We start from the raw sequence: 116826 nt of genomic DNA on the forward strand, positions 1-116826 counted from the left end.
GATTAGAATGTGCTGATATCAATATATATATATTTTTAAAGAAATAGTTCACCCAAAAACGAAATGTTTATGTTTATCTGCTTACCACCAGGGCATCCAAAATGTTGGTGTCTTTGTTTCTTCTGTAGAACACAAATGAAGATTTTTAACTCAACCGTGCAGTGTGATAGTCATATAATGAATGTCAATGGGGATATTTTAGAGTATGAGAGCAATGAGAGTAAAAACACTTAGACATACGAATCCTTATTAAACCATGCGGCTCGTGGCGACACATTGATGTCTTAAGACACAAAATGATCGATTTTTGTGAGAAACCCAACAGTATTTGTTATTTTTTTACCTCTTATCAGACGAATGTCATCTAGTTTTCCCAGCGCCATAACTTCCGGTGAATAAGGTTAAAATACCGGCGTGATCAAAGATATACATACATAGATGCCTCATTCGACCTATCTGCGCAGGCACTAATGAGGAATCTATGTATATATCTATGATCGCGCCGGTATTTTGCATGTATTTTGACCTTATTCGCCGGAAGTGATGGCGCGGGGAGGCTGATGCAGAGCCATAGAAAAAAATGAAATACATTTTTAAATATGGATATTTTTCTAACACAAACGCATCGATTCGCTTCAGAAGGCCTTTATTAACACCCTGGAGCCATGTGGACCAGTTATTTGACGGACAGATGCATTTTTTATGGACTTCAAAAACAGAGCAACTATTAAAGCTACACTATGTAACTTTTCCGTCCACTAGAGGTCGCCTGTTCAAAACAAAGGCGTAGTTTGATGACGCCACGTTTGAGCGCAGAATCTTGGGACATGTGGTCTTCACCTCACAGCCGGTGGGAAACAGTCAGGATAGGACTCGGGCAGAAATCATGTTCATGGATGCGATTATTAACATTACTGTAGGGAAGCAGAGCAGGACCGAGTGTTGTGGAGCTGAGCAAGGCCGCAGGAGCGATTGAAGAGCGGGACTGTTATTATGGCATAGTCGCCGGCGGGACTTTTATTATGACACGGTTGCCGGCGCCACTTCCTCTTTTCCAGTCATGAGTGAGGTAACGCAACTCTGTTTATCATATTAGATATATCTAAGTGTGTTGAAAAGGAAGTTATGACGTTCGCTCGGCGGCTGCTATGACACTTGTTCACACTGCAGTGAGAGTAAAGTGTTTCACTGAATAAAACCGGAAACCGAGGGTGACGCAGATATGACGCAATCGACAGGCGACTCCCTCACACGCATAGCTCACACGTCCCGGTTCCTCGGTTAAAATAGCAATTTCTCACGATTTACAAATAGTTGGAAACATTTGGGATATTCTAAGTACTCAATTGAACAAAATATATAACACTGGCCTAGTGGTTTCTGGATATTTTACTGCAAAAATCCTACATAGTTCACCTTTAATGCTATTATAAAGCTTGGACTAGCCAGAACATTTTTAATATTACTCAGATTTTATTCGTCTGAAAGAAGAATGTCATATACACCTAGGATGACTTGAGGGTGAGTAAATCATGGGCTAATTTTCATTTTTGGGTGAACTATCCCTTTAAGCCATTTTATTAAAGCTGCTGTCCGTAACTTATTTTGTGTTCAAGATTTACAAAAATTGTAAAATGAGAATGTACAACATGAATCCATTTTCCAAACCGTGTTTTTGTCTTACCCTGAATCATTATGGTACACTTATAATAAGTATTTATATTGGGACTATTTCAGGTAAACACCGCGGCGGAGGCGCACAGTCCCTGCGTGACTCGCCATAGACATAAACGGAGAGAAGTAGCTCCGGCTGCAATGTTCGTCCGCAAGACGCATCTAGTTCTGTTTATTAACCGCTAGAGCGCTGAAAGTTATGGACTGCAACGTAAACATTAATGTAACATATAGCCTACTTTAACTGCTACATGATGACTGAATCTAATAGAATTGGCTAGAATGTTGTACTTATTTATTATGCAAATAATAGCTAATAATAATACGTTTTTACATTGATAATGGCTACAAAACAAATCGAAGTAAAAACATACCATCTTACAACTGCAATATTCTTTATAAGTATTTGTATTCTTCTCTCGCAATGTGTATTTATAGAATTTTATTCAGTCATTTCATTGTTATTAACCCCCCATATGTGTGAATTAAAGTGTCCAAATACTTTGAGGCCAATCACAACATCCATGCTATTTTTACCTCATTTAAAGAGATAGTTCACCCAAAAATAAAATTCTGTCATGATTTACTCACCCTCAAGTTGTTCCAAACGGGTTTGTGCTGAACACAAAAGAAGATATTTTGAAGAATATCGGTATCCAAACAATTGATGTTAGAAAATATTAACAGCGCCAAAAAATTATATTGAAGTCAATGGCACCCATCAACTGTATGTTTACCCATATTCTTCAAAATATCTCCAGCAGAAGAAAGAAATTCATTGAGGTTTGGAACAACTTGAGGGTTTGTAAATGATGACTAAATTTTCATTTTGGAGGGTACTATCACTTTAATAGTAACCGCGCTCTTGTTTATGTTCACACGCGAAGCCCTAATTTACATACTAAACCCCGCCTTCCGCCCACTCACGGCAGCGTCATGACGGAACATTATCCTCTTAATTTACATACTAAACCCCGCCCGCCGTGGCGAGCATGTTCGCACATCCACCCGGGATCATCCGCGCAAAAGGAAGAAAATCACAGGCTGTCAGAAAAGTTTTCCTGCTGGGAGAGGGTCGGGCTCGATCGGGCAGAGGACAGTCGGAGGATCGCGCTCTCAGGATTATTAATTATCACAATAAACTGATATTCATCATCATGGACGCGCTCAAATCAGCCGGACGCGCGATCATTCGCAGCCCCAGCCTGGCGAAACAGTCCTGGACCTCTGGGAAACATAAAAGTGAGTTTTACAGCTGTCAATCTGCATGTATTCGCCTGGAAACGTCCGTTTTAGATCTTGTTTATATCTGCAGATCTATTTTGAAGTTCAGAGTCAAAGTTGTTTGCAACTTGTATGCTAAAAGCGGGGATTTACTCGCATTTGTATGATATTTCATAACAAATAACTAAGTTAAACGTTTTAAGTTTTCAAAGTCCGCTATAGTCAAATCCATATAGTGCAATATCCAGGAAATAGCACGTATTTTAATTATGACAGTGGTGTGTATTGTAGAAATTGAGGAAGATTTGTCTCCTAAAAGGTTTCGGACCGTTTCTTATTCTGTTTTAAATACCGAATCCGAATTATTTTCCTGGCGTTACAATTCTGACGGTTTGTCCTGCACTGTTTTTCACTGAAGCTACAGCGCGAGATCAGCGTGAGCTTCGGTTCCCAGACGAATGATTCTTTTGAGCCGATTCTTTAAAGAGAATCAATGTAATCTATTTAAGCCGATTCCCGAACGAATGACTCTTATGAGTCGGTTCTTTTTGGGGGATTTGTAAACATATTGTACAGCGTCAGATCCCTGAACGATTGATTCGTATAAACCGGTTCTTTAAAGTGAATGAAAAACTAACATCCGTATCGGTATGAATCGGATATATAAGAACAGAATCTGGTGTTTCTGTGTTGCTGTAGAGAGCATGGCTGTATAATGAGCGGGCTGATTTTGCCAACCCAGTGTTGCTAGGCAATGCTTTTTAGGTGTACATGGATTTGCCTAATTCGTGGAAAAAAGTGAGAAAGACTGCAAAGGACGGTAGCCGCTGGTGTTTCTCTCTTTTTCTGCCATTTCTGTTGGTTTCTGTGTTTGACCATTTCTTTGCTATGCTGTCTCGGCTCCAATAAAACACACCCTCAAAGGAATTGTTCCAAACCTGTATGACTCACTTTTTTTCTTCTTCTTCTTCTTCTTCTTCTTCTTCTTCTTCTTCTTCTTCTTCTTCTTCTTCTTCTTCTTCTTCTTCTTCTTCTTCTTCTTCTTCTTCTTCTTCTTCTTCTTCTTCTTCTTCTTCTTCAGTGGAACATAAAAGCTGAATTGCATTTATAGTGTTGGCTGCTGTTAGTTTGATAGTTACGTGAATGGGGACTGGAGCTGTCAAGAAGCTCCAAAATTATAAAATTGCGGTATAAAAGCGGTCCATATTACTTGCATAAGTCTTCTTAAACCATATAATAATATTGTGTGTGAAGATTAACAACTTAAATTAAAAACCATTATGCACTGAACATCACTTAAAAAGGTTCTGTTTGGTCACGTGTGGCATCAAAAAGTAATTTGGTGATATTTTTTTTCTTTCTTTTTTTCTGAATAAAGACTCAAATTTGGCTCTGTTCCTCCTACACATTTTTATCGTATAGTTTGAAGGTGGCATCAGAAGTTATATATGCATCTTTTCATGCATGCATTTTTCATGAGCTGAACTCAAAGATCTAAGACTTTTTCTATGTACACAAAAGGCCTATTTCTCTCAAATATTGTTCACAAATCAGTGTTAGTGAGCACTTCTCCTTTGCTGAGATAATCAGTATCTGGTGTGTCCACCATTTGCCTCACGCAGTGCAACACATCTCCTTCACAGAGAGTGGATCAGGCTGTTGATTGTGGAATAAAGACTTACAAATTTGGTTCTGATCCTCCCACGCAGTTATCATATAGTTTGAAGATGTCATATGGTATCATAAGTTATGTATGCACCTTTATGATTTTTTTAAAACCTTCTTCACAGCCCTAGTGTCCCCGTTCACTTTCATTATATTGAAAAGAGCAGCAAATACATTTGAAAACATTTCAGGATTTTCTTCAAAAATGCAATTTTGTGTTCCACTGAAGAGATGGGTAATATCAGTATCAATATCAGGATGGGTAAATTAAGAGAGTTTTCCGTTAAAGAAAGACTTCACCCAAAAATGAGTGTCTATTTACACTAACTCCGCCCACTGACGTCTGGTTGGACCAGACAAAAGTACAAAAAACCGCCTGCGAACTGTCAGCGCGTTGCAGATACTTTGGACTGAATCGAAATCGAGTTTGAATACACTTTTTGCCGATCTCGCTCTTCTCCCTTTTCCCATCACATATCAGATCGGAAAGGCATTTATTTTCAAAAAATATGAAGGAAATATGTGAAAAGTGGAATTCACCCTTCGTCGCAAGTTTGATTGACAGGTGATCTGACCAATCACATCGCCAAATCTGCCGTTTTGTCCGACAAAGCAGTCAGGAGAGTTAGTAGATTAACGTTGGTGGACTTGAACTTGGAAAACGGTGTGTACTGACGTCTTTCCGCGGTTGAAACAACATTTCTTTTAGTGTTCATTCATGTTTATTTCATGCTTATCAATGAACTAGAAGAGATAACCAGTTCACGAGCAGCTTTAACTGAGGCGCTACAGCGATCACGACACATTAAAGAGCCACAAAACGCTATTTACTGTTTAAATTTATTTTAAAAAATGACCATTTCAAAGTTGAAATTGTTTCATATCAAAAGTAACTTGCTCTGTCCTGTCTGTCGGTGTGTTGTCAGTGTCCTCTTTGCTCCGTGATGTATTTTCTCTACGTGAGAACGTGTGTGTGGTGTGAGAGCGCCATGGCTTGTCGGACATAGCAACAGTAACTAAAGGGGGCGGGTCTTTGCGAACGGTCAATTAAAGTGCCTAACTGTTATTTAATATTATATTGTTTATCATGTTAGGGGTAGATGTAGGGAGAGCTTTATTGTCCCAATAAGGCAGCATTTATTTAATAAATGTAGTAATTTACACTCAATATGTTATTATTGCAGTGCTTTAGAATGAAGTAAACTACTGAGGTGCAATTTGCAAATAGTATCTGACTACTAGTATTTACACTTATTGCAAATAAAATACTGCAATTTTACATAGTGTAAATAGAATCACTAAGAAAGTACTGCTTTTTCACTTAGTTTTCTTTAAGGCAGTGGCTATTTGCACAAAGTGAAAATAGCTGTAGATGCTATTTTTGTATTTACTAAGTGAAAATAGTGAGATATTCCATTTACCATCATGTAAAGCAGGTCTTTAGACTGGGTAAACCCAGCCTGATCTGCTGGCAATTTGATTTCGCCCTGCAGCTCAGTCTGGAAACCTGTACATTCATTTCTACTGCTTCTGTTACACTTTTGTGGGAACCAATCACAGACGGGCTTATCCACCTGATGCGCTATTGGCGGGTTTAACACGATGACGGATAGAGAATCAATGGGTCGTTGCCCGTTGATCACGCCTCTTGTGGTCTGATTGGTTGAAGGACTATCCGATTGCATACAGTCATTTAATTTATGCTCGTTTATCACGCCTCTTGTGCAGTAGAAATGAAAGCCCTCCCTACACCCACCCCAACCCTACCAAATAAATGATTTTATTATTATTATTAAACATTTTGTTAGGCACTTTATTTCCACTTTTAGAACATGTTCTTGATTTTTATTGAAAGTAAATGCCTTTCCGATGTAAAATGTGATGGGAAAAGGCGGATTTGAACCCTGGTCGATCGCGTCAAATCCAAGGTCCATAAGCCTTACGCTTTACTGACTACGCCACTGAAGACGTTGAAATATCTGTTTTTTTTTTATCTTGTTTGGCCCAACCAGGCATTGTTAGGCGGAGCTAGTGCGAATAGCACTTGCCAACAAGGCACACTATTTGCACTTGGTGTAAATAGACACTCAGCTTCTTTAAAGTTCAGTGCACATGCACACCGCTGGTCTCAGCTGCTCGCGTTCTCCCGATCTTTGATCTCAGGTGCGGCGTGTAAGTCCCACAGACAGCAGTCGTTCCAGCAGAGTTCAGTCCATCTGCTGCACGGTGGAGTTTCACAAAAACAAGCTTAACTGCCTGGTGACCTTTTTGTTTGCTTTCTCATGGGGAACCCCTCCGCAAACACGCTTCGCTGTCAGACTGATGTCAGCACACTGTGAGGTTTGGATCTTAGGGATGCATGATATATTTCTGACCAATATTCATGGTTTAAATGATCAGCAGTTATCATGTTCCAGCACGTTTTCATGAATGAAGTACAATCATCCATCTGCAGCATCAAAGAAATGTTATGTAAATTATTTATTATATATTTATAAGTGTGAAATATATTTTATACATATTTTATTAAAAAAATATAGAATTAATGTTTGTAAAATATTTTTTTAAATGTATAAATAAATATTTTATTTTCCATTAATCTGTAATATAGGCTATACACTGCAGGGCTTGACATTAAAGGTGAACTATGTAGGATTTTTGCAGTAAAATATCCAGAAACCACTATGCCAGTGTTATATATTTTGTTCAGTTGAGTACTTAGAATATCCCAAATGTTTCCAACTATTTGTAAATCGTGAGAAATTGCTATTTTAACCGAGGAACCGGGACGTGTGAGCTATGCGTGTGAGGGAGTCGCCTGTCGATTGCGTCATATCTGCGTCACCCTCGGTTTCCGGTTTTATTCAGTGAAACACTTTACTCTCACTGCAGTGTGAACAAGTGTCATAGCAGCCGCCGAGCGAACGCCATAACTTCCTTTTCAACACACTCAGATATATCTAATATGATAAACAGAGTTGCGTTACCTCACTCATGACTGGAAAAGAGGAAGTGGCGCCGGCAACCGTGTCATAATAAAAGTCCCGCCGGCGACTATGCCATAATAACAGTCCCGCTCTTCAATCGCTCCTGCGGCCTTGCTCAGCTCCACAACACTCGGTCCTGCTCTGCTTCCCTACAGTAATGTTAATAATCGCATCCATGAACATGATTTCTGCCCGAGTCCTATCCTGACTGTTTTCCACCGGCTGTGAGGTGAATACCACATGTCCCAAGATTCTGCGCTCAAACGTGGCGTCATCAAACTACGCCTTTGTTTTGAACAGGCGACCTCTAGTGGACGGAAAAGTTACATAGTGTAGCTTTAACGCTTGTCCGGGACAAGTGGAGTTTTTGAAGGGACAATTGAAAGACAATTTTACTTGCCCGACCGGACAAGTAGCCTGATAAAACATCATTAACAAAAAATAACTAGGGAATCATCAAAATGCAAGGATAATTCTGCATTCATTAGTGTAAGTGGCGATTGATAGTGGATAATAATATATAATGTATAATGAACTGACGGTAACAAGGTTGCGCTGTTGACGCTCGCGCAGCCTCTCGAGGAGAAATCACAACAAATGAGCGCCGCTCACACAGAGAAACTCAGTCACATACTGCAGTAAACATTTGAAATGTGGAGTTTTTATATTTATAACATTTGATACAGTTATATGATCACACGAGCATGAGTGCCGTTTTCCTGAATGCCATCAAATGTGACACTGATTTCATATGACAGTTCCATAAACAATTAATTAACATTAAGTCACTTACATATATTGACTGTTTTTGTTCTATTTCAGCAGCGAAAATATTTCCAAACAAAGATCACAACAGAACCATAACACATCTCTCAGCAACAGTGTGTTCCTGAATGATTCTGCGTTTTGAATGAATCGGTTGAATCAAAGATTCAATGACCTGTTAGTAAACAACAGCCTCATTCTTGAATGAATCAGCCAATTGAACGAATCGACTCAATGATTCACTCATTAAGACCTGACGCCACCTACTGGCAGATTAGTTTCATGTTTAAACTTTCTTTCCAACATTTTTTTATTCATATGAAAAAAAATTTAAACAATCATAACATTATTTAACGCAGTTGTAATTTTTCAGTGTAAATTATTTTGATTTGATTGGTAACAGCCCTATAGTGTCTTATTCTAATTTAATTTATTTATCAACTTTAATAATATAAAAGGAAAGCTGAAGCATGGTTTTTATAATATAAGGGGAAAAATGCCCTTTATAAAAGGTAGAAATATCATAAATATGCAGATTTAAATATGTCAAAGCTGATCGAAAACTGGTGAGTATTGCTCCAGAATAAATTATAAAAAAAAAATTAACATTACAAAATTAAATAAAAAAAATTCCAGACAAGTAAGATTTTTACTCTGACAAGTGAATGACAGATTTACTTGTCCAAAGGACAAGCACGTGAACCGTCTTAATGTCAAGCCCTGTTCTGTATATATTAGGGCTGCACGATATTTCAAAAATATCTACATAATCACATCAATGTCGGTTATGTTTTAAGTTTTTATGTTCCAGCCGTTTTTCTATACAATTAATTCCACTTCTCGTGCTCTGAGGATATTTACTCATATCAGCGGTGAAAGTCTCCACTGTAATAGTAGACAGTAACCGTTACTTTGAGCCTGTCTTAACAGGAAGTGTGTGTAATTGCAGCAGACTCACAGAGCATGACGCCTGAAACCCACAGCCAGTTTTACACTAAACACATGATGCATTTCAAGATACCAGGGATGGACTGCAGATTTTAGTGCTGAATCATGAGATTACGTGGCTACCTTTGGCGCCTGAAGCTCTCTAATTACAATTTCTAGAGTATGTTTTGTTGAACTGATTGTTGTGACTCTGAGCTCTGATTGGATGAGTCATATTTAAACTAAAGCCAGTGTATAATACAGATAATACAGATAAACACAGCTGCAATGCTTGACAGCTGTGATCAGTCTACCGTTAAGCTAATGAACTATATTACTTAGCAGAAGTAATATTTTCTGCTAAAAATTTTCTATGTTTGTTCTGGTTAATAAATGTAGTATTTATCTAAGATGCATGATTAATCGTTAAAAGATTGAATTCATGATTCAAACACCCATGCGACTGAGAGACAGAGAGCAGGATCATGTTTAGGTATGAAACCGCTTCATAAAGTTTTTTTCAACCACGCACAGTATCGTTATTTCTGTGTTACAGACATTCACATGATCACAGAAGGACTGGGATAAAAGTTTATAGTTCAGATATAAACACTGATGTCTACGATAGCGATCAGAGCAACAACAAAAAAAAGAACCGTTCACTTGGCTTGACTGTATCAATTACACCGTTACACCAGTAGGTGGAGACAAGTGACTGTTGAAAATTAATTTGTCATTGAATCATTCATTCAAGAGATTTGTTTAAAAACACTGATTCATCCAGTATTGAAACAAGTGAAGTATTTATGAGTGAGTCATTGAATCATTCATTCAAGAGATTCGTTTCAAAACACTGATTCATCCAATAATGAAACAAGTGAAGTATTTATGAGTGAGTCATTGAATCATTCATTCAAGAGATTTGTTTAAAACACTAATTCATCCAGTATTGAAACAACTGAAGTATTTATGAGTGAGTCATTGAATCATTCATTCAAGAGATTTGTTTAAAAACACTGATTCATCCAGTAATGAAACAAGTGAAGTGTTTGTCATTGAATCATTCATTCAAACTGACAAAAAAAAAATCATTCAAATGACTTTTATTTTTAATAGACTGCAGCAGTTAACATTTTTTCAGAACCTATTACATTCTTCTAGAAGTGCATTTGTGAGGTCAGGCACTGATGTTGGACGAGAAGGCCTGGCTCGCAGTCTCCGCTCTTATTCATCCCAAAGGTTTTCTATTGGGTTGAGGTCAGGACTCTGTGCAGGCCAGTCAAGTTCCGCCACACCAAACTCGCTCATCCATGGTTTTATGGACCGACGCTTTGTGCTCCTTCCGCAGTCATGTTAGAACAGGAAGGGGCCATCCCCAAACTGTTCCCACAAAGTTGGGAGCATGAAATTGTCCAAAATGTCTTGGTATGCTGAAGCATTTAGAGTTCCTTTCACTGGAACTAAGGGGCCAAGCTCAACCTCAAAAAAACAAAAACAAAAAGAAAAAACACACACCATAATCCCCCCTCCACCAAACTTTACACTTTGCACAATGCAGTCAGGCAAGAACTGTTCTCCTGGCAACCGCCAAACCCAGACTTATCCATCGGATTTCCAGACAGAGAAGCGTGATTGGTCACTCCAGAGAACACGTCTCCACTGCTCTAGAGTCCAGTGGCGGCGTGCTTTACCCCACTGCATCCCAGGCTTTGCATTGCACTTGGTGATGTAAGGCTTGGATGAGCTGCTCGGCCATTGAAACCCATTCCATGTAGCTCTACACACTGTTCTTGAGCTAATCTGAAGGCCACAGAAGTTTGGAGGTCTGTAGTTATTGACTCTGCAGAAAGTTGGTGACTTCTGCACACCGTGACCCTCAGCATGTGCTGACCCCGCTCTGTGATTTGCTGTTGTTCCCAATTGCTTCCACTTTGTTATAATCCCACTAACAGTTGACTGTGGAATATTTAGTAGTGAAGAAATTTCATGAATGGACTTATTGCAAAAGTGGCAACCGATCACAGTACCACACTTGAGTTCACTGAGATCCTGAGAGCCACACATTCTCTAACAAATGTTTGTAGAAGCGTCTGTATGCCTAGTGCTTGATTTTATACACCTGTGGCCATGGAAGTGATTGGAACAACTGAATTCAATGAATTGGATGGGGGTCCCAATACTTTTGGCAATATAGTGTATGTTGTCATAACTTATTATTTTTTAGTGTAGTGAGTCAAAACAATTATTTACATTCCAATTGGGTTGAGCAGAGTTTCTGACTTAAATAAGCCATTATGTTTCAAAGGCCAGATTGAATTATTCCTGAAGGCTGTAATATTTCCTGTCTGTGCGTTTAGAGTGACATAGAAAATGTGGAGAGGGCTCTCAACAGGCTAGTGGCAGTTGGTTTCAGTAATCTTGTGCAGGCTTAGTGTTGGGTGAATGAAGAGCTATCATTTCCTGTACCGTCTTCCCACAGAGATGTGTCAATATAATTGTCTCAAGACAGCAAATGTGAGTTGCAGAATCTCCCTTTGTGGTCGGCGTCATATCAGCTGAACTACTGCTTCATGAAAGGGTCACATGAAATATGAAGAAGCTAACATCACATATCCACCCATAGATATCACTCATAGATATCACCCATAGATATCACCCATAGATATCACCCATAGATATCACCCATAGATATCACCCATAGATATCACCCATAGATATCACCCATAGATATCACCCATAGATATCACCCATAGATATCCACCCATAGATATCACCCATAGATATCCACCCATAGATATCCACCCATAGATATCACCCATAGATATCACCCATAGATATCACTCATAGATATCACCCATAGATATCACCCATAGATATCACCCATAGATATCACTCATAGATATCCACCCATAGATATCACCCATAGATATCACTCATAGATATCACTCATAGATATCACTCATAGATATCACCCATAGATATCACTCATAGATATCACCCATAGATATCACCCATAGATATCACTCATAGATATCACTCATAGATATCACCCATAGATATCACTCATAGATATCACTCATAGATATCACCCATAGATATCACTCATAGATATCACTCATAGATATCACTCATAGATATCACTCATAGATATCACTCATAGATATCACTCATAGATATCACCCATAGATATCACTCATAGATATCACTCATAGATATCACTCATAGATATCACTCATAGATATCACTCATAGATATCACTCATAGATATCACTCATAGATATCACTCATAGATATCACCCATAGATATCACCCATAGATATCACCCATAGATATCACTCATAGATATCACTCATAGATATCACTCATAGATATCACTCATAGATATCACCCATAGATATCACCCATAGATATCACCCATAGATATCACTCATAGATATCACCCATAGATATCACTCATAGATATCACTCATAGATATCACTCATAGATATCACTCATAGATATCACCCATAGATATCACCCATAGATATCCACCCTAGTTTGCAATGTGGAAATCAGTTCATTTCTGTGAATATGTGAGATTGCTGATTCATTGGCTGCTATAAGAATGGCAAAGGGCAGCAAACGGTAAAACTGTTCGCACTACAAACCAGTGTTTATGATAATAAGTTAAAATAATATAATAAATACCATTTTGCAATATCAATCACTCTTTGTAAAACAAATAGATTTTTTTAATGCTCAACCACGATTCTTTCTGCATTTTCTTTATTATGTTATTTTTTATGTATAAGTAAATTTGTAAATAATATAATATTTTTGCATAATAATATAATTTTTTATTTATAATTTTAAATAATGGATTCTATGCATTTTGGAAAGTATGGAATTTGATTTGAGTAATTTATGGAAAAACACTTACAGACTATTATATTCATAAATAATTTGTATCAGTTTATTATATCAGTAATATATATTAATAATATATATTAATTCATTTATTATTCAATCTGAGTGATTTCATGGCAAAAGTTTAGCGTTCGTTGTCAAACACAACTGAATGAATTCAAGGCGCACTTTTTCATTACGCAAACCTTTTTGTGAAATTGAAAATATGTAGGAACCCTGAAATATGTTTTTCTACATATTGATTTCAAGAATTAAAAAGCACAAATTTAAAAGATGAATTTTTTTGATGAATCAAACTACACCAGTCTTGCATTTGTTCGCATATATGCATGCAGCAAAGATTCAGAATAGTTTGTTTATGAAATGATTGGGCGTCTAACTGGAATCTCTTTGCTGATAAATACCGGAATATTTACAACATTTGGTTTGATGTTAACGTGGAACTCAGCAGCTATCACATACCTGAACTCAATTCCTGAGAGAAATCTGATTATGTTGACTCTGATGGAAAATATTGGGTCTGTAATTCCCATCTTTCCAGCGGCGAGGGTTTGGAGCTCCTGCTGGGATGTGCAACAGTGAAATGTGTCTGCAGATCTGAGAGCCGCTGCCAGTGTGTAATGGAGATTGTGTCCATCAAAGCTCTCTTTACAAGCCAGATTTACCTCCTCAGACATCATCAGTATCTCCACACACACACACACACACACACACACACACACACACACACACACACACACACACACACACACACACACACACACACACACACACACACACACACACACACACACACACACACACACACACACACACACACACACACACACACACACACACACACACACACACACACACACACACACTCTCATTCATATTCATGCTGGTGTGTGTGGCTGGAGATTGGAAGCAGATCAGGGTCAGTAAGAGATTAAGAAAGTGATTTTATAAGGAAGCTGTTTGACACTGAAATTGATGGACATTTAAACTTCTTATGTTTAAGCGATGTTATGAGAGGAGTGTATGTATGGCTGAATAAAGTTAATAATTAAGTTTGGTCATTAAAGGTTTTAAGGTCATTAAAACTGGAAAAAAAAAGATTTTGTAAGTTCAATTAATTTCTCTGAATCAGTTCAAATTGTCTGCTTCAGTGAATCAATTCAAAACTCTGATTCAGTGATTCATTTGCATCATAACTGTGTACAGTACCATTTGTTTTAAGAAATTAATTTTCATAATTTCAATGGTGCATTAAATTGATCAAAAGTGACACTAAAGACATTTATAATGTTACAAAAGATTTCTATTTCACATAAATGAGCGGCCTATTCATCAGAGAATCCTGAATAAATGCATCATGGTTTCCCATAAAAATATGAAGCAGCACTGTTTTCATCATTGATAATAATCATAAATGTTTCTTGAGCAGCAAATCATCATATTAGAATGATTTCTGAAGTATCATGTGACACTGAAGACTGGAGTAATGATGCTGAAAGCTCAAAGTAATAAATTACATTTTACAATATATTACAATAAAAAATGGCTATTTTGAATTGTAATAATATTTCACAATATTTCAGTTTTTACTGTATTTCTTCAAAAATATTACTGACCCCAAACTTTTCTACTTTCTACTATAAAATATAGAATTTTGGAGAATATTTAGTATTATTCAACATTAATATATTGGTGCATTTAAAAGAAAATGATTACATTTTCTTCCTTGTGTTGTGAAAAACATGCAAACTTTTTGAATATTGTTTGGTTGAAATGATTGATTCTCTAATGGAAAATAATGACCTTTTCACAGCAAATCCATAAATCTTGAGATGTAATGTTGTTAGCCGTTTATGGTCCATCCCTCTGCGCGAGCAATGATTCGTCAGCGTGTCTTTGAGCTGTGAGTGTATTCATGAAATGAAGACACAGCAGGACTTTCACAATCCTCAGAGAGCCTGTTGATTGTGTCCTTTTGCAACCTGTAGATGTGTGTGTGTGTGTGTGTAACCTCAGGCTAAATACAGCAGTGCCGAGCCCTTCAAATCTCTTTAAAGCTTGATGTTATTTAGGGTCTCACGACACACACACACACACACACACACACACACACACACACACACACACACACACACACACACACACACACACACACACACACACACACACACACACACACACACACACACACACCTCCTCTCCTCTGATCCTCTTGGCTTGATCCTCATCAAAATTACCTTTTTAAGTCGACATAAAAAACACCTCTCGAAACCCAATTTACTTCACAAAAATTGCATACATTTTCAAGTCATTGTTTTTGAAAAGTTTACATAACACACACAGTATACTCATTTGTGTGTGTGTGTATCAGCCTGTGTCAGGGTGAGATCTCTCTTCTCCTCCTTCTCTGCCGCTCTGTCATCTCTTGTTTTATCTCCTGACTGAACAATGCCTCCTATTCTGCTATTCCCATCTCTCTCCATCCCAGACGGCACGATCTGTGCTACTTGAGTTCACACAGAGCTATCCCAGCAGCCTCTGTGTGCGTCTCTCAGTAGAGCGATACACTCGACTCCCAGATTTGACTGATAACAACCTTTCAAAATATGTGCATGAGCTACCACACTGAATTCAATTTGGTGTAGGATTTACTTTAAAACAGTTTTCACTCAGAAATGGCAAGTAACACATTAAATGAATGTTGCGGTGAAATGGAAGTTGATTCGATTCGTCAGCAAACCTAATAATTTTTTTTTTTGACAGTACATGAGCTCTGATGTCATGTGATGAAATATGCTTCTGTAAAAACCACTAGTCAGTGTATTTTAAAACGAAGGAGATCTGATGTTTATTCTGATGAACAAATCCTCTACAATTTATCTGAACATCAGTGTCTTTTGCTGGATTGATGTTGCCGTTGTCAACAGAAATCTCTCATGACTGTTTTTGCTGATGGTCAAAGCGGTGGTCATGTGATCTGTGTGATGTTGACTGGTCTGGACTGAGTCAGCAGTGATCATCTGCACGATGTGAATCTGTGTCAGTGAGTGTAGGGGGTGAAACATGTCAAAAACCAGTGTTTTCTTTGAACCATTTAAGATTTTTTTTATTTTATCTCCATAATTCTTAATGCTGAATAGTTGTAAAACAGTACTTTTTACTAAGATGTAAAAATATGATTTAAATAATATTATGACCCCACATTAAGTGGCCTTAACTACTATGTACTTACATCAAAAAAATAAGTACAAAGTACTTATTGTGTTCATATATGTGTTGCTGATATGAGGTGGGATACGGGTAAAGTTAAGGACAGGTGTGGTGTAAGGGAAGTGTCAACAGTGTAATTATAAATGTAACTACAGAAATTCATTACAGATGTAATTACATGCGGCAAATTTTTTACAATGTAAAGACATGTATGTACACAATAAGTGCATTGTATCAAATGATTCATTAAAATGTTAGTACATAGTAGTTAAGGCCACTTAATATAAAATGGGTCCAATATTATTTTTTATAATAATATTATATTACTCGTATTTATGCATTTAATTTGTTTTATTAAAAATGTGCTCAATTGTCATGAAAATAATGTCACAATAATAAAAAAAATCTTAATGGTCCTATAAATATACTTAACTTGCACAAAGTAAAATTTTAAATGTTTTTTTGTGAAGTATGATATGATATAACCCAGACATGTTCTTGACATGTTTTGATGTAAAAATATGATTTAAATAATTGTATTTTTTTATAATAATATTAATATTATTTATATTACAAAAATGTGCTCAATTGTCAGGAAGATAATGTCACAATAATAATAAAACATTTTTAAAATGTTCCTATAAATAAACTTAATTTGCACTAAATTATTATTTTTTTTTCCTTTTAGATTTTTTTATTTATTGTGAATTATGATATGATATGATATGAACCAGACATGTTCTTGAGATGTTCTGATGTAAAATATTATTTAACTAATACTATCTTTTAAATAAAAAATGTGTTTAAATGTCATGAAAATAATGTCACAATAATAATAAAAACGCCAGCATTACAAAAAAGGTTGCCAGCCACCGCCAGGGTTTTTGATCATTTTCACAAAAATGTAATGGCCCGTAGAATATTTTGTTGAATGAATATCTGAGCATGCACCCTTTTATTCTAGCTTCATGCATACCTTTTTTATCAACACTTAAATATGGGTACGTTTCATAAAAAAAGCAACATTTTGAACAAAAAGCTGAGAAAATAAATTTTTTGTAAAATAATACTACATCCAGATCAGATTCAGATGGTGACGATGATCAAACACAGATCGAGTCCATCAACACCCCTAATGCTTGCACAGTCCTATAGCTCGTCCTGTGTCCACATTTCATTCAGTAACATTAGGCAGTTTTGATTTATATGCCGTTTAATGTTGACGGTCACGTTATTTTACATATGCATATGCTTACATACGATCGCTTGTTTTTTTGCATCTTCTTCACCTGAGTTTTGATCTGGAGATTCTGTACTCATTCAGAAGATGCGTAATAGCGCCCCCTAGTGTATAACAGTGAAAACACGGAAACCTGGAAAATTCCGTGTTTGGCAGGGAAGCGTTTTCCCACAAATAACGTTCCTATAAATATACTTAATTTTCACTAAATAAAATTGTATTATTTCTTTCTTTTGTGTAGTATAACCCAGATATGTTTGTGACAGGTTGTGTGAAAGCAGGAGACTGTAGTTGGTGTTGATTTGAAGAGTTAATCTGATTCTGGTGGATTTGGCTTGTAGCCGTTTGGTTGTATTGTGTCAGTTGTTTCCCTGAACAGAAGCTTTGTGTTTGACGTGGTATGGTGAGTGTGTGTTTGAGTTGAACACGCTTTGTGTTTGTCTACAGTGAGATTTGCTCAGATGGGCTCATTGACAATAACTCCATTCTCTACTAACCGCTGTTTCATCACACGTCACATTCACTCTGAAGATTTGGAGTTTCTTTGTCACAAAATGTCAATGCCATTTAGGGACTCTTTGAAACTGACATGCCTAATAAGTCTTCAGCCAATATGGGTTTTTACAATGAACAATGCTGATATCTAGGCCCTGTTTACACCTGGTATTAAGATGCGTTGTGGTCGATTGGATCACAAGTGGACGGCGCTAATAGCGGTGTAAACAGGGTCTAAAATGTTTTGAGCTTGTCCACTTTCAACCACTTCCAGAAGTAGTCGAAAACACTTTCGTAGTGTATGCTCATGTGGTTCGAACAGCCACAAAAGACGGCTTACTCTCTGCGACTGACTTAATGTGTAAACATTATGGGAAGCGCACTAGCCAGACGAGATTTAAACTTTGTCGGCTGGAGATTTAAGTTTGGTTTGAAGATGAAAAACATACCAAGCACAATGTTCTCTCACCATTCCTGATTTCTAACACACAGCATTTGGCGTGGTCTCGCGGCTATCAGACCAGAAAGGAAAACTGCTGCTCTCCGTATGTTTTTCCAGCGTCTTCAGTTCGTTCATATGTAAATTGTGTGAGCTTATTTCATAGGAGAACGAAAGATCTGATAAAAAACATACATTTGCCCGCCCATAGACCTAGGCTGGCTCCGCCCTCCTACGTTCTTCCGCTCAATTTTCATTTTCCTTCAGTACTCCGTCTGGGACTGCGGTATAAGTGTTAGGTTTTCTCCGAACAAATTTTTACCAGTCCAATCAGTGAACAGAGGGAGTGGCTGAGAACGTTGACGTTGATGTCGTGCGCTGGTTTGAGTTGTAGTTCAGTAATGGCGGCGGAGAAAAGATGCGAGCGAAGCCATTCATTCCATTGTGGCACCGCTGCCAAATATCCAGAAGTTAAAGCCGGAGCAAGAACAATCTTTGCTGAGTTTTGTTGGTGGCCATGATGTTGTGTCCCGGGAAAAGTTTGATTTTCCAGCTCGCTCCGTTAGTGGTGAAGGAGTTGGCTGAAGCCCCGGTAATTGTTTTGCTTGGGTCGGAAGGTATTATCATCATTTACAGGGGCTAGTCAGTGATTTTATTGCCGTCCGTCTCCCGCGTAGTAATCCCTGGCCGAATTACCTACTGTTTTAGACAAACACCAAGGTCGTGTGGTCATTTAATTGCTGTCCGAATCCACATCTCTGAACAAATGAAATGTACGAGAGTCTGGTAAGACCAGGCTACCATAGACCCTCCCCTCAAAAAAAAAGTCAGGACAGAAGTGATTGAAAGTGACAAATTAAAACACCAATGCTGCGTCCCAATTCGCATACTATCCGTACTAAATAGTATTCGAAAAAAGAATTAGTATGTCCCAAATCGTAGTATGTTGAAAAGAGTATTCCAAAGATTCCCGGATGGTTTACAATTTCCGGTCAGAATCCGAAGTCCACAACCCATTGCGAGATGGACGAGGATTCGATTAGAACTCCAAACGCGGATAAAAAGTGTTAAAAAAAACTACAAACATGACGGTTACGTGGAGAGGATTAGATAAAGTGGTTTGAGTGAGCAATTATCAGTATTTAACCTGACGAAAAGATATTTATTCAATATTATCCACATTATATTTCACCTGCAGCAGCATTGAGAACTTTTGTAATGATACGTTTGGCCATTAACTTTGCAAACACATGAGAGGAGTCTAAAGACCCACGAAAGGCAGATCAATGAGCGACTACATTTCTCTCCGATACGGTAGGAAATTAAATTTAAAGTGGGGGATTTTAACTGTGACGATGATTGACAGTTTAAACGGTGACGGGACGCACGTAACAGAGTCCGTTAAAGATGACGAAGTAGTATGTCCCAAAGCTTGCATACTCTTCTGCTGCACACTCAAAAGTATGTACTTTTTCTTCACAAAAAGAGTACATACTTTTAGGACGTAGTATAAGTAGGCGAATTGGGACGCAGCCCAAGTGTAAACGGGAATGTGTTTCCCTCGTCTACTTGTGATCCGATCGACCAAAACGCATCTTAATACCAGGCCCTAGAGAGCTAGAATGTTACAATAACCGGTCGTCTAAGAGCAGACACATCCATTACCCTTACGAAAATTAACTACAACTTTTTACTGGTTTTACTCCAAATAAAAAAACAAAAAAAACATGGTTAAACCATGGTAACCACAAATTAACCATGGTTTTGCTACTCTAACTATAGTTTAACCATGGTATTTGTGGTAAAACTGTGGTTATATAAATGGTGATCAATTAGCCCAAAAAAACATGGTTACTACTAGGGCTGTGCGATATTGAAGAAAAATGCGATATCCTTGTTAAATAATGGGATATTCGATATGCGATACGATATTTCTTTAAGTGTGTAAAATATATTTCTTTCCCCAGCTTTCACTTAAAGCATAACCGAGTGTTTATGAATACTCATCAAGACATAACTGTGTGTGTATTTGACAGTTTGAGTGTGTAACAAGACAAGAAAAAAAGAACGGCTTGTGCGCACGTTTTGGTGTGTGTGTCAGACAGCACGAGACTGCAAGGAGTTGTTTTTCGCAAGTTATTGCGTTTAATAACTCTTTTTAACGTCAAGCAAGTCACATAAGTAACAGTCGTGTGCTCAGTCTATTCTCTGCTATATGCATCAACCTAAAACGTACACTTTTCACAATGTTGAAGTAGCCTATTAAAATCATTCAGATATTGCGTACCCTTGCAATATGCATATTGCGATATGTACATTTGCGATATTTCAATATATTGCCCAGCCCTAGTTACTACACTTTTACTATAATAAAACCATGATTAATATTCGTAAGGGTACATAATGCACATTAGCACTTGTAAATCTGTGTTTGAGTAATTGAGTAATCATCTAATTTCCATACATTTTTTGCTTTTATTGTAGTTTTAAGAAATTGGTATTATTCTAGGTTAAAGTGAGGACCTTACAAGGCCAACACTTTACTATAACATCACATCATAAGTAACCAGACACAACGCAACGTAGCGACACACGATAAAAGGTCTTTTCCATATTTATCAATTTTTTTTAATCCAAACCAACCAGTTACAGTCCTAGAGAGTCCAACAGAACAGAGCAAATGGACCTTTTAACATGTTGTAATGTTGAAGCGTGTAATTTCTGCACCTCCAGTGTCACCAAGCGCATTGTAAAAATAATTGGAGTTGTCATGAAGGTTTTCCCGAACACTCCTTGAGGGCTCATAAACCTCTTTTTATAGTCTGGAGCGTGTCTCCATCTAAGTGCTATTTTCAGCTCTCGTTCAGGAGACGGAGGATCCGCGTTTGGAAAACCTGAGCTCAGAGTGCGAGAGCTGTAATCAGAGCAAACCCCAGACAGTCAGGATGTTGATTCAGCACGTCTGTGATTGACATTGAGGTCGTATCCTGAAGAAGCCGCTGCGTGGTGGCGCTTTATGGATGGGTCGGCGCAGACCGTCGGGAACGTGATTACAGGTCAGTGATTACAGTGTCATCTGAGACGCTCACAGGAAACTGACTCAAGAGGTTTATGTAAACGGGGGCCTTGAGTTAAATGACTCGTCTCTGCATTCGAGAGATGGCCTGACCCTGGGCTGCGCTGGAAATGAGATCCAGGAAATTGGTTGGAGTGTGGAAGCGGAGAACATGCTTTGTTTCAAAACCTAGTGAGCTGCTTATGTAGGCATCATAGATGACGTCTATTCCTTCTAAGTTGCCAAAATGAGGATATGTGTATCATAAAAAGCACTGTAAAAGTAGTCTGTATGACTCCCTAAGCTATTTTCTGAAGCCGTACGATTTACTTGAATTGAAAGATAATACTAAATAGCACTGCTAAGATCTACTTTGGCTTATGATGTGTTTGGGTTTTTGCTTTCCCTTGAACTGTGTATTTCAACCAAGCGTTGTCATTGGCGTCCCGACTGATCCTGAGACACTCTTGCTAACAGCAGCTCCCGACAACCTCCTCATTTGCATCAATTGCATCCGATCAAGTGAACAGGACACAAGGGGTTTTCCTCGACAGAAGTAGAATAGCTTCAGGGTTTCTTCCGGGGTCTCTAAGACTGACATATATGGGAAAACACTCTCTGACTTTCTGCTGGTTTCATCACCTACAGTTTCTGCTGAACGTAGACTCGCTCGTAATGTACTTGCACATGTTGACGAGTGGCTTCATTCTGTCAGCTACTGTATTAAACCAACCAAAAAGGGCTAGTGTTTATAAATATATTACAATTTTAGATGGCATTTTTTGAACCTTTCATTTTTGGTTTTAGCACATCATAATATATTTAATTTTTGATAGGAATAAAAAAATGAGGCTGTGAGGGATAGAAGTACAGTGCGTTCAATCGATCGTACTGTTGCGACGTTAAGTTGCGAAGATCTTGAGTTTTCGCTGAAGGGTGCATAACTTTATGACCACCTTCCTAATATTGTGTTGGTCACCCTTTTGCTGCCAAAACAGCCCTGACACATCTAGGCATGGACTCCTCTAGACCCCTGAAGGTGTGCTGTGGTATATGGCACCAAGTTTCTGTCCCAAACCGAAACAAGAACATTTTTCTTACCCCATTGGCAGATAATTTTTCTTGTTTTAAGGATAAACTCAATTAATTTAGATTTTTTTTTTCCTCCCCCAGGAATCAAGAAAAAATATGTTATTTCCCTTAGTAAAAGCATCTTGATTTAAGATCGTTTAGATATTTGGACTGGAAAAAAGTAAGAAATACTAAGTAAGAAAAGCATTTATTTGCAGTGTGGTTTTACCTGTGGTGATATAAATAGAGCACTTGTTCATTTAAACAAGAATAGAGTTCTAACTCACTAATAATATTTAAATTTCACCCATTACATTTTTGTTGATTAAAGTTTTACAGATTTTGTTAAATATCTATAAATGTACAAACTATTTTTGTCAAAACTGTTCGTCTCTCCAAGAAACAAAACACACACACACACACACACACACACACACACACACACACACACACACACACACACACACACACACACACACACACACACACACACACACACACACACATACAAATATATATACAAATATATATATATATGCTATATATATATTCTATATATAAATATAAATGCTATATATAAAAATATATGCTATATATAATAGAAAGGGAACCAGCCCCCGGGTGTGTCCACAACAGGCTATATATAATAGAAAGGGAACCGGCCCCTGTGTGTGTCCACACCCCGGACACGCTGGTGTAATGCATTACTAACTCATTAATGAATTACTGTTATTTACTTACTTTTCCTTCAAAAAGTAAAGTAAGAGATTAATTTAATTACAGTCACTTCCGATGTAACTCCATTAAATACTGTATAGACTAACAATTCTATGTAAAACAAATGTAATGTAACCTCCCTTTAAAAAGTTCAAGAATAATTTATGCAATTTTATATTATTTATTTGAAAGAATTAAAAGAGTTTCATGTCTATCTTTGTATTGTTCAACTGGTCGAAGTTGATTTGGGATTTAGAAAATAAGTAGTAAGTGGTTAGCATGGGCGTCACTAGGCCCTTTTTAGGGGGGCTTCAGCGCCCCCTCTAAACTTCTGCCCAGCCCCCCTAAAAAATTTGTGATGAACCTTTATAACAAATGAAACTTGCGGGAGGCTTCGCCTTCATCCCGTCTTTTAATCAGCGTGTTCTTCAATCCGCTGTGGTGTTGAAGAGTGCGCACGTCAGAAGCAGAGGTGTGTGTGTTGATCTGAGCCTCATTGGTCTGTCACCGCTCGTCAATGTCAAAATATTTGAGTAAACCAATCAAATCAGAGTAGGCGGGCTTTATGTACGCACAGAAGCTGCTGAGGCTGAGCACGAATTTTAGCAGCACGACTCGACATCAAGTGCGAGATATGTAGCTAAACTAAACATTTCATATTTGACAGCTGCTTCTTTAAAGGGTTAGTTCACCCAAAAATGAAAATTCTGTCATTAATTACTTACCCTCATGTCGTTCTACACCCGTAAGACCTCCGTTCATCTTCGGAACACAAATGAAGATATTTTAGTTGAAATCCGATGGCTCAGAAAGGCCTCCATTGGCACAATGCACTTTACACTCTCAAGACCCTTAAAAGGTACTAAAGACGTCGTTACAAAGTCCATCTCACTACAGTGGTTCTACAATAACTTTATAATGCAGCGAGAATAGTTTTTGTGCACAAAAAAACCCTAAATAACGACTTCTATCATGATGACCGATTTCAAAACAAGGCATCATGAAGCTTCGAAGCGTTATGAATCAGTGAGTCGATTCAGCGGTTTGAATCGCCAAAGTCAACTGATTTCAGCAGTTTGGCGGTTTGACACGCGATCCGAATCATGATTCGACTCACTGATAACGAGTCCACCGAGAGCATATGACTCCTTGTGCTTTTGATTCACTCATGCGTTTTTTTATATCATACGCTGATCGTCTGCGCAGCACCGATGCGTCTCGAACAAGCCTGGTGTGTTTGTGTTTCCCGCTGCCCAGGGTTGCCAGGTTTTCACAACAAAACCCACCCAATTGCTACTCAAAACAAGCCCAATCGCGTTTCAGGGGGGATTCCCTGGTAAAAATCACATTTGGGGGTAAAATATGTGTTTTTTTGGCATGGTTGCCTACTAAAATTCGCATTCCCGGGGCTAAATATAACATAATTGGGGTTGCTTCAACCCGCGGACATGAAAAACAGCCCGCGGCAACAGTGATGAAGTAGCCCAACTCTCAGCAACTCGCTAGCGTTGCTGAGAAAGATGAGACGTATACAGTGACTTAAGACATGGCTCTGTTGTGGCTCTCAGCAGGTGGAAAAAAGCAAACCGGTTCTTAGAAGGCTCCTCAGTCGAACCAACTATGAACTGGGACTAGCTCTAGCACTGCCTTGGTGGAAAAGGGGTATCAGAGATAGGGTTGGGAACCGAGAACCGGTTCTTATGCAGAACCGAAACTGATTTTTGAAAAATACCAGAACCGCGCGAAATTCCTAAGTTTCGGTTCCGAAAACGGTTCTGGTGCAATGTGTGTGCGCGAAGCGCTGGAAGCGTATCCTTTCATAGCGAGTGACAGCCAGTGTTGCCAAGTCCGTGGTTTTCCCGCTTTCCCGCTTTCCACTGTTGCCGCGGGCTGTGTTTCATGTCCGCGAGTTGAAGCGATTGTGCAATTGTGTGTTTTTTTTTGTAAAAACCTGGCAACCCTGGCTCACCTCATCATGAATATTAATTACGTTGCCTGCCGCTTCCAGGAGTGTAACGCAGTTCAGCCTGAAAGCCCTCGCGCTACACATTTACGGTTTTGCGTCAGATATTTTCTCGTTAACCACCAGCATGGCGAAGAGAAAGTCACAAGTATGGATTCATTTCCAAAGAATGAATGATAATGAAGCAAAATGTAACACATGTGAAAAGTTAATAACATGCAAAGGAGGCTGCACTAGCAATTTGACAAAACATTTGCTACAGCACAGAGTGCCTCAGGGCTTATACCAGATTTATAGTGAAAGGCTTATATATATATATTTGTCAACCGTTGAGTGACCATGGTTTAGGTAAGCGTTTAGGCACAATTACCTTTGTAATGCTGAATTGCAATGTATTATTTACAAGTTCACTGAATAACTGAATTACTATTAAATTAATATACAACTAATTAATAAATATAACTAATAAATATAATTTATAACTTGGTTTTATTCAGAGACAGAGAGATAAAATGTAATAAGACAATTTCAGAGGTGTTCATATGAAAAAAATGTGTTGCAAGAATGGCTTAATTAATACTGTAATATATGTACAGTACAGGACTTTTTTGACATTGCCAACCTGTAAATGAATTTTAGAGCAAGTAAAAACACAAAATGGATTGTTTGAGTTGCGTATTGTGCCTTTTTCCTTTACCATTATTTGTTTAATAATTTTAATGGAACCGGAATCGGAACCGGAATCGTTAGGCGGAACCGGAACCGGAACCGGAACCGGAAAATTTCTCACGATTCCCAACCCTAATCAGAGAGCACAGCAGTGTGCAGCTCAAGAACTAGCGGCAGAGAAACTTCCAGAGCAGCGTGAGGCCTTCGACTACACTGCCAATGACAGGAAGTGCAGGAAGAGAGGCCGCAAGGTACCTGAGAAGGACCCGCTCTGAGAGAGACATGCACAGTCTGGAAGAGTTGACGGAGGGAGGAAGTGAGCTTAGAGAAGCTGGAGAAAAGAAAAGCAAGAAGAGAAAACGCAAGGAGCGAAAGATCACAGAGCCGACTTCACTTCTTGTGAAGGTCAAACCTCTGCATACTACAGTCAGATCTTCCTTCTTAAAGCCAATAGAGGGAGAACTACCAAAGCTTCCAAGTGTCTCCGGACACCTCGCTCTACCAGTTGCTCACTTCAAACCCCTGCCTCCAGTGACCAAACCTGTGCATCGTCAGAAACCAGATCCAGCACCTGAGGATGTGTTATCCCTGCCATGTTCTCCGCTTCAAGTGGATCCTCCATGTCCTGATGAAGATGTTTCCTCCGGATGCTCTTCATCCCAAGTGCTTCCATTGGTGGTTCCTCCACGCCCCACTCCTGCACCCGATGAACTGTTTTCAATCCGATGCTCTTTATCCCAAGTGCGTCATCTCAAAGGAGTTTCTCCGAGCCCCATTCCTGCACCTGATGAAGTTGTTGCTCTGCGACGTCCTCCCAGCCGGAAGCCTCAGTCGTTCACTTCTTCCCTGGTTGAGCCACCTCCACAACTCATGCTGATTGACATAGAGGATGAGGAGAGCGAGTACGTGGAGTACACAGGGAAGACCATCCGGGCCAGTGACTTACTCAAGTCTGAACGCCCCCGAACGCCGGAGGCTGAACTCAAGCCGAGAAAGATGTTTGCTTGGTTGGAGGAGGACAGCGAGGTGCAGGAGGAAGCGTGGGCGAGTGAAGTGGTAGAGGTCCAGGCATTTGAGGAAGAGGAAGGTGAACCCAGCGAAATGGGAGACTCCAAGGCCATTTGGATGATGCTTCTGAGATCAATGGGCTCACGAGGAAGCTCTTCTGTGCAGCCTCTCCTGACAGTCCCGAGAACAGCCCCAGCACAATGTGAACGTCCAGACAAAGTGCAAACAAAAAGTGCCACTTGTTCTGTTTACCTGGGCAGAGGAGAAGGCCAAGAAAAAGCAGGAGAAGAAAATAATCAAGGAGAAGGAGCGAAGAGAAAAAGAGTTGCTGCTTGAACGCTACATGAACGATCCGAAACTGAAACACTTGTGGATCAACAAGCACAACCACAACTACAACTCCTCCTAATGCAGATCGTCGTCCCTCTTCACCTTTAGCCTGTGTAAATTAAAAAGTCTGCATACTAAACGTTGAAAGATTCATGACTCTTCCTGACTATTAAAACATAAAACATGTTTATGAACAACCCTCTACAATACGAATAAAACACATGCATATGCGAGTGAATCGTCACTCTGGTCGATTAAATAATATCTATCATTAGCTATTGGCTAATAAATTCTCAGATTTTACTCGCCAGTGTGTGTGTTAGATGGTAAGAATAAGTTTAGCATAAATATATTTTTACTCGCTGAACACTCTGAATGAGCGCTTGAGAGTTTCGCTCTTGTCAAGCGATCTATACGATTTCAAATCAGCTCATCTGACGTACCGTGAACTCTAGCGTGAAGAACGCGTTTCTCACACACACACACACACACGCTCGAGAGAGAGAGAGAGAGAGTCTAATGCTGCGTTCACACCAAACACGAATAGAGCGTCAAAATCGCGTCTACCGCATCTAGTTTGATGCGTGAACATTTTGAATCCATTCGCGCGGCCACAGTATAAATTGAGCGTTTGAAGCAAAATAGACGCGCGTTCAAGGCGCTCCAGGAGAAATATGTCATAAAACACCACTCTGCCTCTTTTCATTTTCATTAAAAATATATATTAAACATTAATAGTCACACAAATGTGGTCCAGGCAACTCCTACATTAGCTTCACTGCATGTATATTTAAATATCCTTAAAAAGGAAAGTTATGAAACTTTTCTTTGCCCTCAGTCAAAACGATTTGGCAGACAACAAATTATAGATTCATGACACCAAATATCACCCGTTAGATCCACACAATACGAACCACTACAGGACATCAGAGCCAGTGGAAAACGTCAGAAGGACTGGCCGAGAAAAGGCTGCTCTCACCGGGGTTAATGAGTGCCCGGTGATCGCCTGGATCTCACAACTCCAAAAACACAAGATAATTTTTTTTAAATAGGCGCTCTCTTTATAAATAAACCACATATTTGAGCTTTAAACAACTACATTCTCACCTGAAAAAGTCTTAAAACTAAATTTTGTGACACAATAGTAGTATTTTTAAATGATGCAGGGTTTCTCATCACGTCACTTTACCACGTGACAGCAGCGAGCAGGCTCCTGATTGGTTAACGCGGCGCGAATTGACACTAAAGTTCAGATTTTTCAACTCGGGCGTCAGATGCGAATTCGCTTCAAACGCGCGAATGCACAAAAAGCAGCACTCGTATGGAACGCATGTCAACGCGCCTTTCCATTGACTTAAAGTCCCTGTAAAGGCAATTCTGAGATTTGTTTCTAAACACATTATAAATGTTAGAAATGTATTGCTGAAACACATTACAAAGACTGTGAACTATGAAGTACTGAATTCAGATGTTAGACCGTTAAACAGTTTTTCACCGTTGCTGTGTTCAGGATTTTCTGGGCGGGGCTAAAACGGTGGCTCGATGACGCACTGGAGCCACCGAGCCTGGCTCCTCCCCTAACACGATCATAACTAGAGCACATTCGCATCAGTTCGATCGCGAGTTACTGTTAGTACTGTTAGTTACTATAGTCAACAACTTACATAACAGCTTACAAAACAAAAACGATGAAGAGGTGGATTAATTTTGTGAACAGCAACCTTGATGGAGAGAGCTGAGGATCATCACCGACACCTACCTCTGCAGTGACTTTACACCGGATCGTTTTACAAACTTTCACCGGAGACAACTGGTATTCACTGATAATCCGCTGCAGAACCGACTATCCCCGCCCAGGCCTTCATCCTCCCGTCCTGCCGACATCTGGTGCGTCGCGATCATAGACGCTCGTGATCAGTGAGTGTTGTCTTGTGTGCGACTGCCGCTTTCCCGCGAGTGGGCGTGGTTTCGGCGCCGACAGCGGACACACCCCCAGCGTTTGAGAGCAGAGAATGCTGCTCATTTTTTCAGGTTTTTGATAAGCTATTTTATGTACTTCCAGGATTTTTTTATGATTATAATTTGGCTGGGTTGTTAATAACACATTTATCTGTGGTGTGAGGAACTCAGAACACATTTTTAGTTTTGACTTTACAGGGACTTTAACATTGAAATCACTCGCTCCTGACGCTCTATTCGTGTTTGGTGTGAACGCAGCATTACATACCACGCAAAATCGACTCGCTACATGTTAACAATATTCTTTGTTGTATTTTCCTGTCGAAATAACGGAGTTCATTTGGAATTATTCAGCTTTTAAGAACAAGCAGAAGATATGACGTTTTTTTTCCGGTAGTGGGCGGAACTAATGCGCAAATGGCAATCTCATTGGCTGGCGCTCATCTATTCCTGTCCCTGTTTTGATTTCAGCAAATCAGTTTGAGTGAATGCTGTCAACGTGATTAATATTCATGAACCCAGCAGCTCATCAATCTTTAGTGTGTTGTATATTGTTATTAGTAGTAGAATTATTATTATTATTATTATTATTATTATTATCTTTTAATAATATAATATAATTACTAGTATCTATTTTTTTACAGAAACACCAACAATACCACCACCAGTCCAAGTTCAGTTAAATGACAAATATGCATTAATACATGCTTTCCAACAGTTTTAGTTCTAATTACTAAAGTTCTATCATTATATAGTGCTTGATTATCATAATATCAACATAGTCTAATGCTGACTGATGTTAAGCGTGTATAAGTAAAATATAATATAATATAATAAAGTATATCAGTCTGGCGACTAAACAAAAATATGTAAAGGCGATTCTATTGCCAAGGTGTGGTTAGAGGGTTGATGAAGTGATTCAATTGGAAGTCATTTGAATAACTGAGCAGCAGAAAGTGAATCGTTCAATGGAGTTCACAACAGTGAAGTTCACAGGTCACTATATTTTCTCTGATGTGGATCCTTCCAATCCAGCACCTCCATGCTCGTCTTTTCATGTTTCTTTTTGGCAACAATATTGTAGTATGTACATTTTTGCTGAAGTCTCATTCAGAGTCAAAGACTGCACACTTCATGTGATCATTTGTGAAAGTAAAAGTGTCTAAACAAAGTATTAATGAGGACTAATACAACTTCTTACATTAAAATCAAAGGAGATTGAAGTCTATCCCTCACAGCCTCGTGTTAAATTCAATATGGCGTTTACCCTGACTAAGGTCTATATGCCTGACAGATGCAGACAGAGCAGAAGAGGTGGGTTTTTTCTTTTTCTTTTTGCTTCCAGTTAAGTAATACCACTCTTCGTGCCAAGAGTGTAATAGATGCAATCATTTTGTATTGATTATTTGATAGCACTGCATTAACACCAGTGATAGCTGGGAACTAGATCTGAGTCTAATGGCCTCTTTGAGATGTCTGACAATGACTGGAAAATTGTGAACCATTAATTAGAAATGTTAGGACACTTCCAGAAGATGTGCCAGTGAAGCAGGCGTTTGTCCACTTCATTTGGAGGGTGTAGTATCTCAAAAGTGTGCATCCGAACACTGAGGAGGAATGAACTTTTTCCTTACTGAATGTCTGTGATGTCTGTTCCTAAATCTTCCTGCTATGTGTTTTAGTGTTGGATAAAATCGATTTCAAAATAATAACAAAAACCAATAGTATATCAATGATACTAAAAGAACTCTCTTCTGAAGCCATGTGTTGTGGTAATGAGTGTAACTCGATATAAAGTAACTCGACAGCGCTGTCAGGGTTGCAGTGTTTCCCATCAGCTGCTGGTTTGAGGATGGGAGTGACATTCTTGTGTAGATCTTATCTACTGACCCACATTTCCTCCAGTATTTACATCCTGCACAGATACTGTAACCTCATCTGACATGCCCGCTCTTCTGCTGTTTGAGAGTGCTTCTTTGAAACCGCAGCATGCCAGGCTACAAACCGCTTCATTTACATTATAGATAAAGTCAAGCTACCCTGTTGAAAAAGTAGTAGTTAAGTAGCCTACACTGCTAGTTACTAGCAGAAATAACTAACTACACATCTTTTTACATTTAATTTATGTATATGTATTTATTTGAATTTATTAATTTATTTGAATGTATTTATTTGAATGTATTTATTTATTTAAATGTATTTAAATTGATTGATTTATCTATTTATTTATTTTAATTTATTAAAATTTATTGATTTATTTAAATGGATTTATTTATCTAATTATTTAAATTGTTTTATTTATCTATTTATTTAAATTGATTGATTTATCTATTTATTTATTGGAATTGATTTATTTGAATTTATTTAAATGTATTTATTTATTTGAATGTATTAATTTATTTAAATTGATTGATTTATTTAAATTAATGTATTAATTTATTTTAATTGATGTATTTAACAGTATTAAATACTATTTTATTTATTTAAAAATATTACACAGTATAATTCACTCTGAAAAAGCGTTTATTTATTTGCTGGCAACCTGTCAAAATAAAAGTTTGATGGAATACTGTTTAAAAATAAAGAAATTAAGATTAATTTTGTAGTGAAATAATTTTTTTTTTTACTGTATAATAATATTATTACAATATATTCTTATTTTGTTTAATATATTTAATAATCACAATAAAATAATAATAATAATAATAATAATTAAAATTATTATTATTATTATTATTATTATTATTTAGTCATATTTGAGTGTTTTTCCACTTCGGAGTAAAGAGTAAAGTTTTTTTTTTTTTTTCTACCCAGATCTTCAACAAAATCCCCCCAATCTTTCTAGAATTATTAATTCTCTCCAAATAGAGTGATTCAAGCCATCTGGTGAAATTTCCCTTTTTTATCATAATGCAATAAATATTACAGAAAAACAAAATATTGCAATGTCTGTTTATTCTAATATTATGCTGCTTTACACGAAAATGAATCATTTATGAAAAACATGATATCCAAAATTTACTAGTGATGTTTAAATAATAAATGCTATTAAAATATGTAGTTGGTCTCGTATTCTCAAATCACAAGTCAAGCAAGGAACAAAACTCGACTAAAATACACTCTTTAGGAAACTTAAAACCTGAATATAAAGTGCGGCTTCAACGTGAAAATGACCCTATAGTGTTAGCGTGAAATGCTTCTCTCTTCTTCTTCTGTTGTGATTGTGGTTTATCCGACTTCTTGCTTGTTGGGTAAGAGGGAATATTTAAGACGATGGTTTATGAAATATTAGTCAGTTACTCCGATGCATCCAAACACAAACATGCGTTCAGGGAGCAGCGGATCTTCGGCCGATATTCCCTTTGAAGGTTGTTTATGAGCGGAGCTGTAAACATGGCAGACGTGATTTCTTTAATCTCACTTCTGTTTCCTCTCTACTCCACCCGTCAAATCTCTCTCTCCTCTTTATTCCTCTGCCTCTCCTCTTTCCTATCAACAGTTTGAGTTCTTTCCTTTTAATGTCGGCATATCCCTGCTGTCCTGCTCTGGATACCACAGCACTCTTTAGTTTTATTTAGACTCAATTTATTTTTTAATACTATGATAAAAAATACAATTATATATAAATATTACATAATATATAGTGTATATAATATATTATATAATTGATTTAATCTTAGAAAAAACAGTAATATTGTGAAATATTGTCAAATTGAATTGATATTGTCTATATGATATTGTATTATATAGTTTACTATAAATTCTATATTGACAATGTCAATATAGAATTTATAGTAAACTATATAATACAATATAATATATTGTCAAAATAGAAATCTGAGCATCAAATCATCATTAGAATGATTTCTGAAGGATCATGTGACACTGAAGACTGGAGTAATGATGCTGAAAATTCAGCTTTGGTCACATGAATACATTATATTTTAAACTATATTAAAATAGAAAACTTAAACTGTAACTATTTCATAATATAACTGTTTTTGTTTCTGTATTTTTGATCAAATAAATGCAGGCGTGATGAGCATAAGATGCTTAAAAATAAAAATGTTTCCAAACTTTTGACTTGGAAAAACAAGTTTTATTATTTTTTATTATATTTTATATATAGTTGAATGTTCTAAAATAGGCTTTATAATTTTTTTTCTCCATATATATACATGACCTGGATGTGTTCTTGACAGGTTTGATGAGATTTTGATCTTGCGTTGTCTGGATGCTGTTCTTGAAATATATGTATTGATCTGGCATCATTTCAGAGTGGTGCGACGTGTGTGTGTGTGTGTGTGTGTGTGTGTGTGTGTGTGTGTGTGTGTGTGTGTGTGTGTGTGTGTGACGTGTGTGTGTGTGTGTGTGTGTATCCGGTCAGTGGGAATCGTGTATGTTTGTCTCTCTGGTTCATGTTCATGATCCCAGCAGCTCTGTGTCCAGACACACACTCACTGTTTGTTGTCTCTGGCACTGGTGTGTGTGTGTGTGTGTGTGTGTGTGTGTGTGTGTTGTGCGCTCTGATTCCTCACGCTCCGCTTTTGATGTTCAGTGTAGCAGGACGACCCTCACCAATCTCATCACACCTGTGTCATCCAGCGGGCATCCCAGCATGCTACAGGGTGCAATTGTTCACACACAGGGCTCATAAGCGCTTTTACACCTGATACACTGTGTGTGTGAGATGCAAAATAAATCAGGTGTCCAATTAGACTTGAAGCCTGTCTGAAATGTATGCTTTTATAACTTCCTGGACATTGCCTCATAGGTCTTCACTTGCTTATGTCACTGAAGTCGACACACAGGCACACCGCGAGGGTTAAGGGCGGCATTTGAGACAGGGCCGAAGTACATATGTCTCGCTTAAAGCTACACTATGTAACTTTTCCGTCCACTAGAGGTCGCCTGTTCAAAACAAAGGCGTAGTTTGATGACGCCACGTTTGAGCGCAGAATCTTGGGACATGTGGTCTTCACCTCACAGCCGGTGGGAAACAGTCAGGATAGGACTCGGGCAGAAATCATGTTCATGGATTCTATTATTAACATTACTGTAGGGAAGCAGAGCAGGACCGAGTGTTGTGGAGCTGAGCAAGGCCGCTGGAGCGATTGAAGAGCGGGACTGTTATTATGGCATAGTCACCGGCGGGACTTTTATTATGACACGGTTGCCGGCGCCACTTCCTCTTTTCCAGTCATGAGTGAGGTAACGCAACTCTGTTTATCGTATTAGATCAGGGGTGGGCAATTCCAGTCCTCGAGGGCCACTGTCCTGCAGAATTTAGCTCCAACCCTGATAAAATTCACCTGCCTGTAGCCTTCTAGTAATCCTGAAGACATTGATTTGCTGGTTCAGGTGTGTTTGATTAGGGTTGGAGCTAAACTCTGCAGGACAGTGGCCCTCGAGGACTGGAATTGCCCACCCCTGTATTAGATATATCTAAGTGTGTTGAAAAGGAAGTTATGACGTTCGCTCGGCGGCTGCTATGACACTTGTTCACACTGCAGTGAGAGTAAAGTGTTTCACTGAATAAAACCGGAAACCGAGGGTGACGCAGATATGACGCAATCGACAGGCGACTCCCTCACACGCATAGCTCACACGTCCCGGTTCCTCGGTTAAAATAGCAATTTCTCACGATTTACAAATAGTTGGAAACATTTGGGATATTCTAAGTACTCAACTGAACAAAATATATAACACTGGCCTAGTGGTTTCTGGATATTTTCCTGCAAAAATCCTACATAGTTCACCTTTAAAGACAGTCACCAATGAAATCAAAATGGACAGTTCTTGTTTTTTTGCAGTATTTATTCTAAATGATTTATCTGCACTTCCTCATAACCTTTAATCAAAATAACTTCCCCTCCCTAACGTCTCTTTTCTTCTCTGATGATGTGTTTACTGGTGAGGGGGCGGGGCAACCTGTCACTCATGTGAGATCAACCAATAGCAAACCACAACCGTCCAATCAATTCCCTATGGACAAACCCAAGTCCTGCCGCACATCTTTTCTTGTTTGAGAAGCGGATATACATCACAGTAATAAACAAGACAATATCCGTTACAGAATTAATTAAAGCAGCTCTTCAGAAGATAATAGTGTCATAATTCAGCTCAGTTCAGTGTTAATTCAGTTCACACTTGGCTCCTTTGCGGTCCAAAAACAGGAAATTAATAGGAATTATGAAAACTCTGAGAATCTTTTGGTGGTACAAACTACAAATCAACCAGTATGCAGAAAATAGTGCACCGCAATGATGGGGTGACCCTGTAAAATGTCAAGAGTGTATATATATATATATATATATATATATATATATATTAAATAGCATGACTATAACATAACAGTTTTTTGCAAATGTATGAAATAAAATCAATAAGTCAAAGCAGAAAAAAAACAATGAGCAAGGAAGAGGTTCAAGTGTACAAAACACACACACACACACACACACACACACACACGCACACGCACACACACGCACACACACACACTTACACACGCAGACACAACACACTGTTATACACACATGAATGAACTGGTGTGGCTGTAACAATATGGTAAAGTTGGGCCAAAAGAATGAAATAAGAGGTTGAAATAGATCAGATCCAGATTGATTAAGCTGTGATAAAGCATACCTGTTCATTTGCGTTACATTTTTATCTGTGCTCATGTTTGACTGTAGTAAAATGAATGCAAAAACTGACACTTCAAATCAACATTTCAAACAAAAAAAATCTAAACCTTAACAAAACGTAGTCTTTGAGAAATGTCTAAGTATAAATACTAATCCACAACTTAATACAAATACGTATTTTATAAGCTACTTTAAATAGAGCTATAGAATTCTAGTGGTTATACCATTACATACGTTTTTCTTGATTTACTCCCACCAGATGACACTAATCTACCTTCAAACACTGGATTTGAAATGCTTTGTCTCTATTTTAACATGGAATACTGCTTTAATTGAAAAAATATTTAAAATATATATTAGAAAGAAATGGTGTATTATTTTCAATGGGGAAAATAGCTAATAAAATGTTTATAAATATTGCATAGTATCGTAAAATCCCCTCAAAATTCGAAATAATTATACAAATATTATATTATTGAACTAAAATATATTACATTGGTTTTCCTGGAAAAAAATAAAAGTAAAATTTCAAGGAGCTGTGAAGGAGCCAAGTGTGACATCTAAACGAAGAGGACCAGATGTTGTTCTTATCCGATAGTGTCAATCCAGTTGAATCGATAATATTACAGAATATAAATGGTCTTTTAAGACTTTTGGTTTAGACTTTTGTTTCATATACCAGTGTGATCCTTATTTTGTGTCGAGACCGTCTGATTGGCATGTGAAGCGACCAGTCACAGTTTTTATTTTTGATGACTGTAATAATAGACTTCCTTGGAAATGACTTCCTTTGCCTTCTTTCCAAAAGTGGCTCAACTCAGACATAAATAAAAACAGCAGAATATGCTCATGGAAATGTATGAAAATAAGTGGCCCTTCAATACAAAACTCTTGAGTATCTTTCAAAGATGCCATTCACCAATACTGACAAAACCAGGTCATGCCATAAGTGCTTAGCACCTTGTAAACATGCTTTTGTTTCCTGGTGAACTGATAAAAAAAAAAGTCAGCCAATCAGATTGTGACTTCCGATTTCCGCCAGTGTTTGCCATATTTGTGTACAAAATACATTATACTGTCAGTTAGGCATTAACCCATTCCGATCTCAATGAGGCATGAAATCTCATCAGCTCTTCTGTTATGTTAAATAATGAAGGTTAATTGAGGGTTAAAGGAAAGTCTGTCCCACAGTGAGAGCGTCAGTCTGTGTCTGTGATGAAGACGAATCGCACTCATGCTTGCACAAACACGCTGATTTCATTTACACCATTACAAACCCCAATTTACCCCATACACACCAGAGCTCTGATCATACCTGCTGTTCTGAGGTGAATACATTTCATATCATTGATCTGTCACAGTGGGGAAAAAATGATTTATGAAGGTCTGGCGGAGTAAATTGACTCTTGTAGGCAGAATGATGTGGTGACGCTGTCATTTGATCTCTGATGAGGGTTTCAGAGACCACCTGTCAGCCAAAAAAACCATGAATGATTCATGAAATCAGCATTAATCAATATCCATTTTCATTTCATGCATGCGTCACATATTTGGAGCCTTGACTACAGATTCACAATGCACGTTTTCACACAGAATGAATGTTCATTTGCTCGTTTATTTTTCGTTTCTTTGTTTGCTTGATTGTTTCTTTCTTTTGTTCTTCCTTTTGTGTTTGTTTCACTGATTCTTTGCTTTTGTTTCTTGGTTTTGTTAATTTGTTCTATATTTTTGTTTAGTTTTTCATTTCTTTCTTTTCTTGTTTGCTTGCTTGCGTTTGTGCTTTCTTTTCTTGCATGCTTTCTTGCTTTCTGTCATGCTGAGATGCATTGAGCAAGGTTAATATACAAGGCAGACACTGTGGAGAGGAGCGGATAACTGCCTATTAGATGTGCGTCCTTGACCCCTGACCTTGACCTCTGTCTGATGTGGGGTTAAACACACACTCATTCATTGTTATATGAGATCAGACAGGACATGAGGGCAGTATGGGGGTTTATGTGTGTGTGTTCAGTGAAATGTACACCCGTATTCTGAATATTGTGATTAAGAGTAAGGAGCTAAGGGCCAGTTTTACTAAACTATGTGTTTAGTAGTGTTTTCCTGAACACAGACGCAGCCGGATCATTTCCATAATGACCAACACAATCTACCAAAAGCAGTGCAAATCAGCATCTGGTTTAAGACATGCTTTTTTTGGCCGGTAAATAATGACGAAAATACCAGTAAATTGACTAGCGCGTAAACCTTAGTAAATCACCATGCATGATTCCTTTAAATACTCTCCGCCTATACATTTTGCGTCTGAACGGGAAACTTCTACAAAAGCATATGCAATAAAGTCAGCCGAAAAAATAACCCTTCCCATGCCTTTTCAGTGCAATTTTTTCACTGCGTCCAGTGGGTTAAACCATGGAACTGACACACAGAAGGTTGCTGGTTCGATCCCAGCGGTCACCACCAGTGTGTCCTTGAGGAAGGCACTTTACTCCATGTTGCTCCAGGGGGATTGTCCCTGTAATAAGGGCACTGTAAGTCGCTTTGGATAAAAGCTTCTGCCAAATGCATAAATGTAAATGTAAAGTTCTGCACAATTAAGGGCGTGGCCACTTTGAGTGACAGGTGGATTGTCATTTGTCTGCTGTCTGTTAGTCATCGCGTCACTTCAGCTCTGCCCACATCCCACCTTTTTGCCCATTTTGTTATCCGGGAGTGACGCGCGATGACGCGCTGCCAAGATGGCAACGGCCAGCTCGTCCCTACTTTACGCTTCAAAACGGCTCTTCAGAATCCTATGGGTGACGTCACGAACACTACGTCCATATTTTTTTCTAAGTCTATGAGCGTTATTGTAACTTAAGTACACTACAGTTTTATGCGCTTTTAATATTTATTAGTGTTTATTAGTTCTGAATGGTCCTGTCATCTGACTTAAGTTGTGTTTGATGTTTGCTACATCCAGGAAGTGTATTTTCTTAGAGCAGATCAAATATAAAGGGAGGTCATATATATCTGACTGCTTGTATTCATTGACAAAAAATGTAGCCATGTGCAGTAGCTAATATTGAAAATCGAGGATGCAACGCATCGTGATATTGGATCGAATCATTGACATGATAATCGTCATTAAATTGAATCGTGAGATGGAGTTGTTTTTTAAATCTGGGCCTAAATTTATGAAGATAAATTTCAATCCCATTTACATAACATTTGCCGTTATTTTGGTTATTCGCTTGGAAATGTGATTGTTTTACTGCTTCTGTCAGGGTTCTGTCAATTCGTCTTGTCATGGTGAGCGTGCAGATCTGAGTTTGTTTGGGCCGCGGGCTCTTCTGTCCACACGAGTTGTTTTGTGTGCGGAGCGTTGTGTTCGATCCTGGTGCTTTGGTCTAGTTTGGTTTCGGTTCTGTGTTGGGATTCGAACATTCATGTGCCATGTGTTCCGGATGGACATGCGCTCGTTCTCTGTCTTGTTGTGTGAGCGTGCGGTTTCGAATTTGCTCGGCCCGCATGCTCTTCTGTCCGCGTGTGGTGTTGTGTTGTGTTCTTTCTCACTGTCTTGTGTTGTGTATCACACGGCTTGTGTTTTCATTGGCTGTGTGCTTTCATGTTGTCATGTTTTGTGTGGTCACGCAGTCGATGAGTGCTCTCATTGACTGCGTGTTCGTTTCTTGTTTTGCTTGAACGCATGGCTTGTGATCTTGTTTTGTTCAGTGTGAGCACATGCCATGGCTTGTCATGTTTGTTTCTTTGTTAAACTCCTAAAGTATTTCTTCTGTTCTGCCAGGTTTTTAAGGCTGCGGCCGTTTGCACTCTGCAAATATCAATAGATTCCATTTACATGTAAAATAGCAGTATTTTCTTTACAATACGTGTAAATAGTAGTTAGATGCTACTATAAATAGTGGCAGATACTATACTATCCTCAGTGTTGTACTTTAAATGGTGTGCAATAATAACGAGAGTGTAAATTATTATATTTATTATAATTATTAAATAGATGCCGCCTTATTGGGGAAAAAACACTCCCTACACCCACCCCAACCCTAATCGATAAACACTTTATTTCCACTTTTCGAATATTTTCTTCATTTTTATTGAATTTAAATGCCTTTCCGAACTAATATGTGATGGTAAAAGGGAGTAGAGCGAGTTCGGCAAAAGGCGGATTCGAACTCGGGTCGATTTGCGTCAAAACTCTCTGCCACGCGTCTTACCGCTACACTATTACTACTGATGACGATCCATTGTCTTCTATAAATTTGTCTGGCCCAACCAGACATCAGTGGGCGGAGTTAGTGTAAATAGCGTCTGCCAATAAGACGGGCTATTTGCACTTAGTGCAACCGTTTTAAACCAATGCATGCAACAATAGCACATGCTCACTTTAGTCCAAGTGGACTTATTGAGATTTGGGTTACTATTATTATGGATATAAACTAGGGGTGTAACGATTCATCTACTACATCGATGTATCGATTTATTTTCCTATGATCTAACTACATCGATCTGTGCTCGGCAAGTTGGCCTTCCGGACGACATATATCGATCTAACATCGTTTTAAAAGGTAATCAATCGATTGTATCGATCATAGGAAATAACGCATTGGATTTAAGCACGTCAGACTTTATATGGATGTTTTTTTCTTAGCACTTTTAATGATAAAGGCGTTAAACGTTACTCGATTCAGTCTGCCTATCTGTGACATCATCGCAACAAACCAGCAGCAGCTCTCATTGAAATGAATGGGATTGTGTCGCTTTGTCGCTGCGTGTCGCTGGCGGTGTGAACGGGGCTTGAGAAAAAAAAACATAGCATGGCGCATGGCCGAGGAGAAGCCAACGAGCGAGAAATTATCAAGCCACCAAGAGAAAGCGCAACCTGTACTTTCAACCCTTGCTTGTTACCTGTGCATTCCTGACACCAGTGTGCCAGCAGAGTGAGTTTTTAGTACTGCTGGCGACATAGTGAACGCACAGAGAAGTGTTCTGAGGTCAGATCATGGTGATATTTTTGAAAAAGAAATCTGTAGAGTCATTGAAGAGTAGTTGGTACATTTTATCTTTTGTTAAATATTGTTTGTTTATTAAACTGAGAGTAGTAGCAGGTTCAGCCAGTTTATTCAACCTGAAGAAATGTTGGTTGCACTTTATTTTTGATATTAATATTGTATTTGTATTATTTTAATGTTGAAAAACAACAGCAAAAGTAGCAGGTAAACCTACTATTAATTAAACCTGAAGAGAAGTTAGTTGCACTTTATTTTTGATATTAATATTGTATTATTATTATGTTGGATAACAAAAGCAGAAGTAGCAGGTTAACCTACTGTTGAAATGTTGGTTGCACTTATTGTGCTTTTATTGAAAATGTATTGAATATTGAAAATGAGAGCAGAAAAGGTTAACTTCCTGTTAATTCAACCTAAACGGTTGGTTGCACTTTATTCAAATAAAATTTGAATGCATTTGCCATTAATTGTTGTTTACTTGTTTGTTTATATCCATAATTAATTGATATACCGGATTCCCTTACAAGAAACAACAGGAATCTAGGAAACTTCACCTGCACTGACCAATATCCAGATATTTATTTCAGTCACACAATTTGTGGCTTAAAAGTTACTGAATCGATTTCAAGTCACTGAATCGTTTCGGATCGTATCGTTCTAAATGAACCAAAATCGACCTTGAATCGTATCGACAACCTCAAATCGTGATATGAATCGTATCGTTGTTAAAACGAATCGTTACACCCCTAATATAAACTGTTTTTTTGTGTGGACATGAGTTCCTCTCCGGTGCAGGTGTTGATCAAAGAGCAGACGATAAAAGACCTGATTGAAGACGGCGTGTTTTAATGAAGGATTGTGTGATGTGTTTCATATGTAGATGTTTTCACATGTTATTCATTGAGTTGCTTTAGTATTTGGCTGGTTTATTTGTTCAGATAATGAGCGTGTGTATGTGTGTGTTCAGTGTGTTTCTGGTCTGTTTGTAGTGTCAAGAACATGTTTGAGAATTTATGCAAAACATAAATGTAAAATATAATTTTCCTTTTTTATTTATTGGTGAAATGTGACCTAGACATGTTTTCATGAGGTTCACACATTAGTTTAAGTGTTTGCGTGGGTAGCCTGTGTTGCCATGTTTTTGGCCGGTTTTGCATCATGCACACATGTTAATCCTGTGTGTGTGTCTCTGTGTAGAGCTGCCAGAGAACTGGACGGACACACGGGAGACGCTGCTGGAGGGGATGGTCTTTCAATTGAAGTATCTGGGCATGACATTGGTGGAGGAACCCAAAGGAGAAGAGCTCTCGGCCGCTGCTGTCAAGAGAATCGTTGCCACGGTAAGACACATGGACACCAACTGAACCCGTTACGCTGAAAAAAATTTGGTGTAGAAACAATGTTCACTCAGAAATTGCTAGTAAATTGCACAAACAATTACAAAGAAATAGCAAGCAACACATTGAATTAAATGTGAAATAGTTCTGTTCTTAAAGGGGACATATGCCCCTTTTCACAAGATGTAATATTAATCTTTGGTGTCCCCAGAATGTGTCTGTGTAGTTTCAGCTCAAAAAAACCCCAGATAATTTATTATAGCTTGTCAAATTTGCCCCGATTTGGGTGTGAGCAAAATCGCGCCGTTTTTGTGTGTCCCTTTAAATACAAATGAGCTGCTGCTCCCTGCCTCCCAAAAATGCCCAAAATTAATATAAATGCCCACAAAATTCTGAGATTTAGTTTTTTTAATTTTATATAACATATATATTTTTTACCCTTAATTTCCATGATCTAAAGAATTAAAAGGTTGTCATTTGAAAGTGTGTTAGGTCTACTTGCATTATTATGCTGTTATATTAGGGTTATATATTCAGTGGCATAAAATAGTCTTAAAATGACAATTTAGTTTATCACAATTATTTCTGGGACGATATATTGCGAAACAAAAAGTAGTTATCGTGACCAGCCTAGATACATTTATGTAACGTTAGTTTTTGTGGAGTTACGTTGATTCAACTCATCGACTAGCATGTACCGTCATGTTAATCTATAAATTGTTGTATAGGTGCTCGTGTGGGAACGTAAAAAAGTCTGTGACCAGACTATACAATGTGGGCGGCAGTGGCTCAGTGGTTCATGTAGGTTGTCTACAAACCGGAAGGTTGGTGGTTCGATCCCCGGTTCCACCTGACCAAGTGCCGAGGTGTCCATTAGCAAGACACCTAACCCCAGCTGCTCCCGACGAGCTGGATGGCGCCTTGAATGGCTGACACCGCCGTCGGTGTATGAATGAATGTTTGAATGGGTGAATGTGAGGCAAAATGTAAAGCGCTTTGGATGGCCGTAGGTCTGTTAAAAGCGCCATATAAATGCAGTCCATTTACCATTTACCATAATGTGCATTTATGAATTACGCAGGCGGTGAGCGTTTTCAGGATAAAACTAACGACATAGCCTCTGTGAATACAGTCAGACACTATAGCCGCGTTTCCACCGCAGGAACTTTCCCCAGGAACTAGGAACTCTGAGGTGGTACTCGGTGGGTTTCGACCGCAGGAACCGACGTCTAAATGAAGTTCCGGGTAAATATTTCCCCCTCCGAACGGCCCTGCTCGCGAGGTAGTACTTTTTCAATGTTCAGGAACTTTCGGGGGTGGGATTGGGTGCTGAACATGCTGATTGGTTGAGTTCATGCAGCATTTTATTTCAACCGGCATTTTTAATGTCTTTTGCAAGGTTTTTTCTGCGTTCAGTAAATATCAGTCTTGCTCTTTCTGTCCGATGGCGCGCGTTCATCTCAGCAATCTCACGGTCAATGTCCGTATAAGCTGATAACATACATTGTCTTATTTTAAATCTAGCTTTACAAGCTTTCAGAATACGCTTTAGTATCAGTGCTCGTCTTTTCCGCCATTTTGTTAATGACCTCTTTAGTAAACCAATACATAACTAGTAAAAGCAGCGCTGCTTGCATCTCCTCCAAACTTGTTACTGTTGCAGACAGTGTGGCTCAAAAATGATGACTGCATCACCGGACTAAGGGCCCTTTCACACCTACCGAAGTTTCTGTTTATGTTTAAATATTTTAATGTTATTTTTAAATTTCATCTAGGCTACATTGATTATGAAAAGTAAAAAGATGCGCAATATGTCAGAAGACAGAAGGTCACAAATGATTTTGAAAGAAATTTGTATGATTTGGCTTAGAAAGCCTTTCTTTAATGTGAATTTCGTTTTGTATAAATTGTATCTTAATTTTAATCAACATTTAATCAGATAATTGCCTGGATTTAATAAATAAGAAGCAAATAGTCTATAGCAGACAATAATCGTGGGAGCGATCACATGCTTTGCACATGAACAGGAGCGCGTCTCAAATAAATCAAAACTCAGCAGCTACTTGTCTCACAATCATGAGAAATATGTGTATATAAAGCTTGAAATGTCCACTTTTAAACTTGACGAAAAGAAAATAGTCAAGCAATGCGCACGGTTCAATAGTGGCAACGATATGCGTCCGTTCATTCACTCTTGTCAAAGACGCTGACGTCAGACGCATGTCCGTTTACAAACCAATCAATGTCAAGATGCAGCCCACATAGATGATGACGAGTGGACGTAAGTGTGTCATGTAAAGTTCTTTAGTGCGCTCGCATAACTGCAATGTGAAACCAAACCAAAACTAACCGAAAGTATCAAATGTATCAAAACATGAACTTCGGTTCGGACCTTGGTGCAGACTTTCAGGTGTGAAAATGCCCTAATTTGCCTAATCTTCATGGTACTTTAGACCGCAGTGGAAACGCAGACAGTAGCAGATCTGGGGGGAAAAAAGTTCCTGGTACAAATTGTTCCGGGTAATTTCGGTGGAAACGGGGATTATGGTAACTTTAGCCACATTATCCGTACAGCATTCTAGAAAGCTCATTCAGAAAGGAAATTTGCAAACATTCAAAATCCTTACTTATTCAGGATATGAAGTTAGAGCACGAAACGTTGGTATTGACCCATCCTCAGAAACAGCTTTTTCGCAAATCTAGCGTTGTACTGACCCCTGTTGGTGGAGCAGTCATTAGTAAAATGATGTGCGCAAATGTATAACATTTTACCGACATTCTTCGGCACATTTCCTTCAAAAACGAAATTCAACCATGGTCCTCAGAGGCTCGGATGCCGGGAGTCTATGAGACTCTTATGTTTGTTGGTACATTTACAACAGAACATTTGTAATGTGTTTTGGCGCAGACATTGTAATACTCTAGCGCTGATACAGTGAGTAAACAGAAATGGCGTGTGAGTGTGTCTATGCTAAAAAGGGCCAATCATCAACAGTCATGGGCGGGGTTTCCCTACTCTTATATGGGGGGAATATGAGAGATTGAACATGATTGATGGGGATTATAAAAAAAGTATTGGGTGGATTTTTACCATTATAGGCTGGTTGTTTACACACACTGTGAACACACATCTGTGTTGTGTCCTTACCCTAACCTCACACCTTATAAAAGTGAATTTTCCATAATAGGTCCCCTTTAACTCTTTCTCTTGCATCGTTTTTTTGTTGTTGTTGTTGTGCCCCCTACCGCAAAACAGTGAAAACATGGATTGCCATAAAATTCTGTTAATGGCAGGGAAAGAGTAAAAGAACCACTTTCTTAGTGTGAAGAAGATTGTAAAATCTATAAAGAACTTTTTGTGGAATGGAAAGCTTCCGAGGATGTTAAAGGTTCTACATGGAGCCATTGTTCCCAATAAACAACCTTTAAGTGAACTTCAGGGAAAATTGCTACAAAGGTGTAGCATATGATGCTTTTAAGCTCTAATCTGTCTCTAGTGGTTTGTAAGTGGTGCTAATGAGAGTGTGTGTGTGGGTGTGTGTGTGTGTCTCGGGGGTTTCTGGGTGTGGTTCTCTGTGCGTTGGAACAGGCTGGATCCTGTCATGATGTAAGGTTGTTTTGAGGTTATTAAACACTCCAGATTGTTGCGAATCAGCAATAAAAATCAGTTGCATACCGAACAAACTGTGTCAGCCTGTGTGTGTGTGTGTGTGTGTGTGTGTGTGTGTGTGTGTGTGTGTGTGTGTGTGTGTGTGTGTGTGTGTAAGAGCCATTTAAAGCCAGATGTGGAATATTCCTACTTGATATCTTTGACTTCTGACTATAAAGGTGTTTAATTTCTTGACTTGCTGAAGATGATATGTAAGAAAACAAACGACATTGCTATCTTTAGCTTAGCAGTTGTTTGATTGTCAATGAAGCCTCCTAACAGCCAAATTGTGGAGAATAAATGAAACTGTATTTAGCAGTGGATAATTATCAACTAATTAGGGAAAAAAGGGTATGACTTTCTGGGCTCAATTAAAAACATAATAAGAACAGCATTAAAAATAGAATATCATAAAAATGATCAAAGAAATTAATTACATATATCATATGACTAGGTCTGTAATTTTAACGCTAATTTAGTACATTTTATTGAACCAACCTTTTTTAACTTGAAACACCATCTTAAAAGCAATGTTATTTATATATATATATATATAGCTTTATTTTTTATTTCAGTTTTTAGCTAATTTTAGTATTTCAACTTATTTTATTTCAGTTTATTTCAGGCAAAAATTCTAATAACTAACAAGTTTTACATCTAATTTATATTATTGTATTTTAGCTTTATATTTATTTATATATATTTAGCGTTTTTCAATTTTAGTTAAATTTTTTTTATTTTTTTTAATAGATGTAGCTTCAGCGGTAACACTTAACAATACGGTTTCATTTGTTAAAATTAGTTAACTACATTAGTTAACATGAAATGAGAATGAACAAGACTTCTGCAGCATTTATTAATCTTAGTTCATAATAATTTCAACATTTGCCCAAACATTTTAAAATCAAATTTATTTGTTAACATCAGTAACTCAGTAACATGAGCAACTGTATTTTTATTAACTAACATTAACAAATATTAATAAATGTAAAAATATATTGTTCACTGTTAATTCATGTTAGTTAATACATTACAATAAGGTCTCATTTGTCAACATTAGTTAAAGTGTTACCGCTTTAGTCTGAGTTAACAAAAACAACACAGCTTGAAAGCGTGTAGCTCATTGTACAAGATGCTAAAAAAAATAATTTGTATTGGAGAGATTAAAATAGATTAAAATCATTTGAAAGCTGTTTGATAAAGCCGAGTTTTCTGTCTCTCTCTCTCTCAGGCTAAAGCTGGTGGGAAGAAGCTTCGGAAGGTGACGCTAAAGGTTTCTCCTCGAGGGATCGTTCTCTACGACAGTGTATCAACCCAGCTAATAGAGAATGTGTCCATATACAGGTGAGTCACCTGCGGCCGTTTGTCATGTTGCCCTGTCTGACACGGTGTCTATGCTGTCTGTCTCTATGGAAATCATGAGGAATTCAGTGATTCTGCTTCAGGTCTCATATTGTCATATTGTTTTTTTGACCTTTAATAACTCATAACAAGGACCCAGATATATACTAAACCAAAATACTAAACAATGTTTTTCGTTTGGTTAAAATCATTGCGACATTCATGATGTTTCTTAAAGGGTACATAACACACACAGTTTCACACACACAGTTTCACACACATGTAACGCTGCGTTCACACCAAACGCGAATAGAGCGTAAAAATCATGTCTACCGCGTCTAGTTGGAAGCTTGAACATTTTGAATCCATTCGCGCGTCCACAGTGAATTGGACGCACGTATAAATTGAGCGTTTGAAGCGTTTTTGGCGCTCCAGGAGAAATATGTCATAAAACACCACTCTTTTCAACTCGGGCGTCAGACGCGAATTCGCTTCAAACGCGTGAATGCACAAAAAGCACCGCTCGTATGGAACGCGCGTATAGCGCAAGACGCTCAATTCACGTCAAATTCGCGCCATTCGCGCGAACTGGACGCGCGAATGAGGCGGAATCATGTCCATCGCGCCGCAGGACCTCCAGACGCGCGTCAACGCGCCTTTCCATTGACTTAACATTGAAATCACTCGCTCCTGCCGCTCTATTCGCGTTTGGTGTGAACGCAGCATTAGTCTTGAGTACCTATAGAGTAGCATTACATCCTTCATACCTCAGAAGACTCTTTAGTTTTATCAGATTCATAAAAGACAGATACGCTGTACCGATTCTTTCCGAAAATAGCCGAATTTGTGCAGGCGTGCAGTGGGCGGGGCTAAAGAGTCACGAGCACACACACATTTATGACACACACACACACACAAAACATCGTGAAATTATCCCTGGATCACTTTCGTTTCACTATACGTTCGTGTTGTTGACATTATATGTACTTACGCGCCGATTGCCAACAAAACACAGACATTTGATGCAGTTTCACTCGCCGCCTGCGGTTTCCACTCATGACCGGGAACAAACAAACACACTTGCAGAACTCCGTTGGCTTCCGTAAACCGAATGAAGCTCGTTGATGGACGTGTTGAGAAGTGCCCATACAAGGAATTCTGCCCTTTATGAAGTCATACAGGGCCATACTCAAAAAAAACTTTCCAAAACTTGTTCGAATCCTGAAGGAGTGTATTCGGCACAGAAATGCTCCGTTATACGTCCAACTTGTTATTTGAAAGTTTGGCCATGTTTAGCATGAGAATCCAACTCTTTAACAGTGTAAATAAGTCTGAATGCATGAAATAGCATTAGACCTCCCCCCTATATATATGCAAGGCAAGTTTATTTATAGAGCACATTTCATACACAATGGTAACAGAAAAGGATTTAAAATATTCATAAGAAATAAAAAATATAACCTGAATCACTTAAGTTCAGGGTACCCCGATCTAGAGTGGAAGAAAATAGAGATACACCATACTAATACTGTGTTTGACCCCTTTTCGCCTTCAGAACTGCCTTAATTCTACGTGGCATTGATTCAACAAGGTGCTGAAAGCATTCTTTAGAAATGTTGGCCCATATTGATAGGATTGCATCTTGCAGTTGATGGAGATTTGTGGGATGCACATCCAGGGCACGAAGCTCCCGTTCCACCACATCCCAAAGATGCTCTATTGGGTTGAGATCTGGTGACTGTGGGGGCCATTTTAGTACAGTGAACTCATTGTCATGTTCAAGAAACCAATTTGAAATGATTCGAGCTTTGTGACATGGCGCATTATCCTGCTGGAAGTAGCCATCAGAGGATGGGTACATGGTGGTCATAAAGGGATGGACATGGTCAGAATCAATGCTCAGGTAGGCCGTGGCATTTAAACGATGCCCAATTGGCACTAAGGGGCCTAAAGTGTGCCAAGAAAACATCCCCCACACCACTACACCACCACCACTAGCCTGCACAGTGGTAACAAGGCATGATGGATCCATGTTCTCATTCTGTTTTTGCCAAATTCTGACTCTACCATCTGAATGTCTCAACAGAAATCGAGACTCATCAGACCAGGCAACATTTTTTCCAGTCTTCAACTGTCCAATTTTGGTCAGCTCGTGCAAATTGTAGCCTCTTTTTCCTATTTTTAGTGCCCACACCCCTAAATGCATTGAAGCAACTGCCATGTGATTGGTTGATTAGATAATTGCATTAATGAGAAATTGAACAGGCGTTCCTAATAATCCTTTAGGTGAGTGTATATAAAAAGCAATGAATAAATGAACAAAATGACTAAAGCCTAAACTGTATATACTGGTTTTCGATAGCCTACCCTCTCTCTCTTGCAATAAAAAAGAGAGGAGTGTTTGTTGCCCCTTGAATTTCTGCCATCCATCATTTAGAGCAGTGCGACCTGAAGATTGCTGTGTTTTCATACAGACAGAGAGGGAGAGAGATGTTTGTGTCAGGATCCTCTATCGATCTGTTTTAGTGTCTCTGGGGCTCAGACAGACACTCTCTGACCCTCACCTGGGACCGCAGCTATTATTGGAACCTCGCACGCGCTCAGTGCGCTCAGAGTCTGGGGGTGTGTAATGAATAAACATGAGGGAGATGTCAGCCTCTCTCTCCACACCAGTTACACCAGAAATACTCCAATTATGGGGGTAATTCTCATGAAAACACATCCAGGTTTCCTTTCACCCTAAAATCAAAAGGAAAAAGACAGTGCAGCCTAAATGTTAAGATTTAACATTTCAAGATCAAGAGCAACAATAAGGGTTCTTATCATAATATTGCAACCCTATCCTGCAATGAGTTCCTGTTTTTTTAATTTTATAATTTATGTAGGCTGTTTACATCATGCAATTGTTGTGTAAATACACATATGCCACCTTTTTGAGCAGCATTAAACAGTCATAAAGAAACATAAATGCCATGTCAGATGCAGCTTCTGCTCCACTTTTGCAGTGTAAAGACGGCTTTTGTTGATTAATAAATGTTATTGCTGACAGTGACGGTCTACAGCAGGGGTTTTCAAACTTTATGATGCCAAGGACCCCTAAATATGATGACCCTTTATGAGGGACCCCCTTCCTAAAATCCATCTATTTTTATGTACGAAAAAACATTTCAACTGTTAGATAAATAGTAAGTGTGACATTATGAATACAACATATTGTTTCCCAACTTAAATTGGCTATTAATGTTGGATGTATAACCCTGAAGAAGAATATTTTCAATTAAAAATTATTTGTATAAGCAACTTTCACAATAAATGTATGTAAGCAACGTACGTACTGTGTTAAGAAAACTGCTTTACAACCCCAGTGAGCGAGATAAAGGGGACTATAGTGAGAAAAACTCTCTAGAAAGATACAAAGCAAACATATACAATTCTGGAATGTATACGGCAAGAAAGGAGAGAAACATTTAGAAATGAAACCGTTAGACTTTATCCATTTTTGCTTTGTCTTTTTATACTCTTTTTATAAATTTTCTGGGGACCCCTTAGAACCTAGGAATAGGGTCTTATCTAGCGAAACCATCGTCCATTTTCTAAAAAAAATAAACATTTTATATACTTTTTAACCTTAAAAAACAAAACTTCTCTATTATTTTTCACGGCATATGACGTCATCCAGTCGGAAAGGTCACACATGATGTAGGTGGAAGGACCGACCCAATGCCGAAAAACTCCCATCTCATGTTCTCCTCCAACTTTAAAATTGTCCGACATTGTTGTTTTAGTCTTTGCAAGTTCGTTTTAACACTGGGACGGTACTTCCATGTACGTTGCGAGACCGTGACCTTTCCAACGTGATGGCGTCACATGCAAAAGCAGAACAGCGAAGTAGCGCATTTGAGATTAAAAAGTATATAAATGTTTATTTTCTTTAGAAAATGACTGATGGTTTCGCTAGTTAAGACCTATTCCTCAGCTGGGATCGTGCAGAGCCTCTGAAGCCCTTCCTTTTAAACTGCATTGATTTGGACCTTTTACCCGTCGATTGCCATTGAAGTCTATTATATGGAGAAAAATCCTGGAATGTTTTCCTCAAAAAACGTAATGTCTTTTCGACTGAAGAAAGAAAGACATGAACATCTTAGATGAGATGGGGGTGAGTAAAATATCAGGAAATTTTCATTTTGAAGTGAACTAATCCTTTAAGTATTTGACATTTAAAAGACAACACAGGTAGATTTAATAAGGTCATTAATTATAATAATTGCCCTTATATGGGTAAAACATTTGTCATTGGAAATTGATTCCACGGTGCAAATATTGTCCCCTTAATAGAAAATTTAATTCCGACCCCGTTTTTTTTTTAATTAGCATAAACTACACTGATCCTAGTCAGACATAAGTGTGTGTGAGTCAGAGAACATTTTAGCAAGTGTCTGTTAAGTATGTGTTTGAGTATTTAAATGTGAAACAGGACAGATGGCGGTCATCCATCATTAGTCCCGCCCCTCCTGCTGGGAGTCCGCCCTCTGACAGGCTGAGCCAGCTGTCACTCAAGGCCGAGGGGAGAAATCAACACTGGAGGAGTTCATAAGTTTGCCGCAGTTTACAGAGATATGTCAACAGGAAACCAGAGACCATGCAGTCATAGACAAACTATCCCACGTGTGGGTGTGGGTGTGTGTTTTGGTTTGGCGGGTCAGCTTTCTGTCAGAGTGCTGATGGAGTGTTGAACATGGAGAACACATCCCCGCTTGTAGACGTTTTTATATCTCAGAGGAGGTGACATCATGCTCTGCTGTTTACGGGTGTGTCTGCGAGTGATTTAGTGGTGGATATTGTGCACAGTGAGTGGGTGTGTTATACTGGATAGAGACCAATCTGAGACATCTGGATTTTTAAAATGCCCCCCCCCCCCCCAACACTGGATAATCGGAAATCTTTATTCTGACACCTTTCTATCAGAACCAGCATTAACTTCTTGAGCAATTTGAGCTCCAGTAGCTCGTCTGTTTGATCGGACCACACGGGCCAGCCTTCGCTCCCCATGTGCATCAAAGAGCCTTGGCCGTCCATGACCCTGTCGCCGGTTCACCACAGTTCCTTCCTTGGAGCACTTTTGATAGAGACTGACCACTGCAGACCGGGATCACCCCACAAGAGCTGCAGTTTTGGAGACGCTCTGACCCAGTCGTCTAGCCATCACAATTTGGCCCTTGTCAAACTCGATCAAATCCTTACGCTTGCCCATTTTTCCTGCTTCCAACACATCAACTTTGAGGACAAAATGCTCACTTGCTTCCTAATATATCCCGCCCACTAACAGGTGCCGTGATGGAGATCATCAGTGTTATTCACCTCACCTGGTCATAATGTTATGCCTGATTGGTGTATATATAATGTAAAAACGGTAATATTGTGAAATATTATTGCAGTTTAAAGTAACAGTTTTTTTGAATATTCTATTTTCTTTTAATATTTTATTCTATATTTTGTTTTCTATTGTAATATATTTTTAAAATGTAACTTATTCCTGAAGCTGAATTTTCAGCATCTTCAGTGTCACACGATCCTTCAGAAATCATTCTAATGTGCTGATTTGCTGCTTAAGAATTATTATCAATGTTGAAAACAATTGTGCTGCTTCATATTTTGTGGAAAGCAATATATTTTTTCATGGTTCTTTGATGAATAGACATTTCAAAAGAACAGCATTTATTTGAAACATGATAAAATATCAATTTAATGCATCTTTTCTGTATAAAAGTATTGATTTCTTTCTAAAAGAAATTGGTACTGGCCCCAAAACGTTTGAACAGTAGTAAACGGAAGAATAATGGTATTACAGAACAAATGTAATATTTATTTTTACATAGTTGTCTTTAGATTGACTTTGCTTATTTGTTGTCTGTAGGATATCGTACTGCACAGCCGATAAGATGCATGATAAAGTGTTCGCCTACATCGCTCAGAGTCAACGCAACGAAACACTGGAGTGTCACGCGTACCTCTGCACCAAGAGGAAAGTGGTGAGTGTGTGTTCATATGTCTGTGTCAGAGACACTCCCTGTCTTTCCTTCTGTCTATAAATAGAATGATACGTTAAGACCACACTTCCTCTGACAGAGAAACGGATACCAATGCACTGTTTTTCTCACCATGACAAGAGATGTGGCACTTAAACCTCTCTTCCCTATTCCCCATCTGTCCCAGGCTCAGGCGGTGACGTTGACGGTGGCTCAGGCTTTCCGTGTGGCATTTGAGTTTTGGCAGGCTGCTAAAGAAGGTACGATGCACTCGATGACTTCAGTCATCCCAGCACAACTCTTGTTTATCTTTCTGGTTCTTTCTGTCTTGTTATGGGCTGAGCACAAGATCACATGTGTCCTACTTAAAGCTGAAGTGTGTAACTTCCACACTCTAGCTCACCAAACTAATGGCTGTTTTCAAACAGGTTTCTCAAGCACTCCCTTCATCTGCTATTGGTCGTAAAAAAACGACAGCTCCGCCCCAAACTCGCGTTATTGGTTAATGTTGTGTTGGCTGATTGAGATCTTTTTTTTATCCTTCCTTTGACTATTAATTAATTAATTAAAGAGGACCTATTGTGCCCTTTTAAGAAGTCTTAGTTTTTCATGCTTGAATGTTAAACACATTATTTGACATAATGTACCTCTCTTCCCAGTCTGTCAGTAACGCTCTGTTTAGTTCCTGTCTCTATGAAGCCCCTCCTTCTGAAAAGCACAGTGTGCTCTGATTGGTCGGCTCGGCCAGTGTGTTGTGATTGGTCAGCCGCTTTGAGTGTTTGGTAAATGTTCCGCCCTTTACAATAACCGTGAGTTTTAACACACTACTAACTAACTCAACCAGACCCCACCCCTTTATTCTGCATATGGCTTAAAGGGATATTTCACCCAAAAAATACATTTTTTAAATGTTTATCTGCTTACCCCCAGGGCATCCAAGATGTAGGTGTCTTTGTTTCTTCAGTAGAACACAAATTAAGATTTTTAACGTTGCAGTGGGATAGTCGTATAATGCATGTCAATGGGGATATTTTATGAGAGCAATGAGAGTAAAAACACACAGACATACGAATCCTTATTAAACCATGCGGCTCCTGGCGACACATTGATGTCTTAAGACACGAAACGATCGGTTTCTGTGAGAAACCCAACAGTATTTATGTTATTTTTTTACCTCTTATCAGACGAATGTCATCTAGTTTTCCCAGCGCCATAACTTCCGGCGAATAAGGTCAAAATACTGGCGTGATCAAAGATATATATACATAGATGCCTCATTCGACCGATCAGCGCAGGCACTAATGAGGAATCTATGTATATATCTATGATCGCGCCGGTATTTTGCATGTATTTTGACCTTATTCGCCGGAAGTGATGGCGCGGGGAGGCTGATGCAGAGCCATAGAAAAAAATGAAATACATTTTTAAATATGGATATTTTTCTTACACAAACGCATCGATTCGCTTCAGAAGAGCTTTATTAACCCTCCAGAGCCGCGTGGAGCATGTTATTTGACGGACAGATGCATTTTTTTATGGACTTCAAAAACAGAGCAACTATTACTGCAATTATAACGCTTGGATTAGCCAGGACTTTTGTAATATAACTCAGATTTTATTTGTCTGAAAGAAGAATGTCATATACACCTAGGATGACTTGAGGGTGAGTAACTTATGGGCTAATTTACATTTTTGGGTGAACTATCCCTTTAAGCGGGAATTATTTAAAGGGATAGTTCACCCAAAAACGAAAATTGTATGTTTTTCTGCTTTCCCCTAAGGCATCCAAGATTTAGGTGTCTTTGTTTCTTCAGTAGAACACAAATGAAGATTTTTAACTCCAACCGTTACGGTGTCACTCATAATGCTTGTCAATGGGGTCGAATTCTATTAGTGTAAAAAAAACATGGACAGACAACTTCAAATTAAACCCCGCGGCTCGTGACGACACATTGATGTCTTAAGACACGAAATGATCGGTTTCTGAGAGAAACCCAACGGTATTTATGCAAATATATCACCTCATATCAGACAAATGTCTAGAGCTCTCCAGACTGCCATCACTTCATGTCAGTGAGGTAAAATAGCAGCCGGAGCATAGATATATACATAGATTCCTCATTAGTGCCTGCGTGGATCATGGCGTGGATCGCTCGAATGAGGATCTATGTATACATGTCTATGACCCGGCTGCTATTTGACCTCACCTACGGGAAGTGATGCAGTCTGGAGAGCTGAAGCGTTCGTCTGATATGAGGTGAAATTAATTGCATAAATACCGTTGGGTTTCTCTCGGAAACGATCGTTTCGTGTCTTAAGACATCAATGTGTCGTCACGAGCCCGAGCCGCAGGGTTTAATTTGAAGTTGTCTGTCCATGTTTTTTTTTTACACTATAGAGTTCGACCCCATTGACAAGCATTATATGAGTGACACACAGCAACGGTTGGAGTTAAAAATCTCCATTTGTGTTCTTCTGAAGAAACAAAGACACCTACATCTTGGATGCCTTGGGGATAAGCAGAAAAACATCAAATTTTCGTTTTGGGTGAACTATCCCTTTAAATGAGAAATATTTTGACGCCTCCAGAGTACAATGAAGGCGTTTCAGGGAGTTTAGAGAATAACTCCCTTTGAAATGACTTTTTTAAAGCTCAAACAGCAATATAACACACTTAAAAAAAAAAGTATAATAGGTCCTCTTTAAGAATTTTTTTAATAAGCTAGTAAATGTTAGTAGGTTTAGTTCATTCTTTTCAATGAAACATTTGCAACTTCAATCAATTAAAAAATAAACAATCAACTAAATTCTGATTTGATTGCATCAATAATGTTTAGTGTGTATTTTAGTGTGTAAATATGCCTGTATGTCTGCATTGATACAAATATATTAAATAATAAATATTAATTTTTATTAATTTTATTTATTTTATTAATATGATATTTTATTTATTTAGTGGAAAGCTGTCCTGCCTGGAAAACATGCATTTATTATTTTAAACTAGATTTGTACTGTTTTTTTCTTGCATCATATATTTTCTTGCATCAAAAAAACACCCTTTTAAAGTAGTTTCAGAGTAAATACATAAACATAGCTGAAAAATATCAAGATATATATATTTTTTAATCTATATTGCTCCAGCCTTATGAATGTGCGTGTATTTATGACTTTAAAAATGGCATTGGCTTGTAGAGCAATGAGTATATACAGCTGTATATTTTCTTTATTTCATGCAGGGATGGAGGACAACAAAGAGATTTTAGTGCAGGGGAAGTAGAGCAGCTCCTGTCGTACAGATCAGAAGAACATATATGCAATTTACTGCATGTTTGAACACGCCTGTGTGTGTGTGTGTGTGTGTGTGTGTGTGTGTGTGTGTGTGTGTGTGTGTGTGTGTGTGTGTGTGTGTGTGTGTGTGTCCTGAGGCCTGTAGAGATTTACTCATTTCATCTCTCTGTACCTGGTGGTTCGCTGCAGGAACTGATCATCTGGCAGAACTCAAACCCAGAATCCCTCTTCCTCCCTCTTTTACTGCAGGGTCTAAAATATAAACACAAAGATTATGGTCCTGTGGTGCCAAATTAAGTGTGGTGCCTGTGCATCATGGTATGTTTAAGTTTTAATTCAAAAGTGATGAGATTTATCAGTTTATTTATTTCATGACAACATATGAAATATGGACATAAATTGGTCATTTCAGTTCACCACCATCTGAGGTTTAGAGAGTGAATTAAAACACCTTTATTGTGATGGTTTATCACTGTGGTAGCCACACAGAGAAGTACCAAAAACACCATTATGATATTGCAGGAATAAGATCTGAGAACATCAGCTCGCTCATGACTTCCCTCTTTAGAGCTCTTCTCTAGACAGAATACACACTTCCTCATAAAAGGAGGCTCTCTGAGCATCCAGGGCTTTGATAGTGATTTAATTGTTTCATTTCCATTTCGTTCATTCAGGCAGAGATCAAGTCCACAGCACAGTTTAGTGCTACATGTGTTCAATATTCAAATGTATATTTAGGGCTGGCTTCTCCTTGAGCTGATGCACATTTATACTCACTGACCTCATTCTCTATAATAACTTTCATTAATACATATTTAACAAACTTTTAAATATTAATACATATATAAATATATATATGAAAGCATATGAATAAAATTTTCATGATAAAAATGGTGTGCTGATAAATAAATATATAAAATGAAGTGGGTCAGTGACCAATAAGGATGTCAAAGATGATGAAAATTGAAATCTTTTAACCATTTTAAACTTCATACTGTAAGCCAAATTATTAGAAATGTATTCTATGTATTCAAACTGGTATTGTTTATTTTGAAAACATAAAAAAGAAGAAAAACCAAAGCTCCAAAATATATAATCTAGTAGGGAACCTGTGTTTCTGAACATCAGAAACCATGATTTCAAAAGTCCGGTGGCTCAGCACTTTGCTAATTGTGACCCTGGACCACAAAACCAGCCATAAGGGTCAATTCTGTTTAAATTGAGATTTATACATCATCTGAAAGCTGAATAAATAAACTTTGTTAGGATAGGACAATATTTGGCTTAGACTGGAATCTGAGGGTGCAAAAATCACCTTTAAAGTTGTCCAAATGAAGTCCTTAGCAACGCACATTACTACTAATAATACATTTTGGATATATTTATGGTAGGAAATGTACAAAATATCTTAATGGAACAAGATCTTTACTTAATGCCCTAATGATTTTTGGCATAATAGAAAAATCGATAATTTTGACCCATAGAATGTATTGTTGGCTATGGCCACAAATATACCCGTGAGACTTATGACTGGTTCTGTGGTCCAGAGTCACAATTTTAGACATTCGGTCTCTACCTTAAAATTACGTAGGATTAGAAGTGGTCAAATATCCACGGCGTGGAGGTGACATTAATCATTTACTTTTGAAACGGGAGACCTTTTTGATTTATACATTAGAAACTATACCACCTAGGGGATTATATGAAGATTTTGATATTTGTCCAATTGTTTTCTTGGTTGATGCAGGTATTATAGTTTTGTTATTATTATTAATGCATGTTCAAAATTTGACTTTCACATTTAGTATTTTTATTTTGCGTTCCATGATTTTTTTTAAAGGTCATGTGATCCTGTGAGTATAAAGGTTTGTTGAAAAAGTTTGAGTCCACTATTTTAGAGCACTTTTTTATTATTTCTTTTGTCGAGCACCCAACTTTGAGCATATTTTTGTCGGGGATGTGCTTGCTTTGTTCCTGTTTCTGCTTTCAACAAAAACTATTTTCGACAAAATGTTTGATGATGTAATCTAACCATCAAGTCAAATTATTAGAATAATTTCCTTACTCTTGAATAGTGGTGACCATTCATATTTATATATACTTAAACCTGAAATATAAATAAAAAATTAAAAAAATATTTTATATATTTTAAATTATATTTATTTATTCATTTTATTTTTGAATCATGAATATTATTTTTCGGGGGGGATGGATTTATTTTTTATTCATGATTTTTTTTTTTTGCATTTATTCATTTAATTTTTTTAATTTATTTATTTATTGCTTGCATTTGGCATTTGACAACCTCAACTAACTGTGTCATGTCATAAATAGTTTAAATGATCAGATGATAAGCAAAAAGAGAGATGAAAAAGCTATTTAGAATGTTTAATGAAAGTATGTTAACAATAATACAAGTTTTTAAACCCTCGTTTTCAGAGAAAGAGAAGCAGGTGAAATGTGGATCAGATGTAGAGGCGGCCAGCAGCTCTCAGTCCGAGAGTTCAGCCAGTCTGGGCAGCACGAGAGGAGGAGGTGAACACACACACACACACACACACAGCCAGCTATGTAAATCTTCCATTTAAATCTACGCATTTTTTCCTAAGCAGCCATTAAATGCGATAATCAACAGGGCATTTTGTTAATCATTTCTTTGGTGATGTGCTCTGTAGCTCCGCCCACAGTGGAATCTCATTGGTTTAAAATCCATCTCCACATAACTGACATTGGTTCTTATTGGCTCTGATTGTGTTGTCACACAGAGACAAATATTCATCACTGGAAACATGATTTTAATCCATAATATTAATTTTCCTGCACCAGCCTGTATTCTCTGTTGATGCGATCAATCCAATTCTAGATGTGTTTACTGTTGGACATTGGAAAGGCACAATAAATGATGTTGTTTTAAGTTCACTCTTTGTTGCTTGGTAGTGCTAATTAAGTTTGTACAGGTTTTTTGGTCACAACATGCCAACCTAATCTCCTTTGAGCCGTCCAGCAAGGATTTAGATAATAATACCATGCCATTCTTCAAAGTCAAGTCACCTTTATTTATACAGCACAGAATGTTTCAAAGCAGCTTTACAGTGACAACAGGACAATAATGCATTCGGGCAGTTGATTCAGTTCCACTGTAAAGATCATCAATTATTAGATTAGTTGATTTCATCTATAAAGTATCTTACAGTACTACTCAAAGACCCTGGTATTATCATCTGACACCATCACTGGACCATGGGACTGTTTGTAAGGGTGCCAAAGGACCCTGGACGGGTCTCATGTTGCCAGGTTACTGAAATAATCCTGGACGGCCGAGTTCAGTGAACGAATGAACCCTTGAGGACCAGTGATCCGTGTGCCATGAGACAGACGTGTGTGTGCATGAATAAAGGACTGTGTGTTCGTAAATCCCATCAGATATCAGAAACATGATTCTTTCAGCCTACACACACACACACACACACACACACACAGACAGAGCGGCTGATCTCTGCTCATGAAATATGAGACCAGGACAGAGATGGACACGTTTAGTGGCTCAGGATAGGAGCAGAATGAAGGCAGGGAGGTGATGTGATAGTGCTTTTGTTTGACTGGAGTCTGTGAAGCGTGTCCCGGCTTGATGTTGAGGAGAGCGTTGATTCATTCTCTACATGCACAGATCTGTGGGATCACTGCAGGTGTGGAGATGTGAAAATATACTGTTCAGGTTGATTTATGAGCTGTAAGGAGGTCTGAGCCTGTAATAAGTGCAATTAAATTAATAAATAAATCCGCCAAGTTATGTAGTTCATTAGCCTAGCTGTAGGCTGGTTATGATTGATAGTCATTTGTCAACAGCTTCAATCAGAGTTAGGAACCACATCCATCCATCTGTCTGTCCGTCCGTCTATCCATCCGTCCATCCAATCATCTGTCCATCCAACTATCCATCCATCCATCCATCCATGGCTCAATCCATCCATTCATTCTTCCATCTGTCCATCGGTCTGTCCATCCATCCATTCATCTATCGGTCAGTCCATCCATTCATCCATCCATCTATCTATCGGTCTGTTCGTCCATCCATCCATCCATTGGTCAGTCCGTCCATTCATCATTCCATCTGTCCGTCCATCCATTCATTGTTCCGTCCGTCCATCCATCCATCCATCTGTCAGTCCGTCCATCCATCCATTCATCATTCCATCCATCCATGTGTCTGTCCATCCATCCATTTATTGTTCCGTCCGTCCATCCATCCATTCATTGTTCCGTCCGTCCATCCATCCATTCATTGTTCCGTCCGTCCATCCATCTATCCATCGTTCTATCCATACATCCATCGGTCAGTCTGTCCATCCATTCATCGTTCCGTCCATCCATCCATTCATTCATCATTCCATCCATCCATCTGTCCGTCCATCCATTCATCGTTCCGTTTGTCCATCCATCCATTCATCATTCCATCTGTCCGTCCATCCATCCATCTATCCATCCATCCATCCATCCATCATTCTATCCATACATCCATCGGTCAGTCCGTCCATCCATTCATCTTTCCGTCCGTCCATCCATCCATCCATCCATCTGTCAGTCCGTCCGTCCATCCATTCATCTTTTCGTCCGTCCATCCATCCATCCATCCATTCATCATTCCATCCATCCATGTGTCCATCCATCCATTTATTGTTCCGTCCGTCCATCCATCCATTCATCATTCCATCTGTCCGTCCATCCATCCATCCATCGTTCTATCCATACATCCATCGGTCAGTTAGTCCGTCCATCCATCCATCCATCCATTGCTCCATCTGTCCATCTATCCATCTATCCCTCCGTCCATCCATTCATCCACCCGTCCGTCCGTCCATCCATCCATCCATCGTTCAGTCCGTCCATCCATTCATCGTTCTGTCCGTCTGTCCGTCAATTCATCCATCCATCCATGCTCCTGAAAAATCAGCTTTGCATCACATGAATAAATTAGTTAAAAAAAAAATATTCAAGTAGAAAAGTTATTTTTTTACATTTATTTATTTGTTCGTTTTTGTATTGATTTGTTTGTACTTAGTTTTATTTATCTATATATTTATTTTGTCCTTATCATTATTTTTATTGTGTGTTTAGAGGTGGCCACTGGGGATCTACTGGACTTTGAATGTGGAGTAAAAGATCACTCAGGAAAAGACGCCACCCACCCTGAACCCAACCTCAGCACAGAGAACAACAACACTGTATGGGTAAGGCACACACACACACACACACACACACACACACACACACACACACACACACACACACACACACAGCAAATGCACTACTTAGGCAAATGATTTTCATACATGTGTCAGAATATCCATAAGTCAAGGTACTTCACAAACTGATCTGAATAATTCAATAATAATAATTAGACTTAATTAAAATCTTTATCCATAATAGATCTGGTACTGAATATGTCAAACAGCAGTATTGACAGGAGAAAACCACCACATCTCACTGATCCTGATTAATTAATGAATTTATTATTTTAGTTATTTAAGCATCAACAATATTAGTTTAGTTTACATGCCAATGCTTGAATTATAAAATTAATTATTTATAAATTCAACAGTGTGTTCAACAGCACATTAGTTTTGGCTGTATTAATGAGAACTCTTAAATCTCTGTCTTTTGCAGGAACTTGAGGATGGTCTAGATGAGGCTTTCTCAAGGTTAGTAAAATTATATCTGGAATAATCTCTCAATATAACTGATATACCAAACTGCACTTTTACGCCATAACACCATGCACAGTGAATTTTTACAGAGCTTACTGTAACTTTAGCACAGATGTGGAGTATAGGGCACGACTATTCCTGGCGCTCCATTATGTGACCACAGCGGTATTTGTGATGGACGTGTTCAGCCCTGAGAATAAACTCTTTTTGGTTGGTCTTACATAAACCAGACTATTTTTATGCTCCACTCACAGTTCCTGTGTTTCATAGAAAAGAAAAAGACATCTTGAGTCGACACAGAGGTGCAGAAATCTGTGTAACAATCTGTTTCTCAATAGACTTTCCCTGGTTGACACCTCAATAACGCTGCTCCTGAAAAGCAGAATGCCACATTTAAATGCTCGAGTTTCAGTAAATACAGTTTTTAAGTAATAAATAATAACAGTGCTTTGCTGAGCTTATTCATAAGATGCAAATAAGTACTATATCAATCTTTTTTATGGAGATGGAGATAATACAGAATGAGCAATCGTATTGCATCCTCTGCCCAATTCGAGGCAGCTTTTCTCAGCCTTGCTTATGTGTGCATAAAATCTGATAATTGGGGATGATAATCAGTCTAAGTCTCTAATGGAATCCAAAGTTTATACATTTTTATTATATCAATCTTTTTTTTATGGACGCTTGAACATGTGGCATAATACAGAACAAGCCATCATACTGCATCCTCTGCCCAATTTGGGGTGGCATTTCACGGCCATGTTCAAGGTGGCATTGAATATAACAATAGGAGATGAAACACAGTCTACAAAAATCTAAATCTCAAACACTTTTGACTTTATACGTCTTTTTTATAGACCCTTGAACTTTGCATATGGCATAATATAGAATGAGCCATATTGCATCGTCTGCCAACTTCAGGGTGGTGTTTTTCGGACATGTTCAGGGGTGCGTTAAATCTGGCCATGGCGGATGGTACACAATCTAAACCTCTAACAAAATCCAAATTTTTTACCATTTTTACTCAACCAGCCATTTTTTATGGACCCTTGAATTTGACTTGTGCTTTGATATTGCCATAGAATATCTTTTTGTCTCTACACATTAAGCTCAGACAGGAGATTGTATTTTAAAATTGGAAAATTACAAACTTCAGCATTAATTTCAAAATATTAAGGATAATTGAATCCCTCATAATACGAGCCCTTTAAAAGAATATGATTTTATCGGGATAATAAGCAAGTTCCTGCTTATTCCTATACACACAGACCATACAGTTGCGATCCTGAATGATTAGGTCATGTTTTAAATGACTATTATTTGCATACCGTGGCATCGTAATGACACTAATTAACAGTCATTTTATTCTGCAAACCAAACAACAGCTGTTTAACGATTTGTAATGATGGTCATTATTCATCCAGACACACACTGAGTGCCGTTCCCGAGAGATTAGCCGACATGAGATGAGCTGTTTTACAGCAGCGGGGGTTCAGTCCATCTCCGCTCGGCGCTGATTATTTGTCGTGTGGAGTAATTAAAAGCGTTGGCTTTTAATCAAACGCAGTACTTCGTTAATCTCCATTTAACATGCTTTCACTCTGTAAGTGTGAGGAGAGACGCTCTAGATCTCTGACATGCAAGAACTTTTCCAATCAAGGATGAATTGGGGATCGAGTAAATCTCTGATTAAAGCCTATTGAAGTGCTTTCCATCAAACCCCAAAACTCTTTTAGCATTTAGTGATGGTTTATCATCCAAAACACAGAGATATTATGGTCATAATTGACCATTTCTGTACATCACTGTATGCACGATGAAAAAATAAAATGAAATCCATCCAACCATAGAAGATCTACATGTCAGATTGACCTCTTGGCCCAATATAATGAAACACATTTTAAAGTTGCATTATTTGCTGTGTAGAGGTTAAATAGAGTAGATGGTGCTGTATATTTACAATATATACAAATCTTTAACCCTAAATGTGAACAGTAGTAGTAGTCAAACACCACTAATGGTTAAAGGGATAGTTCACCAAAAATGAGAAATTCTGTCACTATTTACTCGCCCTCATGTTTTTCCAAACCTGTAAGACCTTCGTTCATCTTCAGAACACAAATTAAGATGTTTTTGATGAAATCTGAGAGCTTTCTGTCCCTCCATTGACAGCTGCACAACTACCACGTTGTGCGCAGCACATTTGAGCTTCTTTAAGAACCAATGAGGTTCATTCTCGTGTTACGCATCATGTTTGAGCTTCTGCAAGAACCAATGAGGTTCATTCTCGTGTTACGCATCACGTTTGAGCTTCCTCAAGAACCAATGAGGTTCATTCTCGTGTTACGCATCATGTTTGAGCTTCTGCAAGAACCAATGAGGTTCATTCTCGTGTTACGTATCACGTTTGAGCTTCTGCAAGAACCAATGAGGTTCATTCTTGTGTTACGCAGCACATTTGATCTTCCTCAAAGACCAATGAGGTTCATTCTCGTGTTACGCATTACGTTTGAGCTTCTGCAAGAACCAATGAGGTTCATTCTCGTGTTACACAGCACATTTGAGCTTCCTCAAGGACCAATGAGGTTCATTCTCGTGTTACGCATCACATTTGAGCTTCCTCAAGAACCAATGAGGTTCATTCTCGTGTTACGCATTACGTTTGAGCTTCTGCAAGAACCAATGAGGTTCATTCTCGTGTTACGCATTACGTTTGAGCTTCTGCAAGAACCAATGAGGTTCATTCTCGTGTTACGCATTACGTTTGAGCTTCTGCAAGAACCAATGAGGTTCATTCTCGTGTTACGCATTACGTTTGAGCTTCTGCAAGAACCAATGAGGTTCATTCTCGTGTTACGCATCACGTTTGAGCTTCCTCAAGAACCAATGAGGTTCATTCTCGTGTTATGCAGCACATTTGAGCTTCCTCAAGAACCAATGAGGTTCATTCTTGTGTTACGCAGCACATTTGATCTTCCTCAAAGACCAATGAGGTTCATTCTCGTGTTACGCATTACGTTTGAGCTTCTGCAAGAACCAATGAGGTTCATTCTCGTGTTACACAGCACATTTGAGCTTCCTCAAGGACCAATGAGGTTCATTCTCGTGTTACGCATCACATTTGAGCTTCCTCAAGAACCAATGAGGTTCATTCTCGTGTTACGCATTACGTTTGAGCTTCTGCAAGAACCAATGAGGTTCATTCTCGTGTTACGCATTACGTTTGAGCTTCTGCAAGAACCAATGAGGTTCATTCTCGTGTTACGCATCACGTTTGAGCTTCCTCAAGAACCAATGAGGTTCATTCTCGTGTTATGCAGCACATTTGAGCTTCCTCAAGAACCAATGAGGTTCATTCTCGTGTTACGCATCACGTTTGAGCTTCCTCAAGAACCAATGAGGTTCATTCTCGTGTTACGCAGCACATTTGAGCTTCCTCAAGAACCAATGAGGTTCATTCTCGTGTTATGCAGCACTTTTGAGCTTCAGCAAGAACCAATGAGGTTCATTCTCGTGTTACGCAGCACTTTTGAGCTTCAGCAAGAACCAATGAGGTTCATTCTCGTGTTATGCAGCACTTTTGAGCTTCCTCAAGAACCAATGAGGTTCATTCTTGTGTTACGCATCACATTTGAGCTTCCTCAAGAACCAATGAGGTTCATTCTCGTGTTACGCATCACGTTTGAGCTTCCTCAGGAACCAATGAGGTTCATTCTCGTGTTATGCAGCACTTTTGAGCTTCAGCAAGAACCAATGAGGTTCATTCTCGTGTTACGCAGCACTTTTGAGCTTCAGCAAGAACCAATGAGGTTCATTCTTGTGTTACGCATCACGTTTGAGCTTCCTCAAGAACCAATGAGGTTCATTCTTGTGTTACGCATCACATTTGAGCTTCCTCAAGAACCAATGAGGTTCATTCTCGTGTTACGCATCACGTTTGAGCTTCCTCAAGAACCAATGAGGTTCATTCTCGTGTTACGCAGCACATTTGAGCTTCCTCAAGAACCAATGAGGTTCATTCTCGTGTTATGCAGCACTTTTGAGCTTCAGCAAGAACCAATGAGGTTCATTCTCGTGTTACGCAGCACTTTTGAGCTTCAGCAAGAACCAATGAGGTTCATTCTTGTGTTACGCATCACATTTGAGCTTCCTCAAGAACCAATGAGGTTCATTCTCGTGTTATGCAGCACATTTGAGCTTCCTCAAGAACCAATGAGGTTCATTCTCGTGTTACGCAGCACTTTTGAGCTTCAGCAAGAACCAATGAGGTTCATTCTCGTGTTACGCATCACGTTTGAGCTTCCTCAAGAACCAATGAGATTAATTCTCGTGTTACGCAGCACGTTTGAGCTTCAGCAAGAACCAATGAGGTTCATTCTTGTGTTACGCATCACGTTTGAGCTTCCTCAAGAACCAATGAGGTTCATTCTCGTGTTATGCTGCACATTTGAGCTTCCTCAAGAACCAATGAGGTTCATTCTCGTGTTACGCAGCACTTTTGAGCTTCAGCAAGAACCAATGAGGTTCATTCTCGTGTTACGCATCACGTTTGAGCTTCCTCAAGAACCAATGAGATTAATTCTCGTGTTACGCAGCACTTTTGAGCTTCAGCAAGAACCAATGAGGTTCATTCTCGTGTTACGCAGCACTTTTGAGCTTCAGCGAGAACCAATGAGGTTCATTCTGGTGGACACGAGGGTGAGTAACTAATGACAGAATTTCCATTTTTGGGTGAACTATCCCTTTAATGCCTTCAGTCTTACACAGAAAGGGGTCTTGCATCCATTTATCTTTATGATCGCGAGGTCAACTTCAGTTGATCTAATCAATTAGCTGTAACTCTGACCTCAATTAGCCTGGGCTAACCGGGCTGCTCGATAAACTCCATCAGGAGGTCTAGGGCATTTAGAGTAGCCATGAAATCATTGACAATTCCTATTTTTTGGAAAACTTAAAAAGTAACTTCCCCTCCCTCTCTTCTCTGATGGTGGTTTTACTGTGGCGAGAGGGCGGGGCAACCTGTCACTCACATGAGATCCACCAATAGCAAACCACGACCATCTAATAAATTCCCTATGGACGATATCAATCCCCGTCCTACATTTTTTTCTAACATTCTTAGTTTCAATCGAATATACATCACAATAGGGAAGAAAAGTCTATCACAACTTCTGTTTCATGCCGACTTTAAAAAAAAAACTTGATCAAAGTATCAAAATGTGGAAGTTCTATTATGGCACCGATAGCAAACTAAGCTTGTGCAGCTCACATGGACTCACTGTTTCTCTCACGCTGATGTTGTTTATTCCCCTCAGCCGCAGTCTGGATAGTTTTGAGTCCAACACAGGTAAAAATGTCATTGACCTGAGCTGTAGTGAAATCTGTCGTAGTCCTCATCCGTCATAATCCACTCTTTCACATCATCCACGACAGTGTACTACAGTAGTCCATCTGTTCTGTGTCAGGCATGTTCCTCCTCATGGCTCAAAACCCTGTCCGTTTCAGACACCTATTCTGTGGATTTTGATGACTTCATGGCAGGGTTCTTTGCCAGGAGCTGTAGAAACATCATCTTCATATCTTCCTATTTCATCTTGTGATCAGATGTCTGTTTCCCACCACTGCCTTGTCGCAAAGTCTGTTACTATGGACCTCAGTCTGGGTAGATGCTGTAGTTCACTCATAAATTAACTTACTCTCATTATTTATCACCTTCATGTTATTTTATCAGTTGAACAAGTTTGAATTTTGTACGATTAAAAAAAACAAAACAAATAGTTTTATTCAGCAAGGATGCATTAAATGGATTAAAAGTGACAGTAAAGACATTTATAATGTTACAAAAGATTTAAATTTCAAATAAACGCTTTCTATTCATCAAAGAATTCTGAAAAAAAACTTTACATTTTTTCTTTCATCAAATCAGCATATTAGAGGGATTTATGAAGGATAATGTGACACTGAAGATGGGGTAATGATGCTGAAAATTCAGCTTTGATCACAGGAATAAATTACATATTTAAATATATTCAAATAGAAAACTGCTATTTTAAATTGTAATAATATTTCACAATATTACCGTTTTTACAGTATTTCTGATCAAATAAATGCAGCCTTGGTGAGCAAGACTTTAAACATTAAAAAACCCAACGTATGGCATCTACCTTGACTAAAGTGCATGGAGGCTGTGTGGCAGGGTTACCGTAGTGATAATCCCAGAGATGTTCCTGTTTTTTTTGTTATGTTCCAAAGCCCAGTTTTCATTCCAGGTCCTCAGAGGTTTGACTACATGATGTGACATTCATCCACAGAGTTCTGTCTCTATATTTAGGGTAGTAAAAAACAAGATAACTGGCTGGTTTAGGCATATTTTGTGCAACCTATAAAACATTCTTGACCTCTGTATAGGAATGGGAATCATAAGGAATGTAACGATTCGGTTTGCGATTCCTTAGAGAAAGCTGATGTTCTAAAAGAATAATACTTGTTTTATACTGAGAAACCTCTGGTGTGAATGTGTGAATCTTTAACTATAGACTGATTCAATCTGAGGACTCGAGGCTGATGTGAGTCTTTTGAACAAATTCATTACAAAGACCTTTAAAAGAATCAGTTCCCAAACCAGACTGGTAGCCATTTAGCACCAGCAGCCATTTATAATATAAAAAAATAAAAAATAAATAAATAAATAAATAAATAAATAAATAAATAAATATATATATATATATATATATATATATATATATATATATATATATATATATATATATATATATATATATATATATATATATATATATATATATATATATATATATATATATATATATATATATATATATATATATATATATATATATATATATATATATATATATATATATATATATATATATGGGTGCAGGACACTATAGTTCATTTATGTAAGTGAGGATAGCAAAATAAAGCAAAATGTGCCATATTATACCCAACAATTCTTCATACAGTGACTACCAGTAAAATTTATAAAGAATTTGGGACCAAAATTATTCAGACACTTTGACCTGACCATGTTTTGCTCAAGTGTTTTTTCTTGCATTGCTAATGCGACCTTTTACACCACAGACTGAACATATTAAGCATTGCTTGATCATTGGTTGACCTAAAGTGGCATTATCTAATTGTGTACTTAAATTGAACAGCTGATTGGTTAATTGCAATACATTACCTTTCTATCAAAGTTATCAGACATTATCAAGATGAATTTGTTCTGACAGTTTAACTCTGAGTTCTTGTCATATTTTATTACTATTTTCTAGCAAATAAACTGTGATAATGTGAGAAATGTTGAAGGTGTCTGAATACATTTTGGTTTGACTGTAGGCTATAGCAAAGTTTAGTCATTTTAGTACTTCAATTTTAACCTATTTTATTTATGTTAGTTGCCAAAGCAACATTTCTAATTGTTGTACTTTAATTCTTAAAGGTGTCTTAAAAATATAAACATTAAATGAAAAACTTAAAGGGTTAGTTCACATCATAAAGACATCATTAAAGGGTTAGTTCACCCAAAAATGAAAATTCTGTCATTAATTACTCACCCTCATGTCGTTCGACACCCGTCAGACCTCCGTTCATCTTCGGAACAGAAATGAAGATATTTTAGCTGAAATCTGATGGCTCGGAAAGGCCTCCATTGGCTCAATGCACTTTACACTCTCAAGACCTATAAAAGGTACTAAAGACGTCATTACAATCCATCTCACTACAGTGCAGGTTCTACAATAACTTTATAAAGCGGCGAGAATAGTTTTTGTGCGCAAAAAAAACCTAAATAACGACTTGTATAGTGATGACCGATTTCAAAATAATGCATCATGAAGCTTCAAAGCGTTATGAATCAGTGAGTCGATTCATGATTCGGATCGCGTGTCAAACTGCTGAAATACGTGACTTTGGCGATCCAAACCACTGAATCGACTCCCTGATTCATAACGCTTTGAAGCTTCATGATGCATTATTTTGAAATCGGTCATCACTATATATATATATACACTATATTTAGGTTTTTTTTGCGCACAAAAACTATTCTCGCCGCTTTATAAAGTTATTGTAGAACCACTGTAGTGAGATGGACTTTGTAATGACGTCTTTAGTACCTTTTATAGGTCTTGAGAGTGTAAAGTGCCATTGAGCCAATGGAGGCCTTTCAGAGCTCCGAAGATGAACGGAGGTCTTACGGGTGTCGAACGACATGAGGGTAAGTATGACAGAATTTTCATTTTTGGGTGAACTAACCCTTTAACGTATTCACGTGACTTCAGTAGTTTAACCTCAGATATATGAAATGACGCGAGTGCTTTGTTTGGGCAACCGCTTTTACAAAATATTAACCTCCAACTCTCATGAACGTGGTTGGAGATTAATATTTTGTAAATAAAGCAGTAGGGTACAACGGGGCTAACGCTGCATTCACACGGGGCGTCGGCGTTAACGCTTCTCATTTACTTTGAATGGGTGACGTCATGTGTTGCCGAACTGAATTGTGGGTTCTGTCGCGTCGCTTCCAAGCCTGTAGTGCTCCTGTCAGAAATTGAAGCTTCCGCGCCTCGATCGCCCCCCGGTGGCCGGTCCCAGTATAGCTCCTAAACCCCGCCTCTCCATGTATTTGAATGGGCGCGAGACACACTAAACAATTAAATTACACTTCAAATAATTGTTTCCTAAAGATGGTTTCTGTCATTTTAGGCAGTTTTTATTACGATAATTTCATTTCAAGTGTTCGTTTTTTAAATAAGTTTAGTTTTAGTGAGTTATTTGATGCTATAAAAACGGGGGGTGTGACGTCATGATTGACAGCTGAGATTGACGGCTTCTCTTAGTGAAGTTGTCACTGAGGCACTAACAGACTTTTTTCTGGATTTTTGGGAGGAGATTGGAGCTTAAGCTTTAATTTCTACATTCCCATAACTGTTTATTTCACACCAACACAATGAATTATTCTGCATCTGTGAGAGTGTGGGCGGGCTTTTGATAATCGCGCCTCTACTTCCTGCTCTCTACTGCGCAACTCCGGTCCCGAGATCGCTACTGCGCAGACTCGGTCCCAAGATGTCAGCGCCGTGAGCGGGCCTATGAAAGCTTCAACTATGGTCAACGGAAGTCAATGAAGTCGCGTCGTCCATATTTTTTTACGGTCTATGGTCGCTTCACTCGCGTTGCAAGCATAGACAGTAAAATAAATGGACACAGTGACCCCATAGACTTCAACAGGGAAAATTGATAGAAGCACTCACTTCCTAATGGCTGATGTACTGCGCAGCCTCAGACTGAGCTTGACCACGTAGATGTGACGTGAGCAACCTGTCTGACTGTTGTAAGTCTTCTAGTAGTTGTGCGAGATGAATTCTGAATCACCGAATCTTGTAGAGACATAGAGAGTGAGCAGGAGCAACTTTTGATGAATGAAGCAGGAGTTGCGACATCTCTATCGGCGTTTATGCCTCCACGCCCCCCCGATTGCCTCACAGACAGTAAAAGATTGCCTGCGAGCTTCTCCTCGGGTCTATACGGTACAGCGCGACGGAGTCTGTTTTTATATTTTTCAGATATATTTCTGAAATATATTTTTATATTTTTCAGATATATTTCAAATATATTTCTATATTAGGGTCAATGACATGACATGTATTTTTTGTGTCCGAATTCATTATTTTCCTAAAAAAATAAAAATAAATACGTCACATATCAAATTGATCTACAATATTTCCTTTATAAGATACTCTTATGACTTTTTGAGTTGTGGTGTTTCAAAGACCTAAAATGTCAGGTGGTGCGACCAGCAAATTTACATTTAAAAGTATCAATTCCCACTGCAATTGCAAAATGAAGTAAAAAATCTAAATGTAAACCATTATATAATGTATACAAAAAAACTAAACAAAAACTCCTTATGGAAAATTGTGTTCTGAACACATAGAAAAGTGTCTGTTTATATGAATTGGACTAAAAGGGCAATACATAGAAAAGGGAAAGGGAATTTACCATGTGATATGCATTTTAGACACTACAATGATTCATATGTACATTGTATATTATTTTAAATGAATATATGGTCGCACCACCTGACATTTTCTGGATGGTAAAATCTGAAATCTTGTTTAATAATGAATTAATGCCGTCTTAAAAGCTGTAAAGCCAATATGATCACCATACATTTTTTGGACATAAAAATGCATTTTAAAACTCTTTTGCTTAAAATTATTATTTTTTATCTAAAAAATTCTTATTTGTCATTGACCCATTAACATATTTTAATAACAGCATATTTATTGATCAAAAATGAATTATTTTATTCATCAAAATAAACAGAAAATAGTTCAAACTTTGCTAAAGTGATTGTTTTGAACAAGTATAAACTTAGACATTATTAAAAACATATTATTTTGGTGAAAGTATTTGTATCAATACTGTGTGCCTTTTGCCCCATGTGTGGGGTAAAATGCCCCCCCCCCCCCCCCCCCCCTCGATACCTCATACATTTTTAAGATTTTTAAATAAAATAAACAACTTTTATGATTTTATTTTCTCACAAAATCTGTTGCTCCATAAATGTTCAATACAAACATATATATATATATATTCTGTACATCATACACTATAGGAGTAGTGAAAAGCACATTTCTCTTGCCTTTAGCCCCTAAATTATGTTTTAAAACTGAGGTTAAACCACTGGAGTCGTTTATGATGTGACGTGTTAATGATTTAGATTTCAGCTTTATTTCAATTAACGAAAACTTGTTTTTTTTTTATTTAACAACACCGAATGACATGTATGAAGTAAGCTATCCGCGTATGTCATCTTAGATAGGCCTATAAGCGTTTATAAAATCTTGTTTACTATGACATGCGAGACTACAAATAGGCTAAACGCTATTTTATCTGGCTCTTTAAACAACGAAGAACACTGGGAGACATTTTCCATTCATATTTAAAGTGTTGTTTCTGTTTTGCATATGTTTTCCCTGGTCTCTACAGGATCTGAACCGCTACTGATGTTTGCTGCCTTGTGTTTTTCACTCTCTCTCCTTCTCACGCGTTTCTCTGTGTGTGTGTGTGTGTGTGTGTGTGTGTGTGTGTGTGTGTGTGTGTGTGTGTGTGTGTGCTTTCCTCCAAAGACTCGCTGAGTCTCGCACTAACCCCCAGGTGCTGGACATTGGGGTAAACCCTCAGGACTTCAACCCTGAAGAGTGCTTGTCGCCTAGCAACTGGGACAAAGCCGACGCCGAGGCTGCCGACGCCGAGGACGCGTTCGGATTCTGATCGACGGCTCGCGAGAGGAGGAACGAGCTGATGAAACTTCACTGGGCTCGAGCTCGCGGCTGCTCTGCCTAATGGCGCCCTCTGGTGGCCGTCGCTGATACCGCGTCCCGGGCGGTTTGGCAAACGTGATGACTTCCAACAAAAGCACAGACCAAAGCAATACAGTATAAACCTTTTTTTCCCCACCAATTTATTGTACATTTATATTTTCTGTTACTTCCTATGTTACTTTCTTTTATTATTTTTTTTATTGTAGGTGTACGAATATAACATGTATGTAATATGATATCATATTTGGTCATTTATTATTATTATTATTATTATATTTTTTTTAATGGATTTGATTGCCGAGGCTAGCTTTGCGAATCTATGCAGTCGAATGTCAGAATATAAATGAGGATTTATATGCATACTAAAGAGCAGAGGTGGACAGTAACTAAGTACATTTACTTGAGTACTGTACTTAAGTACACTTTTTGAGTATCTGTACTTTCCTTGAGTAGAATTTTTCTGGAAACTTATGACTTCACTACATTTGAATGAAAAATATCGTACTTTTTACTCCACTACATTTCTATCAAGGCCATCGAAGTAGAAAGTCGTAGCCGCTTTGAAAGTATAGTGGATGATTTGTTTTCTTCTTTAAAATTTTTGGTTTTTTTTGCAGACAGCCTATCAGTAATCACTCTAGTAGGATCACATGAAGTCCAATGATTTCCAAGTATTTTTTGAACACCAATCAATTGATGTCAAAATAGAAGGCGGCAGTTCCCAGACGCAACCATAGTCATACTTAAAAGTTAAAATTCAGAAGAGCAGACGAGGATAAGTCTGAAAGAGTGCACACAGAAAGCTGCCTCTCAGACGCCAGACCACAAGTACTGAATTTTAGTCTATTGAATCTACTAAAATCTTATTATAGTCAATTAAAACTAAAACCATTCAGATGCCTAAAAGGTTAAAGTCAAAAGACTATGACTAAAACTAAATCCAAATGTGCAGTCAAAATGAACACTGGTATGAAGTATGGTTTCATCAAATGATTTTTATAGATTTATCCGCCAAGTTGCCATAGCCTTGTGGATACAGCGCTAACGCATAGGTAACGTTCGACAATGATGTTAGTTAGCATGCATAAACGTAGTTGGGCTAATAATGTCCTTTCAGAAATATGTGTTTACATAATCCTGTTAAATAAACACAATGTAGAAACCTTTCTTTTCTAGTATGATTTTGACTTTGATAAGAGCTTTGTAACTTTTAAACAAGAATTTAAAGGAGTTCAAGGTATGCTAGCATGTCAGATGGAGCATGACTGGCTTAAACCACCATGATGGAACAGCGTGCATTCATACAACAATGCAACAATAATAAAATAATGCGTTTACTTTTACTTTTGATAGTTAAGTACTTTTAAAAGCAAGTACTTCTGTACTTTTACTTAAGTAAAAATCTATCTTTACAACTTTCATTTGTAATGGAGTAATATTTAACCAATAGTACTTTTACTTTTACTCAAGTAATGGAGTTGTGTACTTTGTCCACCTCTGCTAAAGAGATAAATGTCATGTTTGAGGTTTGTGTGAAGTGGGATTGCTTTTTTTAAAGCTCTGAAGTGGTGAAGGTTTTGTCTATGTGAGTTGTCTGCCCTCAAGATGAATAAAAAATGACTAAATGAACAGCATACATTATAAGAAAAGGCAGGGTATTTGTACGAGACAATCTTATTTTTTTCTATGAAAATGTATTTTTGCACTGCGTCTATTTCTTAAGCTCATGATTTCATTTCTGCTTATGCTTTTCAAACACATGCCTGCTGTTTGTTCATTTTTCATCAGGTCATCTTGTCTACCCATCCAATAAAGTACAGTGAAGGTGTCATATCGTAATATCATCATGGTATTATAAGGACTTTAAAGAAAATCATGGTATTATCATCATGGTCGTGTCTAAATAAAGCAAAACCATTGGATTTTTATGTTGTGTTTTAACGGAAACCCCAATTTTGTAGCATTACATGTATTCCTCTGCCCAAAAATATAGCTGAATTTATTTATGACAGGTACAGAAATATGCTATTTTCTCATCAACTTGCTTATGCTGAAATATAAACATCATAAACAAGCAACAAACTGCTGTTTAACAGCGGAGTGGATTGTTTGAAAGAAAAATGCAGGCGGTTCTTTTATAGTTTACATTGATGCTTGTCTTTGTATTTAGACTTCATAAGGGGAATGTTATAACACCTCAGTGTTAGTTTCTGTTTGCAGTAATCATTTCATGTTCATGAATTAAAACTGTGATACAAGTTCTTTGTGTTGATTACAGTCTATGGTTTTGACATATCTATATGCAGTGCTGTTATGATGTGGACCTATTGGTAATTAGTCCAAGACTCCAAATAATAGTTTTTATTAAAGAATGGTTTTAGTTCAAAGTTTGCCATTAGCTCAAAGAGGGTGTTGTCACATAGTTTTCACGAGCCATTTATTAATATTCATAACAGATTGTATTTGATGAAGCACCAATCACGTAAACTAATTAAATATATATATATATTAAACAGTAGCACATGGGATAGAAAGCATTTTAACTAAAAAAATTACACAATTCGCCGTTAATTATTCGTCTGGTCTGTCAAGCAAAGCGCCAATTTACCAATGTCTATCTTTTAGCCAATCACTGGTCGATCTTCGCCTTACGACATTAATATTAATGAGTTCCACGTTTTCAACAGTAGGGGTAACAAATCCAGATTATTATATTTTTTATATATGAATATAGTAATGCTAATTGTCTTCACTTACGTATATTTATATACTATTTTGAATAGTGTGAGAGTGAATACTTTGTTTTAGCCAAACAGTAGGAGAACTGAACTGACCGACCCCGCGCATTACGTAATTAATATTCATGAGTTCCACGTTTTCACCAGTAGGGATAATACATTACTATATTTATATATATACATTATATTATAAGGTTAATTGTCTTCACTTACGTATATTTACGTACTATTTTAAATAATCTGAAAGTGAATAAAATTCATAAAGTCAAAAAATCACATGCTCTGCTTTCCAACCAATCATAAGACGAGGTGCGGCTGAGCGGTTATAAATATCAGGTGTAAACCGCGCTGTGAAAGTTCAGTTGATGATGGATGTAATTCTACGGCAAATTAATTAACATTTCAAAACAGAAGCTCTCTCGACAGGTAAAATTTGTTGTAACCCACACTTAATTGTTGGCTTTGTAGTTATTTTTTTGCGGGTTTAACAACTTAAACCGTGTGCGTGGCACACAATTCGCCAAAAGCTACTTTTATGGTGTTCGAAACGATGGTCGGTTGTTTTCAAGCGTCTCGTGCACAGATCTATTTCAACCAATTAGTTTCAATAACATGAATATCTGTTTGACGTGATGCTTTTCTTTGTTTGCATAAGAATGGAATATTAAATATGCATCAAAACGACGAATTTGATTTATGGCTCCATGCAATCAAAATGGACACTCGTCTAATCCACTGATAACAAACATTATTCTTTCTTAGGTTCATGCACTTTCCTGCTTTGATCAAACTGACCAGACACCACTTCTTCCTCTTCCAATCGTGAATAATAACAATGTTTAATGGAGATTCCCCTCTTCACTTAAAGCCATTATCAGTATATTCCCATATGGTGTGCACTAATCAGCAGCACAATGGCAGCAGCCCTGTGTATAACATACAAGTGCACATCTCCAATAATGAAGCCAGAGGACAGAAGAGACGACTTACTGATCCAAGTCTTGATGAGATCTGCGAGACCCCCCTGAAAAGGCCGTGCTTCACTAGAACATACTCCCAAGATCTTGGGTATTGTTCCTCGGACTTCCTGTCCAGAGTGCAGGGATCCACACCTCTACAGCCACTGGTCATTACAAAGGATGTCACACCACCTCGGTCAAAGGTCAATCAACCTGTGACCCCTGTCATGTCCACCCCTCTGTCCAAATGCAAACATAACCATATAGATCCAGACCGGGAGAGTCTTCCCTCCCCGATACCGGTTCTGAAATGGGACAGAGAGGTTTCCTCTGCTGAGATAAAACTGTGTGCATTTCTGAACTCCAGTGCTCGCTGTTCTGTTCCTTCAGTTGGCTCTCAGGGAACTGGGAAGGGTGAGGTCTTGCAGCACGATTTTCTCTTATTTCATGAATCAGAGTCTCAAAGTGCGCCCCTAGAATCATCCATCCCATTGGAAGAGGAAGAGGTGGTGTCGGTTAGCCAACAGGCAGACCCTGAGGTGAGCGATGGAGGCAGAAATGAAGCCAGCGCCTCTGAGAGCTTCGAGAGTACGCTGCCCCTTCAGGTCCAGGTTTGAGCTCCATCTTTTATTTACTTATAGCATTTTTACTGGCTTCTGTCATTTATTTACTGTCCCTGATGTTGTTTCAGACCTGTTTGCTTTTATTTTGGAACATAAAATTAGTATATAGGGTTAGTTCACTCAAAAATTTAAATTGTCATTTACTCCACCCTCATGTTGTTCCAAACCTGTATGAATTTCTTTTGTTAAACTCAAAAAAAGATATTTTGAAGAATGTCAGTAACCAATCAATTGACGGCCCCCATTTACTTCCATAGTAGGGAAAAAATACTATGGAAGTCAATGGGTGCCGTTTACCAACACCCTTTAAAACATCATCTTTTGTGTTAATATTGGCAACAAAGCCAATTACAAAAATGTTAAAGCTAAAAAACTAAATAAAAAAAAACCCTTAAAAATAGTTGGTAACACTTAAAGGCACAATAACTAAGATTTTGGGGTTTAAATATCCAGAAACCACTAGAACAATGTTATGTATGTGGACTTGTGTACGTACATTTATCCCAAAATTTTCCATCCAGAGAAATGTTTAATTCCAATTCCAGTTTTAACCAGGACATGGACCGTGTCTGTAGCCTGGCTCCGCCCTCCTATGCACTTCCGCTCAACGTTCATTTTGGGATTGTGATATATTCTCTGGTTTTCTCCGGTCAAATTTTAACCCGTCCAATCAGCGAACAGAGGGAGTGGCTGAGAAGGATGATGTTGATGTCGTGCACTAGTTTGAGATGACATGCGTCACGACCAAACGTTAGCGATTGGTTATAGCAGATCCAGAGTGGCTCTGGGCAGATCCAATAGTTTTACGCTTCAACAGAGAGCCCGCCTTCAAGGAAGTAAACGCTTGTCAATCCATATTTTTCCACGTGTTGTCACGCTTATAGGAACGCCCACCTGGAGGGCAAAACAAGGCTCTCCTCCATTACCAGCTAGTCATTTTTACCAGGTTTGTAGTCAGTATTAATGCAGTAAGTTAGTGATATTAAAATACCAAATTCAATATACACCTTATTGATGTTGCATACTTTGTACAGGAAAGCAGATGAACAGAGAATATTAGTGCAACACGAGGTTTCTCTTTAGGTGTTTTCCCCATCAAAACCCATTATAAAGAAAACGCGTTGCGTTCATATTCTTGCCTCATCTACTCGCCTGTATATAGTATTGCATCATCAAAAAGGTGTAAACTGAATTTGATCTTTTAATTTCACTGTTTTAGTACATTACAGCACATGGGTGGGCTGCACTAAGGATTCTTTAGCCTGTCTTCAGTTCACCTCCGTCTGCGGCTTGATCTGCTCTATAACGTTGTACTGCGTAATTTATCTGTGTTTAAAATGAAGTGGTGCAACAACTCGATTTAAAATAAAACCCATATCAGCAAATCCTTTAAACTTTGCTTCATTTAATCCTTATTGGTACAACTCACCCTATAGTGTTTTTCACGTTAAGCGTTTTAAAAACGCCCCGCTGTTTTCAGTGACTGAAATACTGCAGCAGGTGCTGTATATGGACCATAAGTGCCCAAAACGTGCATCATATTTTTGTTTTAAGATGGAAATTTGACAGGCTTGTGGAGTTCTATGGTGGTTTTGCCCTCCAAGGCTCCGCGACAGTCACATGACTGAAAACTATGGGTGGAGAGTGGCCAAACTCTCTGTACAAATGAAATGAATGAGAGTCTGGTAAGAACCAGGCTACCGTGTCTGTGTGTCGCCTATCTATTACATCATACCAGCGTTACCCTCGATTTCGTTTTATTTTGAAGAAACACCAAAGACGCTTTAATATATTATGCGTTTTATTAGACAGGTGAGCGACTGTTTGGATGCATTCATCGACATAAACTAATCATTGCTATATAGCTCAACACAGTTAGTCTTATTGTTTAAATCTGGTTTTCTTGATTTCATTTCTTTGAAATGGGCAAAGAGGCGGGACGTGGCTGGAGCTGAGGTGACGTGATGACTAACAGATAAATGGCTATTCATCTGTCACTCAAAGTGGCCACGCCCTTAATTATGCAGAACTTTAAGGCTTTATATAAGTGCTTAAGTGCTCGTCTGCAGCATACTAAAAGCTCAGCGAAATCGCTGCATCATCAAGCTACGCCTTTTTGAATAAGTGACCTTGAAAAAAGACATTGTGACTTTAATAAGGTTCCAATAGTTAAATGCATTAGTTAACACGAACTAGCAATGAAAAACACTTTTTAGTAATTCTAGTTTACTTATGCATTATTAAAATCAAGATGTATCGGTCAATATTATTTTAAAAGATCTGAGGTAACATGAACTAACAATGTACAGCTATACTTTTATTAACAACGGTATAAAATATGAGAAATACTGTAACGGTTGTATTTCTCATTGTTAATGTTAGCTAATGCTAACATTAACGATGAGTATACATCTTCACGACCAATCGCTTATTGTACCCCCAAGTTGTAAGTCGCTTTTTGGATAAAAGCGTCTGCTAAATGCATAAATGTAAATGTCTAATGCATTAACTAAAAGCCAACCCAGGTGAAAGACGTACTATTACATGTATTAAAATGCATTGTTGTATATTTGTATTGTACTAAAAACATACTCAAGTACATTTTTAATGCATTTAATAGGATTTATTTTTCACCTGGGAAATATATTATATTTTATGTCTTGTGAGGAACAGATCAAATTTAAATCAGTATTCACAGAGAGACTTAACCTCAGCTGCAGCTCTCAAATCTCATTCATGAATATAACTACACGCATTCAAAGTCAAGTCACATTTATTGAAATAGTACTTTATACATTACAGATTTCAAACAGCTTCACAGTGATAAACAAGAACATATCAGTAACACAGCAAGTTCTTCAGTTATGAAATAAATACAATTTCAGCTAAAAAAAACAATAGTGTCAGTATTCAGCTCAATATAGGTCGTGTTGATTCAGTTTAGTTTTATAAATGTGTCAGTAGCCGGGTTTCCATCCAAACGTAAAGCGAATCTTTTCAGAGTTCGCAAAAAACAAAAAAAAAACAAATGCGAATTAGGTGCGTTTCCATCAAGTTGTTTGTGTGGGTGATGGTGGTATTGGTAACCTAGTAACCAACAGTAAATAAAACTCCCAAGCTTAACCTTAAAGGGATAGTTCACCCAAAAATGAAAATTAGCCCATAATTTACTCACCCTCAAGTCATCCTAGGTGTATATGACAGTCCTTCCAGAAAAATGCGGCTTTTTTTTGTGATTGTTGCGGGCAAAAATCCTTGATTATGCGGCACGTTTTCTTAAAAAATGCGATGAAAAATGCGGGATATTTATGCAATTTTATGCGATAAAATTGCGGGAACTTGCAAAAACTGCGGTTTGATGAGAAAGAGAAAAAAAGCACTACATCACAGAAAGTGCTGGAATATTTAAGTTCTCATCTTGTTTTATTGAAGACCTTAATAATGGCTCAAATTTACAAAACATTTAGTCAATCAAGTTCTGTAGCTTTACAAAAGGAATATGCTACAACTTCTGAAAAAATTAATAAATAACTTCCTGTTTTACAGATGTCGCTATACAAAACAGACATTTGAGTGCTTCCAATGCACAAAGTGCAATCTCTTAAAGGGTTAGTTCACCTAAAAATGAAAATTCTGTCATTAATGACTTCCCTTTATGTTGTTGGACACAAATTAAGATATTTTAGTTGAATTCCGATGGCTCAGAAAGGCCTCCATTGGCACAATGAACACTCTCAAGACCCATAAAAGGTAGCCTACTAAAGACGTCGTTACAAAGTCCATCTCACTACAGTGGTTCTACAATAACTTTATGAAGCGACGATAATAGTTATTGTGTGCAAAAAAAACTAAATAACGACTTGTATATTGATGACTGATTTCAAAACACAGCATCATGATGCTATGAATCATCGAGTCGATTCATGAGTCGGATCGCGTGTCAAACTGCTGAAATCGAAATACGTGACTTTGGCGATCCAACCCGCTGAATCGACTCATTGATTCATAACGCTTCAAACCGCTGAATCAACTCATTGATTCATAATGCTTCAAACCGCTGAATCGACTCATTGATTCATAACGCTTCAAAGCTTCATGGTGCTGTGTTTTGAAATCAGTCAGCACACAGGGAAACTGCTTTGCTCTTTTGCTGTTATTTTTGTTGGCCAATGGGAGTTTGTGCTTCATCCTGGTTTCACCGGTATCTATGGTTTCTCCACGGGGTTTGAAGCTTTTCGATGACGTTCGCGTCGGGTAGTCACGTCACTTCAAAACGTTCCCATGGCAATAGGCGGAAATGGCGGCTCTTGTGTGAAGTAAACGAAAATGTTTCAACTTTCTGCTAATATATATGACTTTTTTTGCAACGAAAATGCGGGGATTATGAAATCATGATAGCCCCGCATATTTTGCACATGGAAATAGGCAATTTATGCGGCGAAAGTGCGGCGTATTTGAAAAAATGCGGCCCCCGCATGAATATGCGGACTTTGGCTGATTATGCGTTAAATCACGCGATCGCATAATCGCGTTTTTCTGGAGGGACTGATATGACATTCTTCTTTCAGACAAATAAAATCTGAGTTATATTACAAAAGTCCTGGCTAATCCAAGCGTTATAATAGCAGTAATAGTTGCTCTGTTTTCTAAGTCCATAAAAAATGCATCTGTCTGTCAAATAACATGCTCCACGCGGCTCTGGGGTGTTAATAAAGGCCTTCTGAAGCGAATTGACGCGTTTGTGTAAGAAAAATATCCATATTTAAAACTTTATAAAGTACATCTGTGTTCAATTTATGGAAAAAGTGTTGAAAGTTCCCCTGCCGATCGAAAGATGTCACGTACGCACTTTTGTAATATTACTCAGATTTTATTCGTCTGAAAGAATAATGTCATATACACCAAGGATGACTTGAGGGTGGGTAAATTATGGGCTAATTTTCATTTTTGGGTGAACTATCCCTTTTTTTGCTAAATTTGGCAGTTCCATTACTCGTTTCTCACTTAAAAACTGTGCATAAAAACAGGCTGATGGAAACAGCTAGTGTTGTAGTCAAGTACTCGAAAGGGAAGAGCTGCGTAAAGAGTATAAAATAATGACAGAATAGTCATGAACTGCCATGTCATGCTACTCAAAAGAAATGTGTACTCCTACTTTTCCATCAAAGTCAAGTCAGAGTTTATTTACAAAGCACTTTTTAAAAACAGCAGGTGTTTGTCAAACTGCTGTAGACGCATAGACTAAAATATCAATAATACAAACAATCACTAACAAAGGAAAATGAAGAAAAATAAAATGCAATTAAACCATAAGAAAGATAGTGTTAAATGCTTTTCCATGTCGTTGTTAAACTGCTTTTTTGCCCACCGAGCAGGTGAAATCTAAAGTGGTGGTTCCGGACAACACGAAGACCAGTGCAGAGGAGTGGGAGAGAAACAAGAAGACATATGTGGACTCGGTGAAGAGACACATGAAAGAGCAGAACGGAGCAGAAAACGGTATCACGCTTTATCAAACACTATATCTGTGTTGTTCCAGGTGTGCCATTTGTGTGTACCAAACCTGTGGTAATAATAGTGCTGTAGGGGATGATGTATTTTTGTAGGCCAAAACCTGGACACTATTTAGCATTTTAACAGTTCCGTTTCCATCATCCCAAAGCCAGTGAATGGGTTTTTGGTTAAAGATTTAGTTCACCTAAAAATGAAAATTCTGTCATTAATTATGTGTCGTTCCAAACCCGTAAGACTTTCGTTAACACAAAGATCTTTTTGATGAAATCCGAGAGCTCTCTGACCCCCTATATACTGCAACGTCATAACCACTTTCAACGCCCCGAAAGGTAGTAAAGACATCATTAAAATAGTCCATGTGACTCCAGTGGTTCAACCTTAATGTTATGAAGCGATGAGAATACTTTGTGTGCAAAAAAACAAAACAAAACTAATGACTTTATTCAACAATTTCTTCTCATCTGTGTCAGACTCCTACGCTGTTCACGTTGTAAACACAGAGTTCTGTGTCAGAATGCTGGCTCACTATTGGCTCGCTCCTGCGGCAGCATCACACGCATGTGCTGTTGTACACACATGAACAGCGTTGGCCAATAGACCTCTCACAACTTCCGTATTTGCGATCGGAAATGTGCAATCGTCGTGATAATCTTCTTCCTCCCCGGTCAGGGCTACATGTAAACAAATGGCCCAAGCAACGAGCAAGTGTGATTGTAGCTTACCGGGCTGTTCTTGTTATTCCCAAAAGCAGCCATATCTGTCATTTCATTCCTTCCCTGTTGATGGTGGAGTTTGACGGAAATGGATTCAGGCTATCCGGCGGGATGAAGGACCAAACTTCCCTGCTCCCTGTGTCCTACAACCCTTTAAACGCAAAGCGGCTTGACACACCTCTGTGGGGAAATATAAAACGAATATTTTTTTTAAAACTGATATTTAACTTGTATACATTACCATTATTAACTGAAATCTATTTAAATGTTTCTCAGGCTGAAGTATTGTTTCACTGACGGAACTACTAAAATAAACATGCATGCTTAAATGGATGTTGCCTCGTGAGTCGTGTATATATTTTTTATTTTCAAAATGTATATTTTATTTAATATAAATAAAATTCACTTTTGCAAAATGCCACCATACATATTGTGAATTTATTTTGTTTTAAAACATAACGTGATGTTAATCAACATTATTTTTTTATATATTGTAAACGTATATTATTATAGATTGTCTTTTTAAAATAAAAACATATCTATAATTTTATTAAAAGTATTGTTGCATGTTAAAAAATAGAATTGTGCACACTGGCTACAGTTCAAAATAGTTTAAACATCACGCAAGTCCGGACAAACGAGATCATCTTGTTCAAGGAAGATGTGTCATGTAACGCTGGTTCTTTATAGCTACGTAATATGATGCTTATGTAAATATGCCTAATTGTTCATTTCCATCAAATGTAATTATTTGGCAAATCTGTTTGCGAAGTTGTGTAGACTCGCTGATCCATTTTCTCTTGCCCGGGTATGCTTTTCTGATGTGTTGACGCTTTACAGGAACTCCGGTTCCACAACGATTACGTATTTCCGTTTTTTGTGAGAGGTCTTTGGTGAGCCGGTGTTCTGACGTAGAACTCTGAAGCATTGCACTGTATTACATTTTTATTTAATTATAATTATTTTAGTTTGTTCTTTGCGCACATTCTCGTCGCTTCATAACATTCAAGGTTGAACCTGTTAATAGGGCTGTACGATTAATCGAATAAACCAAAATTCAGAACCTCTAACCAACGTATTTTTCCCCATGTCGGTTATTTCGGTTTTAGTCACATGACTCTGCCCCGTCAGGCACACAGAGAGATGCAGGAGCAGTTATCTTTGTTTATAGATGCCCAGAATCACTATAGTAACTGCATGTTTTACACAGTTTATACAGGTCAGTTAGTTGGTGTTCTTATAGCCTATGCGCTGACACACAACACACACACACACACACAGACGGCGCGCGCAAGCCCCGAAGCCAGATCGCTTTCACTTTCGCCCTCATAAAGTTTGTCAAGTACATGCGTTTAAAGGCTTGAACATTTAAAGCAATTGTGCACTATTCAAAAACAACAATACGGAAAACTTATCCGAGCCGTATCGCGTCTCTGACAGCGCGCCCTGAAACCTCTTTTCACCTGCGTCCTCACAAAGCTTTGTCATTTGTATGTATTTTAAGGCCTGCCAGTTTGAACATTTAAAGCGATTTTAGACCATCAGATGTGTTATGTTGAACTAATGCCTGATATATTGTGACAAACGAACACTCAGACAGAAGCTCGCACATCACGTGAAGATCGCGCGTAGAAACGCAGCGTCAATGCTGTCCTGTGACTACAGTAAAGTCACTAAAGTAGCTTAGAAACTCAACCATTATAGGCATATATTTTAATACCTTTTGAAGTAAGTACAAACCACAGCTTCATAATGAAGAGAGACGGACAACAAGCAGAAATCTGCCCCATAGACAATAACTGCTGAAAGTGAACCGTTTCCTTCAAATATTTTAAAATCACAAAGAAATTCACTTTTTCATTAGAAAAAAAAATCCACCTTTTTAATAGTAGAAAATATTTACAGTAAAAACCTTATCAGGAACTTACTCAACCTTATGAGGGCAAAAAATGGAAAGCCAAAAAAAAAGCAAAAGCAAAATAATCGTTCATTAATCGTAATCAAGGTAAAATGTTCAATTAATCGAGGTCAAATCGTTACCGCCCTACATGTTAAGTCAGTGTGTTGTCTTATCACCTTTAACCCTATGATTATTCGGGTAGGGTATGGTTAGCCAAATCTAGCCTAAACCATAAAGTACTCCCCCTTCAGCAGGTTGTAGTTCTTCAGGAATGACAGACTCCCCTGTGGTTACAATAGTAACAATAAAAACACTAATTTTTTGTTATTAACACTTATTTCATCCATTCTGTTTAATTATCCGGATGTCCTTCCGCTGTCGCCTACGCTGTTGTCCTCTAGCGCATCTCCCCTTCTTTACTGTAGCCTTCATTACTTTAACCTCCGCTTGTTTTAACACCTTCTCTTCACCCCCGTGCGCCCTATCATTGACCTTAGTTTTTGGTTACAAACATGAAAATCAGGAACTTAATAATTAAGGGTTTTTTTTTTTACAACATAAAGTCAAATGCAGTTGTTTCTTCCCTACATCTATATCGCTAAGTATTTTAGGTACTTTCCACTCATATAAGCATTCAAGCACTTTTATATTTAAGCATATGGCATTATTACCTTAAAAGCAAGCCAATTAATATTTCTTTGAATCGGCTAAATAGCTGTTACAACCCAAAGATGGCTAAGGGCATGAGGGACACAACATAAAATAAATACATATTTTACTTATTATTAACTCTGGAAGACGTTCAGTGGTGCTAGTGCAAAAAGAACACGGGGAAAATTGAGTTTTGAATGAAGGAAATGGGGTAATTTATTCACAATAACATTTATGAAAAATCAACACAGGAGGGTAAAAAAAAACACAAACCGATACCAGGGAGTAGGAATTTTAAACGGGGCTAAAACAAAGAAAATAACAAAACAAAACCCCACACATTACCTACATCCCATTCCCAACTGAACTACTTAACACAATAAAATAAAAAGGAGAAAAAGAAAATCTTCAGCGTCCAAGACGCCCTACATAATCTACACTATCAAACTCAAAACATACAATGATGGCACCCGTTTCTTACCTAGTGTGTTAACAACGCGCTTCCCTAGATGTTGCGAAATGGAAGTCACGTGACATGCTTTCCTGTTCCCTACTCCCTGGTCGGAAAACAATGGAAAATAATAAAGATTCAAGTACCAAACTAACTTGGGGACAAACCACCAAAAGAAAGAAAAAAAAAAAGAACAAATTAACTCCTAAACAAAATCATACTCTTCAAGGAGCAAACAAAAGAATAAATGAGAACAAAAACCAAAACACGCAAAAAGACAAAGCGTGGCGTGGTGTCTGCCCTTTTATCACCACGACGTCCATTCAGGTGTCAGCGTTGTAATGATGACTGACAGCACTCCAGCCAATAGTTTTGCCCTGAGAGGTGATAGCGGAGAAAAGTAAAGGGAAAGAAAAACCAACAGCCATACCCCAAATCCTCTGAGCACGTAACAATAGCAATATCAATATCCAAAACAAACCACTGTAGTCACATGGACCATTTTAACAATGTCTTCACTACCTTTCTGTGCCTTTAAAGTGGTTATGATGTTGCAGACTAGGCTAGGGGGTCAGAAAGCTCTGATTTCCTCAAAAAATCTTCATTTGTGTTCCGAAGATGAGCGAAGGTCTTACAGGTTTGGTACGACATGATGGCGAGTAATTAAAGGTCCCGTTTTTCCTGTGTTTTTGAAGCTTTGATTTTGTTTACAGTGTGCAATATAACATGTGTTCATGTTTCGCGTGTAAAAAAAGTTTTTCACACAATTTACTTGTCTGTATACCGCTGTTTTCACTGTCCTAAAAACGGCCTGATGATTTCCTTGTTCTTTGAAGTCCCTCCTTCAGAAACGCGTAACGAGTTCTGATTGTGCCAGCGGTTCCCGTGTTGTGATTCGACAGCAGCTTAGCACACGTTGCCAGGAAAGGTCACGCCTCTTACCATAACGGGGAGATGCATGCGCTCAATGTTATTGTAAACATGTCTATTACCGTATCAATTTGAGCCACAAAGGTGATTTGACTCCGGGATGAAAATAACAGCGTCTCGACGACATGGCGACAAACACACTCTACAAACGCAACACTTCCTCTTCTCCACGTGGGAGAGCAACAAGACCACGCCCCCTTTTTTGCATATTCTTGTGGGTGGAGGTTAGTCAACAAACTGTTCTACTGACGTCATTAAAGCAGGATGTACAGGGATGTAGTACAAACCGGCCGTTCGCTGTAGGCTTTGAAAGGGAACTTCTGTTAACTTAAAATCTCTCGGTTGGCATTGAACTTTGAGCTTTATAATTTTACAGGTATTATTTATGCTCTAACAGCAACATTACACACTAACTAAAGTTTGAAAAATGGGATCACGAAGAACAGGACCTTTTAATGACAGGATTTTAATATTTGGGTGAACTAACCCTTTAAATGCCTGAAATAAGGTCTGGTTACTGGTTGACAGCCTCGTGGTGTTTACACTCTCACTCTTGCAAACTATTCTAACTTAAAATTTACAACTTTAACCCCTGGTTTCACAGACCAGGCTTAAGCCTAGTCCCAGACTAAAATGCATGTTTGAGCTGTTTTAACTGAAAGCAACTTGTACTGACATAACTTAAAATATGTCAGTGCCATTGTTTTGTCTCAAGATGCACACCAGCAATGTTTTTTTTAAAAGGAACATTTATAAAAGCTACTAAAATGTCCTAATTGAACTAAGGCCTAATCCTGGCTTAATCTAAACCCTGTCTGTGAAACAAGGCCTAAAGATCTAAGATTTTAAATAAAGATTGAAATAGTTTTTGGAAGCTTAAAGGGTTAGTTCACCCAAAAATGAAAATTGTCATTTTGAAGGATGCACACAGCTTATTTTTTTCAAACAGATTTCCAAAGCACTCCCACTATCTGCCATTGGTAGGTGAAACAGATAGTCCCTCCCTGATCTCACACCCCATGTGTCTGTGTCGGCCTGACAAACAGATCATCAGTGTTCACACTTTGAGAAGTCAGACTACTAATGATCACTGTTTTCTCTTCATATCAAAGTTGAGAAAGTGTTTGATATTACAGCAGCATGCTTTCCTCTGCAGAAACACGAGTGTGTTATGAAGTACGCTGTTGATTTAGTGTTGTGACGTCTGTGTTGGCAGGTGCGATCACGGAGCTGCATTCGTTGATGAACTCCATTGCTAATCAGAAAACTCGAAGGAACGACCCACACTGGCAACACCCTTCAGATCTCACACGCAAGTAAATGTCACACAACCTGTCAGGAACATGTTTCACCCCAAAATCAAAAGTTATGTTTTGCCTGTTTTTATGGAGGCCCAAACCTGCAGTACCTAAAAAAAAAATAAAGTAACAGGAAAATAAATAAAGGAATAAATGACTTAAAATGTTACATTTTATATTATATTTAGTCCTAAATGTATTACTTTTTTTCTTTGGTTTATTATTTTCTGTATTTATTATGGCTTTTTATATTCATTTATTTCTCCTTTTTATATATATATATATATATAAAATATATATATATGTATATATATATGTATGTTTTTTTTTTACTGTTTGACAATAGACTTGACAACAGTTTGCATTGACATTTTTCATGACAATTAAAGCCCCACTGAAGTGTCTTGAAACGCGCTGAATCAATCATTGTGTTGACGTAATTTCCACTGAAATGGGAAGACAGGGCGGGTCATATCGATTAGCGCCTCCCCTTTTTAAAATAAATAGCCAATAGCACTTTGTTTACATCACAGCTCTGCCAGAGTCATTGATCTCGGTAAAGCCGCAGTTTCCTCCTAATCTCCTCCCATATCACTTTAAATTACAGCGTTCTGTGCAGAATTCAAATGCGATCCAATGCGTTTTCTGGTCCACGTCAACTCGCTCATATGATCCGCTCTGTGCTGTCGTGTCTCTGGACTGGAGCAGACTGCGCGCTGAATGGGAAACCAGACTTCAGCATCTATTTATAATGTAGGGGACGGGACGCGTTAGATTCTAGAGAGATGAGATGCTGAAGTGCAGAGTGATGTCATCAAAATCGTTTATCTATATTGCCGTAAGTGAGAGGTTTTGAATACTAATATCTTCAAAATGCAAATTTGTCATTGTTTTGGAGCACACTAGCTTATAGATAACAGGCAGGCTAACATTCATACTAAAAGCCATACAATTCAATTTTGATATCATTGGGTTTTAAAGTAGCCTGACAAGCCAGACCCACATCAAGATGTTGGGTCTGGGAACTCCCCATTGGCAGGGCTCAATCCGAGGGGCGGGATAAATGGTTGTCTTTCAAATTCCCTCTGCACGCAATAGGATAGCGCTACAACCAACCAGAGCACTATCAGTAGTGAGACAACAATCACAAGCGGGTTGTGGCTTTGTCCCATGCGTTTTCCCACCAGCGTAGCTAGTTGATAGATTAAACTTTCGCCGTATCCGGTCTGCAAAAATCTCCTTTTTTAAAGGTCCCATGGCATGGATTGTTTTTATCATTTTATAATGTTTCCTGAGGTGTACTTATATTGTTAGTATGGTCATAATTTAGAAATAAAAGGCTTTTTTCTATACTGATATTAGCCATCTGGCTTGAATGCTCTTACAGCATTATTTTTAGATCTTTTCCCATCACATGAAAAGCTGCAGTGATGAGCATTGAGTACACAGACAGTCTGTTGATCCGGTGAATGCAGTGAACTCATCATTGCAACACGTTTTCTCTCACAAAATGCTTTCACCACAACTAACAGCAAACACGACATAGATATGAACACAGTAAGAGCTTTGTGCAGCATAACAGCGTCATTCATTATAACGGCAGTTTGGGCAAGTGTGCAGATAGAGTGTTCTTTGATCGCTAATCTAGCATCTAATCAAAATTGAAATAACAGATTTGTTTCATGCTACTAACAGAAATGATGTGAAGTTTGTTCGTTTTAGTCACTGGCTTGATTCACTGATGCATTCATTTCGCTTGGGGCATCAAGACGGCCAGCGGTGGGACTGACAGTATTAAACGATTTAGAAACAAAGTCTGTGTGAACTTGAATATTTGCTTCACATCAGAAATCACTGATCAGGCATTAATGAACACTGTTACTCACTGTTTGTGGCGGTGCTGTCAAATCCATATGGTAAAAGTCTGTTTGTAAAGCCTGTGCTGACATCGCGACTGATGAACTGAATCCATTTTCTCCTAATTCACTGGGTGGGCAAAGCAGAGGAAGGGGAGGAAACCGTTCCCCGTATAACGGCATACAGGGAAGATTCCAGATCGGCTCGTCTGAGCTCTCATTTTCTCAAAGGCAGAGCAGGACAGCCAGAACTCGGTTTACACTTATCAAAATTTCTAACCACTTGGGGAACATATCGGTGTTAATTTTGACAGCAAATTTTGATTTAGTTTTAGTCATAGTCTTTTGACTAAAATGCCGTTTTAGTCATATTTTAGTCACCTGAATTGTTTTTTGTTTTAGTCTTCTTTTAGTCGACAGTAGATTTAGTGTACTAAAATCTAATGAGTTTAGTTAAATTGTAATACATTAAGCATTTAAGCATTACATAACTGACTGTCACTTAAACTGACATTAAAAATACACGAGAGCTCAATTCACTTTTTTGTTTTGTTTTTTTTATAGTTTTTATAACTTTGTATTTCTGTCTTCATTAGTAGGCCATATCAGGTTAAGCTAAAGCTTCAAATAAGTTTGTTTATATTTTTTTTATTTCAGTTAACATTTATTAAATTTCAAGTGATGATTTTTTAAAGGTTTTAGTGAACTATTATAACCCTGATACTTTATTGAATATGTGTAAAATTCTGGTCTTTCCTTCTGAATATGAATTAAATGGGAATTAAATTAAATACAGTTTGTTGTGTAACCAAAAATATATAATGCGTGACTTTTAATTATAAACAAGCTACAAATACACATTGACTCTTGTTTTGAAATATCTGCGCCTTACTATTGCAATTGCAGAATGCTTCAATTTCAGATGAGGGAGCTAAAATATGCATTGTTACAACAGTCTAAAACGTATTACTATATAAACATCGTAAAGTAAACATTGCCATTATTCATCAGCATTAGTTCATAAACAATTGCCTGGCATAAATGTGTGCTCTTCATTGATTGTGAGCCGCTCTGGAGCGCTGGATTGGGGATGCGTGAGCCTAGAATGTGCAACAGCGCCGTGTTCTCCAGCGGTTAGATCAGCACGCTCAAATCAAATGTTACACAGGATATCAGTTCTGACTGGATCTCTTCACTAATCGCCCCTCCCTAACATTTTCGTCTCATTTTTATTTGTTGAAGAAAATGACAGTTGATTTTCGTCATTGATTTGTCATCCAACACTAGTTTTTATTTAGTTATCGTCTCGTTTTCGTCAGTGAAAAAAGGTTGTTGACGAAAATTGACACATTATTCGTCAAAGAAATTAACACTGGACCATATACAGGCTAGGGGAACTCATTAATGTTAAAAAACCTCATAAAATGATAATTTCATGCCATGGGACCTTTAAGAATAACTTCAGTGCTGTTCTTTTCTCAAAGAAATGCTTAACTCCAAGTCTTCCAGAGTTGCAGCCAAAGCCGAATAGAAAGACCGCTGTTCGCCAGCTTCTTTGTTTATGAGTAGCACGCGGAACCGCCGCAACTCTGCCGTCATTATGTCAAGCCCGCCCACCGACTCTATACACGATGTGATTGGCCTGATTAGAGTTAGATTTTTCCAGCTCGCAAGCCAACGGAGAGTTGCCAGACGCCCTGGCTGCAAATTACATTTGCTGCTGCTAGTGTGCGTCTAGATTTCTTGGCTAGTTTCATCATTATCATGCTGTGTCTGGATGTTTTATGAGTGGGTAAATTATTATACTAAACAGTGTTTCCCCTAGAATTTTTTCCAGCAGCGGTGCTGTTACCAAGCCGCGCGTCAGGGGGTCCGGGGGCATGCACCTCCGGAATAAAAAATAAAAAAAATAACCCCTTAAACCATGATTTCTGGCAAGTTTTGTGGATAGAAAAAGACATTTTGAACATTAAAATCCAAATTAAGCTTTTTATTAGTTTAAAAGGTGACTAGCTTATAGCCTATTTTACTTCAATAACCCACAGGGACGTGCAAAAAGGGGCAAGGGCTCAAATGTAAGAAATGGGCAATATATAAAAATAAAAAAGTATTTGGATACTATTTTATGTTTTTGCAAAAAGTCTCATGCTTATCAAGCCTGCATTTATTTAATCAAAAATACAGAAAAAAAAACATTGTGAAATATTACATGTTTTTTTTCCCTTTTTATTAATCAAATTTTATATATATATATATATATATAGATTAATAAAAAGGTAAAAAAAAAAAAAAAGTAAGGCCATCACATATCATACAAGAGCTCCAAGTAACTTTCTCTTTGCCTTTTGTTGTTTGATTCACATTATTGGCTCAATCGTCACCAGGTTTATTAGGCTGCGTTCACACTGCAGGCTGAAACGACCCAATTCCGATTTTTTTTTTTTGCCCTTATGCGACCTGTATCTGATCTTTTCATGACAGTCTGAACGACACAGATCCGATCTTTTCAAATGCGACCCAGGCCACTTGGGTATGTGGTCCAAATCCGATACATATCCGATCTTTTGAAATGCGTCTTCAGTCTGAACTGCCAGGTCACATGTATCCGACCCGCACGTCGTTGATACGCGACAAACGTCATCATTGTAACTCCCGTTCCTTACTCCAGTCCAGTGGTGGCGGTAATGCACAAGAAATAGTTGCTAACCACCAATAAAAGAAGTACGCACCTGTTGCTAGCCAATACACTCCAACTCCAACGCGTTTCTGCACTGTTATGGGCCGCCGCAGACGTGTCTCTTCCCGTGACAAAGTTAGTTGAAGGCGCTCGCAAACATAATTGAAGGTGGATCTGGTCATTCTGAAGTTACTGACGAATTCGGTATCAGTAAAGCCACTCACATCAGTATCCCACCACTCCTGGCTGCGACTCCGCACACACACGTTTCTCTGTACCGACGTTGCTACCACTGCTCCACAAAACGCCATGGCCAAAAACCTTGCTCTCCTCCTCTTTTTTAATTTTCTTCTTAACATGAGAAGGTTGTAATGGTGCTGGCTACGTTGCGAAAATAACTTTAATAAAGCTAAACGAACTCCAATGCTGACACCCATATTTGGCTACTTCCGTAAACAACAAGTGACATCGTTGACCGTTGAGTACTCTTCTGCGCATGCTGGTCACTTCTGGGTCATTTCACGTTCACACAGGAGATCACAAAAGGTCGCATTTAATTTGAAATGTGAACGGCCTTGCAAAAAAAATTGCATTTTTTCAAAAAATCGGAATTGAGCATTAAGCCCTGCAGTGTGAACACAGCCTTAGATGCTGCCCCTTTAAGACGCAGATCTAATATCATTCTCCCATTAATTTCTCCCAACTATTTACGCCCATTTAAGCTAAACTGTGTTTAAGTGAATACTCTCCAAGCCTGTCATTTTGAGATATAGGCTATTTTTTTGTGTATTTGATGGTTTAGTCGCGCAAACGAAGCACGTGCAAATCGGTCCGTTTCGCAACGTACGTACACAGTACACACACACACACACACACACACCCGCATCCGCCTTGAACTTGGAAACAGCGTCTATTGCGCGGATTATTGTGCTTTTCATTTAATCAAACACGTTCTGCAATTTGGCCAAAGTGGAGAGTGCATTTGACAACAATCACAGATTGTGCTGAATCTGACGTTAAATGCATGTTTGGGGAGAAATGACAGCGCGCGCTGAAGGGAAAGAAGTTGTGCTAGACGATGCGCGAGCATAGTTTATAATAGTTTTACCTCATATAATCTTTTTATAATACTTGGAAGCGAAAATAAAATAAGATTAATATCACAGCCCTGTGATATTGTGTAAGTGTAAGCAAACTACATTTTTGTTTAGTTCTCTGGCCATCGTCAATCTCTCTTGTACAGTGTGTAAGTGAATGTGATATTACTGATCATGTGAAGATTTTGCAGTGGCGCTGAAAATCCAGCGGCGCAATACATTGTAGGGGAAACACTGCTAAATATAGCTTCACATTCTGTATTAACAAATATAGAAGTCACATGAAAGAATGTGTAAACTTGACTTTAATGTGATTTGGTTTGAATATTAAGTATTGTATGTTTAGCTTCTTGATTTAGTCTTCGTTTTGTAGACACATTTTTGATTATCGTTTATTATATAGTCTGGCTCACTTACCAATATATTCGTGCCAAGAAGTGCCCACTTAAAACATCTGATATACATGTAAAGTCACCAGCCTCAGTTAATTTGTTTTTTGTCTATTTACGCAGTCCCTCCACTAGGGGGAGCCTTAACTCTGCTAAAATGTGCAACACCGCATGATCCCATCAGGGAGACCAGATGATGCTCTATTTGAATGGAAATCAAGTAGTGCCATATTTAATATTTTGACAGGAATGAAAATGTGGCTGTGAGGGATAGAAATACAGTGTGTTCAGTGTTATTGTTCTGTTTAACAACATACCAATTGTTTGGTTCAAAAAAATCTCATTTGGCAAAAACTCCATTAAACTCCTTTTAAAAGTTGTGTGATCTAGGACATTTAAACAGCGTGTGCCATTGTAAAGACTGTAAGTCTGTCCCTCACATACTCGTTTTCAGTTGTGTTAAATTCAATATGACGTCTACCCTGGAGGACATGCCTCAGAACTAAGGGTCCTCCGATCAGGATTTTTGGAGCCGATCACAGGAAGCAGTATCTGCCAATACGATCGCCGATACCGATCTATTTGAAGCCTTCTTCTTATCATGTAGAATTATTTATAGGGAATTTTACAGACATTCATTCAGGGCCTGAATTTTATTTCGGACAATGGGGGAATCCCCCCCTTAGGTGACTCTTGTCATATAAATGTATATAATTATCTCCTAAATATTTGATCATGCAGTGCTTTTTTTTTTTTTAAAGACAAATTTTCAGGTAGGTCTAACATTAGTATTGAGGTAAGAAATACTAAAGACATTAAAAAAGGAATCAAATGTAAATTAACATTGGTCTTCCCTGAATAAATTAAATTAGATTAATCCTTACACTTAAGGTTGCAAAAGTTAGTCATTCAAGAGCAGTGAGTGTCATTTAAAGGCTAATCAAACAACACAAGAAAAAGAGAAACTCAGAGACCGCAGAAGTTTATTCGACAGCTGTCACTTTAAGAGCGGACACGGATTGTGCAAGAGTTGCACAAACGTTCACTCGCGAGTCACGACGGGGTTTACGTGGATACTCGTCAAGGCGGTAATGTACTACATACATTTGTGTGTATTTGACCATTTCAGTGCAATTTGTACTCGCAAGCTGTGTGTGCGCGTGCACGCACGCAAGTACAGAGCGGTTTGAACACTGGCAAGACTTAAAAATAAATGCAAATGATAAACTTTAGTGACGATGCGACACTGCCTCGATTGTTTAAGTGGCAAATCCTGTGTCAACTGTGCAGCTCGATTTTAGTGCAGATGCATGGCGCGGGTAAAATAATTATAATGCTGAAGGTGAGGTACAATTCATATTTCTGTATTAAATAACTTAGTCATTTGAAAACTGTGATGCGCTGATGTGAAGCCATTTGAGCATTTTGAAAGTTAAAGAGCGCGCGCGCTGTGATTCACTCGCGCTGTTTGTGAACTTACGTCTCACAAAGTTTTCAAATGACTTTAAGTTATATGAGTTATATGAAGTTATATGAATTGTACCTCACCTTCAGCATTATAATTATTTTACCCGGGCCGGAAAGAGAATGAGACGGTGTCGCTGCATGTCATGCCCTAGTTCTCACGGAAGGCACGGGTTTATGTGTCGTCAGCATGCGATCAGTTCATGAGATCGGCCTTTTTAGAGACCGCCAATCAATCATCCCAAAGCGATTATCGACCGATAGAGATCGGTTGCCGATCAATCGGAGCACCCCTACTCAGAACACAGAATAAATTGCCATATGTCAGAAAATAACTGAGTGTATGTCTGCTAGTCTTCAAAATGATATTTTCATTTGGCAGTGAGGTATATGTGAAAAAACGGCTCAGAAAAAGTTTTATTAGAGAAGTTAAAGGTGCCATGAACTGGCTTTTTTTTTTTTTTTTTGTAAACTGTTGTCTGGGGTCAACTTATGACGTTCGCTTGGTTTTTACATTCAGAAACATCATAATGAATAAGTAATAGGCTATTTTCTGCCTTGGTTTTGAGGCGCTCTGAAAAACGCTTTTTGATGGGCGTGCCGCACTGAAGACTTGGAAGTAAACGCCCACTGCTAGGATTGGATGAGATTTGCATATTTAATGAGCTTCAGCTCCCTAGGTACATGTGGGGATTGTTTTGAAAGCGTCTGGGGAAACGCTCACAGGACTTGCGAAATGCCTTTATCAAACAAACGCAATGATTTATCTCACATCCACCCGTGATTTATTGGAATGTTATTTTTGTATTTTGGCCCGCACGATCATCAGTGAATAACCGTGATCCGTACACACACGCACGAAAGAAAGGAATGTTACTTCACTATTTAAGATAACCCGTCGGCAGGCCGGTGATACATTATGGTAGCCCGTCTGAAAAACACATAGCCCCGGGACTTTGGGCTTTGCGAGCACTCGCGTTACAAGTCCGAGTCTGATCACAAATGAACCAATAACACCTTCTCCAGCCTGTGACAGCGTGTGAAGGTATGTAATCAATAGATATCAAACGATCTGTAACAATGCAATACTAACATATTTAAAAAAAAAAACATGTTTTACCCACATAAGTGTGTTGCACCATTCCTGTCGGGTCCAATATAGAAGGCACAGCATTGTTTTAATCTCAGTATATGTCTGCAAATCCAGTCTCGACCTGTATCTTGTTTACAATCGATTCGACGGTGAAATGAAGCGAACAAACGCACAATGTCTTGCGCACGTGAGCTGTCGGTGGAGTGTAACCTGCAGTTTCCCAATTCTACACTGAAAAAAAGTTGCTGCCTTAAATGAAGTACAATCAACTTGGATCGGTGTTTAATTAATTCAACTTAAATCATATTACATTAAACTGACTTTAAGTTGAAAATTGCTTAACTTAATTTGATGAGTTAAAGTTCTTTTTTACAGTATACGGTCTTCCTTCAGTCATTGTATTCTTTTTTTTTTTCTCCCTTTGTTTGTAGGAATTTCAGTAAGTCTCGTATCAAAGGTCCATCAGTCTCCCTTGACGAGTGGCAGAAAAGAAACCTCCTCGCCTATCGACGCTTTGTTAATGTGCCGGACATTTTCCACAGAAGCCCAGTACTCTGATTTATTTATTTTATTTGTTTGTTTTTATTGTTATATATATTTGTTGTCATTTCATATCTTTGCTCTTTGTCATTGTTGTAAAGGTGAGGATCATTGGTTCAAGCTGCTGGTTAGTTGCTCACTGAGAAGTCTGATCTGCTTTTGTGTGTTTTTGTCATTTCACAGTGTGTGGTGTGCGTTTGTACTGCACTTTTCATCTGGTGTTTGGCTTACCTTTATATATTGATATATATATATGTGTGTGTGTGTGTGTGTGTGAACATGCATGATCTGTTTTCTCAGTTGAGTGTAGTCCTTTACCTCAACCAGCGCTTATTCATCTTGGTATTTACAGCTAATATAGTTTGTTTCAATAGCTAGACAATTTTGTCTTAAACTTAAACTGAATGTTTGATTTTTCCTTTTTTTCCTTATATGGTTGTACATAATTCATATTGCTTTGTCGAGGGAAAACATTTCTTTAGCCTTTTTGTAAAGAATTGCAATTCTGTTTTTTACCATTAAATGCGTATAAAAGGAGACCTAGATAAAAGATTTTATACTTTGTAAGCAGGAAAATGTCTTTCCTTAGAGAAACGATGATGTTCGACAGAATGTTGTGATCTTTCGATTGGTTTTGTTCATTTGTTACATTGCTTAAAACCGTTTTATAACCTTTATACATTTAAATAAAAAAAGATATACTCTATTTGTCTGTCTCTGATTGTCCTATTCATTACAGACATGAAGCTCTGAACAAATTCAACATTTTACAGCATGTCCTCTCATGCTGAAAGCACTACGATTCAAAAGCCTTTGCAAACTGAACTCTGGTGTATATCGACACACACGTCTTAGTGTCCATCATTTTAAACATTTGGTAGAAGTACAATTAATATTGAGTTACTAAATATAAATGACTGACACAGTTCAAATCTCTCTGGTACACTGCGGTAAAGGTAAAATATAAATATCTATAAGTCAATGCTTCTGACAGTCATTAAACAATGATTTGAGCATTTAAATTGAACATGGTTTATGGTCCCTTTTTTTTGTTCTTAAAGTTACCTCGTAACCAGCTATGACATCTGATTTGATAACAGACATTTTTGAATGTTCTTTTTATTTTATTTTTTAATTCAAATAGTCATGCTATAGTCGTCATCATCAGCTAAACAATCTTTAATGTTTTGAATTTTTGTTGGTGTTTTTTGTTGCAGTTTTTGGTTTATATTCCTGTATAGGTCATACACTCAAAAAAAAGGTGCTATATAGCACTAAAAGTGGTTCTTTGGCTCGTAACTATAGGGGAACCACTTTTGGTGCTATAAAGCACCATATCTTAACATGTTCTGAATATGGTAGCGGTGCTATATAGCACCTCAGTCATTTAAAGAACCACTGAAATGGCAAGATTTGGTGCCATACAGCACTTAAAGTGGTTCCCCTATGGTTACGAGCCAAAGAACCACTTTTAGTGCTATATAGCATCAAATCTTGGCTTCACCTGTTGTTGTTTTTTTTAAAGGACTGAGGTGCTATATAGCACTGCTACCATATACAGAACATGTTAAGAGATGGTGCTATATAGCACCAAAAGTGGTTCCCCTATGATTACGAGTATGGTAAATCTATAGATGCCAGAACTATAGCATTCATTGGGGAAAAGGCATGCTTTTCGTATGGAAAACACTCCATCTGGCATCAAGTGTATATTCAGTAACCTATATATGTGACCCTGGACCACAAAACCAGTCATACACATGGGTATATTTGTGGCAAAATATTCAAAAAGTGGAAATGGCGTGTCTAATGTGTGTTTAAATATAAAGTGTTTATCGTTAGGTGTAGGTGAAGGGAGGGCTTTATTGTCCCAGTAAGATGGCATCCATTTATAAAAGTACAGTCCGTTATTACTGCATTCTGTTCAACAACACTGAGGTGCAAATAGTATCTGCCACTATTTATAAGTATAAATAGCATCTAACTACTATTTGCACTTATTGCAAAGAAAATGCTGCTATTTTTACCTAGAATCTATCGCTATTTTCACTTTTTCACTCAGGTCAAGTTATGTTGCTGCTTAAGCTTAAAGAAGTGTAAGAATTGATGCTTGTCAACCTTAAACTACTTTACATTGCACCCAATGATTTATTTCCCTTCATGACCTGTCTGAAACACCTTTTCATGTTTCTTTTTCCACTCTTGCATATGAATAATAGTCTTTTCCACTGATAGCTGCACAAATGTATATCTAAACAGTATAGCAAAATCATTAACAATTGACACATTTCAACCAATTTCACATTATACTGTTTTGAAATGTTTTCCAGGTTTCAAATCAAAACTTTCATTTGTGACACTGTTTTTGTGTGCTGCCTGATTTCTTAACACTTCTCCCAACAGTGGTCGGCCAGATGGCTCTCTGTAGTGTCTGCCAGTCATAACATCAGCATTTGCAGTGAGTTTCAATAGGCTAGTTCTTCCCTTAAAAAAACACATGGACATCTGCAAGAATTTTCTCTAAATAAGGTAAGACATTATTGCCTGGGCACTTATAAAAGTGACAAAAGGTACCCATAGAAATTACAATTACACACAACATTTTTCACCCTTTTCCAAACCTTTAAATAATCTTGAAGTGCAGTCTGTGGACAACTTGTGGCTGTGTCTGAAATCTGTAGGAAGGCATCAAGGCACGTGCAAATTAACTTCCTGTCTCCTGAGATTCTTCTTCATCTGATCGAGTTTTGAAGGCAGATGTATCCTTCGCTGCCTTTGATATCCCACAATCCTGTGCATTCCATTCAGTGACAGTTGAGCTGCGTTTGGTGGTCAGTTTGTAAGTAAATTTGCATTTTTGACCTACATTTTCCTCTTCTGATGTCAGAAATGACTATTGTAGTAATGGTAGATAAAAGGAAATAAGAGATTGCAAAGTCACATGATCCTTTTTTGAGTGGATCTTCTACATTGTTCGTGGAGATTCGTAGTACTCCATTACTTGTCTATTTCTGTTATAGTTTATTTCCAATCAGTCTGCCAAGTCAAAATGTTTGGCTACATGAGGTTTTGATGCATTTATAGAAACATTCATTATGTTAAAGGTGGGGTAAGATATGTTTCAAAAAGTGTCTCTGGCCGAGTACCAAAACAAACCTGTAGCCAATCAGCAGTAAGGGGCTTGTCCACTAATGATGGGAGAAGAGATCATTATTCAAAATACAAGACACAGGACGAACATTAGCCAAGCTAGTATCAGACAAGAAGTATCAGCTTTCCAGCGCTGGAGAGAACTCAAGGAGCGAAGGCAGAGGTTGCTTTATTTCTTCTTGATAGGTGAGTAACATTGGTTTTGTTTTGTTTCACAGAACTAATATATGCTGGCTTTTGCTTGAATATGCTCGTGTGTCATGTTCGCTTGTTTGTCCATTTGCAATCGTATCGTCGTTCACTTCAGCGATGATAAAGACCCATTCATTTCCATACTGTCTGTTTCAAGTGTTAGCTCACAGTGTGTCCGAAAATAATAATCTGGTCATAATTGTAATATGTTTGTTTTTAATGTTGATGTTTGATGTTCTCAGGGCTCTCAAGTTTTAAACTGAGTTCAGACTGAGATTTTGGCGGCGGCGGGGGTTTGGATGGGGACGAGGTTCGGATCTGAAAAATTACATTTCGTACAAATAAAAACATATTTAATTCAGCATTTCTTAGTATGTGTGTGTGAAGAGAGAGAGAGAGAGAGAGAGAGAGAGAGTGTGTGTTTTGTGTGTGTTGTAAATATAATTTATTCTGAAGCAATATTCTCACCAGTGTTCAATCAGCTTTGACATATTTAAATCTGCATATTTGTGATGTCTTTACCTTTTATGAAGGGCATTTTTCCATAATCTTATTAAATATAGGCTATGCTTCAGCTTTCATTGTATATTCTTAAATTTGATCTATAAATTAAATTAAATTAGAATAAGACACTACAGGGCAGTTGCCAATCAAATGAAATAATTTACACTGAAAAATGTTATAAGATTATTTGAAATATTTTTGAATATACAAATAAGAAATGTTGGAAAGATGAAACTAAAAGACCAGTAGAAGGCAGCAGGTGACTCTTAATGAGTGAGTCATTTATTCAAACGATTCATTCAGGAACACACTGTTGCTGTGAGATGTGTTATGGTTCTGCTGTGATCTTTGTTTGGAACTATTTTCGCTGCTGAAATAGAACAAAAACAGTCAACATTGCATCTAACATGTAAGCGACAATGTTAATTAATTTCATATGACAGTTCCATAAACAATTTTCAGTCGTGATGTTATTCAGGAAAAAAACGCACTCTTGGTTGTGTGATGTAGCCCATAATAATATAGGCCTAGACTCAGAGCCGGCTCTCCCTATAAGCGAACTAAGCGGCTGCTTAGGGCCCCGCCGCCACTAGGGGGCCCCCTAACTACAGATTGCACTCGCCAGCGTCGCCGCAGTTTATCACGCAAGACGCTCAATTCGCGTCATTCGCACCGCGCGAAAAGCGCCTTCCGCGCCGCGGGACCTCTAGACGCGCGTCAACGCGCCTTTCCATTGACTTAACATTGAAATCAAATCACTCGCGCCAGACACTCTATTTGCGTTTGGTGTGAACGCAGCATAACGTTAGCTGTCCGTCGATTATGCTGAATCAACATTGCTTGCGCTATGGTCCAGCCGTCGGCCCCAGCTCTGGGCTACAGAACGCGTAGAGACAGACCCACCTCCTATGAATGTATTTTCTTTTTAACAGTTAACGTTACATGACCTACACTAGTTCTGGGAAAGAAAAAAACGAAAAATCTTTGTCTCAATAGACGCTTATTACAATAAAAAAATAGTTTAAGAACATTCGAGAGAAAGAAAGTAATAGGAAGAGAAAGAGCAATCATTTGACAGTCAAAATCAAAATGAAGTTTAAAATAAAGCGGTTAAATACAAGCTTTTTCTTATGGTCTTAATTGAATAGGCAATTAAAGATTATTAATAAATATTAATCTATATACTATTATGAAATATTTTATGTAGGCTATTGTTAAGCTAAATCGCCCAGACCATTTAAACCTAAAGAAAACACAGTGTCCTCTCTGAAACATTATTGAATGATGATCGATACAAGACACCTAAAAGCAAAATGGATTTGTGGTAAATTTTAGTAAAGAACACTGTAAAAAAAAAGCAGGTCCCCAATTGAAAATTTTCTAGTGAGCGATCACATCTAACTTTTTCAGTTGGCCAAATTGAATTAATGTGAATTGATGCATTTTAATTCAATTAAATTTCAAGAAATTAAATTTGGCCAACTGAAAATTTTAGATGTGATCGCTCACTAGAAAATTTTCAATTGGGCACCTGATTTTTTTTTTACAGTGAATGTATTACTGTATGTAATCATAAAAGGTAAAAAATATCTCACTCCATGCTGTGAAGGTTTAAAATATGAACAGTATGTAAGAGTTAATCAACCAATAATTAAATAATATAATTTAACATTGGATTTCTTTTAATTTACCCTTAACATAATTGTAAAAAACTAAATGTCACTTTCTCAGGAGGAGCCATTCTTAAATATTTTGGTGGTCGTGGAGAAACATTTCATGAGGCTGACACAAGTAAATATTTCCCACTGCCTTTCTTTTGAATAGTTTTGTGCGCAACTTCAACATAGCTAATTTTCCTCTTGCCAATAAAAAATTTAGTTTTATAATCATAATTCACCATGTTGTCTTATTGTACTTTAATATTAATTTAAAATGAATGTGTTTTATCTACTCTGCATACTGTATTTATTATTAATTATATTATAATCTCAACAGCTGGAGGAGGTGACTCTACTGCTGCTTCAGTAGAGCATAGCGAGCCGCATACCACTATGGCTAATGTTGTAAGTTAGCTATATATTGTTAATGCTAAATTATTAATATTTATTTGTTTACAACAAATTGACCTTAAATTTGCAAATCTATAATCTTTACTTTTACTGTTTCAGTGAGTGTACTTTAATAAGCAGTAAAATAATTGTAGGCAATCATGTTAAAAGATATACAGATGAAATATGTAAGTGTTAGATTGTATACAGTTGCTGGTTTGCAGTGCAATACTCCATTATTCACTGCAAGGCAGGGCCCCAAAATTATCCTGCTTAGGGCCCCCAGATTTACAGAGCCGGCCCTGCCTAGACTACTTGTTCTGAGCAGGCGTTGTCAGTGAACAGACTATAAAACTGTTGGCTAAGTTACAGACACTCATGAAAAACTGATGCGGATTATCTGGGAAACTTGGAGCAGCCGTGTAGTGATTATTTTCACCAGCAGATGGCGCTGTGAGCTTCGCTTGGTCACGCCCGCCCGCCCTACTACTTCATGAAGAACGTCGAGCAGAGCGCCATTATCGTCAAATATCACAAGAAACATCGTTATCGCTTTCAAGGTAGTAACATACTAACTATTCATGTTAAATTAAAGTAATATTCTTTGTATATATGCTTTATAACAGAGCCTCAACAGGGTGCGGGATTGTTTTGTCCCCAAAAGTTCCGCAGTCACAAAGCAGTTACCACACATCTGAACTAATACGTTACAATTAAAGTCACACTTGCAACAAATACATGTGCAGAATACACTTACTTTCTGCTTAAAATAAGCCTAAACTGCAAAATAATAAGACCAATTAAGGATAGTAAGAGTTATTTTCAAGCACAAATGTAACACATTTGAAGAAAAAAAATTGAATTGTATTAAATCCAGACCAAAAATCCTAATAATTATTAATGTTAATAATAATATAGGGAGCCCACAACAACATTCAAAAATGTATTGTCCCTGTTTTTTAATTAAAAGATAATATCAAACAAATGAGATTTTGGTGGTATTTTGACCACTCAAATAGGAAATGTTCCCGGTTTCCATTTCAGAAATCTGGTCACCTTAATATATGAAATACAACATGTCAAGGAATTTTATTCATTTTAAGATTTCTCTGGTTCATGAAATTGTCCAAGACTCTATTATTATTAGATCTCATAAACAGTGGTTCACAACTGGTTTTACTTCCGATATTTTACATTGGATATCAAGTGGCGACCCAGCACATTTCCAAATTGTTTATCATGCAAAACTAAACAAGAATCTCCAAACATTGAGTGGAACAAACTTGATGACCACCTGTTGACCCTCAATATAAATAAAACAGTGTTAAAGATGCACACATTTTTGTGTAGGATAACCAACCCAACATCTGAATCTGAACTGAATCCAATTCCAGTAAACAGATTAATAAATCTGCAGATAATCTTTCTGGGCATTACCATGTTTTAGGTTACATTCTAACATATTATAAAATGCTTATTTTGCCTAACATAAAAAACGAGGTTAAAATGGTCACTTTATGCTTATCTATGTTTATAGTATGCCTTACATGCAGTGTTGGAATGTGTCTGTCTGTGTTTATCTGTATACAGACTGCACATGTTGTTTGGAAGAGCAGCTGGGATCTGAAGCCTTAATTCTGTCTTGTGGTCTTGCTGACGGACCACAGACTGAGAGGAAATGTTCACAGATACAGGTGCTGTCTGAAACGGGCCATGATGAGATACATTTATCTGCTTTTACTACCTGTGCACTCAGTGTGGATTCATTAATCGCTTTTTAAAATGTGGTTAAAATTCTCAAAGGCCACGAATCGATTTTTTCCCCATATTTATTTCGGCAAACATTGAACAATTAACGTAAATCTAATTACTAGTCTGCTCCACTAGATGTCAGCCTCTTATTTGCCTTGCGCGATGTTAGAAAGGAGCGAGAGGCGCGCCTGTCATTCATTCATTCATTCATTCATTCATTCAGTGCTTAAATGGCGGCTTCCAGTGCGTTGTTGGCGTTTGTAATGCTGAGGTGAAATGCTAGCCTGGATGCCAGCGGGGGTTCTCCGGAAAAAAATGGCGTTTGGGGGGTAAAATATTTTTGGCAGGGCTGCCTGGGTTCCTGTGTCTAAATAAAGTCTGGGAAACTACGTCATTGCGCATTGCATTATGGGTAGTCACCGCCATGTTTTAGGACACACTCAGGAGCGTACAATGATAACAAATGCGAATCACCAGAGGAAAAAACGACTGTATTTACTTTAATATTTTTTAAGAACTCTTGCTTGCACTCACTTATAATAAATGGACTAATATTTGAATCTCTTGCGTACATGAGCGCTCAGTCGTGCGGCCAGGACATTGCACATATTCATCACGTTTCATACAATGAGAAATCAGACGGCCGCCTTCTATCGCACCACACATTGGTTTGTCTTTTGCAGTTTATTTTTTTAATAGCCTAACTAAAAAGTCTGTATCTGATATATAAAATAGTAAATATACTTATAGCTTGATCTCAGCCAGTGGATCATTTATTCAATCAACATAGCCTAGATCATGTCGCCCTAATTCCTTAACGTGCATTAAAGGGTTAGTTCACCCAAAAATGAAAATTCTGTCATTAATTACTTACCCTCATGTCGTTCGACACCCGTCAGACCTCCGTTCATCTTCAGAACAGAAATGAAGATATTTTAGTTGAAATCTGATGGCTCTGAAAGGCCTCCATTGGCACAATGCACTGTACACTCTCAAGACCCTTAAAAGGTACTAAAGACGTCGTTACAAAGTCCATCTCACTACAGTGGTTCTAAAATAACTTTATGAATCGGCGAGAATAGTTTTTGTGCGCAAAAAAACCCTAAATAACGACTTGCATAGTGATGACGATTTCAAAACAAGGCATCATGTGTCACGAACGCTATGGTGAAAAAAGGGGTGAGGACTCAAATGCAGGTGAACATGAATTTTATTAACCAAAGAAACATAAACACAAAACAAAAACCCACTATGGGGTAAAAATCAAACATCAAACAGAGACAAACCAGGGACCGAGATCAGGGACAAGAATCAGGAACCAGAATACCTCCACACGTAACATAGACAACATAACCGCCCAGGACTGAAAATGGAAGGAGACTAAATAGCAGACAAACAAGGCAGGTAACAAGGGACAACAGGTGGAGCAAATTAACTAATAATCAGATAACGAGGGGTGGGGTCAAGACAGATGACAGGCGCACACAGGACAGAAATAAACCAAAACACCATGTGCTACACAGGACAAGACAGACATGTGACACTACCCCCTCTCCAAGGAGCGGCTTCCAGACGCTCCATCAGAACCCAAAGAGGGACAGACCAGGGCGGGACGGGAGGGACAGACGGCCGGGGGGGCGGCCCACAGAGTTCAGGCGGCCGGGGAGGCGGCCCGCAGCGTTCAGGCGGCCGGGGAGGCGGCCCGCAGAGTTCAGGCGGCCCGCAGAGTTCAGGCGGCCCGCAGAGTTCAGGCGGCCGGGGAGGCGGCCCGCAGAGTTCAGGCGGCCGGGGAGGCGGCCCGCAGAGTTCAGGCGGCCCGCAGAGTTCAGGTGGCCGGGGAGGCGGCCCGCAGAGTTCAGGCGGCCGGGGAGGCGGCCCGCAGAGTTCAGGCGGCCCGCAGAGTTCAGGTGGCCGGGAAGGCGGCCAGCAGAGTTCAGGCGGCCGGGGAGACGGCCCGCAGAGTTCAGGCGGCCGGGGAGGCGGCCCGCAGAGTTCAGGTGGCCGGGGAGGCGGCCCGCAGAGTTCAGGCGGCCGGGGAGGCGGCCCGCAGAGTTCAGGCGGCCGGGGAGACGGCCCGCAGAGTTCAGGCGGCCGGGGAGCCGGCCCGCAGAGATCAGGCGGCCGGCAGATTTCAGGCAGCCCGCAGAGATCAGGCGGCCGGCAGATTTCAGGCAGCCCGCAGAGTTCAGGTAGCCGGGAAGGCGGCCCGCAGAGTTCAGACGGCCCGCAGAGTTCAGGCGGCCGGGAAGACGGCCCGCAGAGTTCAGGCGGCCGGGAAGACGGCCCGCAGAGTTCAGGCGGCCGGGAAGACGGCCCGCAGAGTTCAGGCGGCCGGGAAGACGGCCCGCAGAGTTCAGGCGGCCGGGAAGACGGCCCGCAGAGTTCAGGCGGCCGGGTCGGAGCGGGCAGAGCAGGGCGCCGGGTCGGAGCGGGCAGAGCAGGGCGCCGGGTCGGAGCGGGCAGAGCAGGGCGCCGGGTCGGAGCGGGCAGAGCAGGGCGCCGGGTCGGAGCGGGCAGAGCAGGGCGCCGGGTCGGCGCGGGCAGAGCAGGACGCCGGGTCGGCGCGGGCAGAGCAGGGTGTCTGGGCGGCGCAGACAGAGCAGGGCGCCGGGTCGGCGTGGGTGGAACACGGACCACCAGAACAGCCTTCCTCCTCCGTTTCGGAACAGGGACCACCGGAACATGGAGCATCGAAACACAGACCACCGGAATAAGGTCCACCGGACCACGATCCACCGGACCTGGGACCACCGGAACACGACCCACCGGACCTGGGACCACCGGACCACGATCCACCGGACCACGATCCACCGGAACTGGGACCACTGGAACAGGCATGGAGGGAGCCTTTCTCCTCCTCCTCCTCCGTTTTGGGACCACCGAAACAGGGACCACTGGAACAGGGACCACCGGAACAGGGACCAGCGGAACAGGGACCAGCGGAACAGGGACCAGCGGAACAGGGACCAGCGGAACAGGGACAATGGTCATTGGAGGGCTGGGGTCAAGATAGTCTATGAACTCCCAGAAGCCAAAAACCCCCATCCTCCCCATCTCCTCCGGAGTGAGGGGCATGTCCAGACAAAGATTAAAAACCTCCTTGGTCTCTGCCTCACTAAGGTCCAAGTGATCGATCTCAATGAGGAAGACCCGAGCAAACCTCCTCACATCAGCTCCCTGCTGACGTAGATAACGGGAGTTCACATACCACATAGCCTCTAGGTGGGTGACAGGTTCCATGGAGAGAAACAGAAAAAAGGGCAAAAAACAACTGCTGAGTCCTCTACTGGCGGTTATGTTCTGTCACGAACGCTATGGTGAAAAAAGGGGTGAGGACTCAAATGCAGGTGAACATGAATTTTATTAACCAAAGAAACATAAACACAAAACAAAAACCCACTATGGGGTAAAAATCAAACATCAAACAGAGACAAACCAGGGACCGAGATCAGGGACAAGAATCAGGAACCAGAATACCTCCACACGTAACATAGACAACATAACCGCCCAGGACTGAAAATGGAAGGAGACTAAATAGCAGACAAACAAGGCAGGTAACAAGGGACAACAGGTGGAGCAAATTAACTAATAATCAGATAACGAGGGGTGGGGTCAAGACAGATGACAGGCGCACACAGGACAGAAATAAACCAAAACACCATGTGCTACACAGGACAAGACAGACATGTGACATCATGAAGCTTCGAAGCGTTATGAATCAGCGAGTCGAATCAGCGGTTTGAATCGCCAAATTTCAAAGTTTGACGGTTTGACACGCGATCCGAATTATGATTCGACTCACTGATTCATAACGCTTCGAAGCTTCATGATGCCTTGTTTTGAAATCGTCATCACTATGCAAGTCGTTATTTAGGGTTTTTTTTGCGCACAAAAACTATTCTCGCCGATTCATAAAGTTATTTTAGAACCACTGTAGTGAGATGGACTTTGTAACGACGTCTTTAGTACCTTTTAAGGGTCTTGAGAGTGTAAAGTGCAATTGTGCCAATGGAGGCCTTTCAGAGCCATCAGATTTCAACTAAAATATCTTCATTTCTGTTCCGAAGATGAACGGAGGTCTGACGGGTGTCGAACGACATGAGGGTAAGTAATTAATGACAGAATTTTCATTTTTGGGTGAACTAACCCTTTAAAGGATAACAGATTATGGCTCGTAATGCAGCTTTGAAATTATTTGAATTTGAAAGCGCTTTAGCCTACAGTACTAAAAAGTTTTACTGGACTTAAATGGAACAAGTACAAGATTTCCTTCTACTGAGAGAAGCTGAACAATGAAGCATTTCCAGACGCGTTTCATGCATTATTTATGGTGTGAGCACATTCAAGCGGTTCAGAAAATATTAATCTGTAATATATCTGTTATAAATAATAAATACAAATTATTAAAGACACATTTTGGCTAAGTTGTTTATTTCCGAGTGTTATGCTGCCTTCACGTGCTCTCGGAATTATCGTGAATAGGAGTTTCCTTGGTAAAAATGGCACATGAACGCCCTCCACTTGTGAAATATGAATGGGATGAGCTCGTAATCACAACTTCAGAAGTGGGAATTGTCAAATTTCCGATAGCACGTGAAGGTAGCATTACTTTCACTTACTCTTGTTATTTCCAAGCTGGTAAACTGAAATATTGCGCGTGATTTGAGATATGTTTTCCACGCAGGTTGTAAAAGAGCGGCTATGGCAGTTCATAACACAGCAAGTGGTGACCATTCAAATGTGTTTTTAACTGTATAATACAAGTTTTAAAGTCTACCTCCACTACTACTCATTCTCTAATGTAGTGCAGTGTCCTAAAGACCACGAATGCATTGCGTTGCTGACGTCACGTTCCCATTCTCTATATCACATAATTGGGGTCGCTTCAACCCACGGACATGGAAAAACAGCCCGCGGACTTGGCAACACTAGGTGTTTCTCAATGTCAAGGATACGTCCTCTGCAGGACTGGTCCTTCCAAGTCACTTCCTTCAGAGGCTAGGCGAGGCTCCTCTTTAGCATTCGGAGAACACGTTAATGGAACAGGCTAGCAAGTGCACGTCAGCCTCATTACGTCAGTGAAAAGGTCCGTTAGCCATCAATAACGTCATTTGTATAATATCAATACGGTTGTAATTTGTACTAAAGTTAAACTTTACTTATATTTACTACGGTTATAACAAATGTTTGGTAACGTAAATACTTACACTTGAAAGCATATTGCCCCGTTAACGCTCCAACTCCGCCAACGTCCGATATTTTGTATTTTTTGAAGATAGCAAAGCTGCGCGCATAGGATTGTGGGTGATTTGAGAACGCTAAGAGCGCGAAGTCTACTCGTATGCATCCTTACCTGTATATGGCATATTTTTCGAACGAAGGACTCAGACCTTGGTTGGAATTCCGAGGATCCTCGACATTGGAACAGCCCTTCGACAGACGTCGATGACGTAGCATCCTCGGAATTCTGGCTTCCGAGGATCCTTCCTTGACATTGAGAAACGCCTACTGTGTGCAGTTGAGTTCTGTTGACATTTGACAACTAATGTTATGCGTCGCTCCGTTGCTCTGATTGGTTGTAGGTCTATCCAATTGAGGTCTTTCCTGGTTCGGTTGAAACACGCCCCATAATCACAGCCGAACGGAGCATTATCAGACTCATATTCTTACTAGTATTGAGTATGACAACGTTAGGCTAGTGAAATGCAGTAGTAATATTACAAATCTGCGGAACCATTTGATGAGACATCACCCAGACGTTGCATTAAACTAAACATTGTATTAAACTTGAGCGTTCACTTAAAGGGTTAGTTCACCCAAAAATGAAAATTCTGTCATTAATTACTTACCCTCATGTCTTTCGACACCCGTCAGACCTCCGTTCATCTTCCGAACAGAAATGAAGATATTTTAGTTGAAATCTGATGGCTCTGAAAGGCCTCCATTGGCACAATGCACGGTTCACTCTCAAGACCCTTAAAAGGTACTAAAGACGTTGTTACAAAGTCCATCTCACTACAGTGGTTCTAAAATAACTTTATGAATCGGCGAGAATAGTTTTTGTGCGCAAAAAAACCCTAAATAACGACTTACATAGTGATGACGATTTCAATACAAGGCATCATGAAGCTTCAAAGCGTTATGAATCAGCGAGTCGATTCAGCGGTTTGAATCGCCAAATTTCAGCAGTTTGGCGGTTTGACAAGCGATCCGAATCATCATTCGGCTCAGTGATTCATAACGCTTCGAAGCTTCATGATGCCGTGTTTTGAAATCGTCATCACTATGTAAGTTGTTATTTAGGTTTTTTTTGCGCACAAAAACTATTGTCGCCGATTCATAAAGCTATTTTAGAACCACAGTAGTGAGATGGACTTTGTAACGACATCTTTAGTGCCTTTTAAGGGTCTTGCGAGTGAACTGTGCCATTGTGTCAATGGAGGCCTTTCAGAGCCATCAGATTTACACTAAAATATCTTCATTTCTGTTCCGAAGATGAACGGAGGTCTGACAGGTGTCGAACGACATGAGGGTAAGTAATTAATGACAGAATTTTCATTTTTGGGTGAACTAACCCTTTAAGCACGTACGTTAGCCATAATAAACATATTCAAATCAACTGAGTCAATAGACAGCGCAGGACCAATAATTCAAACCTACACTGTAAAAAATTTCAGGTCTCTAATTGAACATTTTCTAGTGACCGATCTCATCTAAAATATTTTGTTGACCAAATTGAATTTCTGTGAATAAAATTGTATCAATTCCCAGAAATTAAATTTGCCCAACTGAAAATTTAGATGTGACCAGTCACTAGAAATTTTAAATTGGAGAGGCCGGAAATGTTTTACATTGTAATAGCTTATATTATAAACAGGGGCCGGTTGCATAAACCGTTAAGACTAGTCTTACAAGTTAGACATACATTTTTTTCTTTAAGACTGTTCATAATTTTTTTAAATCAGTTACATAAAAACATAGACTGGCCTAATTTGATACGAAAAGTAAGACTGAATGCTAGATACTAGACTACATACTAGATCTTAAGACACTGTCTTAACATAATGGCTTAGTTTATGCAACTGGCCCCTGATTTCCTCAAATAAAAGCTAGTCCACATAAGTCACCATGTTAAGGTATTGTTGTTTGTTACCACGGCAACTACTTGTGTCCAGGTATGAACGCGCTTGTCGTGTATGAAAAGTAACTGCACACACAACGTGCGGCAAAAGTGCAAGAAAAGCTTGTTGTTTACTGAAAACTGCTAAAAAAATTATCCAATATCCTTTTTATGTGTTAGAATAAATATATCAAAATATCCATAAAAGCTAAATTGTATAAAATACTTCTCCGATAAATTTTTTTAAAATAAAGTTGCATCAAAATTGTATTGTATTTAACATAATTGTATGCATTTTAAATATAGAGATGGATTCTGTTTTAATGTACCCAAGTGTACCTAAAATAAAAAGAGTTTAATATACAGGTTTGTGGTTCGTTTCTTTTTAATTACCCACTTGTAAACTTATGTTCACTGTAGTTTATGTACATATAGTATTTGTATTAAATCTATATTCAGAATTGAAATCGAATCGAATTGGATCATCTGAATCGATTCCCAGCCCTACAAATGAATTCAGAAGACTTGGAATAGAGCCCACAATCATTTGGGCTACTTTAATGCTGGGTTTTTTGTGCATTTTAATAATTTTCCATAGTAAAAACAACCATGTACATTCGTGGAACGACCTGTTGGTGAGTAAATGATGAAACCATGTTCATTTTGGTGAGCAGTTCCTTTAGTTTTGTTGTAAATGCACAATAGAAATATTAAATTCAATGAACTAAGAGCTTACAGAAGCAACACACATGAAGCTGTAAGCATCTGCAATCATCCAAACATAGAATGTGAGACACTAAGCTTTTCGATGGTGGAGATAAACAAATGATGAATCTATCGTGCGTGTTTGGGTCTGTATATGTCTTGAAAGTCATCTTCTCCTAAAATGGAAATCATGGTATTGAGGAGTGGCTTGATACGTTTCTATGAACAGTTTCAGATTTTTAGTTTCTCATTCAGAGTCTTCGGCTTGAACTCGTCCCTTTGGAGCCTGGGTTCTGTGTAAGTTCACCTCTTTACTCTCTTCTTTTATTATATTTTGAGCACAGAGCTGTTTGTACTGTGATAATCTAAGTATAATTCATGCAAAGGCATTATGATTACACTGCTATTGAGTATTTTAGCTTGTAGAGATGCCTGAAATATTTATAAGAGATACTTCAAGATGACTGGGGTTTTTCATGTTTCAAATCGCATTTTATGTATAGATTTTATTTGGGTTTTCTTCAAGCCTTTTTTTGAGGGTTCAGATCTCTAATGTTCACTAGTCAGTGTTTTCATAGACTAGGCCTGATCCTAAACGCATTAGGAAAGTAGCTGGCACACACAATCCTTGCTAAAACTGGGAACACATTTGCTGCTTCTGTTATTGTTTTTGGCTTGGAATGAATATGAATTTGAAATATTAGAAGTGTTTTTGTATGTGTTCAGATGTGTGTAGTTGTGACACTTGCCTGTTGAATAGCATATTAAAATTTGGTTATATCAAGAAAAGATGATATTTAAAGGGTTAGTTCACCCAAAAATGAAAATTAGACCATGATTTACTCACCCTCAAGTCGACTTGGGTACCACTGACCACCGGAAGTTAGTTATTTTAGTCTATAAAGTTTTAAATATGGATATTTTTTCTTACACAAACGCGGCACTTCGCTTCAGAAGGCCTTTATTAACGCCCCGGAGCCGCGTGGAGCAGTTATATGATGGGTAGATGCACTTTCATGGACTTTAAAAATGACTCGACAAGTCACTGCCATTATAAAGCTTGGAAGAGCCAGGACATTTTTAATATAACTCTGATTGTATTCGTCTGAAAGAAGAATGTCATATACAGGGTGACTTGAGGGTGAGTAAATCCTGGGGTCATTTTCATTGTTGGGTGAACTAACCCTTTAAGACAAGGTTTATGTTGTCATAAAAATATTGATGCTACTGTTTATTATACTAAGTCTGCGCTAATATAATGTAATATTGAATTCAGTAATCCCTATAATTGTTTTTAATAGTATTTAGCTGTCAGATGTTCAGGCTCCGTACATCAAGGTCCTTATAAAATGGAGCAAAACGACATTTAGTCTATATTCAGATATATATTAATTGCAAAATTTCTTAGAATGATGTTCTAATCTTAGTGATTTTTGTTTTGGATTAGTTGTAATATTAGTTGTAATACACACACACACACACAATTACTGAACAATTGTACATATTTTGTATATTCAGATATATGACACTTGCGTGTTGAATAGCATTTAAAAATCAATATATGAGCTCTTGATACATTTCAACAAAAGACTGAATAAAAACAGTGCTCGTGTCCTCTTACGAAATACTTATGAATGTTAAAAAAACTAATAATTTCTCAATAGCTGCAAAAATGTTTTGTAAAAATGTTCATTTAAATAACAATCGATGAATTACTGATAAAATGAATCCTAAATTGTTTAGCATTTTGTAGTAGTTTATCATTTAGTAGTGTATATATTTGTTAACTAATTTTCACGTAGAGTTGTGCTCAAAAGTTTACACACCCCTTGCAGAATCTGCAAAAATGTAAGTTTTTAACCAAATAAGAGGCATCACACAAAATGCTTGTTATTTTAATTTAGTACTGTCCTGAATAAGATATTTTACATAAGATGTTTACATAAAAATGCAGAATTTATAAAAATGGCCTGTTCAAAAGTTTACACACCCTTGATTCCTAATACTGTGTGTTGTTCCCTGATGATCCACGACTGTGTGTGTGTGTTTTGTGATGGTTGTTCACGAGTCTCTTGTTTGTCCTGAGCAGTTAAACTGATCAATGTTCTTAAGAAAAAACCTCCAGGTCCTGCAAATTCTTCAGTTTTCCAGCATCATTTTCAAATTTGAACCCTTTCTGACTGTGACTGTATGATTTTGAGATCCATCTTTTCACATTGAGGACGATTGAGGGACTCAAACACAACTACTTAAAAAGGTTGAAACATTCACTGATGCTCCAGAAGGAAACACGATTCATTAAGAGTCGGGGGTGAAAACATTTTGAATTTGAAGATCAAGGTAAATTGTATTTAATTTGTCTTCCGGGAAACATGCAAGTATCTTCTGTTGCTTCTGAAGGGCAGTACTAAATGAAAAAATATGATCTTTAAACAAAATAAGAAAACTGTGGACATCTTCATCCTGTTCAAAAGTTTTCACCCCCGGCTCTTAATGCATCGTGTTTCCTTCTGGAGCATCAGTGAATGTTTGAACCTTTTGTAATAGTTGTGTTTGAGTCCCTCAATCGTCCTCAGTGTGAAAAGATGGATCTCAAAATCATACAGTCCCTGCTGGAGAGGGTTCAAATATGCAAAAGATGCTGGAAAACTGAAGAATTTGCAGGACCTGGAGTTTTTTTCTGAAGAACATTGGGCGGTTTAACTGCTCAGAACAAACAAGAGACTCACGAATGATCACAAAACACAAAAACAGCCGTGGATCATCAGGGAACGACACACAGCACTGAGAATCAAGGGTGTGTAAAC

At 38.4% G+C, this 116826-nt stretch overlaps 1 protein-coding gene across 2 annotated transcripts; it reads left to right on the forward strand.

The window, feature by feature from the left end:
• Positions 1-2700: 2700 nt before the first annotated feature.
• Positions 2701-75486, forward strand: ldlrap1b (low density lipoprotein receptor adaptor protein 1b). 2 transcript variants are annotated; one of them, XM_079842839.1, is made up of 9 exons: positions 2701-2916; positions 42156-42298; positions 47176-47288; positions 53200-53314; positions 53499-53571; positions 59039-59134; positions 61715-61827; positions 62264-62298; positions 67620-68967. In XM_079842839.1, exons 1-9 carry the CDS (start codon positions 2832-2834, stop codon positions 67708-67710), a joined length of 864 nt encoding a protein of 287 aa, XP_079698965.1. In that variant the 5' UTR covers positions 2701-2831; the 3' UTR covers positions 67711-68967. The 2 variants fall into 2 exon arrangements, with proteins under 2 accessions (XP_079698965.1, XP_079698964.1); XM_079842838.1 differs by lacking the exon at positions 67620-68967 and adding an exon at positions 73461-75486 and having other exon boundaries at positions 2712-2916.
• The last annotated feature ends 41340 nt before the right edge of the window (positions 75487-116826 follow it).

The sequence above is a fragment of the Gobio gobio genome, assembly GCF_949357685.1.
Source record: "Gobio gobio genome assembly, chromosome: 18".
Taxonomy (NCBI): domain Eukaryota; kingdom Metazoa; phylum Chordata; class Actinopteri; order Cypriniformes; family Gobionidae; genus Gobio; species Gobio gobio.

Coding starts and splice junctions, on each gene's coding strand:
- ldlrap1b (XM_079842838.1), top strand. CDS start 2,832: ATGGACGCGCTCAAATCAGCCGGACGCGCGATCATTCGCAGCCCCAGC. Junction 53,315..53,498: donor TCTGCACCAAGAGGAAAGTG/GTGAGTGTGTGT, acceptor CATCTGTCCCAG/GCTCAGGCGGTGACGTTGAC. Junction 53,572..59,038: donor TTGGCAGGCTGCTAAAGAAG/GTACGATGCACT, acceptor CCTCGTTTTCAG/AGAAAGAGAAGCAGGTGAAA.